This window comes from Xenopus laevis, chromosome 4L (assembly GCF_017654675.1).
Source record: "Xenopus laevis strain J_2021 chromosome 4L, Xenopus_laevis_v10.1, whole genome shotgun sequence".
Taxonomy (NCBI): domain Eukaryota; kingdom Metazoa; phylum Chordata; class Amphibia; order Anura; family Pipidae; genus Xenopus; species Xenopus laevis.
Genome location: NC_054377.1, coordinates 110,790,685 through 110,910,952, shown reverse-complemented (window position 1 = coordinate 110,910,952; position 120,268 = coordinate 110,790,685). Strand labels below are relative to the sequence as shown.

At 38.5% G+C, this 120,268-nt stretch overlaps 5 protein-coding genes across 7 annotated transcripts; 3 read left to right on the top strand and 2 right to left on the bottom strand.

Annotated features, from left to right (window-relative positions):
- Positions 1 to 2,791: 2,791 nt before the first annotated feature.
- On the top strand, positions 2,792 to 19,656 carry xrcc6.L (X-ray repair complementing defective repair in Chinese hamster cells 6 L homeolog; the record flags this gene model as incomplete). The annotated part of the gene is given in 12 exon segments (NM_001088805.1): positions 2,792 to 2,882; positions 3,527 to 3,633; positions 3,731 to 3,869; positions 8,490 to 8,744; positions 9,434 to 9,617; positions 10,635 to 10,821; positions 10,947 to 11,115; positions 14,086 to 14,247; positions 15,760 to 15,889; positions 16,845 to 16,945; positions 18,317 to 18,430; positions 19,161 to 19,656. Coding segments are annotated over 12 exon segments (1,836 nt in total). The 3' UTR covers positions 19,367 to 19,656.
- A 388-nt stretch (positions 19,657 to 20,044) lies between these two features.
- snu13.L (small nuclear ribonucleoprotein 13 L homeolog) lies at positions 20,045 to 22,521 on the bottom strand. Its single transcript, NM_001087255.1, is given in 3 exon segments — positions 20,045 to 20,629; positions 21,638 to 21,758; positions 22,434 to 22,521. Coding segments are annotated over 3 exon segments (387 nt in total). The 5' UTR covers positions 22,437 to 22,521; the 3' UTR covers positions 20,045 to 20,366.
- Positions 22,522 to 22,792: 271 nt separating this feature from the next.
- LOC121403084 (meiosis inhibitor protein 1-like) lies at positions 22,793 to 57,515 on the top strand. The gene is made up of 20 exons (XM_041590638.1): positions 22,793 to 23,644; positions 29,016 to 29,139; positions 32,986 to 33,036; positions 35,962 to 36,035; positions 37,518 to 37,623; positions 39,308 to 39,511; positions 40,370 to 40,500; positions 40,586 to 40,700; positions 40,851 to 40,967; positions 41,080 to 41,179; positions 44,117 to 44,251; positions 44,507 to 44,615; positions 46,935 to 47,026; positions 48,062 to 48,203; positions 49,961 to 50,072; positions 51,191 to 51,251; positions 51,945 to 52,039; positions 54,335 to 54,503; positions 56,745 to 56,892; positions 57,156 to 57,515. The coding sequence occupies exons 1-20, from the start codon at positions 23,507 to 23,509 to the stop codon at positions 57,471 to 57,473; spliced, it is 2,541 nt and encodes an 846-aa protein (XP_041446572.1). The 5' UTR covers positions 22,793 to 23,506; the 3' UTR covers positions 57,474 to 57,515.
- A 1,101-nt stretch (positions 57,516 to 58,616) lies between these two features.
- On the top strand, positions 58,617 to 77,143 carry LOC121403085 (meiosis inhibitor protein 1-like). The gene is made up of 11 exons (XM_041590639.1): positions 58,617 to 58,820; positions 64,391 to 64,492; positions 65,753 to 65,863; positions 67,712 to 67,878; positions 68,885 to 68,969; positions 69,072 to 69,235; positions 71,087 to 71,168; positions 72,344 to 72,450; positions 74,336 to 74,467; positions 74,684 to 74,790; positions 76,762 to 77,143. Exons 2-11 carry the CDS (start codon positions 64,456 to 64,458, stop codon positions 76,805 to 76,807), a joined length of 1,038 nt encoding a protein of 345 aa, XP_041446573.1. The 5' UTR covers positions 58,617 to 58,820; positions 64,391 to 64,455; the 3' UTR covers positions 76,808 to 77,143.
- Positions 77,144 to 82,346: 5,203 nt separating this feature from the next.
- On the bottom strand, positions 82,347 to 118,384 carry edem3.L (ER degradation enhancer, mannosidase alpha-like 3 L homeolog). Of its 3 annotated transcripts, none has more exons than XM_041589264.1 (21): positions 118,022 to 118,384; positions 106,059 to 106,104; positions 103,285 to 103,385; positions 102,394 to 102,433; positions 101,466 to 101,578; positions 100,759 to 100,912; positions 99,257 to 99,391; positions 98,872 to 98,977; positions 98,642 to 98,739; positions 98,216 to 98,341; positions 97,672 to 97,755; positions 97,353 to 97,436; positions 96,924 to 97,048; positions 95,231 to 95,396; positions 94,923 to 95,077; positions 94,158 to 94,311; positions 92,421 to 92,615; positions 91,498 to 91,663; positions 91,139 to 91,324; positions 88,097 to 88,144; positions 82,347 to 85,145 (listed from the first exon to the last, which is right to left on the bottom strand). In XM_041589264.1, exons 1-21 carry the CDS (start codon positions 118,135 to 118,137, stop codon positions 84,754 to 84,756), a joined length of 2,790 nt encoding a protein of 929 aa, XP_041445198.1. In that variant the 5' UTR covers positions 118,138 to 118,384; the 3' UTR covers positions 82,347 to 84,753.
- Positions 118,385 to 120,268: the final 1,884 nt, after the last annotated feature.

The window sequence follows — 120,268 nt, the reverse complement described above, 5'->3', positions numbered from 1 at the left end:
TATATAAATAAGCTGCTGTGTAGCAATGGGGGCAGCCATTCAAAGGAGAAAAGGCTCAGGTTACATAGCAAATAAGCTCTGTCTGTCTAATGGTGTTATCTGTTATCCGTTAACCTGTGCCATATAGCCGTTTTTTAATTTCCGCCATTGATACACAGCAGCTTGTTTATATGCACTATAGTAGTGTTTCTGAAGCAAACACATCAGTTTTACCAGTGCAGGGCAACAGTACATGATATTTTCATTCCTTTAAAACACTTACATTTTTTGATGTTACTGTTCCTTTAAAGGAGAAATCAACCTGTGTGGAAAAAACCCTGTACCCCCCCTCCTCCCCCAGGCTAACTACCTCCTGGGGAAGTGCCCCATAATTACCCCTCGCCGCAGATTCTTCCAGCGAAGTTCGACGCGTCCATCTTCCGGCTCCTCTGTAAGCTGATTGAGAGATTGTCAATTTCCGTGTAATTCCGCGAATGCTCCATTGTCACGAAACGACAAACTGCTCCAAATGCGCATGCGCAGAAATACCGATCTCTCAGCTGACAGAGGAGCCGGAAGATGGACGCATGGAACTTCGCTGGAAGAATCTGCTCCGAGGGGTAAGTATGGAGTACAGGGCACTTCCCGGGGAGTAGTTAGCCTGGGGGGAGGAGGGAGGGCTACCTGGGGTGGGGGGTATGGAGTTTTTTCCACCAACAGGTTCATTTCTCCTTTAAGCTGCAAATTGAAGAGCTGCTGAATAAAAAGTTAAATAACCCAAAAATCTTCAATAATAAAAAATGAAAACCAATTGCAAATTGTCTCAGAATATCATCATACTAAAAGTTATCTCAAAGGTTAACCCCTCTTAAAGTAAAGCTTTTTTTAGTAGAAGTTTTAAATATCAAATATCAATTCAGTCAATAGTTATGGGTGGGAAGGATTGAAACGTATCTGAATGCATAATAATAATTGGGAACAAATAGCCTTAAAAATAGTTTTTTTTTCCACCATGAGTTTTTAACACTGTGGTGTTTCTTCTCATAAAGCACAAGCACCTACATAAGCCATGCACTGTACAAGCTAAAACGCTCATATCTGGCAACTTTTCAATTGATATTAATTTTTTTTCTTTTTAGAGTTTTTGAATTATTTGCCTTTCTGATTCTTTCCAGCTTTCAAATAACGGTCACTAACCCCATCAAAAACAAATTCTCTGTTAGGCTACAAATTTACTGTTATTGCTACATTTTTATTACTCCTCTTTCTATTCATGCCTCTCCATATCCCAGTCTCTTATTCAAATCAATGCATGGTTGATTTGGACCCTAGCAATCAGATTACTAAAACTGCAAACTGAAGAGCTGCTGAATAAAAAGTTAAATAACTCAAGAACCACAAATAATAAAAAATGAAAACCAATTGCAAATTGTCTCAGAATATCACAGGGGTAGACAATACCCAGTGCTTAGCAAAAGTGACAGCTGAAACAATGAAAATACCTATTTGAAAATGGTCGAGGTGCATTTTTTTTCTATACCTGGCTAACTCTAATTAATTCTTAGCTGCCTTTGTTTGTCTGCATCATTGCAAATGCTGCTAAAAGTCACATGCAGATAAAACCCCTATGTTTACATAGCCTACATGGGTAGCTGTTACTTCTTGTTTGGTACGGATATGTGTTCCCAACTTGGAAAGTCTCCCAAGAATAGCATTATTTCCTCCCATAAAAATTGTGTGACAAAGAGTTATATGTGTGATTGCAACATCTGTGATAACATAATCGAACATATGAATTAGTTTTATATTAGGGTTATCTCTCTCTCCCCCCTCTCTCTCTTATTTATTATCTCTGAGGAAGGCCACTAAACACCACTGAAACTTTGGACGACTAATTTTTTCAAATAAAGCCTTTTTATTCTCACTCTGCATACGAACATATTGGTCCATGTCGTGTCCAAATATTTTCACTATTTATTAATTTTTGATCCAGCACACCATATATATTGACTTAAATTTGCCTTATACGTAGGTATGGTTTGTTGTATCGGACCTATGATGATCTACTTTAGGGCTGTTCTTTCTTTTCATATGGCTGGTATATATTGAAATGATAATACAGTACAGTTACATTTTTCAGGAGAACAGAAAAAAATGATGTAAAACCCAGGAAAATGTAAAATGAAGGAAATAACATTAGGCAATATATATTGGTGGGACCATAAAAAATTATGTAAAATGGGGAAAACTTAAAATCAGGGGATGTAAAATTGAGATTTCACTGTACAGGTATGGGACCTGTTATCCAGAATGTTTGGGACCTGGGGCTTTCTGGATAACGGATCTTTCCGTAATTTGGATCTTCATACCTTATGTCTACTAGAAAAACACGGAAACAATAAATAAACCCAATAGGCTGGTTTTGCTTCCAATAAGGATTAATTATATCTTAGGTGGGATAAAGCACAAGGTACTGTTTTATTATTACTACAGAGAAAAAGAAAATAATTTGGATTATTTGCATAAAATGGAGTCTACTGGAGAAGTCCGTTCTGTAATTCAGAGCTTTCTGGATAACGGGTTTCCGTATTACAGATCCCCTACCTGTATTATATAATAAAGGTCAGTGAAGCCCATGGATGGGGTGATAACGATATCATGAAGGCCACGAGTTAGACATCCCACTGTGCTAAGTTACATTTTCAGCACTGTCAAAAGGAAAGAAACATTACAAAGCTCTACATTGGAGGATAATTCATTCAGAGGACATGCTCTGAGTTCATATATAAAACAATTCTTCCATTGTTTCCAAGACCCAAAAATGACTGAATGGGGGGATCACTTCGTAAATCAGGAAGTTGAAGATGATGAGGAACAGGAAGAAGGAGAAAGTGATGCCAGTGGTAAGTGACGACAAAATCATTTCATTAAAGGAACAGTTCAGTGTAAAAATAAAAACTGGATAAATAGGTTGTACAAAATGAAAAGTAATTCTAATATAGTTAGTTAGGCAAAAATGTAATGTATAAAGGCTGGAGTGACTGGATGTCTAATATAATATCCAGAATCCAACTTCCTGCTTTTCAGCTCTCTAACTCTGAGTTAGTCAGCGACTTGAAGGGGAGTCACATGGGACATAACTGTTCAGTGAGTTTGCAATTGATCCTTAGCATTCAGCTAAGATTCAAAAGCAAGAGATATGACCCATGTGGCCCCCTCAAGTCACTGATTGGTCACTGCTTGGTCACCAGGGTAACCAGTCAGTGGAAACCAAGAGAGCTGAAAAGCAGGAAGTAGTGTTCTGGCTATTATGTTAGACATCCAGTCACTCCAGCCTTTATACATTACATTTTTGGCTAACTATATTAGCAACATTTGATATTTTGCACAGCCTTTCCATTTACCCAGTTTTTATTTTCATACTGAACAATTCCTTTAAAGGGACATTGTCCTCAATTTAAAAAGTGTTTTTGGCTTTATCACAGAAGAAAGCACATGCAAAAATGACTCTTCTTTTAATTGTCCATTTTTTTGTTTTGTGAAATAGCTTTTCGTTTTTCGGGTCGTGACAGTCTAATCTTCCTTGTTGATGCCTCCAAGCCGATGTTTGAGAGTATCGATGGTGAATTGACCCCATTTGACCTTACTTTGCAGGTGAGATTGCCTTGTGTATTTTTCCAGTTTTTAACATTGTGTGGTTTCTATTAATTAAAGGAAAATATATCCTGAAAATGCTGATTTATTTTCATAGTGCATTCGCAGTGTCTACGCCAGCAAGATCATTAGCAGTGACCATGACCTCCTGTCTGTAGTGTTCTTTGGCACTCGTGAGAGCACTAACTGTGATCCATTCAAACACCTCTGTGTCCTTCATGATTTGGATACCCCAGGTACACATGGCTAGATATTAACCTCCAAGAAGGGGCACTGTTTCAAAATACCATTCTGTAATTTGATAGGATAGTTGTTTTATGTGCCAGTGCCCTTAATGGTAGATAGGGCAACAGTAGATGCAGGAATAAGAGGAAACCGAGACTACTGATCTGTCAGATAAACCTAAAGTTGGCCTGAATTGGATTAACAGGGGAAGTAGAATAGAATGGCACATTGGTAGAAAGTTTCTTATCCATGGGTCGATATATGTTGCTGAACTACAACTCCCAGGTAGTGGGTCATTTATTGAAATAGCTATCTGTTCATGGAGCTGAATACTTCAGCAACTGTGTTTGCTCTATTAAAAACAGATTTTAGTACAGTAGTCTGCTGAAGGAGCACTATTAAAGGGGTTGTTCGCCTTCCATACACTATTTTTTAGTTCAGTTGTTTTCAGATTGTTCAACAGAAAAAATACTTTTTTCAATTACTTTCTATTTTTCATAATTTTTCCAAGTTTAAAGATTAATGTCCCTGTCTCTGGTGTTTTCAGTCTAGCATCTCTGTAATTCAAGCGCAGACTCTTACAATTTTCACAATATCCAAAGAATAGAAAAGAACCCCCACTAGAACAGACTAAACTCAGGCAGTCACAAAGTATTATTGACACACTTATTTATAGTTAGTTGAATAGACACTTGATTATGCCACTTATTAAATTATTATAAAGTGCTGTGCAATAAATTATAAAGTGCAGTGCAAGGATTATTAGTGAGGAGCTTAAAAGACCAAAATTCTTTCTGTCCCACAATATTATTAGACAATTAATAGAGTGATACTAAATTGATCACCAATTTCTAAATTACTAGTAGTGCTAAAAAATTATTTAATAATTAATTGACTAAAATGAGAATATTGAATAAATTAGATGATAAAGTGCTACAGTGCTAAATGAATTTAGTAGTCCTTCCTAATTAATAAGGTTCATTTCATTAAATAACTAGACTGCCATTAGATAGGATAAAAATAAGAAATTAATTAAATCATTGCTCAAATTCATGAGAAAAGGAGGAAAATGAAAAAAGAGAGGGTGGAGTTGTCCCAAAACTACTACCTAATTGGTTCTATCCCTAGGACACCACAAAGGTGGAGAAGGCAGAGTAACCGGGACTGTGGTCTCGTAATTAACTAAGCCCTAAACTGATTTGAGAGACTACGATATACTATAAAACCACAATTCCACGGTCTCCTGGGAGTTTAGTATTGCAGAGAAAGAGAAGGAGTTGAACCGAGCAAGGATTCTTTCCACCACCCTCCAAAATTGGTTTGACCCCAAGTTGAGTATATCGTTTTAAAAGATAACCGGATCTGGAAATGAAATGCCGACGCGCGTTTCGCTATGTTAGCTTTGTCAAGGCGTAATAATAATGTTCCATGGGACGCGAGGTTTAAATTACTTCCGCGTCCTGCGTCACGTCAATCAGTTCTCGCGAGATCTCACCCCGAGATCGCGCGTACTCACACGCTCCCACTACACCTATCGCGAGGAGTGCGTGTACCTCCCTCCTATTGGTGCCGCCGTTGCCATGACACCCATGCCGCAACTCGGAGCCATCTCGCCAGACGTGACACCCCTTGTGGCTCGCCCTTACTCATTCCAATTCTTTACTTGCAGATCCTGCATTAATCTTACCACATCAAGGGCTTCCATACACACAGGGACATTGGGGAGCATTTATTATTTATTTATATAGATCACCATTAAGTCTGAACTTGTTTTTTAATTGAATTATTTATTTTTATAACTTTTTTTAAAAAAGGAAACATTAATTGCTCTAATTGACTACAAATATGAATTATTCCTAAAATTATGTTTATTAATTGTTGATTAAATGAAATTCATAAAATCATAAATGTAGCTTATCATGTGAACTCCTAAAATTTTCTTGTTTTTATAAAATTAATAAAAATTATTAAAAAACTTTTCAGTTTCATGTGGGATTTATTAAATGAATGATGTAAATAAATTATTTTCATTTATGTGGGTCTTACCAAAACGATCTACAAAGGTAGTGATTTTTTGTAACTTAATGCATTATTGGCCAATGTTTATCCAAAATTGCCTGTATTTGTGAGCTATATACAAATACAGGCAATTTTGGATAAACATTGGCCAATACTCCTGGAAGATAACACCCTTGGATCCATACTGCAAGAGCGAGCAGCAATATGTTATAAGCGCAGTCCCAATTTGAGAGACATGCTCACAAGAAGTCATTTTCAAAACTCACGGAACAAATGTCAAAAAAATTATGGGTGTTTTCCCTGTGGGGACTGCAACATGTGCATTAAGTTACAAAAAATCACTACCTTTGTAGATCGTTTTGGTAAGACCCACAGGGTTAATGACTACCTTTGTAGATCGTTTTGGTAAGACCCACAGGGTTAATGACTACATAAATTGCAGGACCCAAGGTGTAATCTACTGCATTGAATGTCCATGTATGAAACAGTATATAGGCATGACCACACAGATGTTAAAAACTAGGATGCAGCAACACTGTAGTGCCATTAGAACAGCAAACAATAAAAATGAAAAAACTATCTCTACTGTAGCTCAACATTTTAAAAAAGTACACCACATGGATCCATCAAGAATGAAATTCTGGGCCTTGGAGAAGGTGGAAATGGGAATTCGAAAAGGAAACCTTGAACAGGCCCTGTTAAAACGCGAAAGTTATTGGATCTTTAAATTAAATACGGTGTCCCCGAATGGGATAAATGAAAATAATTTATTTACATCATTCATTTAATAAATCCCACATGAAACTGAAAAGTTTTTTAATAATTTTTATTAATTTTATAAAAACAAGAAAATTTTAGGAGTTCACATGATAAGCTACATTTATGATTTTATGAATTTCATTTAATCAACAATTAATAAACATAATTTTAGGAATAATTCATATTTGTAGTCAATTAGAGCAATTAATGTTTCCTTTTTTAAAAAAAGTTATAAAAATAAATAATTCAATTAAAAAACAAGTTCAGACTTAATGGTGATCTATATAAATAAATAATAAATGCTCCCCAATGTCCCTGTGTGTATGGAAGCCCTTGATGTGGTAAGATTAATGCAGGATCTGCAAGTAAAGAATTGGAATGAGTAAGGGCGAGCCACAAGGGGTGTCACGTCTGGCGAGATGGCTCCGAGTTGCGGCATGGGTGTCATGGCAACGGCGGCACCAATAGGAGGGAGGTACACACACTCCTCGCGATAGGTGTAGTGGGAGCGTGTGAGTACGCGCGATCTCGGGGTGAGATCTCGCGAGAACTGATTGACGTGACGCAGGACGCGGAAGTAATTTAAACCTCGCGTCCCATGGAACATTATTATTACGCCTTGACAAAGCTAACATAGCGAAACGCGCGTCGGCGTTTCATTTCCAGATCCGGTTATCTTTTAAAACGATATACTCAACTTGGGGTCAAACCAATTTTGGAGGGTGGTGGAAAGAATCCTTGCTCGGTTCAACTCCTTCTCTTTCTCTGCAATACTAAACTCCCAGGAGACCGTGGAATTGTGGTTTTATAGTATATCGTAGTCTCTCAAATCAGTTTAGGGCTTAGTTAATTACGAGACCACAGTCCCGGTTACTCTGCCTTCTCCACCTTTGTGGTGTCCTAGGGATAGAACCAATTAGGTAGTAGTTTTGGGACAACTCCACCCTCTCTTTTTTCATTTTCCTCCTTTTTCTCATGAATTTGAGCAATGATTTAATTAATTTCTTATTTTTATCCTATCTAATGGCAGTCTAGTTATTTAATGAAATGAACCTTATTAATTAGGAAGGACTACTAAATTCATTTAGCACTGTAGCACTTTATCATCTAATTTATTCAATATTCTCATTTTAGTCAATTAATTATTAAATAATTTTTTAGCACTACTAGTAATTTAGAAATTGGTGATCAATTTAGTATCACTCTATTAATTGTCTAATAATATTGTGGGACAGAAAGAATTTTGGTCTTTTAAGCTCCTCACTAATAATCCTTGCACTGCACTTTATAATTTATTGCACAGCACTTTATAATAATTTAATAAGTGGCATAATCAAGTGTCTATTCAACTAACTATAAATAAGTGTGTCAATAATACTTTGTGACTGCCTGAGTTTAGTCTGTTCTAGTGGGGGTTCTTTTCTATTCTTTGGATATTGTGAAATTTTTGAATACTGACTTTAGTCAGACCTCCACCGGAATTAGAAGGATAAAAATCAAGGGGTGATTCGTGTTTGTATTTTAACTCTTACAATTTTGTAACATTTAGTTGATACATTTTCAGCAGCATATCTGGAGTATTGGCAACTATAATATCAATTTTTAAAACTTTATCAACTAAATGTTTCAAATTAGAAAAGTTTACAGGGTCATCGACCTCCCCCCCACCCCCCAAGCTGCTTTAGAAGGTGAAAAATGTAACTTTACACTTCAATATTAGGAAAACAGTCTAATTCTGGTGAACTATCTGAACTAAACTGAAAAAAGTGTTGGAAGGTGAACAACTCCTGACTGATGTTTATAAAAATATGTTTCCCACAACATTTTCTTGCTTGCTGTTTATCTCTTTGTAGGTGCTAAGCGCATCCTTGATCTGGATAAGTACAAAGAGGAAAAGGGAAGAGCATTATTCTGTGACACTATTGGGTGTGGTGGAGACTTTTCTTTGGGGGAGGCTCTTTGGCTTTGCTCAAATCTCTTTAGCAATGTAAAAGTCAAAATGAGCCACAAGCGCATAATGCTGTTTACTAATGAAGACAACCCTCATGCAAATGACCCAGCCAAAGCGAAACAGGCAAGAGCCAAGGCAGAGGACCTTAAGGACATGGGTGAGGAAGAGATGCTTTCTTTCACACTAAATGAGAATCTTGGTTTCATATTTTATTTTATGCAGAAAAGGTGTACAGTAGAACCCTCATTTTCAGGGGACTAGAAGAAATTGTGTAAAATCTGTGAAATGCATAATCCACAAAATAGTGTAACATGTGGGAAAACCTAAAAATCAGGGTATGTAAAATTTAAGTTTGTAATCTGTATAAAATACACTGCAAGTTTATACTGTGCATTGAAGCTGATACATTTTGTAGTAGAGCAGAAAGCTACAGTGTAGTTTATGGTGCATTGGGTTGTCTGTTGTAGAAAGTTTGTGGGCATTCAGCATGTAGAAGTATTGATATAGGATCTATTATCTGGAAAGCTAAGGACTTGGGGCTTTCTGGATAAGGAATCTTTCTGTAATTTGGAACACCATATTTAAAGTCTGCTAAAAGACATTTAAACATTAAATAAACCCAATAGAATTGTTTGGCCATTGATTTAGATTCAGGATGGATATATGGATTCATATGGATATTGGCTACACAGATTGCAGAATAAATTTACAATCAGAGTAGCCCTTCATGCTAGATATTTTTAGAATCCATCCTTACTATAAGGATACCACTAATATGTACTCATTTAAATGTCCTTGTGTGTGTGGATGTGTGTAATATTCTTCTACAAATAACATTTTTCATAGGGATATTTTTGGATCTAATGCACCTTGAGAAACCTGGAGGATTTGACATCTCTTTGTTTTATCGTGACATTGTTAACACTGCTGAGGATGAGGATCTTGTGGTGCAATTTAAGGCTTCTGAAAAACTGGATGATCTCTTAAAGAAGGTACGGGCCAAGGAAGCAAGGAAGAGGGCCCTGTCAAGGTGAGTGCAGAGGTTTGAAGAACAGCTTGTCTGCTCCTACAGATGAAAAGAGTCACATCCAGCTAATGTGTTCTTAATAATTTTGAAATTCTTGAGTGCTTCTGAAGGCCTTATTTCTGATGCCAGACTTACAGAAAGGACTATCTAGATAGATATGTGATTTCAACTTATAAAGCCAAATACGGGGAGCATCACATCTCTCTCACACTCTCACCTCCATGCTGCACGTAACATTCTGATGAAGTGGCGAGAAGCCATGAAACGCGTTAAGCGGATGATCTGATATTATGTATGCTGTTGCGCTGATATTATCTTTTAATATGGATTATTAAAGTTTAATGATTTTAACACACCACTCCGAGTGCTCCGTAGTTGCTGGATGCTCATGTGATTTCAACTAAATGGTACATCCAAAGGGATTTGATTCTTTTGCAGCCTCATGCTACTGCCATATTAGCTTGCACAAACTACTTCCTTGCAATCAGTTTCTCACTTCAGAATCAGTATAGTTTTTTGGTTTATTCACATGTCATGTCCAGTCTTTTGTGGGCCTTGGAGGTGCACACAAACGAATATAATGGTGTATTCCCGTACAACAACAATCAAGTTCCTTCTCTCATGTAATGGTTATAGGGGGCATTATTATGATTCTCCAGCAGTGAGGTGGAATTATTTATTTCTTCATGTACTCATGAAACCAATTGTTGTTGTTGTTATTATTATTATTAAAACTCCTCAGCTTATTGAAACCTTAATGCAATTATTACACTACTTTCCCAAGCCGCCTTACTTTAGTGCTGGACATTTATTTCTGTTAAATCTAACTAAGCGTGCATTTCGTCTATATTTTTGTATAATGATAATGGGTACCACAGTCTCCTATTAGATGGATCACTTTTTGGGAAAGATCATGATAAAGGTATGTCTTAGGTGTAGAGTAGGGTCTATAAAGTTTTGCATCAGGCTATAAGTTATTATTGTTTACCTCAAATCTAATTACTATTTGCTTTTCTGCAGACTGAATTTAAAGCTTGGGCCTGATGTTGGTCTTACTGTGGGCGTTTATAACTTGGTGCAGAAAGCTGTAAAACCACCCACAGTGAGGCTTTACCGTGAATCAAATGAGCCGGTGAAGACAAAGACCAGGATCTTCCATAGTAACACAGGGAGCCTGTTGCTTCCTAGTGACACCAAGAGATCTCAGGTGCAGAAACCAGAACTGAAATAAAGATAAATGCTACACTTGAAAGCTTTTATAAAAGAAATGGTTGAATAAGTGGTTTATATTGACAAGCAGTTATAATCCTGGTCATCCTTTTCTTATTCTAGACATATGGAAATCGCCAGATTGTCTTGGAAAAGGACGAGACCGAGCAGCTAAAGAGATTTGATGAACCTGGCTTAGTGCTGATTGGATTCAAACCTATCAGCTGTTTAAAAAAACATCATTTCACCAGACCTGCCCAGTTTATCTATCCAGAAGAATCTATTATCACTGGTAAGGAATCGAATTTTATAGGAGGAAATTCTGTTAATTAAATGGACCTCAATGTTTTTATTGCTTAAATGAATGATAAAGGCATGTTAAATATTTTAATGACATTTACATAAGGGCTTTATTTTTTCAAACGTACGTTGAGTGTGTAAAAAATGCATATATTGCCTTTATATCTGTTTTTTTAAACACACCTAAGTGAGTTTATTTATGCTCCAAACGCAATCCTTTCTTCTAAATGCTTGTCCAGCCTAAGAAAAAGCAGCACGTGCTGTCTAAAAAGATATGAAACACAAATGCCACAAAAGAAACTCTTGATAGGCTGTGAGTACAACCAGGCAGAATATAATGGAATTAACCATCTGATGTGTTTGGGTTCGCTCAATCCTGAGTCTCAGAAGCATAAAAAAATGCCTGTGTATAAGAGACCTAAAACTGGTGTAATGTAGACACCTTCCTTGTTGTGTTTGTGTTGGTTTAATAATAGATGCACACCAACAGTAGATGTAGTCCTTTACGGCTGTGTTGAATCCTTTGTCTGTAACAGATTTCTAAATAATTGGCTGATAAGCCATTCGGTATGTGGGGTTCGTGTGGAGTTTAAAGCGATGACTTTGTAAGACGACGATTGATATTAAATTTGATAAAGAAATAAGGAAACTTTAATTATTTTAGAATTATTATTAATGTCATACAATTTAGTAATGGTCAGCTTAGGATAAGGGTTTAAAATAATTTATTACATTGAAAATACTGTTTATAATTTGCTTGTGTTTATATGTGGTCTGGAATTTGATAAAGAAATAAGGAAAATTTAATTATTTTAGAATTATTATTAGTCATACCATTTAGAAAAACACACACCACCCCACTGTCCCTTTGTTTTTATCCTTCTGATTCAAGCAGAGGTCTGACTGCAGTCAGTATTCAAAATTTCACAATCCCTTCTGACATAGTCATACCATTTAGTAATGCTCAGCTTAGGATAAGGGGTTAAAATAATTTATTACATTGGAAATGCTGTTTACAATTTGTTTGTGTTCATATGCGGTCTGGAATTTGATAAAGAAAATTAATTTAGTCAGTTGTACAATTTGCTTGCGTTCATATGCAGTCTGGATTTTGGGTGTGACTGTGGGGAGATGATTATAACTGATACCAATGTACTAGCTGCAAGAACAAATGTGGGTGCATATGTCACAAGGAGATAAAGTTGGTACAAGTTGCTTTCAATTTGTGTCAGATGATTAAGACTATTTGATGAATTTTCTTATCAGTTTATGAGAGTTATATTAGAGGTACATAATTATGCTCTCCAAGCTATAAGAACTGTATCGCCATTACTTTTGTTACATCTGTTTTGTTGTCGGTCTCCTTGTTGTGAGCTTACTGGTCCTGAACATATACTGGTTTAAAAATAGGGTCCTGAACCCAGAATGTCTGAAAACCTGCTTTAAATTATGGTTTCAACTAGATGTAAATATGAAGTGTGATTTGATTATTCATTTTTAATGTGAAAGGAGTAATGGAACTTTCCAAACTGAACCAGTTCAGTCTTTTGCATGACTTCTAGTAGGATCAGTAGCAGTTGCTGTAATTCGATTATATAAAATAGATTATATATTATTTAGGGCAAGTCAACCCCAAAATAAAAATTTGCCTAATAAAAGAAAACATTAGGGGGAAATTCACTAACGGACGAAAATTCGCCACACTTCGCCAGGCGCAACTTCGCACAGACAAAGCTAATTCACTAAGTTGCAAAGCTTCGTCGTTGACAGGCATAGCGAAGTTGCGCTAGCGTTAATTTGCATACGGCGGGAAGTTAAATTTCAATGGACGTATATGTTGCAGCAAATACAGTACACTCACTACACAAGCCCAGGGAAGCTTAATAAAAGAAAATAAAGTTGTTATATTGCCCTACACATGAGCCTACAGTATAGTTTGTGTGCCATATGTAAGGAAATGTAGGGGGGAAGGAGGGAACCCAAAAAAAAGTGTAATCTTTATTGCCTATCACCCTGTAAAAAGGAACAGACGCCAAGTCCTATCTAATCTATTGCACTTCACCTGGTCTGAGGTGGCGAAGACAAGTCTGGTGATAGAGGTAACGTTCAGTAAAAACAAAAACTGTGAATTTGCGTAGTAACGCTCTTTCGCGAAAATATGCCGGGCGTATATATCTCCTTCGCCAGCGTAATTATGCCAGCGCCCATTAGTAAATCGGTGAAGTGCCGAAATGATGTCATGCTGGCGAATTTTCGCCAGCATTAGCCACTTCGCCCTTTAGTAAATTTGCCCCATATTTCTAAGCAACTTTCCAATGTACATTAATAAAAAAATTGTGATTTTAAAGTTATTTGTAAAAACAATTGCTTAACTTAAACTGTTGCAAAAGTCTTAGTTCCCCAACAAAGATAGGTCTGTTAATCAGCCAGCTTGCCTTACATTGTATCAACAGTCTACTCTAAACCATCAGGGCAGAGAATAGAAAGGGACAAATGCTGTTTTTAATAGTAATTCATATACAAATAACTTAAAAATCATAGGAAAGTTGTAATCAACACATATTGCACGGTTTCTTAGAATTGTGTTTTCTTTTAGTAAGCAAAAAATAAATAAAACTATTTTTTGGATTGACATTACTTTTAACATTCTGTTTTATTTAAACTGTTTATGTAGTTAATCATTTGACTAATTCAGTGTGCAACTGGATATTCCAGGGGGCACTAGAGAACCTGACATCCTAGGCCCACTCTCACAGTAATTAAATATAGAAAGTGCATAATGTTACAAGTTTTATATATGGTAATTATGTGCTGATGAGAATTCTGCTAGGCGCCACTGTGAGAAACAATAGTTCTATGGTAAGCCAGTATGACCATAGAGTAATTTGATGTTTATAATGGTTCATAATTGGAGTATTTTATTTTTGAACTGAATGGGTTGTAAAACATATTTTTTTTCCAGGAAGCACCACTCTGTTTAATGCTTTGCTTACAAGGTGCCTAGCTCGGCAAGTGATGGCCATCTGTAGGTACACACCTCGCAGAAACACCCCCCCTCGCTTTGTGGCATTGGTTCCCCAGGATGAGGAATTGGATGATCAAAATATGCAGAGCGCACCTTCTGGTGAGTCTAAGCAGATATGAACTGTGCACTATTTTCTATTTAAACCTTCCCTATATATGGACAAGCTTTATACATTTATTTAAAGGAGAAGACCCTCTTAAAAGGGTTGTTTAGTAAAAATCATAAATAGCAATAATACATATAAAATAGGTACCCATGAGTATAATCCATAAATATTAAAAATATAGAAAAAACTAGATTGTATTGTACCCCTACAGAGTTCCTCTACCCTCAGTGTGCCTCTTGAAATGAGCTGTGGTTGTGTAGCCCATCAAAAGCAGTAGATGGTGGTCGCTGTTGATTGACAGCCCAAGCTATGATAAGCCACTAAATCCCTGTTATACGGAGTAAAGTGCTTTTTAAATGAATTACAGCTACATGAAAATTGGAACCACCTTGTAATTTCACAGAAAATCCCCTGTGACTGCTCCGGAATGGCCCAATTACTTTCTCTTTGGATCTGTCCACAAACACAGTTCTGACAATCTATACAATTACCATAGTATGGACATACTAAAACACTAGCCAATCAGTATCAGGAATCTTTGCCCTTCTGGGTCTAGTTGAGTATGAGAATTTTCCCTCCTGGTCCTGATGGTTATGGCTCAAGTCTATGTTAATACTATAATTAGTGTCTACATTTGCTGTGGGTTTTCTGGCACTCTGGTTGCTTGCTAACAGAGCAAAACACTTTCTCTGCATCTAAAGGCCTGTTATATACGTTGATGCTTTTATTTTGCATTTGAAGGCTCTCTGCTTCAAATATTAGAATCTTTATTTTGCCTTAAAATAATTGTTTAATATGATTTAGACCTGAGTTGTTAAACTTAATATTCACTCAGGCTTCGCATACATATTTAAGTCAACAGCCGGCTCTGCCCATTTGATACATCACTACTGGAATTACTGTTATGGTGCCTGCAGATATTACTGTCATACAAATATCTACTGTCTCCCCACATCATATGAACAGTTGGAATGCAGTGTTTTATCCCACAAATATAACGAAAATCTCACAATTTAGGCTGGCTTCCTTATTTGAGAAATGCTGATACAGACAGTTTTATATAAACATTTGACCTATGACTCACCAGGAATCGAATTCCTCTGGGATCACTTATTGTGGTTATCACTACCAATAGTATTGCTACATGCAATACTGGGCTCATACAGTAGAGGCATAGGCCTGACTTTACAACTGTGATGCAGCAATTCAAAAGCAAAAATATGTGGAATTTATCAGGGTGATGAGATGCATTCATTATATGGAGGTGGTTTGGGATTAACAGCACCCTTAATCAAATAGAGGAACACATCTTCTTAGAGTTTTATTAACTTTTCAAGTCCAATAGAAACACAATCCAAATGTTAGCTGCTTTTTCTCTTTTCTTTGCCCAACCCCCATCTATATATATTATCAAAAAAATTGATGAGAGCAGTCATATAAATCTTAGTTTCTTAAATGTATAAATCACAAACACAAAGTGATTCCACTTGTTTCCCTGTTGTTAGGCTTCAATCTTGTTTGTCTTCCGTTTGCTGATGACATCCGGAAACTCGACACCCCAGAAAAGATTACTGCAAATGAAGAGCAAGTGGATAAGATGAAGGAAATTGTGCATAAACTGCGCTTTAATTTCAGGTATTCCACAGTATAGCATGTTTAGACAAATGGGTCTGCCTAAACATATGTATTTTAAACATATCTCGCATATCAGTTGAGGAATGAAGGAGAGTGGGGTAAAAACTAGAGGCAATATATTGAAAACACAGAAGCACTGGCCCCTTACACTCCCTTATTTTCTTCACTCCATCCCCAGACACTTCAGTTATAATAGTGTCCTATGTAATGTAAAGGACACTGTATGTAACGCAATGTAAATGCCAAAAACATGTTAATATAATTATTTAATTTTGCACTGGGGAAATATCAGTAAATAATATTAGTTGTGGATTCTTATTACTGTTAAAAGGCAGCTCTTGCAATTTATGGTGTCCGTCCAATAGTATCAAACTATGTAAAAGGGCTTTACATATATGGGCACAAGCTGCCCCACTAGTCCTGGGAATCTGACTGTCTCTGAGTTGCTTAAAGAGTTACTTACTATTTTCGTACCACAGTGATCTGTCATTTAAAATTTCTATCAGTTAACAATACTATCTTTGCATGTATTGCCTATGTGACGACATCCATGGTCACTATTTCGTATGATTGCTGTCAGGTAATGGCCCGAACATTGTCTGATTTGTTTTCCCTTTTTAATCCTACAATTGAAATCAGAATGGTTCGTTTTAGACCGTTGCATTGAAACGAATAATCAATATCCGAACATTCGTTGTACAAAGAATAAAATCTGAACTTCTTGACCAGCATTAGTCAAAAAGTAAAAAGCAGTCTGACTACTAAAAACTCTGGAAAGCACTACATAACTAAATGTAGTTTTACCCCAATAGCTAATGTGTATTATTTTTTTTCTTTATTACTTCTAATATTGATAGCACTGAAAAACTATGAAAAGTATATGAAGTTTGTCATCCTGTAGATTTTTCATCTTTGTTCAGTACCATGATACAATGTTTTTCAATTCCATTTCCAGGAGTGATAGTTTTGAGAACCCAGTACTTCAGCAGCACTTTCGAAATTTGGAGGCTCTTGCTCTGGATATGCTAGAGCCTGAACCTATTGAGGATCTGACATGTAAGATCTTTACAGTATCTGTTGATGTCTTGTTCATAAATGTCTTTTTTATTTCCTTATGAAGATGTGAATCAGAATTATTGTTGTTGCTGTTACAGTTCCAGTCAGGGCCGGAACTAGGGGTAGGCAGAAGAGGCACCTGCCTAGGGTGCAACAACAGAAGGGCTCCAGGCACGTACCTCTAAAACCATCTTCTGCCTACCTCTAGTCCCTGTTCACTGTCCCTGTGTTGCGCTCTCCTCTCCCATCTGTGGCTCTCCCCTCCCATCACATGTTCTCCCCGCCCATCAAACGCTCCCATCAGAGCTCTCCTCTAATTCCTCTCTGCTAATGTGCATACGCGCGCAGGTCGAGATCAGGCGCGCTCACGTTTAGATGTGTGCGTGGGGGGGGGGGGGGGAGCGGCCTGGGCGGCTGGGTTGCCTAGGGCGCCCAGTCCGTTCCAGTGATGGAACAAGCATGGATAGAAACATGAGGGTACAGGGCTGTGTTCTGAGAGCTTCTAACTAGGGATGCACCGAATCCACTATTTTGGATTCGGCCAAATCCCTGAATCCTTTGTGAAAAATTCAGGCGAAATGCAAATTAGGGTCAGGAAAAGCAAAAGTGGAATTTTTTTTTTTTCTTACTTCCTTGTTTTGTGACGAAAAATCACATGATTTCACTTTCTGACCCTAATTTGTAAATTAAGATTTGCATTTGGTTTGGCCAGGAACAAGGATTTGGCCAAATCTGAAATCCTGCTGAAAAATGCCGAATCCCAAACCGAATCCTGGATTTGGTGTATCCCTACTTCTGGGTCCTGGTGCACGTACCCTGAAAGGCCACCTTCCAATCCTCTTGCATAAATTGGTTTAAGTACAGCACCACAAATCTTTAAAGCTTTAAAAAAGGCTCTGTGTAGGCTGAAATATTGCTTATCCAGGTCCTGTCAGTGTTCCAAATAAAGGCATTTTTACTGAAGAAAGATTTGTGGTCCTGTACTTCAACCAATTCACGTTATCCATCTAGGTTTACCATAGTGTCTCCAGCCTACTGTGCCTTTCATGTATTACAAGCATGAAAATGTTTTTTGGGGATTACAAAATCAGATTGGCTGTTGTCGGTCAAACAGATGCAGCCACTAATTGCTTGTGTCTGCAATCTTTTGGTGCTAGAATCTGCCAAAATTAACTAATGTAATGTGCCATTACATTAGTTATTTCCAGGACCTGTAGGTGGTGCTTTTAGTTTATGCTTTCTCCTTTTCTTTCTCTTGTTATTATAAACCCTTTTATTTTATTAATGTCATGTGAATACTTTACTGATGTCTTGTGGAAAAATGAGTCAATTTTCACTATGATAATGCATATTTCTATTTTATAATTCAAGTACCAAAAGTGGAAATGATTGATCGTCGCATAGGGTCTCTAGCTGAAGAGTTTAAAGAGCTTGTTTATCCACCAGGGTACAACCCAGAGGGCAAAGCTGTGAAACGAAAACAAGGTAACGGTTTTGAGGTTTGGCAACTAACAGGGGAGTCTTGTTGGTAATATGGTAACACATCCAACAAGTATTGCCTGGAACTTTGTAATCATAACTTTATAGTTTGTTTTATTGCTGAAGTCAATGCAAATCTTGACATGATTTCTGAGTACTATTGTCTTGCAGATTAATGCTGACACTTGTTGGTATTTCTTTATAAACTGTGACACACTAGATCAATAATGCATTATTTGCACTATTATGCATGTTGTGCTATGATTCCATAGGCTTGAAAGCTACCCATCCCAATGTCTTATAGCTTAAAACAGTGAGTAAACACAGTTGTTGTGTACTGGTGACATCTAGGAGGTGCTAAGGCATAGAGGAGAGGCAGACAATATTTGATTGACAGCTGAGATTTTTAATTATTGAAAAATGAGCTTACGACAGCTATGAATGATTTAATAAATAGAAATTGGATTTCGGGTTTAATTTGAAAAATACTTATTATACAGCTTTGTGTGTCAGGTCCACTTTAATACAACATGCAAAAGTAAATTAATAATTTATATTAGCTATATTGTGTCTGTGGTCTTGGATACCCTATAAAACCCCTCTTTGGATTTCAGTATCACTATTTTTAAGCCCATCTGTGTAGGTACAGTTTTCGGATCAGCAAGTGTAACTAGTATTGGGTGATTTCGTGAGAACGACTGTTTTCCACCTTCTTATGACCTTGGCCCTCCAACAGGTGGCAGCAGCGACAGTCGAGTTGAGAAGAAAGCCAAAGCAGATGTCTCCATCTCAGAAGATGAGCTAAGGACCTATGTAAAAAATGGAACTCTTGGAAAGCTGACCGTACCTGCATTAAAGGAGGCATGTCGTGGGTACAAACTGAAAGGGAGCAAGAAGCAGGAGTTGGTTGATGCCCTTGTAGAGTATTTCAAGAAGAACTAGTCAATAATATATAAATGTTCTCTACTATTTGCAACTCATAAATTCTTACAATAAAAACAATATATAGCTTAGAGGTGCAGCCAATTAAAAATGTCAGTCTCTTAGATAATTTCTCGCCGACCCCTTCACAGTCTCTCAACTGTATATAAGTCCAAAATAAATTCATAAATTCTTACGTTCTCTCAGTATGTTTATAAATGATATTTAGCACATCTAATGTAATTTCATGGACCACAGGGCTTGTTCCCTTTATAGCACTTGTAATTAAACTGTTCTCAAGAAATATTCAACCTTTTTGGGTTTCATTATATCAAAGCTTAAGAATGTCTTCTCTAGCTGTATTGCCTTTAGATTCCTACTTCTGTATTGTCTCATACACTTCTGCATTTTTATTCTACCCACTGTGCATCTATATATGACACTTAACCAGAATTTTCCCCCAATATATGACCCTCTCAACCAAATAAGAATGAATGCCAAAAAAGGCACAAAAAGAAAAAAAAGTGTTGCAGAATAGCAGAAACCATGAATATAATCAACAGAACAGGCATTGTGCAAGCAGTCTAAAGCATGCATGGTCATCACCATAGCAAAAGTCAGTGTAAATATTAACTCATTCCAAGCAAGCCTCTATGGTATGGTAAAAATTTTAACCATCCCCAATAAATACTAACAGACTTCACATGTATATTTTTATTAAAAATACATATAATACAAGTCAGTGTAATGAAAATAAATCTTTCAAGGGCCTGATGGAAACAAAAGCCATTCAAAACAACTTCAAAGGGAAAAAGTAAAAATATACTGGCAATTTAATATGGTACCCAAATACAATAGCCGTTTAATTTTTACTCCAATTTCACTCAGTTGTGCGGTTGTAACCTGGCTCCAGCCAAAGCTACAAACTTGCCACTGGTTTTCTTTAAAAGCTACTAAATGAATGTGTGATGAAACTCCTTACGGCTTTTCTGAAAAGGGGAATGAGCACAGAACAATCAGATTACACCAGTAGCCTCTCAATAGCCTGCTGAACAGACTGGATTTGAGGCTTTAGCTGGGAACCTTCCTTGATGGTGACGGAACAAGAAATCACTGGCCTAGAGACTCCACAAGCTCTTCCAAGTGCCTGCTTGGAACGCACAAACACATAGGGGACGTTCTTGTCCTCACATAGGAGCGGGAGGTGTAGAATGATCTCCAGAGGTTCTGCATCAGCTGCCATGACTATGAACTCAGATATGCCTCTGTTAAGGGTCTTTGTAGCTAGAAGAGAAAACAGCATGTTTTAAAATCAAGTAGGCTTCTAATATATACTTGCTTTAAACAGAGCACTTGCATAACTTTATTACATTATAGGCTGAATACCCAGTGACAAGATTACTACAAAAAAAAAAAAAAAAAACAGTACCATATCCAGAAAATCAAGTCCTTGGGACGGACCTTTAGATTTTGCACACTCCTTTCTGTATTCCTTTGCTTCCTAATAGGACATTGTCTAATTTAATATAAAACTACCACCGATCAATGAAGGTCTCTATGAAAATATATTACATAAAACAGCTCATATGTAAAACCCTGCTTCATGTAAATAAACCATTTTCATAATATACTTTCAGTAGTATTTGCCATTGGGTAATCAAATAGAAAATTGCCATTTAAAAAAATAAGGCCGCCTCCTGGAATCATAGGATTCACAGTGCACACAAACTATACACGTTAGATCACATGAGCCAATTAGCAGACAGAGTTGTGTATTTTGCTTCCTGTTAGTTGCAGTATTTCTGGTCAGAAGATCACTGAGGCAGCACAGAGACCTTCATGAAATGATGGTTCAAGGCAAGAGATCTAAAAAGGCAATATTTACTAAAGATATATTCCAGTTTGGTAAAGTTCTTTAATATGCCACTTAATTTGATATTAACTGTTTAAGTATTCATTTATAATTTTCCTTTAAGAAAGGGGCTGCCATCAATTAATCTGAGCTCAGAGATGAACGCAATACACAGAATGAATACAATATAGAAATCACAATACAGGGTTAAATTACCATTTCATCCAGATTCACATTACATGGCAGCCCATTAACCAAGGCATTTTGAGTTAGGTAATTTACCAAGATTCATTTTGTTTGCACCTCTGTCTTTAACACAAGTTATTAACTGCATATAAATTACGTTATATCTTACGTTTTATTGTATTATTTTTGTTTGCACCTCTGTCATTAACACAAGGTATTAACTGCATATAGATTACGTTTTCGTCATGTCTTACCTTCATTGGCACCCTTGCGGAGCTGCTTGTAATTTGCTGCTTGCTGAACAAGATCCAAGAGAGTCTTTGTGAGCTGGGCATCCGCAAGTGGATAGGCTTTGGGGTTCACTTCTGGTTCGGCCTGCAGAGCAAGATTAAACAAAAATGTTATAATGATTACATTAATGTAAAAGTTGTGCCAATATTTTCTGCAGAACCTTACATAAGGGTGATAAAGAAAGTGTTGGATACCGACAAGGTAGAAAAGCAAAGTCCAACCCACTGTACCATAGAGAGATTTTCTATGTCTGGCTATCCTTGGTCGGACTCTAAAAGCAGCTTTGGAGGGCAAAGGCTCCAGAAGATACAGGAGCACCATGTGCTCTCATTACTGTGGGTACAAAGGTAGCCCTATACCAACATCAACTCATTATTTGGCTTCATCACAATCGTACCGGGTACAAATCGCAAAGGCAGCAGCCGTAGTGATTGGAAGGGCAGTATCGTGTTGCAGTGCTTCCATGTGTTGCCTATACAGTCTAGGCTAAGCCATTATGCCACATATGGGTTTAATAAGAATACTCAATCGGGCATATTCATCCACTATTACGTAGATTTCGTGTAAACGATTCAATGCAGAAGCGTGTGTATAAACAGTTTCACACCTGATCGCCAAACCGAGCACAAGAACATGGATACGCAGTAAGGACATCACCACGTGTTCTCAGCTGCCGCACCAAAGAACCCACTGATTACCCGCTTGAACAGTAAATATAGGAAATCGGCTACCCCGATGCTCACTGCGTGTGTTACTTACCATTGCGGCGTTTGGTGAGTATTCGTGCAGTGGATCGGTGGTAAAATCACTCCTCTCAGCCCGGAAGCCTCACGGAGGAAAATCAAATGAGTCTGAGTAGAGCTCCGCAGCGGCAACGTGTGAAGAACTTCCGTCAAAAAAGGAAAGCGGAAAGGGCTGTCCGTCCCTCTCTTCTATCTAGCTTGCGGTTCATTGGTTTAGTTTTAGTCACGTGGCTGCCGACGGCACGCTCCCTGCACAGCGGTGCACATATAATGCCGTTACAAGGGCGGGGTTACATACTAAAGGGGCGTGGTTTGTGTGGTTGTTTCTTGAAAGCCCCGTGATTAATATTGGAACGATTATTATTAGTGTTATTCGCAGTGCTAGATGCTCCTAAAAGCCTTACTTATCAGTAAGCATAGGTTTGGGGAGGAAGTTTTATTTGCTCTCCTAGATGCTCTTGAAAGCCAATGTCTAAGGGTGAGGCCACGTGGTGTATTGCCCTCTGAATTAAAGGCACACTACACCTAAAACAACACTACACCTAAAACAACTTTTGTAAAAAAAATATCACATTCGGTTGTGTTTAAATTACAGTCTGCCTTTGGGTTCATCCATGTTTTTTACCATTATTAGGCACTGGTTTAAAAGTTTCACTGAATATACGCTCCTCTTCATTTATATAAATAAAAAAAAGAGCAACTAGCCGTTTAAAAAAATGATTTCCTTTCAGGAGAATTTGGGAGAAGAGTCTGTGAGGGTAGTAGGTATTCATTTCCTGTCACAACTCTGAGCAGAGACAACTAAATTGTACTTTAGGGTAACTCTGCTGGTAACGATAGCAGGAACATTTTGCTTCCCCCCCTGCCACAAAAAAATCCCTGCGGGCAGAAAATGAGTAATTAGGGTATTAGCGTGTCCCAGTGAGAAGACACTACCTCACAACAAGAAAATGAGACGCCGCATCGCAGTGTTTCTATAAGCGTGCTGTGGCGGCTCACTCTCGCGATATGAGACCTGTGACGCTACTGCGGGACTTTTAGACTGCGGTGTGGTTACTGTACCAGAAGAAATAGCGGCGCTGTAAACTCATGGCCGACTTGTATCTATACGAGTCTGTTCACTATCGGCATCATCCTCGCTGGCTGCTTTCTGGCTGTGAGGAACGTGGGGATGGTGTTACCTGCCTTGCGTGTGTTATAGAGATGATGTCTGACGGGGCAGTTTCGGTGAGAGGGATAATTAGTAATATTGTTTTTAAAACGAGCCACTGTCACCTTGTTTTAGGCTGAAGAAGAGGGTGTGTCCAGGGTTGCCAGGTATTCATTTTCAAAACCAGTCAAAGTTGGCTACAAAACTAGCCGAGACGAGTTACTTCAAAAGTAGCCCCAAAATAGCCCCATGTGTGCAGTGATACAAAAAAGTCTGATAAATAAATGTGAAAGTACGCCTTTTTCAGATTTTCACTGTTTCGCTAATTTTTTCATGAAGCAAAATGGGACAGATCAGCAGGTCACCACGGGTTTAAGTACAGATGGGGGCCCAGGAGGTATAGTGGTCCCATGCAGGGTCGGACTAGGGGGGCCCACTGGGACTGCTGTCCAGGGCCCCCCCTACTGTGACACGAAGGTGCCGCTCTGCACTCTTGCCCGTATGGCGCCACGAAAACAACATTGCTCGGCGTGCACGTTGTGCTGCACCTTTTTTTTTTTTTTGCAGAAACAATGTCGAGAGAGGGGGTCTGGCCCAGCGGGGGCCCACCAGGTCTTTTCCCCGTGTCCCACCGGGCCAGTCCGACACTGGTCCCATGAGGCCCTAAAACACATAGAATTTCAATACATATTTTTAAAACAGGTCGACCTCTTGACATTTAGGTGGCCAGCAGATTTTTTTGCCCTAAAATTGTCTGAAATTGAGGAAAGTCATCGGAAAACACGAGTGCTTAAGAGTGACAGGAGACTGGGGGTACAGATCCCAAAATCTGGTTACTCGCGACTTCTACACAAGTCAGTCCCATTGCATGCTGGGTATTGTAGCATTACATTTAAGTTGGCAAATTGTTAAACAAAAACGACATTACCCAACATGCATTGGGAGACACAGGCTTGGCACATTAGTGCAAGGAAAAACTTTGGCTGTTTTCCAAAGTCAGCCAAAGGCCCAAAAAGTAGCCCTAATCCGTACCTTGGCCAGTTAGTACTTTCAAAACCCGCCAGGGCTTTAAATTAGTAGCCCAATTTGGCTGCAAAACCACCAACCTGTCATTCGACTGGAATCTGAATAGGAGAGGCCTGAATAGAAAGATACCCGAGTATAAGCCAAGTTTTTCAGCATCCAAAATGTGCTGAAAAAGTCTACTTCGGCTTATACTCGGGTCAGCAGTACCCGACCCGAGTAGCTGAGATTGCAGTCACTTTTAATCATTCCTATACCAACAGTTCACTTGGGGAGAGACTGCAATATCCCACAATGCCCTCTGTTGGTTATATGAAAGAATAACAGTGCACCCTCTGTTGGTTATATGAAAGAATAACAGTGACTGCAATATCACACAGCGCCCTCTGTTGGTTATATGAAAGAATAACAGTGACTGCAAAATCACACAGTGCCCTCTGTTGGTTATAAGAAAGAATAACAGTGCGCCCTCTGTTGGTTATATGAAAGAATAACAGTGACTGCAATATCACACAGCGCCATCTGTTGGTTATGTGAAAGAATAACAGTGCGCCCTCTGTTGGTTATATGAAAGAATAACAGTGACTGCAAAATCACACAGCGCCATCTGTTGGTTGTATGAAAGAATAACAGTGACTGCAATATCACACAGCGCCATCTGTTGGTTATATGGAAGAACAACAGTGACTGCAATATCACACAGTGCCCTCTGTTGGTTATATGAAAGAATAACAGTGCGCCCTCTGTTGGTTATATGAAAGAATAACAGTGACTGCAATATCACACAGCGCCATCTGTTGGTTATATGAAAGATTAACAGTGACTGCAATATCACACAGCGCCCTCTGTTGGTTATATGGAAGAATAACAGTGACTGCAATATCACACAGTGCCCTCTGTTGGTTATATGAAAGATTAACAGTGACTGCAATATCACACAGCACCCTCTGTTGGTTATACGAAAGATTAACAGTGATGGTAATATCAAACAGCACCCTCTGCACATGGTAGTGGGACAGTGGGACAATGCACACAGTAATCCGTTTGGCAATTCTCTGTCACCAACAACTTTGCAAAGAAGTCCGGTTGATCGCTGGGGGGGTCGCTTTGGCAGAATGTGCGCTGCTGGGAGACAGGGCTGTAGTTGTGTCTAGGCTTATACTAGAGTCAATAAGTTTTCCCAGTTTTCGTAGGTAAAATTAGGTACCTCGGCTTATACTCGGGTCGGCTTATACTCGAGTATATACGGTAATAAAAAGTAGCAATAATAATAAATGTGAAGCCTTACAGCAGCGTTTGTTTTTAGATTGGGTCCAAGACCCCCATTTGAAACATAGAAAGGTTTAGAAGAAGAAGGCAACTAATAATGAAAACCAATTGAAAAGTTGCTTAGAATTAGCCAATCTATACTATACTGAATGTTAGCATAAAGGTGAACCACCCCTTTAATGTTGGTGGCTATGTAGTATCCCTTTCCCACCCTGTAGTAAATGCAGGCATAAAGTTTTATGAAGCAGACCGAGTGAATAAGAATGACCAAAGATGGCAGAGGCGGCCATGAAAATAAGGTAGCTAATTGTATGTGTGTGTGCATTTCCACTTAGTGCCTATGTGTTTGTACATTCTGCTCAATATCAGAGATGCTTTTCTCACTACACTGGTAGGGCGAACAGACCCACAGAGAGTGCCCTCCAGGAGCAAGTCAGTGCTCCCTCTGCATTCATTTGGGCAGCGCCAGGCACATTGTGCCGGCCACATGGCGTTACCTGTATCATATTTGACTGCTGTTTAGCATTCGTTTTGATTCTGTGTAATGCCGAGTTATCTAACCACAGTTGAAAACAAAGACTTTGGAACCAAATAATTAAACAATCACATCTGGCTCTGTTAAACCACACGTCCTGTGGGGGAAAGATTTTTGGGGGACAGGTGCCCTTTAACCATGCAAATATGTGACCCATCATGTTGGGGAAATGCAACTTTGTATCTCCTGTTCTGCAATGATGGGAATGAGTTTGGTTAGTGCTTCACTTCTAAATTCTGTTTGTTCAATCTCACTGAGCTATATAGTTTATGAAAACAATTGTTCTCACATGAAGATGAACATTCCATTTAAAACTAAGTTGGTTATAATCCCATAATTATTCCTTGATCATTTATCATAACTTCAGAGTATGGTATTTTAAGCACTGTGTTTTTTTGAGTACCCTGTGCTCAAAGCACCCTTTGTGCCATTATACTAAAGTGCAAACCATTTTATTTACTTTTTTTTCTGTACATTCCACAATTTTGACTTAAGTTGGCCAGACACAATAATATCATACAAAGCAAAGTATGACAAGTCTGCTGATTTTGACCATTATCCATAGTATAACAATGGATCTGTTGTCTGCCAGTCTGTGGTGTATCAGCAGATGAAGAAGTGCAGAGGAGCTATTAGCCAAAACGGTTGGAACAATATAAAGGTGGCGTTCCAGTGTATGGTCCCCAAGTAGAGTATGGGCCAGATTTATCAAGGGTCAAATTGAAAATTTAAATATTTGAGTGTTTTCATGGTCAAAACAAAATTTGACTAGGGAGTTATTCCAAATCGATTCAAATTTTCAAAAAATCAAATTTGATTTTCAAGATTTATCATTCTCTGGCCCTTTAAGAACTCAAATTTGCCTATTCACCACCTAAAACCTGCCAAATTGCTGTTTAAGTCAAGAAGAAACGTCCAGGGATCAATTTAGAGTTGTTTGCAGCCTTCCTGACATTCAAGTTTTTTTCGGAGAAAAAACTCGAATCGAGTTTTTAGAATTCTAATCAAGTTCGATTCAAGTTTTCAGGTCGACCCTATTCATCCCAGTTTAAAAAATTTAATTTTTATAATAAATTTAGATTGGTCGAATTTTGTGTTCATGGGAGTTTATCGGAGTTTTAAAAAACTTACATGAATTTGAAATTCGACCCTTGATAAATTTGTCTGGCCTGTGAGCTGATTGATTTACAACCCATGAGGTTTGGCCCCAGGGGCACTGCTGCCATGAGGTGAGTTGTGTAACATGCCACCGGAAGCAGCACTGAATAAGTTACTAGGGATAGCAAAAAAGCCGTTCCTGGTAACTTCAAGAGCCGAATTTCTATTTTTCCAACTGAAAATTCGGCCCTTCAAGTGCACAGAGTGCTGCACTAGCGATGCAGCCCCTTCTGGACCCCCTTCAGCACAGGAAAGGTAAGCATTGGCGGTGGCATCGCAGAAGCTGCCTTAAACTACCTTTGCTATTACAGTGTATTAATCAGTAATATGTTTATTTTCATTATTAGTGAAAATGAAAACAATTAGATCAAATAAGAACAAATCAAGACAATGTGGTCAGAAGGCGTGTCTGTGAATCTTTACAGTTCTTTACAGGTCTACAGAGGCTTCAAAAGTAATGAAAACCCCTATGGGAGGAATGCTGTTGAGAAACTTCTTGAGTCAAGGCAAAATGATGCATAATTTGGTGTCATCTTTCACACTATTTTACTACCTTTTCCCCCAATTAGCGTTTTGATATGTGAGTTTTCAAAACAGCCTTAGGCAAAGAGTTCCAATAGTTGATGCCAAATGTAAAAATGCATTTGATTATTTGTCAAAAACTCAGTAACATTATTTAATATGTTAATGAAATTACCCACGATTAAGGGGCCTGTTTACTAACAATGGAATTTCAATTTAGCTATTGTGAGTTTAGTCGTGTTTTCAAAAACCTCGAAAAGCCACTAAAATCCAACCTTTGATAAATAGGCCTCAAAGTGTGCAGCTGCATAACTTGGTTTTGGCCAAATACTGAATACAGAGGTTTCACTGAATAAATTGCTAAATCAAAACTATAATTTTCATATTCAATTTTTCAGGGCAGTTTTCGAGAGTTGCAAAGTCACATGACCTTTAAGACAAGTGCTCATTTCAGCTGAGGATTTACAATTCGGCCAAATCCCAAACCAATTGGAGATGACATGATTGACCCCTGTTCTTGTGGACCCTATTTGCCCATATGTTAAAGTGGCCCTGAGCTGTGCTAAATGATGGTTGGAAAAGAGGATACTGTTAAAGTTATAAATATTTGTATAATGTCCCCATGGTTCAGCTGCAAATGTTACTAACAAATATATCTACCTTCCAAGTATATCCTCTAATCCAACATTTGTTATTATTATTATTATTATTATTAGACAAACACAAACTAAATTTGGAACAAAATTGTCTGACGTTTGAGGTTCTTGACTGATTCACTGGATTGCTAATAGGCTGCACTGGGCTTCTGCACTGGTTAACTTTAGCACCTGTTCCTAAATGCTCCCAAGTGTGCCTATTTTTGGTAAATGATAATTGATACTCACTACAATTGCACTAAAAAAAAAAAAAAATATTTACATCTGTTTTTGCTTCCTATTTAGATTATTCGTAAGAAGCATGTGCTGTCCAGTTTTCAGAGTATTCTGCGCAATTATGCATCTTGCGTCACAGAGCTACTGACCAGCCATGAAAGAGTTTGTACTCAGTTTATAGGAACATTTCTAGGTAAATACTTGTTTGACCTTAATATCTAATAATAAACCATCCCTTGATGTTTCCTCAGAATAGTTCACTAGTGTGGAAATTAGGTTAATAGTGCCATTAAATCCCTAGGATAATATAGGTTTTTGGTATAGGGTGCTGTAATTATTCCCAGGTTTAAAAAAGTCCCTTGTTCTACCCTGTTGCATTCCAATAACATTAATCCTGACTGATATCTATGTACCATGGATATTAATTGACTTGTTGTTTAGGTGGGTTATAAAAATTCATTTGCTGATGCACAGTGTCACCCAGTGCATGGACAGATGGGGATGTGAAAAAGAGCTTGCAAAATGTGAAGTATCTGTCTGTTTGTCCCATGGATTGATCAGTCAGATACTGGTCAGGAACACCAGTATATGGAAGGCCCCTTACTTTCAAATTGAAAAGGTCTCTCATGTTTCTTGTAGAGGAGCAAACCATACAACCTGGCAGCCTTTAAGGTAGGTGAAGCTAGATATTAGTTAACCATTATATTATTATAGGGGTTGTTGGCCTTCCAAATACTTATTTTTTTCAGTTCAGGACACCAGAAATAAAACCTATTTTCAGTTTTTTTCTATTACTGTTCTTAATATAGTGGAAATCCTGTACAGTCTACTACACGTTATAAAATAAAAGCATACATTGGTTGCTATGGGTAACTGCACAAGTGCATTTTAATTGTAGTATTTTCAATATAGCACCCCGTGATGCTTGAGGGATACCAAGCATGCATTCTCCAGTGGAAACGAGCACACAACCCTTGTGGGAAGTGAAAAGTTAAGTTTAGAGAGTAGTCTACATTAAAGAAAGTAATCATGAACCACTGCGTTTTAAAAATAGTTAAAGGGAAACTATACCCCAGAACAACATAGGTCTCTAAAAAAAAATACTGTATATCACATATAACAGCTCATAACCCTGCTTCATCTAAATAAACCATTTTCTTAAAAATATACTTTTTAAGTAGTATGCACCATGAGGTAATTCTAAATAGTCATTTTTAGTACTAAGGGTCACCCCTTGGGATCCTACAGTTCACGGTGCACACAAACAAACCAAGGGCACACATACTTGTTAGGTCACATCTGTCAATTAATGGACAAACTTCTGTCTTCCACACGTCTTCCTGTTACAGTTAGAGTTACAGTGTTTTTGGTCAGGTGATCTCTGAGGGAGCACACAGACCATCACAAAATGGTGGCTCACGGGAAAAGACGTGAAAGGGAAATATTTACTGATATCTATTCCAGTTTGCGTAGATTCTTTAATAGGCCACTTAATATGATATAAACTGTTGCTTAAGTATTTGTTCTGGGAGTACAGTTTTCCTTTAAGCTTATTCATTTAATAAAGTGGAAAAAGCTAATTGCTTGTTTGGATGTTCTTGCAAGGAATTATTCTCCATCATGTCCTTTGCTGGGTTTGAACCTGTTACCTGGTACACTATGACCATTTGCATTTACCTCTACCCTATACAGGAAGCCTAGAGGAATAGGGGTAAATTCACTAACCTGCGGAGTTGCGCTAGTCGCCAGGGCGCCGCTAATTCACTAAAATCCGAAGTTGCACTCAGGGAGGTGAACGGTAGCGAAGTTGCGCTAGCGTTAATTCGTCAAATAAAGCGAAGCTACGCTAGCGATGCCTCATTTGCATACGGCGCCAAGTTGAAGTACAATGGACGTATATGTAGCAGCAAATAGATTACACTACACAAGCCTGGGAAAGCTTCATAAAATAAAATAGAGTTGTTATTTTGCCCTATACATGTGCCCACTGTATAGTTAGGTGCCATATGTTAGGAAATGTAGGGGAGAAGGAGGGTACCCCCAAAAAAATGTACGATCTTTTTCAGCCTATCACCCTTAAAAAAGGAAAAGACTCCAGTGTTTTTTGGAACTTTTTTTTGAAGCAATCCCTATCTACTCTATTGCACTTGGCCTGGTCTGAGGTGGAGAAGGCAAGTCTAGCGCAAGAAGTAACGTTTAGTAAAATGCACAAGTTAGTGAATTAGCGTAGTTACGTCCCTTCGCCATAGCATAAGGGTGCGAAGTAGCGCTAGAGTAGGTCCATTTCACTAGTGAATTTACGCCAGCGCCCGTTAGTAAATCAGCAAAGTAACGAAATTATGTCACACTGTTGAATTTGCGCTAGCGTTAGGCGCTTCACGCTTTAGTGAATTTGCCCCAAAGACTTTACCTGTATTTAGGTTTTCCATCTGTATCCTTGGTTCTGGTTATTGCTCCCAGCTGTTGTGCGTTAATTGACTAGTACAGCTCCTCCATAGGCTGCATTCCGTTGTGATCAGCAGGCCCTGATCTGAAGTAAGGCCACAAAGGCCCAGCCTAGAACGGCATAAATAAAGTGGCTGCATGCTGCACAACTAATTTCTCTGCATCTGGATCAACTTCGGTAGAAACAAAGGATACACTTAAGCTCAATACTACTGGTGGGAGATGGAGGACATCGATATCTCCGGGTCTTGTGGTCAATTTCAAAACATTCGCCCACAGGAGAGCACAGGACGAAACACGATTTTTTCTTCCAGGGCTGTATTCACACAGACTCGTAAGTGATGAATGCAGGTAGAAAACAACATTATGCTTTCCACCTGCATTCAGCACTTACAACATCTGACAGGGCATTCCACAACCTTCGTGCCCTTCTCTGAAGAACTACCCACACTGTTTCAAATTAGTCTAAAGAGGGGCCTCTGGTGTGGTGATTCATTTTATGGGGAAAAAAGATCCCTGGCTATCTGTCTATAATGTCCTCTAATGTCTTGTAAATGTGTCATGTAACTTCACAAGCGCATTTTCTCCAGAGAAAACAACCGTGACTGTCTACCCTCATAGTATTATTCTCAGGTTACCACTTCAGTTACATATCTCTGCACTTTTTCCAGCTCATAAATATTCTTCTTAACAACTGTGGCCAAAAATGCACTGTATGCTGAAGGGGAGGCCTTAACAGCGATCTATAATAAGGCAAAATTATATTTCATGCCATTTTTTATGTAATACTAAATTTTTTCTTTAGTAGTCATTGCCTGTCAAGATTACTTATTCATTAGATAATAAAGTCTTTTGGATAGGGTCCGCTTATTATTTTTATTGTTTTTATATGTATGTTCAATGTATCTGCACCTATTTATTGTACAGCACTGTGGAATATGTTGTTGATTAATAGATACAACAAAAAAATAGTAATAAAGTCCAGTTGGTTCATCCTATCCCTGCCTCAGCGTCAGGTGACCATGTAGATCCTTATCTCCTACCTGTTTGGAAAAAAGTTCTAAATTGTTCCATTCTTAGAAAGTGAACACCCATGAGGTGAAAAAGTTAATTTTCTGTCTAAAAGGTTCCCTGAAGCTTTTGCTTTTCTCAAATTTTAATTGCAGGTAAAGTTGCTGTACCGTGTTAGCCAGTAAAAATATTACAGGGCAACCCTTTTGAAATAAAAAAATAACAAAAGTGGTATAAAGGTGATACCTTTATTGGCTAACTAATATAATCAAGCAAGCATTCAGATCATTTTAGTTCCTTTTTCAAGCTGATTAGTGATTAGTAATCAGCTTGAAAAAGGAACTAAAATGTTCTGAAAACTTGCTATGATTATATTAGTTAGCCAATAAAGGTATCACCTTTATACCACTTTTGTTATTTTTTTACTTCAAAAGAGTTGCCCTGTAACTCAAATTTTAAGTAACCCGATGTTGTGATTGATTTTATTAGCCTTATTTTACAGTTTTATGTAAATTTTCTGGATTTATTTTATACTTTTTCATTTGTCTACAGTACATTATTGAATCCTATTTGTTTTTTTAAGGTATGCTACAGAATGTTGAAGATGCAGCTGTTTTAGACCTAGTTACTAAAAGTAAGATAAAGTTTTAAGTCTAAAGTGAATCTTTTTTTTTGAATTACAGGTAAATAGGTCTTAAATGAAAATATTCTTCATGGAAGCACTTTATACAACAAAAGTTTTTCACATCTATTTGAAACTTCAAAGTAGTTGTATGACACACAGCACAGAGCACCAAATAGTAAACTGACCTAGAATTGCATTGTTTACAGTAATAATTATTGGCAGTATATAAACTGATCTGTAGATTATGTGGGCACAATCAGAAATAACATTATTTCAGCATACTGTTATTTATTTCCACTGGCACAATGCTCACTAGCATTTCCACTTGCCCCAGCAATTTTTTCACCTGTGAAAATTCTACACTTTTTGTAGAGAGATTTCCTGGCATTAGGTCTGGTGACTTTTAAACGAAAAACGTTTCAGAGACAGAAACAAATGCAGACAAATGCCCCACATGCAATGGTGTTACAAAAAAATAGTGATGATTACCATAGCATTAGAAGTGTACATATTCATTCTAGATTAACTGTTGAGTGTTAGAGACACGAGGAAGGAGGCCCCTGCCACATAAATGCTAATAGGAGGATAATAAGTACTACAGGTAGTCTCTTTTGAGGGAAGATTCTATCCTAAGGAATTCATAGATGGTGTTCCACAGGTGTGAGCAGACAGAGAAAGAGAGAGGAGCACTTATATCTTCCATGAATTTTTTTTTAAATACAGTACTTTGGGGCTGCGTCATTTCTTGACACTAGCACTTTTATAAATAGGTGAAATTTGTGAATTTCTTGGCCTTGTATATTAAACAATATGAACATTAAATATGCAATATTTCTATGCAATATTTTGGTGTAAATTCTCACCTACACAAATAAGCCACTTTGTCCTTAGTAGCAATATTTGTTATAAATATTATTATTATTAACATGTATTTATATAGCGCCAACATATTGCGTAGCACTGTAAAGTAAATGTGATTATACAACTACATCACATGAATTACATACATAGAATATATGGAGTAACAAACATCACAATCAATACAGGTACAAAAAGGTGAGGAAGACCCTATGCATAGGCAAACAGTCTAAAGGGAAGGGAGTAATACACAAGGTGTGGGAGTGGGCAAGATCGAATTAAGTGGGTGAGAAATGTGGTGTTGCGTTTGGTAGTTAAGCAGAGTGAGGGTAGGCTTCTTGAAAGAAGTGCGTTTTCAGAGATTTCTTGAAAGCAGAAAGGTTGGGAGAAAGTCGGACAGACCGTGGGAAGAGCGTTCCAGAGGAGGGGTGAAGCCCTTGCAAAGTCTTGAATGCGAGCATGTGAGGAGGTAATGAGAGAAGAGTTGAGTAGTGGGTCAGTAGAGGAGCGTAGTAAGCGAGTAGGTGAGTATATAGAGATGAGTTCAGAGATGTAGGGTGGGGCAGAGTTATGAAGTGCTTTGAAAGTCAGTGTCATTAATTTGAATTTGATTCTGAAAGGTAAATGAAGCCAGTGCAGGGATTGACAGAATGGCGAGGCAGAGGAGGAGCGGTTGCTGAGGTGTATGAGCCTCGCAGCAGTGTTCATTATTGACTGGAGAGGTGACAGTCTCTGGAGGGGGAGGCCAATTAAAAGAGAGTTACAGTAGTCTAGACGCGATATGATGAGAGAGTGAATAAGAATTTTGGCAGCGTCTTGGGTGATAAATGATCCTATTTTGGATATGTTCCTTAGGTGGAAGTGACATGATTTAATAAGTGACTGGATATGAGGAGTGAATGACAGGGCAGAATCTAGGATAACCCCAAGGCACCGGGCCTGGGGAGAGGGGGTAATAGTGGAATTGTTAACTATGATGGATACTTCGGGGATGCTACTAGTGTTAGTTGGAGGAAAGAGAACCATTTCAGTTTTGGAGAGGTTTAATTTAAGGTAGCGTTGCGACATCCAGGTAGAGATAGCGGACAGGCAGGAGGAGACGCGAGTTAGGAGTTCTGGGTTGAGATCAGGAGATGAGAGATAGATCTGAGTATCGTCAGCATAGAGGTGGTAGTGGAAACCATACGAATTTATTCGTTTGCCAAGGGAGGAAGTATAGAGGGAGAATAGTAATGGTCCCAGGACAGAGCCTTGAGGAACTCCAACAGAAAGAGGTAGGGGAGAAGATGATACTCCATTGTAGGAGACACTGAAGGAATGATTGGTGATGTAAGAAGAGAACCAGGACAGGGTTGTGTCACGAAGGCCAAGTGACTGGAGGGACTGGAGGAGGAGAGGGTGATCTACAGTGTCAAATGCGGCTGAGAGATCAAGCAGTATTAGTAGTGAGAAATGATTGTTGGCTTTAGCGGTTAAAAGGTCATTAGTTAGTCGAGTCAGGGCAGTTTCCGTGGAGTGTTGTGGCTTAAAACCAGATTGTAGGGGGTCCAGCAGGTTATTGTCAGAGAGGAATGAGGTTAGTAGGTTGTAGACTAGGCGCTCAAGTATTTTAGAGATGAAAGGTAGCAGAGAGATAGGACGGAGGTTGTCAAGATTGGAGGGATCAAGAGAGGGTTTTTTCAGAATGGGGGTGACAAGAGCATGTTTTAGTTGAGAAGGAAACAGTCCAGTTGAGAGCGAAAGATTAAATAGGTGAGTTAAGGCTTTGATTAGACAAGGGTTGGTATTGCGGAGAAGTTTTGAGGGAATTGGATCAAGCGGGCAGGTGGTAAGGTGAGAAGAGGCCAGAAGCTTTGAGACTTCCTCATCAGTGACAGGGGTGAGGGAGCACAGGAGAGACTGGGGAGTGTGGAGGGAGGGTGGTGGAAGTCTAGGGGGGTTGAGTAGTGTAATGTCCCTTCTGATAGTGTCAATTTTGTTTTTGAAGTGCTCAGCAATATCTTGAGCAGAGACAGATGTGCATGTAATAAAATGTTAATTATTATACATACTGTACATGCATTTTTTTCCATTTAGGTTTGGTACAGCTAATAACTGAACTTCACCTAGAGCAGGTTTTACACCGTGTGCTGGATGAGTGTGAGAAACGGGTAATTTTTTTCCCTGTCTTTTTGGACATTTCTTGTATTGCTATGGAAAAACAGACATCAAAAATAAATCTGAAAATGTAGACCCCACTTCACATGACAGGTCTCCAGTTAAGCAATACGGAGTGGGTTCACGCCTTCTCCTTATTTTCCAATGAGTTTGCATCACCTGGTGCACAATTTCAGCACAATCCGCAAGAGATTTAGGGATGTATTTCCCACACCTTAGATTCTTCTGGTTCCTAGTAACTGTAAATCAATATCAGCTGGCCCTCTGGTGAAACAGCAGGTCTGTCGCCATCTTGGTGATTTAAAGGGATTCTGTCATGATTTTTATGGTGTCGTTTTTATTTCGAAATTACACTATTTACACTGCAAATAATTCACTCTACCATGTAAAATTTCATTCCTGAACCAGCAAGTGTTTTTTTTTAATTTATAATATTGGTGTGTAGGCAGCCATCTCAGGTCATTTCAGAAAGAGCCAGCACTTTAGGATGGAATTGCTTTCTGGCAGGCTGTTATTCCTCCAACTCAATGTAACTTAATGTGTCTTAATGAGACTTGGCTTTTTACTTTTGAGTGCGGTACTTAGATCCACCAGGCAGCTGTTATCTTGTATCATGGAGCAGTTATCTGGTTACCTTCCCATTGTTCTTTTAGTCTGCTATGGTGATATCACATCAACTTGGAGTACAGCAGTAAAGAGTGAATGGCGTTTATCAGAGCACAAGTCAAATGACTGGGGGCAGCTGGGAAACTGACTATGTCTAGCCTCATGTCAGATTTTAAAATTAAATCAAAAAATCTGTTTGCTCTTGTGAGAAACAGATTTCAGTGCAGAATTCTGCTGGAGCAGCACTATTAACTGATACGTTTTGAAAAAAAAGAATGTTTTCCATGTTCCCATGACAGTATCCCTTTAACTACATGTAAGAGGACTATTCCCCCTGTTGTAAAATATAAGGATATGAACTGACCTTGAAGTTCCATAACCTGTATAAAAGAACTCTGTCTGTGGCCACATGCCTTTTTAATAACATGGAACTCCTTTGTGACTTTTAATATCCTTATCTTTTACAATGGGGATACATTGTTACCTAGATTATAGTTAAGTGCACATGAATGACTTCATTTCTAATGAAACTCAGAGGATGCATTTTACCTATGAAGCCATATGTATGAGTACAATTGAATTAAAACCTCATTTGCCCCCGAATTACAAGTTTCCTGGGATCCCCACATACAAATTTTACATATTTTGTGGAATATGATGGGCCTCAAGGTACAGTTCAATACACAAATTGCTACATACTGAATATAAATAATATTTACATATTAAAAGCATTTAAAACTATTTTTGAGAAAGCTATAGTTACTTAAGGGTGTTAAGATTTTAAAATACAAAAAAAACTTTCATTTGTATCTTATATAATATATTCCTGACAAATATTTCTTTCGGAGTTTCTTTTTTTCTCTCTCTAGTTATGTGAAGTTACCAACTTGACCTTGAGCTTGTCACTATTGTGCTTCATGGGAAAGTTGCTAGATGCCATTCCAGATCTTGCTGACTTATTTGCAGCTACTCATTGTGAGTTTCTCCCCTGTGCATTTATTATGTCATAATATTTGTCAACTTTTGCTAGATTAGAATTGCTTTTGAATTGTGTGCTATAAAGTTGCAGATTAATTTTAGAAGTTGATAAAAATGTTATCCAAACAAATGAAATGTTAACACTTTTTTAATGATTTCTTAATTAGAGTTCCGAACATTTACTCATTTTGGTATATGATAGAGCTTAGTCCTTCAACTTTTTTTAAAGTAAATTTTGTTATGAACTCTGAAATTAAAAGGGAAGACAGGTCTGAAATCTATTTGTTTGCTAATGGTCTATCTCCCAAAATCCTATTTAAAAAAAAAAAAAAAGCTTCAAAATTTTGATTCATTAAGGGGCCCATTCACTTAGCTCGAGTGAAGGAATAGAGGAAAATAAAGAAAAAATAGTTCGAATTTCAAATGTTTTTTTTTGCCTACTTCAAACATCGAATTGGCAACTTCATCCTTCGACTACGAACTTCGAAGTGAACGATTCGAACTAAAAATAGTTCAACTATTCGAACGAATTGCGCTAAATCCTTCGACTTCGATATTCGAAGTCGAAGGATTTCAATTCGGCAGTCGAGTTTTGAGGGTTAATTAACCCTCGATATTCGACCCTAGGTAAATGTGCCCCTAAGTATAAAAACCACGCAAATCAAAATCTTTGCCAGGTAAAAGTTGTCAAGGTCCTATAGAAGTCAATAGGAGCTCGCTGATCCTATTGGCCATTTTAAATCAATTCAGACTTTAAGAGGTTTTTGTTTTTATTAGGAATTGTCTGAAAAACTAGATTTTTGAGGTTTTCGAGGTATTCATATTTTCTAGCGAGGTGTTCAGCGTAATTTTCCATTTGTACTATTTTTATTCAGTTCTTTTAATAAGGGGCAGATCGATTAAGGTTCGAATTGTAAATTCTAATTTGAATTTTTAAATTTTTTTTTAGGTCAAAACTCCGAATTGGGAATAATCCAAACCCAATTGGAATTTTAATTCAAATTTGAAAATCAAGATTTATCAAACCTTGACCCTTGGAAACCTGCCACCTAAAACCTGCCGAGTTCATGTATAAGTCAATGATAGAGGTCCAGTGACCCATTTGAAGATAGACAAATACAAGAGTCCTCTGCACTCAACCCATTATCAATATATTTAAGACAGAGACATTTTGTGCATACTGCTACTAAAAAATGCCTTACCCTTTAGATAGCCTTTTAGGAGAAAAAACTACATTCAAATTTAGTTGAATTCCATTCGAGTTTTTGGGTCGGTAGTTTTCGAGTATATTCTAATTTATCAGAGTTAAAAAAATCCACATGAATTTGAAATTTGACCTTTGATACATGGGCCCTTGTCATGACATTCGTAGTTTTAGAGTTTGTGAGTTTAGTAGTGGTTTCAAAAACTGACCTTTGACCACAACAAAAGTTATTGCCTGGTAAATTCAAGTAAATATTCATTTTCTTAAGAAACAAGGCAGTCTTTGAAAGCCATTTTAAAACTTTAAAAGGTCTACAGGTTTTTTTTTTTTATAAAAATATGTCCCTTCATATTTAAAAGCTCCTAGAAAATTACAAGTCCATTTTCTAATGCGCTATTTTTGGGGAAAAACCCCAAACATTTATTAAATCTAATTCACATAACATGTCTTCATTATTCCTCTATTATCTTTTGCAAGATGAACTTGTGGAATACTTGACACAGGGAATGATATATCCTAATGAAGTTGTGAAGGCTGCCATCTGCTACCTGTATGGGAAACTTTATTCCGTACCTAGTGCTGCAGAAAAACTTTCTACTCATTTCAGCGACAAACTCTGTGGCCTTTTTCTGGCCACTTTAGAAAATGCACAGACAAAGGAGCTGCAAATAAACTGTATGGGTAAGCCACTTATATACATTGTATTTATAGCCACTTGATACATAGACTTTATTAAGTAAAGTCAAGAGTGTTCCTTTCACACAAAGAAGTATTGAATTCAATAGATACATCGCAGATGAAATGAGGACTGCTATGAGGCTACCTCCCCAGGGGTAAATTGGTTCCCATGACCCATACATCTTGGGTGTCCTGCTGGTTTCAGGTCAACCCACACATATGAATTTATAAGATTTTATAGTCATCCTGGCTTTCTGAGCTGCTACATGAGGGAGGGATACAAAAAGGCTGACTTAAGAAATGTCTATATACCAATATGTTAGGTTTTTATAGCTTTTATGGTTTGTTTTAGTGTGGTTAACAATTTGCTGGGTTATAGGAGCTCCACACTATAGCAAAGCTCTGTAGTACAGAATAGATCTTGACTGCTAAATCATAGCATAAAGTGCTACATTAAATATGTTTACTTATCCTTTAAAACAATTAAAATCATTAATAATTGTGATACATTTTGAACAACCAGATTCTCAGGCTTGCTTTGTTGGAATTTTAACTAATCTGCCCTCCTGTTCGGAAGACATAAAAATGATATTTTAGATTAACTATAAAAAATAATAAATACAATTTAGAAACCCATTGTTTGTTGTGTATAATTTTATGACGGTGAACTGCCCGTTTAATTTTCACATAGTTGAATATTTAAAGGTAAAAAGTGCATCTTCTTTTTGTTTTATCTTTCATGCATTACTTCACTCCACTTTTTTTGTACATTTTTCTCAATTTAATATGTTCAAATATTTACAAATTTGTGTAATCCAATAAATAACTAGGATTAAATTAATTGTGGTGTTTTATTTGCAGGGTTACTTAAGCAGTTGTTAAAATATGACCATTTTGTTTCAATGATCATGAATGAATCAGACAGTCCTGGTGATTCAGAAAGCACACCAACGCTGGAAGCTCAAAACCCACTTCCTGTAGTTCTGAAAAAAGTAATTATGCCGCGTACATAGTTAACAGAATCTAACCTACAATATACAGAATTTCACATATCTACAAACATGATTCATTTTCCAGGTTCTGTTGTCTAGAGAAGAATTATTACAGATAGCTAGTGCACAATGTATTGCTGCTATCCTTGTGCACTCACCAGCAAAATATGCACCAGCATTTATTTATGCTGATATCCCAGGTAATTCTCCATTGTTAAAAAAACGAATATGGTTTGGGGGTTATTTATCTATCTATATATATTTAATACGTTTTAGAGGGTTGTGAGGTTTTTTTATACCTCAAATGAACTCACAACATGAATGTTGAAAGTATGATTATTTTGTTGCAGAATTTTTGTTTGAGAATCTTTTAAGCACAAATGAGGTCCTGATCTGGTCACTCTATAGCTGCCTCATGTTAATGACAGAGGAAAGGATTTTCTTCTCCAAATGTTATTCAGTATATGGTGAGAATAAACACACAATTATATATTCTTCATTCTAGTTATTACTAGTGTAAATTCATCATGATCAGCTCTTGACACACTGTACATTTTAAAATAAATATATCTTCTTTAGGAATTGAATCTGTAGTGAGAAGTTTAAAAAACATTCTTCCGAAGAACAATATTGAACTACAGAAGCAGGGATTGTTATTGCTTACAGAAATACTTTCTAGGTATGATAACCTTACTATATCAACTACTGAATAAACACCATATAGTCAGTTGTCCAGGTACCCTATATATATATATATATATATATATATATATATATATATATATATATATATATATATATATATATATATATATATATACATATATATACACACATATATATATATATACATACACACATATATACAGTTAGGTCCATAAATATTTGGACAGAAAACTTTGTTTTCTAATTTTGGTTCTGTACATTACCACAATAAATTTTAAATGAAACAACTCAGATGCAGTTGAACTGCAGGCTTTCAGCTTTAATTCAGCTGGTTGAACAAAAAGATTGCATAAAAAAATGAGGAACTAAAGCCTTTTTTCAACACAATCACTTCATTTCAGGGGCTCAAAAGTAATTGGACAAATTAAAAAACTGAAAATAAAATGTTAATTTCTAATACTTTGCTGGCAATGACAGCATGAAGTCTTGAACTCATGGACATCACCAGATTCTGGGTTTCCTCCTTTTAATGCTCTGCCAGGCCTTTACTGCCGCGGTTTTCATTTGCTGTTTGTTTGTGGGCCTTTCTGTCTGAAGTTTAATCTTCAACAAGTGAAATGCATGCTCAATTGGGTTCAGATCAGATGACCTACTTGGCCATTCAAGAATATTTCACTTCTTTGCTTTAATAAACTCCTGGGTTGCTTTGGCTGTATGTTTTGGGTCATGGTCCTTCTGTATTATGAAACGCCTCCCAATCAATTTGACTGCATTTAGCTGAGTTTGAGCAGACAGTCTCTCTGAACACCTCAGAATTGATTCGGCTGCTTCTGTCCTGTGTCACATCATGGATAAACACTAGTGTCCCAGTGCCACTGGCAGCCATGCACGCCCAAGCCATTACACTGCCTCCGCCGTTTTATAGATGATGTGGTATGTTTTAGATCATGAGCTGTTTCACGCTTCTCCATACTTTTTTTTGCCATCGTTCTGGTATAGGTTGATCTTTATTTCATCTGTCCAAAGAATGTTTTTCCAGAACTGAGCTGGCTTTTTTAGATGATTTTTTCGCAAAGTCCAATCTAGCCTTTCTATTCTTGATGCTTATGAGTGGCTTGCACCTTGCAGTGTACCCTCTGTATTTACTTTCACACAGTCTTCTCTTTATGGTAGACTTGAATATCGATACACCTACCTCCTGGAGAGTGGTGTTCACTTGTTTGGCTTTTGTGAATTGGTTTCTCTTCACCATGGAAATGATTCTGAGATCATCCTCCATTGTTGTCTTCCGTGGACATCCAGGTATTTTTGCATTGCTGAGTTCACCAGAGCTTTCTTTCTTTCTCAGGATGTACCAAACTGTAGATTTTGCCACTCCTAATATTGTAGCAATTTTTTGGATGGTTTTTTTTCTGTTTTTGCAGCTTAAGGATGGCTTGTTTCACCTGCATGGAGAGCTCCTTTGACCGCATTTCTATTCACAGCAAAATCTTCCACATACAAGCACCCCCCTAAAATAAACTCCAGGGCTTTTGTCTGCTTCATTGCTAGACATTAGAAAGGAATTGTCTGACACCGATAACAAAAGAGGATTCGATGGCGGAGCTCTCCCCACTCCTTCCTCTCTCCCTCGTCCACTGCAGCTATCGCGGGATCTCGGTAACTCTCAACCGAGTACTCCAATACATCCAACCAATTATCCGCTGGCAGCGCAGGTAGACATATCCACGGGAGGCGGTAAGAATAATATCAATATTCGGCTTTATTTAAACATACATTGTGGTATAGCAGCAGTGGGAGTGCGGAAAACTAACGCGTTTCGTGCCCCAAACACTGGGCACTTCCTCAGAGTTCATTAGAAAGGAATTACCCACATGTGCCCATGAAATAGCCTTTGAGTCAATTGTCCAATTACTTTTGAACCCCTGGTCCAATTACTTTTGAACCCCTGGTCCAATTACTTTTGAGCCCCTGAAATGAAGTGATTGTTTAAAAAAAAAAAAGGCTTTAGTCATAGATAGATGATAGATAGACAGATGATCGATAGATACAGTTAAAACCTCAGTCAGTCTGCTTTTTCCTTGCAAGGGACAGTGATGTCCAGAAACCAGGTAGTATTTAAAACTTGCTAATTTATAAACAACAACAAAAACAAGTGCCATTTAAAATGGTAGAAGTTTTAGAGGGCAACTATGTGTACATCTAGGGGGTTATTTATTAATATAAAATTTGAGTCTTTTCAACTAGAAAACTCAATTTTTTATAGGAAAAAAAACAACACAATTTTTCAAGATTTATTATACCTCAATGCTGCAAAAAGCCTGAATCCAAAAATCTGACATCTCAGACCAGTCGAGGTCCTGTATAAGTCAATGGGAGAGGCACCTATTGAGTTTTTCCTCAGTCCGTTTAAATAGAGTCAACCCTCTAGTGTTGTTTAAAAGGGGCAACATGAAGGACACTTTGACACTGCAGAAGTGATAGGGGCCCATGAAATTCAGCTACTCCTTATTTAATTCTGCCATTTTATATCTACTTGTACTTGCTGAGAAAGCAGAGTAGCGAGGCAAGCGGGTCTATGCCTGGTTTGCTCCACCGACATGCAGGGCCAAACTGAGCAGTCATATACGATTTGGACCAAGGCAGGCCTTTTGGGAGAGAACTGCATCAAGTACAGATGTGGTTCCTGACCCAAAAGGATTTTCGAATTTGCTGTATTTTACCAAGTGTGCCTCTATAAGATGCTATTCTCTTAAATAAACAATTGTGCAGGCCTTGGAAATGTACAGAACACACTTGGTATTACAATGGCAGCACTGGCATATTAGCAGCATTTCCACAGTTAATATGCAGTCTTGTCTATGTAACTGAGATCCCCAAATAGGAATTACAGAACTGATGAATCATCCATTACCATAACACAGTAACAATTATTTTGCATCTGTCACAGGCAGCCAGTACAAATCAAACTGTTTACTAATCCAGGGATTTTCAGATTAACATGTGATGTGCTTCAGGAGGCAGTGAATTGTCCTGTTCTTGAGGTTGTAATAGAAGCCAACAGATCAGCATCTGCATTTCTCAGGTGATTGGTGCTAAATACAACATTTTAACATTATTTTCCTCTTCCTGAGGAAGATCACATTGTAGTTACTAAAACTTGCACAAAAAACTGCTGTAAGTGATCCAGGTAAGTGTAGTTCTCTGCTTTTTAGTCAAGCACCTGGGTCCCACTTGCATATTGGTGATTTCTTCACTGGTCCTATAGTCATTCAGTACAGTATACCGAAACCAGGAAAATGTCTAAACAGTTCATTGTTTTTCATCTTTACATTTAAAGGAAGGATCACTTAAGCATCCCAGTGCAGTACATGGAAATGCAGAACTTGCTCAGTAACATTCTTCACCGTTGTGCTGATGTGCCTCTTCCAGTGATTAAGAAAAAATTAGTAAGTGGATTTTAATGGTGACTGGAGTGTGTATAGACTAGAACAGAGCTGTTAAACACAATGTTTTGTATCGCAAAAAGTCTCAAAGAGCCTCATAACAAAAAGAGAACAGGTAAATCGAAAACATAGAGGTACAACCGCAGGTTGATTAGTAGCTTTAATATCGTTTCTCTGCAGAGCAGTTAGGGACTGTCTGAAGTTTCCTATCCGCAGCTGTCAGAGCAAGAAAAACGAAGGGGGAATTTCACTGCATACAGTGAGTAAAGCATGATCCTCTCAGTAACTTCAAATGTCCCCATCAGCAAAAGCACAAAGAGTGCAGCATAAAACACTTTCTTTACTGATCAATATGCTTGGAACACATTTAGAACACTTTGGAGACTGTTTCTGAGATGGTTAATATTTTGTTTTATTCTGCTGGTTACAACAACCTGTATTTTGTACAGTTAATAGTGCAATAGTACGAACACCAGACAAGCTAGCATAAATTCAACCACAAAAGTGTTACAGCAGCAACATTTTGCTAAGAAAAAACTATTCCCAATAAACTGGTTCATCGAAATTAAACATTGTGCATAAAACAAAATATGTTTTACACTTTCAGTTGCAAATGAAACCAATTTTTTCTGCTAGCCCTCACCAACCTAACCCATGCATACTTTTGTGGGGAAAAATGATTTGCACACTGGGGTTTTCAACATGGTTCATATACTTTACAGCTTTCCACAGAAGCATTCAATTAAGTTAAAGCACCAAGTAGTTCCCAATTGTAATTATTGCATAATTATTTATTAAAAGTTATTAAAGTCTAATACATCATTGAATGCATTTTAAGCAGTATTTGGTGATTCTAAGTGATTAACAGCCTCTGTTGGCCTATTACCTACAATCTGAGTTAATAAAAACATTAATAATTTTGTCAGAATGCAAATACAGTATTTTACTATGATTTTTGTTTGTGTTATGTTAAGGCAAAAAAACACCAACACAGATAAAAAAAAACTTAATTAAAAATGAATTGATTGAATGCTGAAGTTACCCTTTCCGTTGACTTCTATGGCACCGTGACTGGTTTTTGATCTGATAAACCACAAAAAGTACATGTTGTTTATTTCTTATATTTATTGTATAGTAGTGTCCCTTAAAATGACTCAAGACATGGGATTTGCCTTTAACATATTATGGGGTTTATTAACTAAACTCTGAATGCAGACAATCCGAAAAATTTGTGTTTTTTTAGTATAAAATCGGAATTTAAAAAAACACAAATTTTTCGGAATTTATTATACTATACCCCAAGGATGGAAAAAGTCATAATCCGAAAATCCAACATCTTAGATCTGCCGAGATGGCATATAAGTCAATGGGAGAAGTCCGAAAGACTTTTCATCTGCGCTGGGTTTCGTGCAATAACCCAAAGATTTCGGGGTTTTCGGGTGGAAAATCCGAAAAATTCATAAAATTCTGTTTTTTTTCCTGCAAACAAAATTTTAGGGAAACTGTATTAATAAATAAGCCGAAAAAACCCTTGCGGATTTGATCTGAGTTTTTTTCAGAAAATATTGACATAATTTCAGCCTTTGATAAATGGGCCTCTAGGTGTACAGTTTTCCACTTACCTGACTTGCACATTCCAGAGCTGCCAGTCATGCAAATGTACCATGAAACGGCACCCCTAGGCAATCAGATATGGTGGAAACGAAAAGAAATTCACTGGCACTCAGGTAATGCTCGCAGGGTGAAACCCTTGCTTTAAATTTATTTAATGCGGCATGCAACGTTTCGGGGACAACCCCTTGCGCATTAAATAAATTTAAAGCAAGGGTTTCACCCTGCGAGCATTACCTGAGTGCCAGTGAATTTCTTTTCGTTTGGACTGTTGAGGGGTTGGCTGATCCCCTATTTTCGCTGGGCACCAGGGATTCGAGTTCCAGGAGGGCCAGGGTGTGTGCTTGTAATTTGGAGAAGCTAATCAGATATGGTGGCCCAGACAATAACTCAGAAGAAAGCGAGGGATGTTATTGACCAGGAGTTGAGAAGCTTTACATTTAGATATTTACATTAATAATGTAAATTCGCTACAATTAAATGTGCAAATGGATATTTGGGCTTAGGTTCCCCTTCAGTATTTATTCTGCATAAGCCACCCACAAATGATTACTTTACATTTACAGTGTAAAGATCTTCACTGAATGGAGAGAAATCTCTAGTTTTATACCAAAATCATTCCTACAATTTTACTGGATAATATAATAACATAACCTCTATTATGAAATCCTATTGTGAATGAGTGAACGTTTTCTTATTTTTTCTATTTAGGGCCATTCAATTAATAGGGATCAAACTAGAATCAATACACAACAAGGGCGTCTTCTGACTACTGCTTTGCAGAGTTTTCACAATGCTTGTAGGTAAGGAACAGTGTAAAGAAAGCTTAATACAGGTATGGGACCTGGGGTTTCCCGAATAAAGGGGCCTTACCATAATTTGGATCACCATATCTTCCAGAAAATCATCTAAACATGAATTAAACCCATAAAAGAGTTAAACTTGCAAAAGCAAACAAAATTTGCAAGATTAATCAGTGCCACAGGTTATGGAAAAAAGCAAATAACAGATCCTAGTGCAATATTGTTAACATTCAGTGCAGTCACCAGGGTGTTGCAACACTAATCTGTAAAGCACTTCAGTACACTATTAAGTCAAACAAGGTCCTTGTAGTGCTACAAGTACTACCAGCACCTTGTTTTACTTAATTATAATTTTATTTTAGAGATAGCACTTGTAGAAACCACTATAGCACTTTAGAACACACAAGAAAAATCTGTACATATGCTTTCTACGGTTAAAGACACACACACAGATTAGGTTTGCAACACCCTGGTGACTGCACTGAATATTAACAGTATTGCACTAGGTTTTGTTATTTGTTTTTTCCATAGCCTGTGGAGCTGATATAATTGTATCATGAATTAAACCCAATAGGATTGTTTTGCCTCCAGTATCTCTGATGGGATCAAGGATAAATTACTGTTTTATTATTACAGACAAAAAGGAAATAATTTATTAAAATTTTAATTATTTGCTTAAAATGCAGTTTATGGGAGATGGCCTTCCTGTAATTCAAAGTTTTCTGGATAATGGGGTGGGGGGGCGTTGTAGAAAAAAATAGCATATTGTGGCAGTTTTTGCATTTTGTACCTTGTCTGTTCTTAGTATAATATGCCCTATAACAAAACGTTTGGCATTAGGAAAAAATATTCAGGTTAATAAAACTGTCCAAAAGCAAAAAAGAAAACCCCAAAAAACTACTATTTTCCAAATGTACTGTACCTTGTTTTACATCTGAGTTACTCTTTATTATCTAAAAACACAACTATTTCAATTAGCAGTTTATAAATTGAGTAAACAGTATACACAACTGCATATATTTTTATTTTTCCAAGATTGGCTTTTGAGTGTCAAAGTGACCCATTAGCTCAGGAGAATGCATTCACAGCACCGACTTCTCAAAGTGAAGAGACTTTAGAGAATTTTTCCTGCTTTCTTTTAAAGATTTGTGATCAACTGTGCATCCCCACTGTCTTGGTATGTGACTCTTAATTGTCAATTCATCACCCTAGATGTGTAACTTTAGCTAAGTTCTAAATGTAATAGCAAATTATCTTGTAATGTGAAAATAAAGAAAATATTGTATTTTAGCTACTGTCTACTCTAGCCACAATGTAACCAGTTTTGGTCTTTCTGAGGTTTAGGATTAAGTGACAGGCAAACTCAAACTTATATTGGTTACCATTTACATTCAGTTGCAGTGATTTGTAATTTTTACCAAACTTAGACCCAATATACTACTACTACCAGCTAAAACCTTGTGGGCACAGCAGTGAATCAGAAATTAAAAGTAAAGTAAAAACACAACAAGGTCCCATTCTAGCTGCTAGGAAGAGGAATAATTCTGGAATAAGCAGTGAAGTGAGAGAAAAAAATCTCCTACGTTTTAAATTGTGGCTAGATATTGCCCCCATCTGCTGGTTACTGTGACAGAATAAAAAAAATATTCATAGTGCCCCGCCTATGTGTCACCTGTCCTCATATTGACTCATGGTGGGAATTCTAACATTGCCTATGAGATTGACAAGCTTTCCTAGTAAATTTGGCAGTAGCAACAGCATACCTCCTAACTGTCCCGTTTTACTGCGGGACAGTCCAGAATTTGACAGCTCAACCCGCAGTCCTGGGTTTCTTACTGAAATGTCCCAACTTTCTCTTTGATCTCCTGCACTGACTCGAGAAAAAGATCCAAAGTTTCTGAAAAGTAATTAAACTAAGAGGCTTTTTGGCAGAGAGCCTAGAACAGCCTGCACTTAAATACTTTTGTAACAATTTAAGATAAGCAAAGAAACAATTGTAACTATTTAAAGGGGACATGTGACCCTACGTAATAATTTCAAATGATTTTTTATCATGTTAGTTGAGCAAAATAAAACTTACTTACACTACATTTATTATTTAAATTGTGTTTCCTTCAGTCTCGGAATAACACAATCACAGCAAGCAGGCAGGAGCCATTTTGGGGAAACTGTTAAGACAAGTTGTGTATCACCCAAAAATTTTGAGTATGTGCCTAAAAGGGGGACCTAATGCCCATACACATTGCCCTACACAATTATAGAGTGTGAGGAGGGAGGGGGAATGTGGGGAGCGCAATGACATCTAAGAAGTGCTGAATGGAAAGTGAAAGTAATTGACTGCCCCACCTCTATGCCTCAGGCATAGAGGCGGGGAATGTAATATTTGATTGACAGCTCAGATATTTAAATGCCTTTATAAACAGGTATGAATGCTTTAATGAAAAAAAAATATGATTTCCATGTTTAATTTGCAAACGACTTTTGTTATAAATGTGTAGGTGACAGGTCCACTTTCAGATAAGCAATTCACTTTCATTAGCAAAGCTGTTATAACATAAAACATTGCACTAAAACTCCCAGAAATATGTTCAAACTATCATAACCTGCCAAATTTTGTAAAATAGACATGGTAATTAGGGGATGTGGCCATAAAATGGGAATGGACAAAATGTTGCCGCACTGCGCGTGCCACAACTTTTCATTTTTCAAATTTTGGATGGTATGCAACAGTGCTGGTATGCTCAATATTATATTATGTATTACAACAGTTGTGCCATATTTACCAAACTTACACCAAATATACTAACAGTTAAAACCTAGTGGGCACAAACAATTCTATAAAAAAACTATTTTCAGTTGTAGTCTGATAATTTTCAAGTATGATTGCTTCTGTAATTAGAATATAAACTTTAATTTCTATTTGTTCTTTTACAGAAGTATTATGAAAGAACTTTTATTTCTGCATCTATGGAGACATTTTTCCTTATCCTTTGTGATTTGTTTATAATTGCACCATCCATGAAGGAAGCATTTTCTGTAAAACTGGGTATGTACGGAGTCCTTCGTTAATTGTTGTTCCCATCTTCATGCTTTCTTGTTTGCATATATACGATGTAAAATATAACAAGACATTTAAGGCATAAATTAGGACTAACTAAATGAATACCTTTGTATTTTATTACTGTACCAGTTTGTATATTTTTCCTGGCAAATTTAGTGCCTTTTCTTAAATATGGGGGTATGGGGCAGTTATACCAACTATTGTAGTTGCAAATTTGCTGCAAATTAAATTGTGAAATTTCTTTTCACCGCAATTATGATTATTTTTCTGAAAAGCTAAGGTTTTACGCAACAATTGCAGAAAAAAACCCAATAAAAACCTTTACAGTTAATTAATGAGCCCCTTAATGCCACAATTTACTCATAAAGGATTAGAAGCAGCAGTTTAAGGGGATGTGGCTAATTCTTGGACACACAGGCATTGCACTCGTTATTCAAAAGACAAAAATATAAGCAATATATGACATACGTGGCTGAATGTTATATAGTACATTGCCAAGTTTAGTAACTTGACCGTAAAAAGGGGTGGTTCACCTTTAAGTTAACTTTTAGTTTGTTATGCAATGGCTAATTCTAAACAACTTTTCAATTGGTCTTCATGATTTGTTTTTTAAAGTACATGTATGGGACATGTTATCCAGAATGCTCAGGACCTGGGGTTTTCTGGATAACGGATCTTTCCTTAATTTGGATCTTCATACCTTAAATCTACTAGAAAATCATGTAAACCTTAAAAACACTCCATAGGCTGGTTCTTCTTCCAATAAAGATAATTTTATATTAAAATTGTAAATTGAATTGTATGTATTTATCCCTTTCAGTTCTGGCCTGACCTCTACACAGTGTAACAGGAGTCAGTACTCCACCAGGTATTTTAATTAGCTGGGTTGCAAAATTGTTTCAGGATTCATAATGAGAGTGCAGAGACTATAAACATATATATATATAACAATTACAGAACTCACTTTCCTTCTTTATGCCAAAAACTGTTTTGAGTGGAGGACCATTTTAAGGTATGCAGTAACATTTTCTTTTTTACTTTTTACCAAATAAAGTTTTGGAATGCACAAATAAAACAAATGAAATCCCATCTGTCTTTTACAGCTTCTGTTTCGTTTATTAGACTAGCTCTTAAAATGAAGGCATCTTATCATTTTGAGCAGAGGTGAGTTGTTACTATTATTATTGAAAATATTATTTTTCTTATGAAAGAGAAAGTGTGTCAACACAGGCTAAAGCTAAAGTACTGCATGTTTGCCAAATACCTGTGTGTGTGTGTATATATATATATATATATATATATATATATATATATATATATATATATATATATATATATATATAGTGAATAAAGTACAGTATAAGGATATTATAAGTCACCTAGGAGTTCCATGGCCTTGTGTTTTTATGCTGGTCATGGAACTCTGAGGTTACTTCTAATATCCTCATATTTTACAACAAGGTGTACTTTATTATAATACACAATAATTAGTGAGTCATGTGACAAAAATGACATCACTACTTACCGTTTATATATATGATCACATCACTAGTCACCATTCATAAGGATATCATTTACAGGATATTAAATATATTCCCTTAATACAACTATTCTTTTGTTTTAAGGCACTCATTTTTCACTAATTACTTAATTAGAGATTAAACTTTTATTGTCCAGCAAATCACAGTCTTTAGTGACAGAGGCCCATTGAGAGACCCTCCCCAAAAATGCTTTTCCAGCACAACTGGAAACATAAAACACAAAAGAGCCATTTATTCATGCAACAAAACTGCTGACAGCTCACTTTAGTATTCTTCTCATACACATTTTTTTATAACAAATGTTGTTTTGCTTAAGGTATCCTAATTTGAACCAAGCTTGTTCAGACTTCCTGTGTAATTTGTGCTGCACATTGTGGAAGCTGAAAGTTGAGAGTGCTAATTCTCTAAATGGTAAGATTTTGAGCAAATATATTCCACATAACTAAATACAAGTACACTTTGATTTTTTTTAAACAACAAATGAAGGGGTCAGCAGGACAGAAAAATATGAAGGGACCGATTTACCAGTACACATTTTTTTGTCTTTTTTACAAGTGGTACCATTATGTACTGCATGTAAAAAGAAACAGAATTATTCAGTATAAAAATAAATACTACTTCCTGCTTTACAGCTCTCTTGGTTTCCACTGATTGGTAACCACGCAGTAACCGATCAGTGACTTGAGGGGGGCACATGAGTCATAATCTGAGCTGAATGCTGAGGATCAAAAGCAAACTCACTGAATAATTACTGTATGTCCCATGTGGCCCCCCTTAAAGTTGCTGACTAACTCAGAGTTAGAGAGCTGAAAAGCAAGAAGTTCTGTTCTGTTATATTGGACATCAGCTCACTCCAGCCTTTATACATTACATTTTTGGTTAACTAACTACTGTATATTGAAAACATATTTTATCTATTTAACCAGTTTTTATTTTTACACTGAACTGTTCCTTTAACATTTTATTATTTAACATCTTACAATTTATTCCAATGTGGGGAACAGCTGTCCAAATTATTAATCCCCATATGAGGTATGCATTTGGTAGTAACAATTAAGAGTGTTATTAGCGATCAGTGCTGAGCTATGTTTATTTAGTGTACTGGCACACAGGGAGATTTGTTGCCCACGTTTAAATTTGAGCTACTGAGGTCAACAAATCTCCCGAAAATGCTTTCCTATCAGCAATAAAGTAAATCACCTGTGGGAAAACATATGCAGCTTGGTTTTCTGAAGTTGTCTCGCCAAGAGAGAGATTGACATCTTAACCACAGGAGTACACTTGTGAGCTTTTAAATTACCATTTTTTCAGAGAGGGCCTGCAGAGAGAGAGTTTGGAACCCAAAATTCTTGCCTAGAGAGAGAATAGATCATGTATTGTTAAAAAGCAAATTCATTGTCTACTTTTTATAGAGTGCACATCTGTATTATAAAACTGCAATTTTTATTTTATTTGATATTATTTTGATGTTTTATTGCTATATATCAATATCTTTTCAAAAAAGAGAATAGCAGTAAAATCCCACACTCCCTTAAATTATTAGACTTGATTTAGGAATAAATATAAAGTGCTTCTGTGTTCTATAAGGTGCTTAGTGCCAATATAATCACGTGCAACAATTTCCAATTAAATCTGTGCCGGTGCACAATTCATTCAACAGTTTCAAAAATCAATTTTATCCGTATAGTCTAACTAATTAAATAAAGTGCTTGTGCTATATTAATTTTTTAAAGGTGAGTTCATGATTAAAAAATATATTAAAACAAGCTCCAGCAATTCATGTGTAAAAGATCGGAAAAAGAAAATAGTGTTGACGTGGATCTATAGATTTTTCTAGGCCCTGGGACACCACACGGAGGAGAAGGCAGGACGCTGAGGACTGCGGTCTTGATATATTATGTTTAGCTCTGTTGTTAGACTCTACTATAAAACCAGCAAATCCCCAGTGCCTTAGAGTAAAAGAGATTTAAGGAGAATGATTGCCGCACTTAAAAAAGGGCCAACATATACGGGAGACTTAAATAGCTACGCAACGATTAGCGAGCCCATTTGCCTTGATAAAGCATATGCAAAACGCATGTCGGCAAGCCTTCTACTTTTATTTATTTTAATATTTATGGAAGAATCTTTCACCTTTTCCTTTTCATATATTAATTAATGGATTGGTAGAACTTCATTAGCCTTGTGGCCATTTTTTAAGTGCGGCAATCATTCTCCTTCAATCTCTTTTACTCTAAGGCACTGGGGATTTGCTGGTTTTATAGTAGAGTCAGCTCTACTATAAATTAATATTTCAAGACGGCAGTCCTCAGCATCCTGCCTTCTCCTCCGTGTGGTGTCCCAGGGCCTAGAAAAATCTAGATAGTTTCTTTGGGACAACTCCACCTCTACATTATTTTCCTTTTCCAATCTTTTACTCATGAATTGATGGCGCTTATATTATAGCACAAGCACTTTATTTAATTAATTAGCCTATACGGATAAAATATATTTTTGAATCTGTTGTTAATGAATTGTGCACAGGCTATTCTCTTTTTTGAGCAATTTTGGTTGCTTTTTATATCTGCATTTTTCCTGAACTGGTTTAGTAAAAGTGAGTACATTTTAAATTACAAGTAAATAATTCCATATTTTTTGAATATGTCAATATCTTATCATGAAGGAATAGGAGATTCACAGTAGATTTATGCATTATGTATTTAACAGAGGTAGCAGACCTATTGCAAAGGCATGTGATCCACATAAATGGCACTATATCTGAAAATATTTGTGTTCTGCTGGAGTCACCAAATTGCTGTACTACAAACAGATCATTAAGGAGTCACCAGTATACACTGATCATTATTTTTTTCATTGCATATGTGTGGGAGGACAGGTAAATTTAGAAGTTTATGCTAAAACTGTCAGTATTTTAGACATTTTTAGGCTAAGTTTACCAGGGGTGTCATTACCAGCTGCTGCTGTGACTGTTGTGGCAATAGAACTTGTCATACACATTGCCTTAGCACAGAGTCTGCTCAGCAAAATCAGTGAGCAAAACAACTGGGTAAAATACAATTTTCTGTGGGTTTGAATGCCCTGGTGAGCACTGAAGTTCAGGGTTTGGATCAGACATCTTACATCTTATATTAAAAGACCAACAATGCTGCAGTGGCTTGCAATGAACACATCAATCGAATGTGAAAATAGCGAAGCCTATGAGGAATGGGGAAATTGCTGGATTTAGTGAAAAACACATTTGGTTACAAAACTATGTATAAACAAAGATCTCGTCAAGACAGTGGCCTTTTGCCAGTCCTAATTAAATAACAATTATGTTTTATGTTTGGGGGGGGGGGCATGTCTCATTATATGGTATGACTTCTTTTAAAGAAAACCATCTTCAATGGGGTAATACCATTCACAAAACTTGCACTAAGTTTAGTTTGTTAAATTATTTGCTGCACAAAATCAAATGAAGCCTCACCTCTTGGAATCAGATGTTTAGACTAGCTTTTATTAGTGAAACGTTACAAAACACATTGCATGAATCCAGGACACAGGCTTGAACAATCTTTACTCTTGTCATGTTGTACGTTGTTGTTAGAATGCCACCCCACCACCCTCCTGGTGCAGAGCCATGTGAAACAGTCTTATGTTTAGGATTGCATCAGAGACCATGCACGGACAAGAAACTTTTGTAATGACCTTAAAAGAGATGGAAGGCTACCAAAGCAGTTTATTGCCAATAGATTAGCCACAATAGTGCAAGCTATAAGAATATATTTATTCTGCAGAATGCTTTTCTATAGCTGAGTAAACAGCACTAGAAGCTCTCTCTCTGTTTGTTTAGGATAGCAGCTGCCATATTAATTTGATGTGACATCACTTCCTACTTCTCCCTGCTCGCTCGGGGCTCAGATTACAGCAGAGAGGGGAGTAGGGATTGGGGGAAAGGGAAGGGGATAGATTAGCAAATTGAGCATGCTCGAGCCCTAGCCCTGAAGGTTTATGCTGTACACAGGAAGTCTGATACAGAAGCCCATGTGTACATAATAGAAGGAAGGTGTTTCATTTGACAGAGGACTCAGAACAGCATTACTTTGAGGGTTTAGTGGTGTATTTATATATACCTTTCTGATAAAGCTTGCTTAATTTTAGCCTTTCCTTCTCTTTTAAAGAAATATTTCAGTGTAGCAGTATTACTACATTTATTGTTCATATCTATACACAGGCAAATAAGCTTCCTTCCAGACTGAGACAGCAGCTTTTATCAGCACATGTATGCCCATCTTTAGAATGTAACAGCACTGGATACTACTTGGGGTTGTGCATATAGTTGTGTACAGTATATCGCTCCTAAAGACAGACTACTCATAGAGTCATGGAAATACCAAGATGCCAATGCGGTAGGGATGCACCGAATCCAGGGTTCGGTCCGGGATTCGGCCTTTTTCAGCAGGATTCCTTCTGCCCGGTCGAACCAAATCCGAATCCTAATTTGCATATGCAAATTAGTGGTGGGGAGGGAAATCGCGTGACTTTCTGTCACAAAACAAGGAAGTAAAAAATGGTTTCCCCTTCCCACCCCTAATTTGCATTTGCAAATTAGGATTCGGTTCGGTATTCGGCTGAATCTTTCGCGAAATAGTGGATTCAGTGCATCCCTACAATGCGGCCCTTGCCCCAATGGGAAAATCTAACCTGCCCAAATTCTGGTGTTTCATTTTCTCTGTGTGTAGTCTGCAATTTAGGAGCAATTTACTGTACACCAATACTGACTGCTCCATATACAGGCCAATAAGCTGCCAACTTGGTCTGGAAGGATTGAGGTGGCAGCTTTTATCTTGTGGCAATCTAGATTCTGAAAATATTGGATGCTACTTGGGGTTGTGCATGTTATTGGTATACAATATATAGCTCATAAGAGCAGACTACACATAGAGACACTGAAATACCATAGCACAGATAATGTACTTCATCTGCCATTCTTTTGTGTCCTGGGTTCAGTTTCCATGATCATGATTCTGTATGGCATACAAAAGTCAATAGTCAAGTTCCATTTATGTTAGATGACACATCTAGGACACCTTCATTTTTACCAATATTGTAAAAGAGTAACTTGTATTTTTAACAGGCTGGTACCAGAAACTGATTTATTCTTGGCAGTTTTAGGATTTCTGAATTCCACGCAGAGCATAGGGGACATACTTTCTCCATGTGTTATAAAAGCTGCCATTTACCTTCTGGCAGTTTGTCAAGATAAGAACCAAGCTATGAGTGAGGTAAACATATCCAACTTTTTTTTCACTGGTTACACAGGGTATTGCATTACCAACAAAATTATAAATCCAAATTTAACAATAAATGCCATGTCAAAATATGGTTGTTACTTCCTACAGGAAGAAATATTAGTTGTATTATTAAATGCAAAGAGTAGTCTAAAGAGTAGTAAAAAGGTCACTGGCAAAGTTTTCAAAACCACATTTATTTATATAGGTTAATGTTTTATAAATGTCCCATTCTAACTGGTTTATTCCCTTTGCAGTCAGCAGCAATTGGCATCTGTAGAATGCTTGAGAGCATTGGTAACCTTCAACTCATCTACTTTCAACATCCTCTGTTTTTCAAGTTTTTCTTCTGCTATCCTCAATTAATGGAAATGTTTGGCCAAAGAATAGCAGAGCTCTATATTTCTATGCTAGACTGCAGTCAGATCAGCGAGCTGGACAAATACCATCAAGTTTGCAATCACACAAGTACCAAGGCCTGTAATGTATGTAATTTGTCACCACTGATGAATATTCTTGAAAGCAATCCGAAAGCACTGCTCATATTACTGGTATGTATTACTTACAAGCTGTAGTAGATCTGATTTTCTCATTGTGTGTCTTTAATGCATGCTAATCTGGGCCTTTTCACCTTAGGGTGGTCTGTTGTATTGGAGGAACCTTAAGGGGCAAATTCACTAAGATTCGTAGTTGCGCCAGGCCGCACTTCGCCAGGCGTAGTTTCGCCAGCGCCCCGCAAATTCACTAAAATCCGAAGTTGCGCTTAGGGGTAGCGTAAGGTTGCGAAGTTGCGGTAGCGTTGATTCACTAAGCGAAGCGAAGTTACTCTAGTGATGGTTAATTTGCATACGGCGCAAAATCAAATTTCAATGGAGGAATACGTACAATCACTACAAATGCCTGGGAAACCTTCAAAACATCAAATAAAATTTTTTTTTGCCCTACACATGTGCTCACTGTATAGTTAAGTTGCCATGAGTTAGGAAATGTAGGGGGGAAGGAGGGGAGCCCCAAAAAATGTTTCGTTCTTTTTCAGCCTATCACCCATAATATAGAAAAAACGCCAGCGTTTTTTTGGGACTTAGAAAAAATGTGAATTTTTTTTGAAGCAATCCCTATCTACTCTATTGCGCTTCGCCTGGTCTGAGGTGGCGAAGTAAGTCTAGCGTAAAAGGTAGCGTTCAGTACAATGCGCGCGTTAGTGAATTTGCGTAGTTACGTCCGTTGCGAAAATTCGCCAGGCGTAAGGGTGTGAAGTAACACTAGCGAATTTATGCCAGCGTTCGTTAGTGAATTTGCAAAGTAACGAAAATTACCAACGCTAGCGAATTGACGCTAGCGTTAGGTGCTTCGGCGCTTAGTGAATTTGCCCCTAAGAGTTTTTGTTGGAAGGAAAAGTAAAAATGGAAACGAGTGCAGTGTAGATAAATCAATCCTTAATCCTAGAAATGAAACAATTGTTTGCAGGGCTGTTGGTTGTCATTAATATATACAGTCAAAATATACCATCTTGGCCCAATAAGCTCTGAATTATGAACGCCTCAAAATTATATCAAATTCAGTGGAAATGTTCTGAACATGGAAATGAACTGTATCTTCATATATATATGTAAAAATAACGTGACCGATAGAGCAATGGAATGTGCAGGGAATTTCAGTATAGGAGTTTTTGTTTAGTATGCCATTAAGATAAATCTAATTTAAACCAGGGTTTTTCTACACACAGCTCAGTACAGTATTGCCTTCTTTTTACCAGGATATAATTATCAGCGGCTCAGAAGAACTGGCAAATAAAGTGCTTATCATATTAACAACTTTCTTAAACGAAAACAGCAGTGCTCATTTCTCTGCAGTGTTCTGTAGCAGAATCTTGCAAGTGTTACAGAAAATTCTAATAGAGTGTACTTCTGCAGGATTACAAGGTATGGCATATCTATAACCAGTGCTGGAATTGGGGAGGGATGCACAGGGATGCCATCCCTCCACTTGTTTATTTCTGTGAATTTGCATACCCTATTGAATACAGCACTGTTTCCATTGTAATACCGGAGCTTTCTTTTGCTCCTCCCCACTTCTGCATGCAAATAAAATGGAGAGACAAAATAAAATATGGTAAAATATATAGAAGAAAGAAGAGGAATAATGTTGGTTAATATAGAATATACTGGGTTGAAGATATAGTTGGTGAAACAGTCCAAGGTCGACGCAGAACTTTGCTGCAAAAATCTCTTTATTCACACATGTTTCGAGCAAAATTGCCCTTTGTCAAGTGTACAAATTACCAATTAACACACCATCTTTATGGGAAATAGGTGGGAGGGGAAACGAAAGTGGGTGTAAGAGTTACAATTTTATTTAGGGAGTTAACCCATTATTTACCCCCCGGGTCTAGTGCAACTATAAAACTACATTATTGCATCAAAATCGTGTCATTATACAATGGTTATTAAAAGCAATTAATAACAATTAATAAAACATTAGTAAAAAATTACTATAACACCTCCACAGTGTACAAAGTGCTTGTGTCTTCTTATAAATTATTATCCTTTAGTCATCAAAGACGTGCTGGGTAAGACAACCACTGTTGTAGGCTTCAACACAACCTGGTTGGTAAAAACATATATACAATAAAAAGCCTAGTACTGCAATTATTTTGCCTACTGGAGGATTCACTTGACACATTTGTAGCAAGCTATAGCCGCATTAACTATTTCAATTCAAGTCACCTATTAGCAACAATGTCATACATAGCCCTCAGTATAACTACTTAGTATTCAAAAAAGAGGAAAGCACACTCTATAATTAAATAAAAACGAATTTTATTGCATGCTAGTTACCCCACATGGCAACAGCATGTTGCCCAACGCGTTTCAACCTATAGAGGTCTTCATCAGGGGCACAAAAATCAAAAAAAAGGCAGACAGAACAGTACAAACAGGACAGTTAAATACCTTGTGGCACATACAGTCAATCAGTAGCAAACGATCGCACATGAGCGCGTGTGACGTCACTTCCGGTTTGCAAAGTGAGCAACACATCCCCAATGCATTATGGGAGTACTTCCGGAACGCAAATGCGTTCCAAACACCGGAAGTGAACGGAACTAGCGCATTTAATGAGAGAAGAGGGCATTCAATACAATAGTAGTGGTGCTGTCATATAAAAGAATAGTAGTATAATGTCCAAATACATTTTGATTATGTGTGATGCTCCATACTGCAAATCAATAAATCCAGATGCATTATGGGATACCCTCTGGAACGCAAATGCGTTCCACCATCAAAAGGTACCATGATGAGTGAGAGTGAAGGGCCATAAGTGGGACATTCAATCAATATGAAAACAGCAAAAAAACTATAACAAGTGAAACAAGCATGAGAGGCAATGTATCTCAAGCAATACTGCTTTAACACTTCAGATAACGCGTCCCCTTGGTCCAACATCTCACAATGGTGCATAATCAGCATGTAATGGGGTAATGAATTTAACCCCTAAAACAGAAAGAGAGAATATGTTATTAAGTAAAGTAAATATGACATTTACCACAACCATCGTATATATCAGGGCAGTCATACATACCAGGAGGTATATCTCATATGAGTCTAAGAGCATCTCCAAAGGCTGAGCATAGGCCATCCAAATTACCTGGTCTGTAAAAAGCAGGATAAATTCAATGTATCATTTAGACCCATAGGAGTAACAGTGTCTAGACGGAAAATCCATTCAGCCTCTCTCCTCAAGAGTAAGGTGTTCTTGTCAACACCCCCACCGGGGGAGATTATTTGATCAATTCCCATAAGACGTAAGGAAGATATGTTGTGATTATGTTCTCTACAATGTGTCACTAGCGGAGTGGTATCTTTCCCAATTTTTATGACACTTTTGTGTTTCAAAAATCTATCCTTAAGCTTCTGTATTGTTTTGCCTATGTAGTAAAGACCACATGGGCAGACAATCATGTAAATCACATGTGTGGATTGACACGTGATTCGATGTTTAATCTGAAATCTTTGTGCTGTTCTGGGATGTGCAAAAGATGTCCCTTGTAACATGCTATTACACACCGAACAATTGTAGCATCTGAAATTGCCGGGCTGCGGATTAGACAAAAAGTGTTGTGTCACATAATGCGACTTGTTATCAGCCTTAACCAGTACATCTCTTAAATTTTTCCCCCGTTTGTAGGCAAACATTGGAATATCTTGACAAACAGATCCCAAAATGGCATCTGTCTGTAAATGATGCCAATGTGTCTGCACAATATGTTTGATAAAGCGACTAGCCGTAGTATATTTTGTTACAAAGACCTTCTTATCTTTAGTATTGTCTCGTCTCTGCCTCTCTGTATTTACCTTGACTAACGCTTGATCCACAACTTCTTGCGTGTAACCACGCTCACGAAACCTATCAGCCATTACTGTCAATGATTTCCCCAATTCCTCTGTTTCAGATGTAATTCGTTTGACCCTAAGCATCTGTGAATATGGTAGGGCTTTGATTAGTGCCGGAGGATGAAAGCTTGTGGCATGTAAAAGATTATTGCGATCCGTTGATTTACGAAAAATACTTGTTTTGAATTTACCTGATTGGTAGGTAATCATTATGTCAAGGAATGAAACTGCAGTCTTACTCCAAGATGCCGTAAAACGAATAGTGGATGGAATATTATTTAGATAATCAATAAAGGCGACCAGGGAAGATTCATCTCCCTGCCAGAGAAAGAAGAGATCGTCTATGTAACGATAATACCCCAAAATATACTGCCAAAATTCAGATTTGTAAATGTGTTGATCTTCATACTGTGCCATAAACAAATTAGCATACGACGGGGCCACATTACTCCCCATCGCCGTACCTTGTTTTTGGGTGAGGTTATTCCCAGTGATGGCCCTCGGCACATTTTTTTCCCACACCTGTTTAACATCATTTAACACAACGTTCTCAAACATATTGATGGCCTGGTTATCTATGTCTGGCATGTAACTGCTAGGTTTTTTAGCAATACCTTCCTTTCATTAGGACATTGTTTGTTACCAATAAATTGCATTTTTAGCTTAATGTTCCTTGTGAATTTCAAAAAGTCCACTTCCCAGTTTACAGGGTCACTGATATAAGTGGGGACAAAGCCTAACCCTTTATTTAACACAGTACTCTCGGCTGTAGTTAGTTCATGGGAGGAAAGATTAACTATTAAATCCATTACCTCCTCTGCTGGCGTTTCCGATACGGGTACTGTTCTCTGGGTATTGGTTCTCTTGAATTTTTTCTTTTTCCGTCGCTTTTGTCCCTTGGCATCCGCTCGCCTAAAAAAACGGACGCTGAAGATGCAGTACTGGTTTCCGAGTCGCTTGCCTGGCTGCCGTGTTCACTTAGTGCGGCTGCGCCGTAATTCGCATTGCTTCCATGTACAGGACCTGGCAGTCCGCTCTCTTGTCCCCTGTAGCGTGGTGGGTATCTTTGGGAGCGCTGCCGCCTTCGGTCCTCTTTCCACGTGTAGACGCGGTTTAGCCTGTAATCCTCCTTGTCGCGCTCCAGTTTACTCTGCTTCCGTGCCTGTAACATCTCGCGGTATTTGCTGAGCGTCTCAGCTTGCTCCTCCAAGATGGCCGCCGGTGACTTGAATTGAAATAGTTAATGCGGCTATAGCTTGCTACAAATGTGTCAAGTGAATCCTCCAGTAGGCAAAATAATTGCAGTACTAGGCTTTTTATTGTATATATGTTTTTACCAACCAGGTTGTGTTGAAGCCTACAACAGAGGTTGTCTTACCCAGCACGTCTTTGATGACTAAAGGATAATAATTTATAAGAAGACACAAGCACTTTGTACACTGTGGAGGTGTTATAGTAATTTTTTACTAATTTTTTATTAATTGTTATTAATTGCTTTTAATAACCATTGTATAATGACACGATTTTGATGCAATAATGTAGTTTTATAGTTGCACTAGACCCGGGGGGTAAATAATGGGTTAACTCCCTAACTAAAATTGTAACTCTTACACCCACTTTCGTTTCCCCTCCCACCTATTTCCCATAAAGATGGTGTGTTAATTGGTAATTTGTACACTTGACAAAGGGCAATTTTGCTCGAAACATGTTGTGTGAATAAAGAGATTTTTGCAGCAAAGTTCTGCGTCGACCTTGGACTGTTTCACCAACTATATCTTCTACTGAATGCCAATACCAAGGACGAGGTATAGAAACAGACCTTACAGGTTAGAAAAACAGAGGGGACAAATACCACAGCCAGTGGAAACAATAGAAGTTTTCATAGAATATACTGGGTTGTGCTGTATGATGACACAATTCACAGGCTGGCTTCTGTGTTTTCTTAGAATATAAATGGTGTGCCAAGAAAAGTCATATGCACAGTTTTAATTTTGGGGTCCTAACAGACCACTTACCTGGGTTATACTGTACATACTAGGAATAAAACTCTGCATCAGAAGGAAATACCAAATTGGGTTTTCTTTAAAGTAGGTGAAACCAGAAAGTATTGGTGGGTAAGGTTTATTTTAACAGTAGGTATGGCTTATGGTTGTGGGAGGGCTATGTTTTTTCAGCACGCCGAGCTGCACTTGCCACACATAGCTTCCCTATCATCCCTCCACTTTTTTCACCCCAATTCAAGCACTGTCTATACCATGTTATTATTTCTGCTCAAATGATAACTGTACATTAATTTTTTTATAAGTTTAGTTCTTGATTCAAATATCTGCTGTAAAATATTATCAATGTATGCCCACACATTTTTTTTCCAAACACATTCATGTTTAAAGGGGAACTCTGGCTTCCAAACCAAAATTTGATAAAGAGGCCCACAAAACACAGAAACCCCTAATATACCCATCACAGTTACCTATTTGTTCAAAAATTATGAATAAATGACTTTTTCTAGGCTGAAATCCAGCTGTTTAACAGTTCTTCTCTTTCTGCATCATTTGAAATCCTGGCAGGGAAGGAGGGACTAAACGCTGATGTTACAAATTGCAACAACTTCTCCACATCTTACAGACAGCATGCATGAACTACATGACCCACAATGCATTGCACTGTGATGTTCCGTTCCTTATTGATATCACGTGTGCAGGGAATTGTGGGGTTTAGAGGATGCAGGCTAAGGACAGATTGCTGTTGATACAAAGTAACAGTCGTCAGCCAGCTCAGCAGAGTAGTCAGACAGATGAGCAGGAGAGTAGGGGGCTAGGCTTAGGGAACTGTTCCAAATCATTAAAATCATGAAAAGTCTACCTTTCTGAATAGCTTTTAAGTGCCGGCAGTTTTCAATACGTTTTTGTGATTTGCAATTTTATCCACTTTTCTTTAAAAGTTTTCTTTTCTTTTCTCTCCTTCTTGTACACTTAGGAGTGTATTACTTAGTCTACTTTCTCACTTTATATGTTAAAATGTAATTATCTTATTAAACAATCATAGGTTGTGCAACACTTAAAACACTATGTCAGTATCAATGTCCATTCATTTCCCCACAGAAAAAAACTTGCCACTGATCCTTAGGCTGCTGTATCTGGTGAAGCTTAAAAGCCAGTCAGAAGGAATGATGGACAGCACTGACTTTAAACTTCTTCATCATGGTTCGTAGAACACTTTTCTGCACTGGTCGGAAATAATTAAGAATTTTTTTTTAGTAATTCCCAAAATATTTAAATCCAGCTATCCCTAGCTAGGAGTTGTTCACAGTTAAATTAACTTTCAGTATGATGTAGAGAGTGATAGCCTGAGCCAATTTGCAATTGGTTTTCATTTTTTATTATTTGTGGTTTTTGAGTTATTTAGCTTTTTATTCAGCAGCTCTCCAGTTTGATATTTCTGCAATCTTGTTGCTAGATTCCAAATTACCATAGCAACCATGCACTGATTTGAATAAGAGACTGGAATATGAATAGGAGAGAACCTGAATAAAGGGGGGCAAGTAATAAAAAATATTAATAACAATATATTTGTAGCCTTAAAGAGCATTTGTTTTTTAAATGGGGTCAGTGACCCCCACTGGAAAGCTGGAAAGAGTCAGAAGAATAAAGCAAATAATTAAAAAACTATAAAAAAGAAAAACATTAAGGTCAATTGAAAAGTTGCTTACAATTAACCATTCTATAACATACTAAAAGTTAACCACCCCTTTAAATGGAAACTGTAGCAGTAAGAGGAAAATGGAAAGTTTCTGGTACATCTGCTTGATCTGCCTCACTGTCCAACAGGGATTCTCCTGTAGTTAGAGTAAAGGATTCTTAATGGGCACAATACACCCTAGTTCAACTCAAACTGAATAGGGATAGTGCTGTTACGCTGTACATATTTGTTGCTCATTGTTTTAATGGAAAAATCTCCACGTTTTGTGTTAGTTTTTGCACTAGTTTTGCTTCCTAACTGCGGTTCCTCCAATGATCTGTACAATGTAGTCCCTTTATATAATGAGCTCTTCTTTATCTGAAAGCCGGACAGATTGCAGTTGGGAGAAGACAGGGGTTTGTTTATACAGGAGCTGGGCACCAGGAACAAGATATTAGGAACAGGAAATTGAGTCAAAGCACAATACAAGCAAGGAATAGGCAGAGGGCATGGTTTATATAAGCTGGGGCCTAACAAGGATCAGTTTCACCAGAATTGGTACTGAAGCTGCTGAAATGCATTATACACTGCTGGAAAATCATGTAGTAAATTAAAATCTTATACTGAGTATATTTCTGTTTGGACTCTACTCAACTTGCTTTCTAGCATACAAACCAGCTTCTGGTGCTAGGGTTCATTTGTGATGTACTGATCGCATACAACATGTGATTTGTTACTACTGTGAACTGAACTTGACCACGGCCCAATTTCTTTCTGTATTGCAGTAAGCAGTTTATCTAAGAAATGTAATGTCAACAATATGAACATCTTGCAGCCTTCCTTCAACTTTATTTACTGCACCCTGCACCAGTCAAGTGCCAACTGTAGAATAAGAGGTAATAACGGCATCTCAACAACATTTTTACCTATATTAATGCTTTTATTTTTTTTATTTTTCAAAGAGGGTATAGCTGGCAAACCAGAACAGGATCTCCCCTTGCTTAGTAACAATGTTTTTACAAATAGTTAATGACTTGTAAGTTCTGAAAGTATGAAGGACTGAAGCACTATATTAGATACAGACTATACTGTTATGCCAGCATCAACCAATTAGTGTTATATTTACATGGCTGCTTTGGTTGAAACCAGCTGGACTATTGCAGGTTACACTGTGAATAGACATGGATACATCTGTCTTAGGCCACACATTTTGTACCTAAAAGCATTTCAGGTATATCCTTAAGACTCACTGTGATACCTAGGCACACATTTCCATACTGTTAGTTGTAACTTCTGCAGATAAATGAAAGTATTTACTTGACTCTTATAGGTGTTAAAATAAAAGATACAAAATATGTATTGCCACCGGAAAAGTCTTTCTTATACTGACATATGCAGTGTAGCACTAGAATATAATTTAGCAATACATGGGCAGGTGGTTTTCTAAAAGTCCCTGTGCTTGTGGGGGTACATAGTTATTCCTTACAAGTATGTTAGAGAACATCTCAGACAGATAGAAAGGAGAAAAGATCTCCAATAATTTGTAGACCTGCATTTTGCCTACTGGGACATCTAGAGGAAATCACTTTACCCTCCAGTGATAGACTGTGTCTACAGCAGCTTTTACACTACACAAAGAAACTATTTTGCATACATGGAAAGCCTTGGAGCCTCCTACCCTTGTGTTTTTTTATTATTTATTATTAAACTGACATACGCAGGGTCGGACTGGTGGGCCCCGACCTTCATGGGCCCCCTGTCGGGCCAGACCCCCTCTCCCGATATTGGGGTGGGCGCTGTGCAGCGCCAACCTCGCATGCGCGCCGAGTGGTGCCATTTGCGCATGCGCGTGGTGCCGGCTGTGCATGAGCACCAATCACAATGAGGGAGCAGTGGGGGCTGGAAGGGGGGTCCTGGACAGCATTCCCGGTGGGCCCCCCCAGTCCGACACTGGACATACGTGTCATGAGGTTGCCTGGACAATATCAGGAAAATATGGGAGGGATGACTTGCTGACCCACAGACCCAGAGCTCTATAAATAATGATATGTTTTACATGATAATGTATATTTGCATGACTGGAAACTGTGTCTCTTCTCATTAACAAATCAATAAAGATAATCTTTCATAAAAGAAAGGAACAAAGAACAAGAGGCCACCCTTTTACACTTGAGAAACAAAACAAACACCACAAATGGTTCTTCAAAGTGAGGGAATGATGCTGTGGAATATCTGCCTACTGCCTGGTGTGATGACAAATTCAAGGGGCTTGGATGACTTTGACACATAGGGGTTATTTATTAAACTCCAAATGCCAAAAACCTGAATTTTTTTACTTGTCAATGGGAGAAGTCCCAAAGATATCTTGATCTGTGCTGGGTTTCGTGCAATAATCTGAAGATTTTGTGGTTTTCGGGCAAAAATCAAAAAGAAATCTGAAAAAATTTAAGCGATTCATTTTTTTCACAATTTTTTCATGTTTATTCCCACACAAGAATTTTTCAGGAAAATGTATTGATAAAAAAAAGAAAAGACGTGTAAGAGTAGGGAAATCAAGGTTTTTTTCTGTGGAATTCTTTCATTCACTATTAAATCAATCTCCTCTTGTCTTTTATGTGTGTAGCAGGTTCTTTTCAGATCTCCTATACATGCTTGAACTATTTTGAATTGTAATTTTTTTATGATAAAAAATAAAAACTTGATTGATACATTATAATCAATGTATTTCACCATTGATATTTCAGGGACAGCTATGCTTCTTTCCAACTGCAGCCTCATTGACCGGATAGAGCAAATGTTAGCACTTACATGGGCTCCCTCCTCTTCCAGTGAATCATTACAGACTCTGTGTTGCTCTTCATGGTTTATTACCTCCACTTTGGTACATTTACAGCACTGTTACAATTTGGAGGTTAGCAGTTTTAATGATTTTAATTGTTTTTTTTTTCTTTTACATTATTTATTATTATTATTTATTTATTATTTCCCGTGTCTTCCATGCACAAGTACTGTTTGTCATTTACTTTATGTAGCATGAATCTAAAAGTAAAAATCTGTGTACAAAATGCATTTGGAAACAAGATACAGGTATGGAACCTGTTATACAGAATGCTCGGGACCTAGGGGGTTTCTTAATTTGGATCTCCATACCTTAAGGGGCAAATTCATTATGGTTGAATATCGAGGGTTAATTAACCCTCGATATTCGACTGTCGAATGTAAATCCTTCGACATCAAAGTCGAAGGATTTACCGCAAATAGTTTGATCGAACGAAAAATCGTTTGATCAAAGGATTAAATCCTTTGAATCGTTCGATTCGAAGGATTTTAATCCATTGATCGAACGATTTTTCTTCGACCAAAAAAACATTAGAAAGCCTAAGGGGGCCTTCCCCTTAGCACTTCGGTAGGTTTTAGGTGGCGAAGTAGGGGATCGAAGTTTTTTTAGAGAGACAGTACTTCGACTATCAAATGGTCGAATAGTCGAGCGATTTTTAGTTCGAATCGTTCGATTCGAAGTCGTAGTCGAAGGTCGAAGTAGCCAATTCGATGGTCGAAGTAGCCAAAAAAAACATTCGAAATTCGAAGTTTTTTTATTCTATTCCTTCACTCGAACTAAGTAAATGGGCCCCTGTCTACTAGAAAATCATGTAAACATTAAATAAACCCAATAGGTTGGTTTTGCTTCCAATAAGGATTAATTATATCTTAGTTTGGATCAAGTACAATGTACTTTTTTATTATTACAACGAAAAAGGAATTTGTTAAAATTTGTATTATATTAATTCCATACCTGTAATTCCATACATCTCGTACTGCTGAACTGTTTAAAGAGAAACCAAAAATGAACTTCTGTCAAATGGTCTGTGTGATTTCATATTTGTATTCATTATATCTAACAATTTATGTTGTGATAGGTTCACAGAACCCTCCATGTGGATTTGGATAAAATGCTACACCTCATTTCTTTCAGTAGTCCAGGAAAATCCCCCTTGTTATTAGGTACAGGTTGGACTGGGTGAATTATAATAAAACATTTGCTGATTTGCAATTTCCTGATTGTTTTGTAATGCATTTTGTATATTTCTCCATTCTTTCTTCCAGTCAGCATCATTCAGCTGCTGAAAACACTACTCAGACAATCATTTTCATCAGCTCTGCTCAAAACAAAGCTGTCAGATCAGCCACTGGATGAATCCACTCTACAGCCTCTGAATACTCAAAGTACTCTCTATCTTGTTGCAGCTTTGCAGAACTTTCTAATACAGGTATCTTAGCAGTCATGATGGCATTGTGATCATTGTAGATTAATGACGATTGCTACATTAAAAACCCATAAAAGTGATAGGGCAATGGAAAAGATTGGTGGAGATATTCAACTGAAAATATGAGAAAGTGAGAGAGCAAAACATGGGCATCCACAGTAAGTTTTCCATTGGGGGGAGTGCAGGCAAGTGAAAGCATTACAAGTTTACTTATACCAATATTTTGGTATTTCAGCACATGAGCACAGTGTGTCTGTACCCATGCAATGCAGTGCTTGTCAGTGCAGAGACACGAGTGAGTAGACACCTGAAGAAACTGCCACGTGTGACACTAGCCAAAGATAAACTTCAGCTTTTGCCTCTGTATTGTGTTCTGATACGTGTACTTTTTGTATTCATGTTGTAAAGTTTTAAAGGAGAACTAAAGCCTAACTAAACAAGTAGGGCAGAAATGTTGTACATTATGTTTTGGGCTTCTGTACCAGCCCAAGGCAACCACAGCCATTTAACAGTAAAGATCTGTGCCTCCAAAGATGCCCCTGTAGCTCCCCATCTTATTTTCTGCTGATTCACTGCACAAGCTCTGTGCTGTTGTCATTGAGCTTAGGGACCCACTAACAATATACAGTACACATAGAATATATATGTCACAATATAAGGCTGATTAGTAATTAATACAGATAATTACTTCATGGCAGCACAGGAACTAGCATGATAATTTAATAATCAGCCTTGTAACATCAGTTTATATTACAGACCAACATTTTCTGCTTGATAATTTGTGACAACCCCTAAGCTTAGCTTTTCAACAGCTGCTCAGAGCCCACTGAGCATGTGAGCGTCACAGACACTTTCCAAGATGGTGACCCCGTGACAAGTTTGAAGTCCTGGAGCATTGCTGCTGCTGAGAAGCTGAAACTTTAGGCTGGTACAATAAGCTCAGTATGTAAAATATGGCAGTTTTAACCATATTAATTCTTAGGGTTTAGTTCTCCTTTAAGTGTCACAGTAACTGTTTCCTTCGCGACTGAATGAACATCAGTTCAGCTCCCTATTGCCTCTTATGTGTATGCATTGACAGGAAAGGAATCGGACCGCATACGTGCGGAATTTGGTCGGAAAACACTGGTGTGTGTAGTAGCAAACAGATTTCACTTCTATCAACACATACAAATAGTGACCAAGTCAGTTTATTCTCTACTGACGGAGGAACACTCTGGGGCTTATTTATAAACTTTGCGCAGGGCTGGTTCGCACAGTGAATATATTTGCCCTACGCATGGTTACATTTCTTAAGCTGAATAAGAGTGTGCAAACAGAAATGTGATTTTTTTTTTCACAATGCAAATGTCTATAAGAGCTATTTAAATATGTCAAAAATCGCAAATGGCATTTGAATTACACCGCAACTTTGGTGGCGGAGAAAATATCGGCAAAACCGTTTCTCAAATTGCGAATTTAAGTTACTGTCAACACTATTTTTTGCACTCAACAACCTCACACAGAGGGCACCTCCGTTTCATTTGTGAGCCATTTGTGAAAATTTATTCATAATGCGAATTTGCAGAACTGGAAAGTTGGGCAGAGCAGTGCAATATATTAGCGTTCAGAAAAAAAGCATGTGCAGAACAACCATTTGCAAATAAATATGTGCTGTGCAAACTCTATAAATGACCCCCTCTGTGTTTCAAAATATGACTAAATCCTTATTCTCATTTATGTCTCTACTCATTTTTTTAATTACCTTACATACTACACTATGTAATTCAATTATGTTTTTATTTGTATTCAATTAGAACCTCTTTTAGCACATAGCTGAATTAATTCATTTTCTACCATTTTGCTCTTCGACAGAAGCACCTTCTTCTTGTGCAGGCGTCCATTGGCTGCCTTGGATCTCTCTTAGAATTTCTGTTTATCAAAAACAAAGATATTGGTAAAGCTGAAGTATTCTAAACATACAACTTTTAATTGGTGATTTTATATACATCATTTTGTGTTTTGATAGGTAAAAAGGCAAACACTTTCTGTAGATGTTCTATTAGAAATGAGTGTTTTGGCATTTTGTATAACATTGTCATAGAATTCTTATGGGTTATAAAAAAAAATAAGGTTTGAATAACCAGAAGTGCTGGTGTACAATTCCACATGCACAAACTAAACATGATTTCACATATTTGACATACGTCTGGGGTACATAAGTCAAGTAACATCATTTTGTTTCCCTGGCACAGTTAGAATAGGGAAAGTAAACATGTGACTGGATGATCTGGGTTACTGTACCAGGGTAAGACCCATGCCTGTTACAGAATATTTTCCCTTATGATCATGATCAGATCATGTACGTTTTCAATTAGAAAAGCAGGACAGCACTACATAAAGGGGGTTATTTGCTAAAACAAATTTTCCTCATAAAACAAACTCAACCAAACTCCCATCCACAATTTTAGCTTATTTATTAATCAAATAACTCAAAAAATTTGGTTCAGGAAAAGTTTCTGTAAAATCGTGAAAAAACTCGAATTGTACCCATTTTTTATATTTGATTCCACGATTTTTTCCAAGTTATCGCCCGAAACCCCCAAATTTTTCGGAATATAATATAAAACCCAGACCACGATATCTTAAAATTGTAAAAGAGACATTTGCAATTGACTTCAACAGGATCTCGACAGGTTTGAGATTGAGTATTTTTGGATCTGGACTTTTAGCAGCTTCAGGGTATAATAAATCTTGAAAATTTGAGTTTTCTCCTTTAAAAGCCCCACCAAAAAAAGCTGAGCTTTAATAAATAACCCCCATAAAAAAAATACCAACAACCATAAATGTAAAAACCATTGGCATCTACCTTTAACAATAATTCTCCATTTGTATCTGTTATAGAAAATACTTCATATTTCACACTGTAATCCAAAAAATTAAAGACTTTGATGCCCAAATATTTTATTTATAAACATGATTCAGATCCCATATTTAACACAAATAACAAAAGAACTGTTTTCAGCCATAACAACTTGAGAAACAGTTTGTATTAGATAAGATAACACATGGCATTGTGGGTTTAATATCACTATGTACTAATGTTTATTTGTGCTATGTTTCTTTCTCTAGCATTTCATGTGGCTTCACAACCATCCAATCACTTTGTATTGTTCACATGTCTGAACGGTGCACAGAGCGGTTTCCTGCAGCGTGGCGTCCTTCGCTTTATGAGTATGGTGAGGAGGAACAGACTTACTTGTATAGATTTGAATTACTAAAAGCTATCTCGATCATTTAGAAGGAACATGTGGTATTGCAAACTCTAGTGAAGCAGAATATTTTCTCTGAATTTTGATCATAATGTTATGATGGGCTCTCACTCTCATAACCTTATGATGGGCCCTCACTGTCCAAATTAATGGGAATTCTATCTAAAGATACTAGCAATTTTATATGGCTAATATCTAGCTGTCAGCAGGCAGATTTGCTTCAGAACTTTTAAAAGGTTTAACTGAAACCTTTTTGGCATCTTTGCATATTCCTCTTGGTTCCTCCAAATTTTAGCACTGCACACACAGCTGAAGCAAAGCAGCAGTATCAGTAGGTGCAGGCCAGCCCTGTCCTTACTGTCTGCCATGGCCCTATTGCTGCCTCCCCCCCCCCCTTCTGCTATTTACCAATGTAGTACCAATAAATGCAGTCAACAATGTATTCGTGGTGGAGAGATGCCAGTCTCTGTGCTCCAATATTGAGTGCAGAGACCTGCGTCCATTGGCCCAGGGGCAGAATACAGTGTGCAAAGTGCAAAGAAATGGCTTAATGGGGTATTTTTGCATTTGCACCAAATAAGTCAAATCCTATACACCGTCCAAACCGGTACAACGTGATACCTGAATCTGCATAGAATGGGAGGTGTTACTTATCACATAATCTATGATTATACAAATATATAAAGTTGAAACAGACTAGAACATAGGCAATGCTTTAGTCTGCAATCACCCTTTATTGGTGCTTAAAGGAGAAGGAAAGCTCCAAGGCAGTTTATTGCCAATAGATTAACCACAATAGTGCAATTTAGAACGCTATATTTATTCTGCAGCATGCTTTACCATACCTGAGTTAAAAGATCTAGAAGATGCCTCTGTTTGTTTAGGATAGCAGCCACCATATTAGCTTGGTGTGACATCACTTCCTGCCTGAGTCTCTCCCTGCTCACTCATATCTCTGGGCTCAAATTACAACAGGGAGGGGGGAGAGGAGCAAACAGAGCATGCTCAAGCCCTGGAATTTTAAGATGAAAGCAGGAAGTCTGATACAGAAGTCCATGTGTACATAATAGAAGGAAATAAATGCTGTGTTTCTTTTGACAGAGGACTCAGAGCAGCATTACTTTGAGGGGTTACTGGTGTATTTATATAGACCTTTCTGATAAAGCTTACTTAATTTTAGCCTTTCCTTCTCCTTTAATCACAACATGTTCAGGGGCTAGTCCCTTGTTCAAGTGATTGTTCACAGTGAGGGATTATTTATAAACACAGGGCAAATTTGCACCTGGGCAGTAACCCATGGCAACCAATCAGATGATTGCTTTCAGAGTTCAACCCGCAGCTGGCTGAAAAAAGCTGATCACTGATTGGTAGCTATTGGTTACTGCCCAGGTGCATATTTGCCCAGTGTTTATAAATGAGCCCCAATGTTAATGTCTGTATAATTATTATTAATGGTGCCCTATCGTTTCATTATCATTTTGTTTGTAAATGGAAAAACTTAAAAATATATTATGAAAAAAAGAAGCCTTTAGCAACACAGACACAGGAGTTACAAGCAACACCACTGTCACTGCTCACAATATTATTGCCAGTGGAATTGTCCTGCAGGTGCATTGTTTTTAGTTTGTTTTTAGTTTGCAATACCTCAACATACCCCATCTCTACTATATACAAATATACTTCTACTTATCAATTCTTACATGTAGTTTTTTTCATTGTACCAAATTCTAAAATGAATCACTTTATAACTGATTTAGCCACTGTCAATCAGTAGAAACAGATACGTTGATAGATTCCATCTTATTCACACAGTATATGTGACACTTAACTGAATGTGTTGCTTTGTTTAAAGCTCCTAAAGTACAGCTGCACTGATACTCTTCCTCTGTTTGAGATGAAGCAAGTTATTGAGAATGCAGCAAAAATCCACTTATCAGACATTCCCTTTTCTGTTGCTGTGGAATTAAGGGACTTCTTGCTGCAGGTAAGCATTTACCTTTAATCCCTGCAGTTAGGTTTGCCACCTGGCCAGTATTTTACCAGCCTGGCTGGTAAAAATGATGGTTGATTCCAATGTTATTAATATAAAAAGTTAAATATATAGGAAGGTTGGTAATTTTCTATGGAAAAGGTGGCAACCCTACCTGCGGTGCTAAGGCTGTTGGGAAATGCGTGCCAAGTCACTGTCTGTATCCTATAGCTTCAGGGCACAAAATGTGCCATCGGAGATGCAGAAAGTAGCATCATAAATGAACTTCTTGACAAAGTCAGCTGCATTCAGGAGCCACCGGGAACACAAGACTTGCTGTATCCTTTACACATGTTCATTCCTGTGTACTCTAGTAACACTTTTCTGCTTTTCATCACATGACTTTCTTACTCTTTCCCTTTTCTCTTATTTTTTTCCTCCCCTATTTTTGTTTTCTACTCTTAATATCCTCCTTCTTTAGCCCTCAGCCCTTCCCTTCTAAGCTCTCGTCACTCAGTCCTCCCTCCTCAGCCCTTCTCTTCCGTTCTCAAAGCCGATGTAGCACCTATTTGGCGATATTTCATCAAATACCCACTAGCAGGGTAGAGCATTGGCTACATGCAACTTACACAACAGGGTCAGGGCCTTCGCCATGTGGAAGTGTTCCCTCTACGGTGTAGTGCAACTACATCCCTCAGGCTACTGTGCATACAAACATACAAAAGATGGGCGCCAGGAGGTTCTTATGGTACAAACAGTAACGGTTTATTGAACTATGCACAAGGCAAGTGACCACAGGTTTGTTACGCACGCAGGAGATGAGGCAATAGCACAAAACTCACACAGAGCTGCAGGCATTAGGCATTTCATAAGGAAGAGCCTCCATTAGGCATTTGCAGAATTCACACACATTCCCTCCTGGAAGTTGTCAGGAAAGCAGCTTCTACCCTACAGTCCCTCTTCACTGAGGTCCCTGACTGGAGGCAACACACAGAGCCTCTGGGAAGCTACTCCCTTACTGCAAATCCTTGTTGGAGCTTCAGCTACTCTTTCTCTCTATCCTATCTGCCTTTCTCTCCTAGAGAGACTATGACAAGTCTGCCCTAGTGTAACTATTCCTCATTCACAGGGTTTCCTGGTCCCCGAATTCTTCTCCAAAGCACATGGGCCTTTCTGGGCCTAGCTGTACCCAGGCTCCCCTGGGCACACCCAACTGGATCACCATCCACAGGCCAAAGAGAAAGAGGCCACTCCCACACTATATAGCAGTGTTATAGCAGGAAGCTGTCATTACCTCTCTGGGCAGATCACACTAATAAAAGGGTGGGGGCCTTAAAGCTGCAGGGCAGATTAACCCATAGTGGCCCCTACACTTACATGACAACGCTAGCTCACAAATGTAAACGCAGAGCACGGAGGGTTAAAGGGGAAGGAAACCCTTTTGGTGCAAAACCCCTCCCCCCGTAGTCCCCCTTCCCTCCTGTCCTACCTCCCCCCCTGGGCAAATGCCCCTAACTTGGTAGTCACCCCTCCGTTCAGGTCCTCTCTTGCCGAGTTGACGGGCTCCATCTTCGTCCGAGCGCTCTTCTTCCTGTTTTGATCTACGTTTGGTGGCGCATGCGCAGTAGGAGGCATTTGCCGGTTGGATCTACTATGCATGCGCCCGAATTTCACGATTTATTTTTTCGGAAACTTCGTGACTTTCGGCGCATGCGCAGTAGATCCAATTCATCATGTACTGTCTCTTTAAAATTTCGACTTCGATCATTCGCCATCTAAAACCTGGCGAATTGCTATTTTAGCCTATGGGGGACCTCCTAGAACCTATTTGGAGTCAATTTGTGGACTTTGAAAAATCAAAGCTTTTTTTAGTAAAAACTTAGAATAGATTCGATTGAATGCGCTATTCCTTCCATTCGAACAATTCGAATTTGGCCGAATACGGACCTTTTCGCCTTTAAAAACAACCGAAATTAAGTCGAAATTTTTTTAATAGAATTTCAATGTTTTTTCAATTCGAAATTCTACCCTTGATAAAGATGCCCCTTAGAATCAATGTCTGTAAAATTGAGTTTTTACTGTAAAAAAAATAATCCAAAAACAACATTGTTAAAATGTATTGAGAAACAGTTTCATCCGCATTAGCAGTAACTCCACTTCTACCCCAGATCTAACAATGTGGCTTCTCTATCCTGAAAACTTGACCAATATAAACCTCAACACTAACACATAGATCTGTTTATATTCTCCTTATGTTTTCTTTTTTTTTTTGGTGAAACTTCTTAAATTCCTTTACTAAACCATGTTAGATGTGTCAATGGAATAATAGTGTCACTGTCTCATGTGACAGGCTGAAGACGAGTAAAAAACCTGGTCCATGTGAAGTCCAAAGTCCATGCTGGCCTGAAATATTTTTGATTGGGTTTGGTCATCAGATGCGCATACAGTACATACCCCTATGTTTCTGTAAGTGATGGAAGCCTGGTTCCAGCCTCCGCTGTAATATTTTGCTTTGTAGTTTATTGATGTTTTCTAGTATCAGAGTGTTACCCGTAGATCAAAACCAGAAAGTACAAAGTAGGTAATAACTTTTATTGGCTAACTTAGTCCATTATAAAATGCAAGCTTTCTGGACTACTTAGATCCCTGCTCCATGCATGGTGTATACAGCAAATGACATTTATCCAGACTAGTATACCCTATGCTGTATACAGCAAATGACATTTATCCAGACTAGTATACCCTATGCTGTATACACCATGCCTCAAACAGGGGCCTAATCAGCTTGTATATATTTTCTTTTTTTCTAGGATGAGAACAGTTCCCTGACAGTTTAGGAGTATTAAGATGTTATGTAGTTGCATAGTATTACTTGTGCCGAGACTTTGTTCTATAAAGTTATTACATACTGGGGATTATTTCAGCCTCATCTCCTGCTGTACATCTTCCTGATTAATAAATGGCACTGAGGTGGCTTTATATAGTAACATATTTTTCTTTTTTTGCACATATATAACAATGTGTATTTTTCAGTATATTTGCAAAGCCAGGGGAATAAATGTTTGGTTTTTATTAGGGGTGCACGAAATCCACTATTTTGGATTCGGCCAAACCCCCGAATCCTTCGTGAAAGATTCGGCCGAATACTGAACTGAATTTGCGTATGCAAATTAGGGATGGGAAGGGGAAAACATTTTTTACTTCCTTGTTTTGTGACAAAAAGTCACATGCTTTCCCTCCCCGCCCCTAATTTGCATATGCAAATTTGGATTCGGTTTGAATGGGCAGAAGAATTCGGCCAAATCCTAATCCTGCTGAAAAAGTCAGAATCCCTAGATTTTATTACGGCACTGGTTTTCATACTCTTTGGGTTCAAGATCTGCTTTTGGTCAACAATTTGGTCAGAAACCCCCCTTTCACACTTTACTGAGGTTACAGTTGGGAAACTATTAGTGATGGTCCCCCAAAGCTCATCTGAACTGGTTTTATAGCCGGAGCATTGCTGCATTGTTCCCGGGTCCTACTATGGATTATAGCCAAGGATCTATCTGCTCTGCTTTTGACACCTCAAAATTGTAATGTGTGTGTGATTGGAGCTTAGATTGTAAATTCCACAGGGGCAGGGATTCATTCCATGGTTTTCTTGCATTTATATGGTCACAGAGTTTTAGATTTCATACATATATTGGTTGTTATCAAGGATTTTGATAAGGGATCCCCATATCTGTAGCATATCTGTAGCATTTTTAAACTTTGAGTTAGTCATGTCACATGGGGCATTTTCTCAGCTAGTGCCCCAATAAGGACAGTGGCATTGAACTGCTGCTCTGAATTAATGGATACCCCAAATAACGCTGAGTGAATCTGAATGGTGGGGAACTTTGGGGCCAGGTTCAATTTGAGCAAGTTCTTTATTAAATCCAATAGTGACGTACTCATTGTGGGCAAGAATAATATATCCCAAGTGGAGAATCAAATCCAAGAAAAAGCTACTCATCGTGGGTAAGAATGATATAATCCTAGTGGAGAATCAAATCCAAGAGTGACGTACTGATTGTGGCCAAGAATTCTATATCCCTAGTGGAGAATCATATTGGAAGAGGATTACATGAACCTGACACAATGAGCTCATTGGTAAGTTTGAATAGCCATATAAATATCAGCAGGCTGTATATAGTGGTGGGCGAATCTGTGCCGTAAAATTAGCAAAACGGGCGACAATTTTTACATGCACAACTTTTTTGTCCAAATGCATTAGTCATTGGGCGTCAAAATTATTTTTTTTTTTTATCACCGGAGAATGTTTGCAGCAATTTTGCGAAACAATTTGCAGGTGGTGTAATGCGGAAATTCACTGCGTATCCATGCCTGGCGAATAAATTCACCCACCATTAGTGATGTCACAAGTATCTCTTCATGATCTGCTGCTTTGCTGTAGCTCCTCAATCTTCCACTTTCCTGCACTTACAGTTCTTGTAAAAAAAAAAAAAAAAAATTATATACAGACACCTATATATACTGTTATATAGTACACCTGCCCCCTACTTTTACCCTAACATGCACGTCATTCACATTCCTGATGCTGCTTGTTTTTCTGTGTTGAAATCTGCCCTGTCTGTGTACAAATAGACCAATGTTCCAATGATCCAGGACTTCAAACTTGTCACAGGGGGACACCATCTTGGAAAGTGTCTGTGACACTCACATGCTCAGTGGGCTCTGAGCAGCTGTTGAGAAGCAAAGCTATGGGGTCGTTGCAAATTATCAAGCAGAAAATGAGGCTGGTCTGTAATATAAGCTGATGCTACAGGGCTGATTATTAAATTCTAATGCTAATTGCACTGGTTTCTGTGCTGCCATGTAGTAATGATCTGTATTAATTACTAATCAGCCTTATATTGTGACATTTCTATTCTATGTGTACTGTATATTGTGAGTGGGTACCTAAGCTCAGTGACAGCAGCACAGAGCAGTGAATCAGCAGAAAGGGGGAGCTACTGGGGCATCTTTAGAGACACAGATCTTTACTGCTAAAGGACTGTGTTTGCCTTGGGCTGGTACAGAGCCCCAAATATAATGTACAACATTTCTAGCCTACTTATTTAGTTAGGCTTTAGTTCTCCTTTAAATATTCTATATCTGGCTTGTTTCACAAGTGTTCTTATATTGCCATATAAATGCCGGGACACTGCTAGTTGAGATTTCACTCTGCTTCAGCAGCATTTCCCCCATTGTATCTGTACAACTTCTGCAACATGTCCGGCACTAGTCTCTCCATTTGTAAAACCGGTGCAATTGGAAATGAGTTTAGGAGAATTCAAATCAGTCAAAATATTTACAGACCTTTATTAAATCTTTACAATCATGTCAAATACACAAGGATATATACACAATATACACACCCAGGCCTTTAACAGTACATACACTTGTGCGGCACATTTGTACCCGACAATGAAAATACAAAAAAAAACCTGCCAGGACCAAGAATGGCAATGAATGATGCTGCGCATGGAATTGAGCGGAGTCAATGAATATCAATGCACCTGTATGGGCTAGTTCTTTTCATAGGGTGCTACTCACTAATAACACAAATAGCCCGTCATATAAAGCATAATAATAATTAATAAGAGGGACACAAGGGCAAATGACAGAAACTATTACTGTTTCACAAATACGTGTCATTTACATGCAAATATGGCATCTTCTCAATGGGAGAGGACACGTGAGAGGAGCTGCAGTTCTTCCACTCTGAACTCAACATCATTTACAGTAGCTATACAATTCATTGAGGGCTGCCCACACACAAAGTAATATGGTAATATATCATAAATAATCAGCCTATCACAGTCTGCCAATGTGTCAGCTGACCCAGATGTGAGTTCCTCACTCCCATGTCCATGGAAATAAATTTCACAAACATGGGGATGAATTATAACAAATGCCTCTATATCAGACAGCATTTATTGTGCACTGGCATAAGTATATCTATATATCTGAGTGTTAAACAAAGAATAATTGTATTATATAAGCACCGGTCATATAACAAGGGAGAGAAAAATCCACAAGCTGTAACTGGGAGCGTCCAGGGAATGAACCTTTGGAAAAGCAGAACCTTCCATCCAAAGCATCCGTTTTAGCATCAGACAAATAGCAGAACACAAAGCAGATTTCTGTTCATATGGGGGCCCCCATACACTGCATTTATATTCACAGAGGTCTAATGTACAATGCTTGCTTTATCATTATACGGGTATGGGATCCATTATCTGGAAACCCATTATCCAGAAAGCTCCGAATTATGGACAAGCTGTCTCTCATAGACTCCATTTTATCCAAATAATTGAAATTTTTAAAAATATGTACTTTTTCTCTGTAATAATAAAACAGTAGCTTGTACTTGATCCCAACTAAGATATAATTAATCCTTATTGGAAGCAAAACCAGCCTATTGGGTTTATTTAATGTTCATGTGATTTATAGTAGACTTAGGGTAAGGTCACACCTGCTAGAATAAGAAAACGCCTGCGGCATGGCACTCGCTGCTCTTTGTTCTCCGAATTCGCCCGAAGTTTCCTCGTCAGGCAACTTCGGAAAACGAAGCGTTGTGAGTGCCATGCCACAGGCGATTTCTCGTTCTAGCAGGGGGAAGACGGGGAAGCTGTTCGGGGAAATTAGTCGCCCCAAAGAAGAGGCAATTCATCGCCAGGCGACTAAATCTCCCCGAATCTCCAGGTGTGACCTTACCCTACAGGTACAAAGATCCAAATTACAGAAAGACCCGTTATCTGGAAAAACCCAAGGTTCCGAGCATTCTGGATAACAGATCCCATACCTGTACTTCAAAAGTTAGAATGATAACCAAATGGTTTTTTTTCCTGCTAAATTGGGCAGCTACATGTTTAGTCATTAAAGGTAGATAATTATCAGAGCTCCGACAACATTTCAATCACAACAAAGGGTGATGGGGCGGGGGTTTTATACTTAATAATCTAATCTATTTACCTTGCACTAGTAAACATGGAGTAACTTCAGTTTCCCAGTTTAAAAAAAAACGTCGATTTGTATGTTCAGCACAAGTCCTGTTCTTTGCACACATGTTGAACAAGAGGAATGTTGCCCCTTTAACTGTAGGATCTATGCCAACCTGACGCTTTATTATCACATTTTAATGGAGGTAAAACATCAAAGATGCAGAACTGCATCACATTATCCTGCTTTGTTACATGACTGTTGTATAAAAGAGAATCACCAGCATTCTAGGTCCCAAGTTTCTTTTCCTAAAAGACTTATTTCAGCAACTTAAAAAAGGGAGTCGTCTTAATACTTCTGCTTCATTATTTAATATTCTCTGCAGCACAACAAGAATTACTGGTACAGACCCATTCCAGTCTATGGCAAATATAGGACCCTGGGCTTAAAGGAGAAACAAACCCTTAAGTTAAAAAACCCCTACCCAACATAGACCCCCTTCCCTCCTCCCCAGCCTAGCTGCCCCCCTGGACAAATGCCCCTAACTCTTTACTTACTCCTCCGTGCAGGGAGGGGGGTCTATGTAGGGTAGGGGGGTAGGGTTTAACTTTAGGGTTTGTTTCTCCTTTAAAAGGTGAGAGGTGAAACTGTGACAAAGCTGTTTATGTTGTTGTTCTACTTCCCATTGTTTAATGAGTTGGAAGTACTTTATGCCATCGCTTTCTGGCCAGAAAAGGCAATGTTTAGACATTATATATCTTCCAACATAAATGACAAAGTGCAAAGCCAAAGTGCGTTTAAAAGCATCCTGGACTGAATGGATAGTAGCAGTTGTCTGATCTACAACATGGCACATCTTAAGGAACAGCAACACTAAAAAATGAAAGCGTTTTAAAGTCATTACAAAAATGTAGGGTTTCCCTGCACTGGTAAAACTGGTGTGTTTGCGTCAGAAACACTATAATTTCTACATATATAGTATATTAATAATCTGCTGTTTAGCCATTGGGAAAGCAATTTAAAAGAGAAAACGCTCAGATTACATAGCAGATAGGCTCTGTGGAATATAATGGTGTTACACAGATTTTATCTGTTATTAGTTATTTAACCTGTGCGATTTAGCCCTATTTCATTTGCTCCATTGCTACACATCAGCTTGTTTATATAGACAATAGTAGTGTTTCTGAAGCAAACAGATCAGTTTTACCAGTGCAGGGCAACAGTACATATATATATATATATATATATATATATATATATATATATAATCTTTTTTTGCATTACTGTTCCTTTAGAACTTTATTAAAAGAATGGCAGAAGTGTCAAAAAATAGCACACTAGTTATTTATTTTTCTTTGGAACAATTTCAGGACAAGCAAAAAAAAAAGTGCATTTGCCAAGATTCACACTTGTTTTATACAAACAGATTCCAAGTGACAGAGGTAGTAATGAGAGCAGTAATGGGTTTCAATTCACAGTATCGTACCCTTGTAAATACAACTATATGCTCCAAGTGATTGGAGACTTGCACATTCCTGCCAGCGTCATTTAATTTTGTCCAATTACACGAGAGATGAGAGAATGGAATTCGGTTAAAGAAAGCAGCAATTGGAAGGTAAGTCAGTCTCCATTTGGTCATCCAAGTATTGTACAGTTACAGGCTGAACGTGAGCATATCGAGATAAACCTCAACACAGGCATGTGCACTTGAACCTGGCTATTCCATCAATAAAATACAACGTTGTGTCCCCTCAAAAATGTGACCAAAGGGCAGTGACAAATAAAAAGGATTTCCCGTAACTCAAATAAAATGAACATTGTCTGCATTTAGAATATTCCCCTCTAAAATACTTTAAACAATAAGCACTTTGGTAGAGGAGGAGATTGCTGTAGATACGTAGGATTTATTTGGTGCAGCCAATAAAATGAAGTTGCCATATCATTGTAGTTTGGGTGGCAAACATAGTTAACAATGGCTCTCTAGACCCCTTATCATTATGATTTAAAAAAAAAAAAAAACGGTTAAAAATAATAATAATAGTCCAAAATAAAAGTATTTTCAATTTTGTGGTTACGTGACCTTCACCTCAGCGCTCTAATAATAGCAGCGGAAAGGGTTAGGTTAGGCACGGTAATCTGCTCCATTTCTGATGGAAATTCCAGAAGCTGGAGGAATTAAGCTTGAGGGGGTGCAGGAAAATCAATAAATCTGATTAAAGAATAAAATAAAGGAACGTCATATAATAACATTGACACTGGCAGAATGTAATGAGAATTCTCATTCAACCAAGGAGTCAATTTTATAACCATATGTCTATATATCCCAAGGCAGCTCATCCATGAGAGAGAGCAAACCATGACCTGGAATACCAAAGCAACACATTCCTGTGGATCACTTGAAACAAATATATGAACAATGATAACAAAACCTGAAAATGTACTTATTCATCCCATCCTGGCAAAGCAGAACATTGGATTTCATAATGTCACCCCTGATATAATAACTTGCCCTGGTTTTATGTTAAACATCGTCGGCTCAAGTATTTCAACGTAGGAAATATGGCTTGACAAAGCAAAACCAAGAGAGAAAAGACGAATGTAGAAAATATGGCTTAATGAAGCAAAAAGAAGAGAGAAAAGAAGAAGAAAGTAGGACATATGGCTTGTCAAAGCAAAAAGAAGAGAGAAAAGAAGATGATGATGATGTGTGAATGGCAGTCGGATACGCTCGGCAGTAAACTGGCTGGTTGTAAAGGCTTGCACTAATATTTTTAAAAGAGATTTGTCCAAAATATAAATTTCTATACATTCTAGACAGAATTAAACATTTCATGTTTAAAATGCAAAAAAAGGAAATGTGGAAACGTTCAGATAACAGTTGACTAAAGAATTAAATAGAAACATTTCTGGACCATGACCAAGAAGTCAGCTGTTGACCTATTGAGATCTTCTAACTAAAAATAATTTTTAACCGATTTAATAAACTATTTCCCCTATTTTTTTTTATAGAATTGTAATGAAGATAAATATGGAGAATTTCTAGGGCATTCACCTCCCAAACCTGAAGTTCTTCATAGAGCCTCATCAAAAACTGAATGAATATATTTGCTCCTATTCTCTACTAACATTCGACACAGGATCCAACAAAACAGAAGGAAACAGACATGCCTTGGGTGTTGTGGACCCGCTGAAAATGTACAGCAAATGTTGCTAAATATTATCCTTCACAAATGCTGCTGTTCATGAAGTGTGTAAACCTTTCAAAGAGGGCTGGACGCCTTTATGTGGTAGAGAAGAACAAATGGAGTCTTTAAAAAGAAAAATACGTTTGGTCATAGTTCATCCTTCTCCATCATTTCAAAGGCCTCAATGTCCTCTTTCCAGTCGGCCAATATTGACTCCATTGGCCGAACTTTGTTGTCCATTTTCTCCTCTGTGGAGTCTTCAGAGTTTTCTGGTGGGGTCTGAACATTGTCTTTCGGGCTGTGTTCAGTCTCTTCGGTCTTATGTTCTTGACTTTCTGGTGTAATGTCTCTTTCTGAAGTTCTGTCCCCACCAGATGGAGAGTCAGAACTTGGCACCTCTGGCTGAGAAACAGGTGATTCTTCCTCATGCACTATAAGAAGTTCTGCAATTTCTTCTGGAGTCATAAAAAGATCTTCCAATGCCTGTTTCTGGGAATCGTTTTCTACTGGCTTCTGTTCTCCACTTTCACTTTCTAAATCTGTATAAAAAGGAAAGAACACACATCTCAACACAAGAATGGTCCTGCCCCTTCTGTCATCATTAGGTTACATTTAACCAGCTTTGCAGCAATAAAATAGCTTTTTTTACAAAAGGGAGCGTGTGTGCAGGGTAAATAACACAGGGCTTACAAACAAACAACCGGAACCAAAGGGAAGAACAGGCTTTTTAGGAAAAGTTAACTTTGAGTTGATTTTTTTGGCTGTCCAGTTGGAGAAATGCAAAACATTTTTGCCAAGCAAAAACAGATGAAGAAAGGGTGTATTTTGGAAAACAATTGATCCAAATATTCTAGAAAACAACTCATAAAGGACATGCTTAAACTGGATTTGTCAAAAAGACTCGGTGGTGCTCATCTCCAGATTTTGGATAAATATTATCAAAGGCTGAAATCAATTGGCAAATTAGCTTTCAGCTGCAGTGATTTTTTTTACATTATGTGACTAAAAACTGAACATTTTTGTATTTAAGAAAAATCTATAGACCATGTGCAAAATTCAGTACATGGCACAAATGTATCATCACATCAGGATTCTATTAGTGTTCTCTGGAACGTGGTGCTAAGGCATTGGAATACAGAATTCTGCCTAAAAACAGAGGCCAGAGTGCGAGTGATAACAGGTAAGATAATGAAAGCCTGTCCTTGTTTCCCACCCCACTTCAGAACCCTCAAACTGGCCTGTTTGCTGTACCTGCAAGTTAATAAAAAGCAATCTATGGTGGAATCAAATGGACTTGTGTGCCTTTGCTTTGTGTAAAGAACTGTATTTATGTTGTGTGCAAAGAATGTCAGTGATGAAAGGAGACAAACACCAAGTGCAAATTCATTGTCTACGTCATACTAAAAGTTAAAGGTTACCATTGTTAAGCCTTCTCCTGTACTCCATAGGCACTACAGCAGTTAGCAGAGCACTAGAATGGAAGAACCTCTTCTACTCAACAGATTTGTGTAGAATCTGATGGGCCTCTTTACTACATGTATGAAAATGACCTAGTCAGGCCACTTCTAGAACAGGTAGGGAAAAATCGAGTAGAATAATAACACACTGGCCCACTAGAATGTCTCTCAGTTGTCTAATTAGCAAGTCATTAGTAGTACCCAGTGTAAAAGAATAAAAATGCATTTTCAAATAAATAACTCTTAATAGTAGCGATACTCTTTACTATGAGGGAAGGTCTTATGCAGGAATTCCTAAAGAGAATACTTGGCAATGTCTCCAATACTATGGGGCACATTTACTTAATTAACCCTCGATATTCGACCATCGAAGTGAAATCCTTCGAATATCGAAGTCGAAGGATTTACCGCAAATACTTCACTCGCACGATCGAAGAAAAAAACGTTCGATCGAACTATTAAATCCTTCGCTCAAAAAAGGTTAGAAAGCTTATGGGGAAAGTCCCCATAGGCTAACATTGTAGCTCGGTAGGTTTAAAGTGCCGAAGTAGGTAGTCGAAGTTTTTTTTAAAGAGACAGTACTTCGACTATCGAATGGTCGAATAGTCAAACGATTTTTAGTTCGGATCGTTCGATTCGAAGTCGTAGTCGAAGGTCAAAGTAGCCTATTCGATGGTCGAAGTACTTCGAATCCTTCACTTGAGCTTAGTAAATGTGCCTCTAAGAGAAAGAACAATACTGTAGCTGTTGGTCCCACACATGGGAGGTCACGATTCTGTTGCTGCACTGCAGGCACACACAACTTCACACTACACAGTAAGAAAGGCATGTTTCTGACTAACTGAGAAATGGTGTCACTCTGTAGAACAACACTGAAGCTGTAGGACATGCCTGCAAAATAGAGCACATTTGTCCAACCGGAGGAACTGTTGCTTAAAAACATGGCAGTCTTTTCCAGACGCTTCACAGAAATTTTGGATGCAGAATGATAGAAATCACATTTAGGGGCAGACTTACCAAGGGTTGAATTGAAAATTCGAATTCTTGATTTTTTTTTTTATGGTCAAAACTGTCAAATTCGACTAGGGAGTAAAACCTGCCGAATTGCTGTTAAGTCGATGGGAGAGATCCAGGGATCAATTTGGAGATGTTTGCAGCCTTTCAGACATTCAAGTTTTTTTCGGGTTGTTTCAATTCGATCGGTCGAATTTTGGGGAGAGTTTTTTAAAAACTCACATGAATTCTAAATTCGACCTTTGATAAATGTGCCACCCCGTGTTCTGCAGTGCTGGACCTTTCTACAACCGTATGTATATTACCTTGCTCTCACAATCAATCAATGTTTGTGGATACTTTAGGGGGAAAAAAAAAAAAAATTATATACTTTCTCCTTAAAAATCGTTTGTAATAATTTATTCTGACAATTGTCAGACCTCTGCAGTAACTATCAGGATAGGATTTTCCTATTAAATAAGTGTATCCATCTATTCCTCTCTTCAGTAATGTTATATCGGTCACATGACCTACTGAAATGTGTGTATTATAACATATAATAATGTACCACCTGTTGTAAAAGATGAAGGGTATTAGACTTCACCTTGAAATTCCTCTACCTGTATAAAAAGCACTCAACCTTTGTCCTTGTGCTTTTATATGGAACTCCACAGTGATATCCTTATATTTTACAATAGGGGGTACATTATTCACTATTAGATTTATGTATCATTACATAGCAGTACTTAAATGTGCAGTGTTTTACATATTTAATGTTTAAACCTTTGAATGCTAAGCGAGTCCCTTTCAGTGCTATTGGTGTTTCTCAATGAATAAACCGAAACCTGAAAATGAAGCATCTGCAGCGTCGGAGCTCTGTAACTTGAGTGGCAGCACCGCAAAGTCTACAATATATTCAATTTATGAATGAAATCAGTAGCAAAGAAGGATCAGACTTTATATCCAAAGTTAACATAGATAATAGGCCATTTACTCTTGGCTGTGCAGCCAACTATATATCGCTTGGAGAATATACTTACTGCTATCAAAAATGTAGTTTGGGACTATTTTACCTTTAAAAATGGCTGCTGAAATTCCACAGAAGGCACAAATGAAAAAGGAAAATATAGTGTGAGTATATATAAATATAAATTACATTTACACAAGTCACTTATAGTTTTTTTTATTTACATGGAATACTCTTATGAAACAAGAAAATAAATATTAACAAATTTGTTAGAAGAATTGGAGGTACCACTGCAGTGTATAAAAGGCAACACAAACCTCAGCTGCTGGACAAAAGCAACCCAGAGGTGTGAATGCAAAGCAATTATCATCATGCCAAGCGGCTACTCCAACAGCAATGGGAAGCACTGCAAGTAGTCATTGGCAACTCTTGCTTGCCATTGTTGTAGCACACATTTTGCTGCCAATCGGCTGCAGTCAGATAGCAGCGACCTGTTGTCATGGTCTATAATTGTGTTGTATTTATTACACAAGACCCAGGTATATACTGTCAATTATAACCTTATAAGTGACTCTTAGTAAAACTTGTATATTATAACAAATAGTACCCTCTTTTGTAAAATATGAGGTTCCATGACCTGTATAGTATTACTTGGCCTTCAGCCTCATACCAGGGTCATGGAACTCCTCAGTGACTAAAATGTAATTATTTTTCAGCAAAGGATATTTGTGATAACTAGGCTTACCACCTTTTCTAAAAAAAATTTACCGGCCGGTGGGGGGGGGGGCAGGAACAAAAGGGGGCGTGCCATGATGCAAAAGGGGGTGGAGTCATGCAGAGTGCTGCAAAAGGGGGCAGAGCAACATGTACAATAGCCAGAAGCCTGAAAAAATGTTAGTTCTGAGAGAATTGGGGAAGGCCAAAGTTTTTTTTTAAGTGTATTACAAATTACCAGCAACTACATTGCCAGTAAATTTGTAATAGCGGCCTTGGCAGGTGTTTTACACCAGATCCCAAAGAACTGCAGTATGAAGTGGAATTTCCATAAGACATATTTGAATTGCTAAAACAGAGGATGATAAATCACTGAAATATTGGCTCACAACACAGAATTCCTAGGCGATGTAATCTCTCTATTACAATAAAGCCTTCAAACTCTTGGGAGTCACTAGGAACTGTGGGAAAAATTCATTTACGTTGAAAAGGTACCTCCACTATAGTCACAATGCAGATGAAACCATACCTTAGCTTGGCCATTGCCTTTAGCTGGGCTAAATTGAGGATACAGTTGTTTAGCAAGCCTGTAGAAGCCACTACAACTAATGATGCATGATTCACACATGATGAAATTCAAAAGAGACTAGAACATGTTAAGATTAACAAAGGTCCAGGGCCAGATGGTATTCATCCCAGGGTAATTAGCGAGCTTAGCTCTGTGATTGCCAAACCTCTTTACTTAATTTTTCAGGATTCATTGAGATCTGGCATAGTGCCGAGAGACTGGCGAATTGCTAATGTGGTGCCTCTATTCGAAAAAGGATCCCGTTCTCAGCCTCAAAACTATAGGCCAGTTAGTCTGACGTCAGTGGTAGGAAAGCTTTTCGAAGGGTTAATAAAGGATAAGATACTGGACTTCATAGCAAATCATAATACTATGAGTTTGTGCCAGCATGGTTTTATGCGTAATAGATCTTGCCAGACTAACTTAATTTCTTTTTATGAGAATGTAAGTAGAGACCTCGATTCTGGGATGGCAGTGGATGTGATTTACTTAGATTTTGCTAAAGTATTTGATACAGTGCCACACAGAAGGTTACTGGTTAAATTAAGGAATGTTGGCCTGGAACATAATATTTGTACCTGGATAGAGAACTGGCTAAAAGATAGACTACAAAGAGTGGTGGTAAATGGAACATTTTCTAATTGGACCAGTGTTGTTAGTGGAGTACCGCAGCGCTCTGTACTAGGTCCCTTGCTTTTCAACTTGTTTATTAATGACCTGGAGGTGGGCATTGAAAGTACTGTTTCTATTTTTGCAGATGATACTAAATTGTGCAGAACTATAGGTTCCATGCAGGATGCTGCCACTTTGCAGAGTGATTTGTCTAAACTGGAAAACTGGGCAGAAAACTGGAAAATGAGGTTCAATGTTGATAAATGCAAGGTTATGCACTTTGGCAAAAATAATATAAATGCAAGTTATACACTAAATGGCAGTGTGTTGGGAGTTTCCTTAAATGAGAAGGATCTAGGGGTCTTTGTAGATAACAAGTTGTCTAATTCTGGGCAGTGTCATTCTCGGCTACTAAAGCAAATAAAGTTCTGTCTTGCATAAAAAAGGGCATTAACTCAAGGGATGAAAACATAATTATGCCTCTTTATAGGTCCCTGGTAAGGCCTCATCTGGAGTATGCAGTGCAGTTTTGGACTCCAGTCCTTAAGAGGGATATAAATGAGCTGGAGAGAGTGCAGAGACGTGCAACTAAATTGGTTAGAGGGACGGAAGACTTAAATTATGAGGGGAGACTGTCAAGGTTGGGGTTGTTTTCTCTGGAAAAAAGGCGCTTGCGTGGGGACATGATTATACTTTACAAGTACATTAGAGGACATTATAGACAAATGGCAGGGGACCTTTTTACCCATAAAGTGGATCACCGTACCAGAGGCCACCCCTTTAGACTAGAAGAAAAGAACTTTCATTTGAAGCAACGTAGGTGGTTCTTCACAGTCAGGACAGTGAGGTTGTGGAATGCACTGCCGGGTGATGTTGTGATGGCTGATTCAGTTAATGCCTTTAAGAATGGCTTGGATGAGTTTTTGGACAGACATAATATCAAAGGCTATTGTGATACTAAACTCTATAGTTAGTATAGGTATGGGTATATAGAATTTAATTAAAAGTAGAGAGGGGTGTGTGTGTGTGGATGCTGGGTTTTCATTTGGAGGGGTTGAACTTGATGGACTTTGTCTTTTTTTCAACCCAATTTAACTATGTAACTATGTAACTAGCACTTCCAGAGCTCTAGCCCTTTAATGGAGGATGCTCCAGATTGATGGAAGACTTCCTAGACTCACTTATGGTAAAGGAGGGAGCCCATGAAATGCAATCACTTACCTCGGTCTTTGGCTTTGTCTGAAAGTAGAACCTCCACCTGCTGGTATTCACGAATGGCATCAAGAATGATATTTCCTTCCTTACTGAAGAGAAACAACATGGGGATGGTGACGTCATCCGTACTCTTCCCATCTCCAGCCATTTGGAAGAGAGGGGCAGTGTCACTGCTGCTGCCTTCATTGTCATCTAGAAAATAGCAGAGGCACATTTTAAAATTAAAAACACAAGAATTTGGCTAACGATTAATATCACAATGAAAGCTTGAACCAAGCACATGCCCGAGTCAGATAGTCATTTCTTAAACTTCATCAGTATCTTTTCAGGCATGAACTGCCCCATTAAGCTCTGCAAGTACTTACCTATAACAATCCCTCCAATGGCCCCAGCTTTCTGCACATTGCGAGCCTTCTCAGCAAACATACACTGACCTCTCTGCATCAGTGCAATCTTGCCTTGTATTGCCTGTCCGTTGGTGATATCAGAGCACCCGCTGTATGGCTCCGCTCTAGCTACCAGCCCTTGTGCCTGTGACAAGCAGAAATGAAGATGTTACAGTCTCCCATGTTGTAAAACAAAACGAAGGATGCACCGAATCCAGGATACGGTCGGTATTCAGCCAGGATTCGACTGAATCCTCACACCTGGCCGAACCGAATCCTTAAAATCATGTGATTTTTTTTGTTACAAAACAAGGAAGTAAAAAAATTTTTGCCGAGTGATACAGACGCAAATTAGGGATTAGAATTCGGCCAAATCTTTCACAAAGGATTCGGGGGTTCAGCCAAATCCAAAAGAGTGGATTTGGTACATCCCTAAACAAAAAAAAAAGAAAGCCATAGTCAAACCAGCTACTTGCACCATAATCCCAAATTTACACAATAAGCGTTATTGTAATGTGCAAACCGCTGAATTGACTGTGGCGGCACTATGGTTCTTTAATGTGAATGTGAATCCTTGTAGCCCACTTTACCCATAATGCTCTTTGTGCCATTACCCCCCCCCCCCCCAGCTATATTTTGGGAAATGGCACAGATCGGCTCCTCAATAAATCACAGGACAAATTGGTTTTCCAGTTGCTGTTCTTTATAAAACATAGATGATGTGTCAATAAGGATGTGGAGGGGAGTGGAAAATATAAGAGAGAATTAGCTGGAGTTGACTCATGTTTCTTTAATACTCTTTCCCTGTCCATCCCCAATGAAAATGTTATTTATGTAATGCTTTGCAAAAAGATTCAGATTATAGCACATGTTCTTTGTCAGAACAAGGATCCACTACATACCCCAGCTAAATGTTTCGAAAGGTCCATGCCAAACTGAGCGGGTCCCGCAGTTAATACGACTCTCCCATAAAACGGGTGGGACACAATCTGCACAGCACGGGGAGGCAGTTGCTGCTCTTTCTGCTGCTGGCTGGAGAGCTCAATCATTTCTTGCATGAATCGAAGGCCATCCTCAGCATCAATAGAGCTTGCAGCCTGGAAAGAGATTCATTTCATTTATTTGTTCAAAGATTCCTCCATACCCATGAAAGGGAGTCAAAGCTTCTGTTTATTGTATACACACATATGTCTAGGCCAAGTTGGGTGGTGGGAGAATCAAGCCACATACTACAATAATAAATGACTTACTGCCAAATGAGAAAAGGTAAAAGTGGGAGAGAAAAGAAAAAGGTGAATATATAGAATGGTTTTCCGCACACCATTTATCCGTAAATGACTCAGGTGCTACCCACAATTAGTAATGTTAATAAATATTCCAAACAAAGTAGGTGCACACCAGGAACTTTTGAAAACAATTAAAAAAAAATCTTCATGTTTATTAGAACAATTAAAAACAGGCATAATGGTATGCAAGTCTCTATTAAGGTGGTTCTAGCTCCACTTGCAGCAACTAATTTACCCTAGTGAGCAATTTTTCAACAGACTAAGCCCATATGTAATAAATGGCACGAGCTTTGCACAGGAGCAGTAACCAATAGCAACCAATAGGCTGTTTGCTGGTGACCAGTAACTGCTTTCTGTTGATTGGTTGCTATGGGTTACTGCTCCTGGCCAACCTAATGTGTTGTTACATAAGCCCATAAAGTTTAAACCACTAGCAGGACTTCATGGGAAACCAAAAAATACAGCACAACCAAATAACAGGTGCAAAGTTTCTAGTATTCAATAATTAGATGGCATTTATTGCTCCACTATTAGAAGGAAATCATCGGGGGGCTGACATATCAATTGTGAATAAATGTTACTGAGCAGTTTTGTATTATATAAAATGTAAAAGAGCCCAATATAGTTAATAGGCAGCTTTTATAGCCTCTTATAAAATGCAGTTTTAACTCAGCTGTCTGCTGCCTTTTAATGAGAGCTGAAGCTGGCACAATGCAAAATTCCTTGGATGGTTTAGGAGTCCATGATTTCGGTTCACTATTCTATATCCAGCCTACAGAAATCACAATACAACTGTCATTTTTGTGCTATTTGGGTTGTGGGCTTTTTTGTGCAGGTGAAGTGTCTGGATACTCTTTATCCTTTTCTGAGTGTATAGATATTTATTTTTAGAAATAAGCAGATTGATTGCTAATGGCAATGATACTAACTGATACTGATACTAACTGGTGCTGATACTAACTTCATTGACCCCAAGGAAGGCATTTATGGCAATCTTGGTGTTTTGGCAATAAATATCCCCTAGAGCAGTGATCGCCAATAGCTTGGATGTTGCTCCCAGTTGCCTCAAAGCAGGTGGTGATATTCGAGACTTGGAGGAAGTTTTAGTTGCATAAAAACCAGGTGAACTGCCAAACAGAGTCTCCTGTAGGCAGACAGTCCACATAGTGGCTGCCAAATAGCCAATCACAGCCCTTATTTGGCATCCTCAGGAACATTTTTCATGATTATGTTTCTCCCCAATCCTTTTACATCTGAATGTTGCTCACGGGTAAACAAAAAGGTTGGGGATCCCTTTACTAGAGAGAAACCAGTGCTGGGACAGTGTACAACAAAGTGGATTATCATTCTTACTTGGTTGGCATGTTGGACCAACTGAACACGGCCATCCTTGAGGTGAATAAGACTCACACCCATCTTCTTTAGGATCTCTAAATGCTCTGAATTAGAGGCCATAAAATCACGAGCCCGTAGAGGTGGCATTTTACCACTGCCAGAAATCTCATCCCTGCAATGGGTGCAAAAAAAAACAATAGACAAGTTAAGGTATGCAGTTTGCTGTCATAATCGGTAATAATCAGGTTTTACTCTTTCCTGTTGATAAAGTTAATGATATAATTAAACATTGTTCTGTATAAGTAGCAAACCTCCTTTTAACAATAATGTACTTATTCTTGTTATGATGTTCATGCTCGAGTCACAAGGCTTCCATGTACAAAACGTTGTTATATTAAAGTGTAGGAAGATGAGACGTCATAAGCACTATGAATAATTAGAACAGCTACACCAACAGTGGTATAATGCAGAATACTTGCTTTCTCTTTCTCCTTATCTTGTTATCGATAAGGATAACAAAGCATATTATTGACCCCATTTGTTCCTTACAGACACAATATAACTGCAGTGCTGTGAAGAAGAGTGTGGTCAGGCAGCTCTGTGACCATCTATATCTCCCCCTTACATAGTTACATAGTTACATAGTTAAATTGGGTTGAAAAAAGACAAAGTCCATCAAGTTCAACCCCTCCAAATAAAAACCCAGCATCCATACATACATAGTATCCTAAACTTTGCAAAAAATAGGTCAGGAAAGTGCCATATAGCAAAAACACATCTTACAGACGAGAAGGACTCCGAGGACAATTCTTATCAACGACATTTTTCAGAGGTTCCCGAATATTCTGTGCGTACATTGGGTCATTCCGGAAGAGGATCTGGGTGTTTGGGCAGGACCAATCAAAGTTACTATCATCGAGTTCAGTGTACTGAGTAGTCTGTAACACACAAATGAACAGCAGTGTTATGTTAGAGTTTCTACTCTTTAGTACATGCATTTATCTTTCATGAGCCAGAATAGAATTTTGCATTAGCCAGGAAACTCCTATACTGATATAAATGAATGAAATGAGGGGAAAGAAAGGACTTACTGTATTTTTCTTTGTGCTGCTCGGATTTGCAGTGGAAAGAGAGAGAGGTAGGAGATGTGCTTCTGTAGTGAATATATAATCTTCTATATCAAATATAAGATCTTCCCTTTCGGAGAACAGCAAATAGAGGTACTTAAACATCTCTGCCAGGAAAAAGGAATCCATTCTTAAAGAGGAAAGAAAATAAAAGTCAGTGAGGTTAATGGTTTAAGAACTCAAACTATAATTATAAATAGCGTTCTAGTACTACTTCAACATAAGAAACCAGGATCCTGTGATGTGGCATATGGTTTTAATATCTCTGTATTAATATGCATAAATGGGAAGAAATGAACTGTGCAAAATAACGGAGCTGCTGTTATTGAATGCATCACTAGGCACATTATTATGCAGGCTGAGAGGGGTTCCCAAACTTGTTCAAATGACTGTAATATACAGGTATGGAATCCGTTATCTGGAAACCCATTATCCAGAAAGCACTACATTATGGAAAAGCCATCTCCCATAGACTCCATTTAATCAAATAATTCACAATTTAAAAAATGATTTCCTTTTTCTCTGTAATAATAAAACAGTAACTTGTGCTTGATTCAAACGAAGATATAATGAATCCTTATTGGTTGCAAAACCAGCTTGTTACGTTTATTTAATGTTTACATGATTGAAGATCCAAACTATGAAAAGATCTGTTATTGGGAAAACCCCAGGTCCCCAGCATTCTGGATAACAGGAGCCCTACCTGTATTTATAAAACTAGCACTCACTCCAAAATATCTTCATTCCTATATAACTAAAGCAGAAATACATCACTTCTGATGGTCTCGGTTCAGTTTACTTGTAGACTAGAATATCCTGTTACATATTATAGAAGGTATTTATAAATAAAGGTAGAAATGATTTCATTTTACCTTTTCCTACATGTATGTGTGTGCGCTTAATTTCACTAGTGGAGTCAACCATAGCAACCAATCAGATTTTTGCTTTCATTTTCTAAACTGTAAGAGGCTGAGGAAAACGAGATACTATGGTAGTTAATCTGCCTCCTATTTTGTACTGTGTACTTGGTTAACATGCAAACTGTTGGCTGCACAATTAGGGGCAGATTTATCAAGAGTCGAAGTGAATTTGAGGGAATTTCGAAGTTAAAAAATTTGAAATTCGAAGTAATTTTTTGGATATTTCGACAATTGAATAGGACACTACGACTTTGGTTCGAAGTACAATCGTTCGAATATTCAACTATTCGAAAAACGAAGTACTGTCTCTTTAAAAAAAACTTCGATTTCAATACTTTGCCAAATTAAACTTGCCGAAGTGCTATATTAGCTTATGGGGACCTTCTAGAGCTACGACTTCCACTTTTTGGAAGTCGTAGTAAAATCATTCGACCGATCGCTGAAATCCTTCTAAACGTTCGATTCGAATGATCTAACTTCGACCGCAGGATGCCGAAATTCGCTGAAAAAAACTTCAACTTCAATATTCGAAGTCGAAGTATTTCAATTCGAAGGTTGAATTTCGAAGTATTTTTAACTTCGAAATTTGACCCTTGATAAATCTGCCCCTTAATGTAGGCTTTATATCAACTCAAGCCAGAAAGCAATGTTAATTTTGTTCCAGCGCTATTGCATCTACTATGGGACAGCAAAAAAATTACATTTTAAAGAAATGATGAAAAAAGTTTAAAACATACCGGTCTTCATGGCTTCCGGTCCGCACATCTTTAACAGCAGCGAATCCACATGGCACCCGTGCATATTTATTCAGATTATCAATCAGAGTTTTTCCCACTTCGAGGTAGTAAGGATCACCAGTGGCCTGGAAAAAAATGAACATGATTAGCAGAAAGCCACAGCCTATTATATTTATATCTTGCCAGCCAAAGCTACTGGATCCCACAGAAACTCAAACTCTAGAAAGCAACTGTATAGGCTGCCTCAGGCTTTACAAGATGAGTAGCACCGGCAGCTGAATTGAAGCAAGTTGCTAACATGTGGAATCATATACATAAAACAGAACATATAAATGAAATATATGTCCAGTTATTACAGCCAAGTTATGTATAAGACATCTCAGTGATGTGCAAGTGTTAACATTCACAAATAACTTGTGTTGTTCTTACTTTATAGAGGAAATAAGTACTTTCAGCAAACTCTGGTCTTAAAGGGTGCTGGGCCCAGTGAACCCTGAAATCAGTTGTGAAGGCCTAGAAAAAGAAAACCAGCCAGTCAATATAAATAGAAAAGCTTTATCAGAACATGGCAGAGATTATAATTTTCCATCATGAGAAAATACACTATGAACACATATCATGATACTAATAATTTGCTTAGAAATACTTTTAAAGGTCCCAAAAACAAACACTCTCTGCAGCAATAAGCTGATGAATATGGCAACTGTAGTAAAAATGTTAAGTTGCAGCAATCAATAAAGAAGCTTACCTCTGGTAGAAAATTGTGCTTTTTTATCACCTGGTAAAGCATTTCGTGAGTCTCAATTGCAGGTCTGATATCCCCCTTCAACACCTAGTGGAAACAGCAATATATACACAGACATTGCTTTAGCACATATTTATAAAGGACCAACATATTAAGCAGTGGTGTATACATCGAGAAAAAACATGGGAAAGTCAGATAACATACTGTAAATGTTTGCATCAAGTTGAGGTATTCCAATAAGTAGAACCAGGAACATACATTTCAAAAATGGAACTGGGCTTTTTGTTTTAAAGAGAATTGCGATTTTTTCATAACCCAGCAAAAAAAAGAAAGAAAAAAAAAACGTTGACAATTTTCTAAACAGCAGTCCTAATATTAATCATAAATATGATGTACAGTCAACAAGGCAGTGAATTCTCTATATTAGTTTTCTAACTGGACCTGACCTGGAGAAGATCCATATTAGGACTGAAATGTTTGTTTGATTTTTGGTAATGTATAATAAATAACCATTAATATATATATATATATGTTGTATGGACTTTACCTGGAGACCAGGGAAAAATGCAAGTAGTGAATCCATCCATGTCCGTGCTGTCAGCATTGGTTTGTGGATATGTACATCAAGCAGGAGTGGAGGCTGGCTTATGTATCGCATAATGGCATCATAGTGCTACAGGATTGCAGAGTTGCTTGATCAGTGTTGAATAAAAGATTATTTAATCTAAAAACAGCTCAGGAAATTATAATAAATGGTGAAGCATCTCTCCTCCCACTTGCATGTGCATTGCCTACAAGCACCCACATGAGCAATTGCAGCCAATTCACATGAATGTTTATTTGGCCATTTCTGGGTGCCTTGGAGCTGCATTTATTGGAAAATACTCCAAAACATAGCAGTCAAAGCTATCTAAATGGTACTGCACCTACACAATTTTCCAATAGTTGTTTAAACGGTCTGCAATCAACCTACTGTATTGAATCTTTCCAGATAGCTGTCATCCCCCAGGAGAACGTAGGCCTTCAGTAAATATTCATAGTAAGAATCTATTCCTGCTCCCACTCCGCTGTCTTCAAGAGAAAAAATAAAACGTATTGTACACAGAGGATGCAACTGGGTGGTGCAATAAAACTGCCGAATAGAACAAAGAGCAATCAATGCATATTGATATTGTGAATGGCACATGTAGAAGGGATGCTTACCTTTGCGCACCCAGTCCCCCGTATGGATATTAATTGTCACACCGACCAGGTTACTGCTGCGCTGCCTTTTGTCCCAGAGGAAATCTAGGGCTTTCCGAGCATGTTCCTGTTCAGAGACATGAATACGTTAGCTGCAGGAAAACTGAAACCATTTGCCTCAAAACGTATAGCACTTCAACACGTACATACACTGAGGTGTCTATTAATCATGCTTTGTAAAACAGATCTTTGCTTTTGTTTTCTAACTTGTAGGTTTTGAAATCCAATTGCGGATTGGTTGCCGTAGGCAACATCACCAGTGATGTTTTACACAGCATGATAAATAGGCCCATTAATTGTACTGCCAACTGGAACAACTAAATGCCCAAACAGGAGCAAGACAAACCTCAAATACTGATATTCCAGTAAAGCGGCTCAGTGCAGCGAATTCCAAGATCATTGTTCCTGCGCAAGCTGTACACGTATCAGTCTCTGTCCCCGTCCGAGCCTCTGGCCTTCTGATGCCAAATTTTAAGTTAATCTAAAAGAAATATGTAAGCAAAGGGTATGAAAGGCATGTAACACACTTTGGAATAACAGCCAGATAAAAGGCATAGTCAAAACTGAAATTCAAACAGGACGCTGTTGAGTAATTCATTCAAGCATTTATGGTTGCCAAGCAGGCATAATAGCAGCATCAATAAGGAAGTGATGACAGATTATATGTCAGTATTCTATTAAAGGAGAAGGAAAGTTGTCTTGCACTTGGGGGTGCCAAGTGATTGTATTTACTTACCTGAAACCCCAGGCTGGTGCTCCTATAAGCAGAAACCTGCACCGTTATTCCAGCGAGCACCACGGAGTGATCCTCTTTCAGCTTCTTCTTTCTTCAAATTTCCGGGGGCAGATACATGCGTAGTAGAACAAAATAGCTGACTTTTTAGTTAAAGTCTGGTTTTTCGCTCTACTGCACATGTGCAGCCGCGTGAAGAAAGAGGAAGACGGAAGAGGATCACTCTGCGGTGCTCACTGGTAAAACCCTGACCCGTTGCAGTTTTTCGCCGATTGGTGCACCGGCCCCGGGTTTCAGCTAAGTAAATACATTCACTTGGGGGTGCCTTACATTTGGCACCCCCAAGTGCAAGATGACTTTGCTTCTCCTTTAAGGGACATTAAAAAGTGAGGCCTAAACTATGCCTTGTGAGTGAGACATAAAAGTACAAGGCTGCAGGAGAGTTCGAACACTTTCAGGCTAATGGCTGCCACCAAGTTTTGGTTGCTACAGTTTATATATAAAGGCTGCTGTATAGATGTGGGGAAGTCATTTAAGGAGAATGGGGGAGGAGCAAATGTTAGGCACCCCCAGTGCTTATATTCCCTTATCTGATATCCCAGTCTGTGCTCCTGTTAGCAGAAAACTGCACCTGCTTGGGGTACCTCTGAGTGAGCACCACAAAGTGATCCTCTTCTTCCACATTTTTTCAATGGCTGCAGGCCGGCACATGAACAGTAGAGTAAAAAAAAGGTGTCTGCTTATAGTTCAGCTTTTCACTGTACTGCTCATGTGCACCCAGTGAGAAGAAGCAGAAAGAAGATTGGGAAAGAAGTTTTCTGCAGGAACACCGGCCCAGAGTATCAGGTAAGTCAACTTGACTCCTTGAGGGGTTCCCTAAAATTTGGCTTCCCCCCTTGGATTGGGGCTTTCCTTCTCTTTTAGAGACATAACCCATTAGTCAACATTTAACAATTCATAAAGACCCTTACAGAATGTGTATTATGTCTATGTATCAATGTCAATTAGTACAGTAAGCTTCTTTTTGAGCATTCTAGTCACCCAAGATCTTGAAGAAGTGAGAAATAACACAATTGTACCAGGCAATAACATTAACTGGATATTCTGCAACGTACTCTGGGGTAGGGAAGGCCACTGGTAGTGTTGAACGCTGGGAGAAGCTTATAGCCAAGCTCTTTAGCCATGTGCAGGAGTTCATCATTGTACCACTGCATGCCATCCCCATTTTCTTTCAGCATGATGGCAACTGAGTGTCCACCAAGGAGGCCGCTGCAAGTAAGCACAATGTTATTATTTGTTTTCTTTTTAGTTTTTTTTAAATAGTGCTGCAACAAATACTTTACATATAAAAACAATACATAAAACTCTACTTTTTTTTTTATTTTTATTTTTTTTAAAAAAGGAGCCCCATAGCCTTAAAATAAAATTTTTAATAGAGAGTAAACTTCTCTTATGCTGGACTGGTTTAAAAAGACTTCATTACTGGTCCCAGTTGGTACCCATATGGCTGTCTAAAAAACCTATACTGTCCAGAAATCTCTGTTTTGTAACAAATGCACTACTGTAATGTTAAAGCTAAACTTTCTGCCGTCTTCCATATAAATGTGTTAAGGGCTTCAAGTAAGACAAAAAATGTGGGCATATAGACAGTATGGTAAATGGAACAACAAAATCTCCTTAGTACGTTTATATCACTAAGCAGCAAACCTTGTAAATACTCACATAGTCACATTATATGAGTAAAACTGGGGGGAAATCACCCTACACTCCCCAATTCGTATTTTTTTTATAGATTATATGTGTTTTATGTGTAACCACTTACCCCAAGACTCTGATATTTGTCTCAAAGACAGACACCACTATATCATTGTCTAAATTGACATCAGTAATCACTTTTCGGACTGCATCTTCAAACTCCTTGGTTTTGTTTAACACCTAAAAAAAAAAATTTGGCATTTTATTATTTTTTTGCTGCCTACATATGGGAAGATTTTGAACAATTTGTAATTTTTTTAATAAATTATTGATATTTTTGTTCTGTAGTTATCACACTTGGACTTTAAACTGCTAAGTGGCTTCTAGGAGTTGATTACTTCAGCAACCAGGGAGCATTCTTTGCCCAGCGACAAATCTCCTCTTCTTCAGGGCGACTAACTTCCCTGAACTACCTCCCACCGGCTAGAATGTAAATCGCCTGCGGGATGGCACTCGGAGTGCTTTGTTTTCCGAAGTCGCCTCATGAGGAATCTTGGGAAAATGAAGCAAACCGAGTGCAATCCCGCCGACGATTTACATTCTAGCCGTTCGGGGAGATTATTTGCCCCAAGTAGAGGCGATTTATCGGCGGGCGACTAAGTCTCCCCGAATCTGAGCATGTGACTCTGCTCTTAATAGTAGATACTACAGATGGGTGGATGCCCTTAGCAAAGAGATACACAAACAGTTCAGTAATTAGATGTTTTTAATATCAGTGTTTGTCTTCTATTTCCCACTGCTCGTTGTTTGGAACTTTAAATGCTACTTGGTTGCTGGGATTAAGGACCCTTTCTGAGGGCAATGGCACAAGGGTGGATCAAGTTTAATTTGTTGCCTGGGTGATTTCCAGCACTAGTGGGCTGCACTGACTTTTGTATAAATCCATATTCATGAACATGATACCATGGTGTAAGGGACAGATGGACTTGTCATGACTGATATATGGCAAGTAAAGCAGGGATTCATTTAATATAATAACAATAATATAAACCTACCACAAGTGTGTCCAGTGTGTCGATTAATGTTAGCGAAAATCTGGAAAATAGAAAAATGTTGAGAAATCAGAGTTTACCCCAAGAGCAGGAGCTTACACAAGGGATGTCTGGGACACCAGTAGAAAGAGAAGTAAAATCTGGGGGTGCCCTTTGTACTTAAAAGGGATTCTGTCATGATTTTTATGGTGTCATTTTAATTTCTAAATTACACTGTTAACACTTCAAATAATTCCCATTCCCATGGGAATTTACCCAATGAGGAAACTGGAAACAAGTATCAGGACTAGGGATGCACCGAATCCAGGATTTGGTTTGGGATTCGGTCGGGATTCGCCTTTTTCAGCAGGATTTGGATTTGGCTGAATCCTTCTGCCTGGCTGAACTGAATCCGATTCCTAATTTGCATATGCAAATTAGGGAAAGGGAGGTAAATATCATGACTTTTTGTTACAAAACAAGCAAGTAAAAAATGTTTTCCCCTTCCCACCACTAATTTGCATATGAAAATTAGGATTCGGTTAGGCTGAATCTTTCAGTGATTCTTTCAGATTCGGTGCATCCCTGATCAGGACTGACTGCAATGTGCAATGTGAATATTGGCTTATTGTGAGATTATGCAAAAACCGCTAACACACGCTGCCCATGAAATATTAACAAGAACATGTGCACTTCTTGCCCAATAAAGGGAGTTTTCTGAGCTGTTTCCCATCCAGCCACAGGAGTTATAGGACACACCTTTACAGAGCAGTGGAAATGTATACACGACCTTGTAGATGACACAGCCAGCACAGGACTTTCCATTTAATCAGCAGACCAGACTGGATAAAGAAGAGATCTTTTACAGCTGTAAACATGAGCTAAAACTCTACAAACAGATTTTTTACAGCTTACTTTCCCAAAGCGTCATCAACATCCCCTCTGCTGGGTTCCTGGCCACGTATTCTTCCACGGCAGGTCAAGGGCATGAGTTCGTCAGCTGGGTAAGCGTGTTGCTAATTGGGATACATAGAATATTACATTAAAAAAAAGTTTCCCGTGGATACGTTAGCCGGCTACACAAACAGCACAACTCACTAAAAACGATGTATTTTAAGCACATTCGGGCACTGCAGGGTTATAAGAAGTCTATATAAGAAACAACACTTGGGAGACAGAAAAGTCTGCAGATCCTGATGTTGGTAAACTATTACAAAGAGAGCTGGTGTGGGTATTTAAAAAAACAGTAACATTCAAAGGAGAAAAGGCTCAGGTTACACAGCAGATAGCAGATAAGCTCTGTGGAACATAATGGTGTTATCGGTTATCCACTATTTAACCTGTGCCATAGCCTTTTAATTTCCCCCATTGCTAAACAGCAGCTTGTTTATATGAACTATAATAGTGTTTCTGAAGCAAACACAGTTTTACCAGTGCAGGGCAACACTACATGATATTTTCATTACTTTAAAACACTTTCATTTTTTGGTGTTACTGTTCTTTTAAAGGAGAATTCAACCCTAAACTTAAAAAACCCTACCCCCCTACCCTACATAGACCCCCCATTCTTCCTCCCCCCAGCCTAAGTGTTACCCCGGGCAAATGCCCCTAATGTTTTACTTACCCCTTGGTGCAAATTCAGGCATCGAAGTTCACGGGCGCCATCATTAGCCGCTTCGGTAGTCTTCGTAATGAGACCGGCGCTTCAGTAATTTTTGTGAGTTTCGGCACATGCACAGTTGTCACGAAACAGAAAATTACTCCAACTGCGCATGCACCAACATGCTGGTCTCATTCCAAATGATTTCCGAAGAGAAGAAGATGGCGCCCATGAACTCCGATGCCTGAATCTGCACCGAGGGGTAAGTAAAACGTTAGGGGTATTTTCCCAGGGTAACACTTAGGCTGGGGGGAAGGAGGTCTATGTATGGTAGGGGAAGGGTTTTTTTTTAAGTTTAGGGTTGAATTCTTCTTTAAGCCTGAAGTGGCAGCAAGAGGCTAAATGGGGATATTAAAAGAATAAAAAAGTCTTCCGATATTTCTCAGCTTAGGGCGAGGTCACACATAGAGTTTTTACTTTGCATTTTAAAAAAAAGAGTTGAGCGTAAATACACAAAAAATTAAGCCCTATTGAAAATAATGGAATAAGTACTATGGCAATTCCTACGGGGCGCTTGCGAAAAAAGTATTTGCGTTTTTCAGCAGAAACACCAATATGCCAAGGAAACGCCATATTATTGGACTCTATGGGATTATCAGGTTTGGAAATACACTTCACTGAAATACACCACATATTTTCAATATGGTGGGCAAACTCTCACGTGATGGATTGCGCATATACGTATTTGTGGCATTGTATGCTGGTGACATAATTACGTTGCGTATTGACGATCAGTCCGGCTACATTTGGCATGTAAATTGCTTTCCTGCTTGGCTTTTTTACCACAAAAGTTTACTAAAATTCTTCCAAGTGGAATTGTGGGGAATGAGGAAATACAGAAATGCATGTTGGAAAAAGAAAACGACATGAGTATCTACTCTCGACCGCACGTTTTTAAGAGCGCAACGTAAAAACACCACATGTGACCTCGCCCTTAGAAAAAAAGAGCGGAGAGACTTCAAATTACATTTCTACACATTTAATGTTTCAGATCTATTATAAACATGAGCCTTTTTGCCTTATGCAGCTTAAATGGCTGCCCCATGGCTACACAGCAGCTGATTTGTGCAAACTGCAGTTGTGTTTCTGAAACAAACACACACACCTATTTTTACCAGTGCAGAGTATCAGTAGTATCAGTACATTATATTTAAATGCATATAAAGATCTTAAAAGTTTTGGTGTTTCTGGTCTGCATTAAAGGAGAAGTAAAGCTTAACTGAAGAAGTAGACTAGAAATGTTGTACATTATGTTTTAGGCTTCTGTACCAGCCCAAGGCAACCACAGCTCTTTAGCAGTAATGATCTTTGTCTCCAAAGATGCCCCAGTAGCTCCCCATCTTCTTTTCTGCTGATTCACTGCACATGCTCTGTGCTGCTGTCACTTACTGAGCTTAGGGACCCACTCACAATATATAGTACACATAGAATATAAATGTCACAATATAAGGCTGATTAGTAATTAATACACATAATTACTACATGGCAGCACAGAAACCAGTGCAATTAGCATCAGAATTTAATAATCAGCCCTGTAGCATCAGCTTATATTACAGGCCAACCTCATTTTCTGCTTGATAATTAGTGACGACCCCTAAGCTTAGCTTCTCAACAGCTGCTCAGAGCCCACTGAGCATGTGAGTGTCACAGACACTTTCCAAGATGGTGACCCCCTGTGATAAGTTTGAAGTCCTGGATCATTGCTGCTATTGACAAGCTGAAACTTTAGGCTGGTACAACAAGTTCTGTATGTACAATATGGCATGTTTAACTGTATTCATTTTTAGGGTTTAGTTCTCCTTTAAGAATTGATTAAATCTAGAACAGGGGACAGTGCAGAAGCCATATGGGGTGAGAATTCAGTTGAACATAAGCTAAGGAGGTTAGTAAGGCTGCTGCAGTCCAATAGCAGGTGCTTTACTGTGTCGCTACTAGAATTCCCATATCTGGAGTTAATCATTCCAACCCCTAAAATACAATCATGTGTAACTATTCCTCTACACCACAAAAAGAAAGCAAGTTTACATACCATATAATTTCCGTATGCATGATCGAACATCTCCAGCACTTGACTCCTGCAGAAAGTAAATGATATACATATATAAAAAAAATAGACTGTATATGATTTATCTCAATTAACAATTACACCCCATTAAGTCAGCAATCAACTGCTGTAGATAAACTGTTCAGTTCTGTTAAAATGCCGACATCTCAGGGATTAGGAATACTGATGGAAATATAAAGAAAGAAAAGCAAACGCTATAGCTTTAAGGGAGCTCCAACCAAAAACAACATTCGTTTTCACATATTTATCTAGTATAGGTAAATCTGAAAACAACTGGAATCAATGAAGACGTTTCACTACTCATCCGAGCAGCTTCTTCATTTCAACTGACTGGTGTGGGAAGTTCTCGAAACATAGTCATCCCATATGTAGCTGGAGTGGCGGAGAAACTCAGGAGGATTTTCAAAAAACACCACATCCCTGTGTTTTTCAAACCTAGCAACACACAGACAAAAACTGGTACACCCAAAGGATCCAACACCAAAAGAAAAACAAAGCAATGTGGTATATGGAGTCCAGTGTAGCGAGGAGTGCACAGATCTATACATTGGGGAGACAAAACAACTGCTCTCCAAGCGAATGGCTCAGCACAGGAGGGAGAACTCTACAGGGCAAAACTCAGCTGACACCTAAAAGACAAGGGAAACTCCTTTGAAGATAGCAAGGTCCAAATCTTGGTTTGAACGAGGCGTGAAAGAGGCGATTCATGTCAAGGTGGAGAAACCATTCCTAAACAGAGGCGGGGGCCTTCGACACAACCTGTCTGCTACATACAATGCTGTTCTAACATCTGTACCCCGGCGGTTTCAGAACACTTCACACATCCATTCATGTGCCATTGTGATTGGATTAGTGGAAGAGTTTGCAGTGGTGTGAAAAACTATTTGCCCCCTTCCTGATTTCTTATTCTTTTGCATGTTTGTCACACAAAATGCAGTTTTTAATGCAGTTTTTAAATGAGGGTTTTTATTATTTAGGGAGAAAAGAAATCCAAACCTGTGTGAAAAAGTAATTACCCCCTGAACCTAATAACTGGTTGGGCCACTCTTAGCAGCAATAACTGCAATCAAGCGTTTGCGATAACTTGCAACGAGTCTTTTACAGCGCTCTGGAGGAATTTTGGCCCACTCATCTTTGCAGAATTGTTGTAATTCAGCTTTATTTGAGGGTTTTCTAGCATGAACCGCCTTTGTAAGGTCATGCCACAACATCTCAATAGGATTCAGGTCAGGACTTTGACTAGGCCACTCCAAAGTCTTCATTTTGTTTTTCTTCAGCCATTCAGAGGTGGATTTGCTGGTGTGTTTTGGGTCATTGTCCTGCTGCAGCACCCAAGATCGCTTCAGCTTGAGTTGACGAACAGATGGCCGGACATTCTCCTTCAGGATTTTTTGGTAGACAGTAGAATTCATGGTTCCATCTATCACAGCAAGTCTTCCAGGTCCTGAAGCAGCAAAACAACCCCAGACCATCACACTACCACCACCATATTTACTGTTGGTATGATGTTCTTTTTCTGAAAAGCTGTGTTACTTTTACGCCAGATGTAACGGGACGCGCACCTTCCAAAAAGTTCAACTTTTGTCTCGTCGGTTCACAAGGTATTTTCCCAAAAGTCTTGGCAATCATTGAGATGTTTTTTAGCAAAATTGAGACGAGCCTTAATGTTCTTTTTGCTTAAAAGTGGTTTGCGCCTTGGAAATCTGCCATGCAGGCCGTTTTTGCCCAGTCTCTTTCTTATGGTGGAGTCGTGAACACTGACCTTAATTGAGGCAAGTGAGGCCTGCAGTTCTTTAGATGTTGTCCTGGGGTCTTTTGTGGCCTCTCGGATGAGTTGTCTCTGCGCTCTTGGGGTAATTTTGGTCGGCCGGCCACTCCTGGGAAGGTTCACCACTGTTCCATGTTTTTGCCATTTGTGGATAATGGCTCTCACTGTGGTTCGCTGGAGTCCCAAAGCTTTAGAAATGGCTTTATAACCTTTGAAATTGAACTCAGGTGTGATAAACCACAGTTAAGTTATTTTTTAACAAGGGGGGCAATCACTTTTTCACACAGGCCCATGTAGATTTGGAGTTTTTTTTCTCCCTTAATAACGTAAACCTTCATTTAAAAACTGCATTTTGTGTTCAATTATGTTATCTTTGACTAATAGTTAACGGTTTTTGATGAGCAGAAACATTTAAGTGTGACAAACATGCAAAAGAATAAGAAATCAGGAAGGGGGCAAATAGTTTTTCACACCACTGTATATGCCGAGAACTTCCTACACCAGTCACACCAGAAACGTCTTCATTGATTACTCAGCAAGTCCAGTTGTTTTAGATTGACCTATACTAGATATGCCATGACCTGGATGAATGAAAATCTTCATAGTCACGTTTTCACATATTAAAAGAAAATGTTGAAAGAATGTAGCAGAAGTCAGTCTGTTTATCACCTGCCGTCTATTACAGTGTTTCAGTGGAATACAAACAGCAAGCAATTGCATTTACAGATAACCCCTGTTTAATTAATGCATCTGGGAAAGCTGCTTAAAATATCATGTCCTTCCACTATGTGAATTGTTGGCTGAAGGACCCCTTGTAAAGAGGATTTAATACAGTTATGTTCAACGTGAGCACAATATCAATAGGGCTTAAACTTGTACAGGTACGGGATCCGTTATACGGAAACCAGTTATCCAGAAAGCTCCGAATTATGGAAAGGTGGTCTCCAATAGACTCCATTATAATGAAATAATCCAAGTTTTTTAAAAATAATTTCCTTTTTTCCTGTAAAAATAAAACAGTACCTTGTACTTGATCCAAACTAAGGTTAATCATTAATGGAATTTAAACCAGCCTATTGGGTTTATTTAATGTTTACATGATTTTCTAGTAGACTTAAGGTATAAAGATTCGTTATCCAGAAAACCACAGGTCCCGAGCATTCTGGATAACAGGTCCTATACCTGTACTTGTACTTGTATTTCATGTCTCCAATTCAGATGAAAGGAAAACACTAGAAAAGTAAGTGTTGGTGCATGTTGGCCCATAAATCACTCATAGGAGAATGTTCATACCAGAAAGTGCTCAAACATGTGCTGCTCAGTGTTTCCACTTCAACTGAATGGGAGCTACAACAGACTGGAATGGGTGCCCAGTATAACAGGAGCCTTATAAATTACCTATTCATGAACTGTCCCCAAATCCTTACCAGATAAACTACAGGTGGTTTCCATGTTTCCTACTAATTGTATAAATTGGTTCATTACAAAGACTTTTGATGCATCTTAGTTGGTGTTACTGGCAAAATACTGCCATAAGAATGTACCCTAAGAGTGCTTAAAGGAACAGTAGCAACAAAAAAGTGTATTTAAGTAATGAAAATATCATGTAGTGTTGCCCTGTACTGGTAAAACTGACCTGTTTGCTTCAAAACACTATTATAGTTCATATAAACAAGCATATTAGTAATGGCAGGAATTGAAAAAAAGGCTATATGGCACAGGTTAAATAGTCGATAACAGATACCACCATGTTCTACAGAGCTTATCTGTTGAGTAACCTGAGCCTTTTCTCCTTTGAATGGCTGCCCCCATGGCTATACAGCAGCTTATTTATATAAACAATAGTAGTGTTTCTGAAGCAAACACAGCAGTTTTATCAGTGCAGGGCAACACTGCATTATATTTGTATTACTTTCCTTTAAATGGGGCCTTGTCTTATATCACCAAGAGCATGTCTATCCAAACCAAGACAGGAATGGGCTGCTCCAAGAGAAACTTTAACAGGGACAACTGAAGAGTTTTGCCCATAGATTTTACATAGACTTTATAAAAGAATGGAAGCTTAGCCATTTCCCTCTTCTAAGAAAAAGCTGGGATATTTAGGGTACAGTAGCCTTATAAATGGTCAAGCGCTAGAAGAAAGGTAAGGTAACAGTCAGCGGCAATATTTTATACACATAACACATTGTCACATGGAAGGGGCCCTGAATGCAGCGACACAGCTACTAATAATGAAATGAACATAACCCTAAGCAGTATGCACATTCCAGCCATCTATTGCTTCAAGGGAGGAAACTTGCTTGGCAACTAGAGGGAAGAGTTTTGCTAAAAAGTAAAAGGTGTAAATAAAATAAGAATGATGTAGTTTTGGTACAGTAAACATTGCTGTAGGGCAGTTACAGGTATGTCTTCAGCTCACGTTAGTTCTGCATACAAGGAACTTTAGCACATTCCTTTAGACTGGTCAGGGAACTATTGTGAAAATGGAAATCTAATAGAACCCTTATATTATGGAAAGATAGTAGTCAACAATTCTGTACCGTTTCTAATCAAGTTACTCATGAATATCAGCAATCTGCCTCTCTTCAGGCAGGAGTCGGAGTCCGATTTTGTTTTGATAGTTAGGCCAAATACATTTGTGACAATGAATTAGAGTGAACAGTCTTCAGTCTTTCAAAATAAGTGACTGCAGCATGAATATAGACTGGTGAAAGAAGGACGAGGGAGAATAATTCGATTATTTAAGAAAATAATAAAGATGTTTATGGATTAGATTTGGAAGGTTCCTTTTTTCCCATGAGATGAATCTTATATAAAATTTTCATTTTCACAATAGTTGCCCTTTAAACATCTCCGACAAATACATTACTCTGGGAAGAAATATACCAAACTTGTCCAAAAGGCCCCTTCGATACTCATATGTAGTGAATGAGTTACAAAACAATTGTCAAAATACTCACTAACAAATAACAATACAGACATTCCTTGCTCATAAGTCATTTTTCTATAAGCCAATCACAATGAGCCGGCCTTGGACTCATATAAACCTCAAAGTATTCATGACAGGTTGCAACCTGAGGAGGCAGCTTAGAAAAGCAGGAAGACACCACCATTAAAAATAATGTTTAGCTTTATGTCTTTCCTCAATATGTAATGTATAAAGTAGGGACTTTAAAACACATGATTAAAGTGGACCTGTCACCCAGACATAAAAAGCTGTATAATAAAAGTCCTTTTCAAATTAAACATGAAATCCAAATTCTTTTTTTTATTAAAAGCATTCATTGCTGTTAAAAATCTCAACTGTCAATCAAATATTGTCTGCCCCTTCTCTATGCCTTTCCATTCAGCACTTCCTAGATGTCACAGTTCTCTTCACCATTTAATTGTGTAGCCAGGGCAAGGGGATGGACACCAGGTCCCCCATTCTGGTGCACAAACAAGATTCTGAGATGATACAAGGCTTGCCTTGATAAAAGTGTTCGTATTGGCCTGGAGTGAGGCATTTCTGATTAACCCACAGCCTCTAATACTTTTACATGATTTGCATTTCCACTTTCGCATAAAACTCACCACTTAGATGAACATGAATATGCACCTGGTTTTGTATTGTTGCTCAAATAAGTTTAATGTAGAAGCCAGTATAATGTAGATGGGGCTCATTTATAAGGAACAGTGTGCAGTCCTATGCAAGCCATAGATGTTAAGATACCATTGTACAAAATTTATGATTTTCCCACATTTTTCATACCATGGTGATTGGTCGTTCAGTCGATCGGACAGGTTAAAAGATTTACATTGACTAATGATAATATCTCTGCATGTATTGACGATATAAATGGGTGACTCATTATTTGTCAGACATAATTTTAGTACGATTGCTGTCTGTCAATTAATGGCCTGAGCATTGTGTGATTTGTTTTTTACTACTTTATACACATATTATACACTCTCTCTCTCTCTAGTTTATTTCGGGAGACGTGCCAAAGGTCACATGTTGCACTTCATTTGGTCATTGACCTTAGTCAATAATCAACAGATGGTAATCCCATTCATAGCAATGTGGACCTACTCTACAATATGCAGCGGCAACGCTTATAATTCCATTCTAACAATTATTGCACTACAGTGTTTTTGACTGTCAAATAGAGTCAGTAGCATTTCTTTTGCCCAATAATGCAACCAACGTGTGTCCTGCTAGTAAGGTCCCTCCTGTGTGTGGGCTTTTCGTGTAAGAGGCACATATGATAACAGCCCACACCCTCTCATTCCAAGTTAAGTGAAAACAAACTGCTGTATACTTGCATTGACCTGTCACCCTCTGCAATGCTCACCAAAGGACCGGGTAAGAACTACATTCACGTGGCGGCATTTTTACCATCACTATTTATCCCAAGAAATGATGATACATACAGAACCTTTAACCAAACACAGCCTGCACCTTGCACCCAGCTAATGCAGAAAATACTTCTAAAACCAACCATAACTTTGTCTATTGTACATTTAGGGGCGTATTTCCTAAAACAAGAATTAATCTTATCTTTTCATGAAAACAAAGCCAACCAAAGTCACTCCCACGAATTGAAAGCCCCAACTTTATCGGATTATCCAGCGCAGATCATAAACAACTTCAGGGACATCTGCCATTAACTTCTTCAAAACCTCGACAGGTTTAAAATGGAGTATTTTCGGATTAGGATTTTTAGCAGCTTTGACCAGAAAAAAACCTTGACCAGAAAAAATTGAGGTTTAATAAATAGGCCCCTTAAACTAGGTGTGTTCCATGGCTGGATGGATAGATGTTTGGAAAAACAAAACAAGAATCAGTAGTGATGCAGGAAGATTTCAGTAAAGAGAACAAACACCATATGTGTTGTTACAATTACTAAAAATAAAGTAAATATGTATTGTGGAATCGTTTTTTGTTTCATTTTTGAAATGTAACATTTGTGCTACTGCTCATCCAATCTAGAGAAAGCGTACAAAGGATTATAATAATAACAAAGTAACCTATGCTTGGACTTTAGTGAAAGTACAATAGTTCAATCTTTCTAGCACAGTAGAGCTCCTCATCCTTTCCTGTGCCCAACAGGTTTGGCTTGGTTCTTAACTAGGGAGAGTAGTGTAACTTTAAGACATAGATTACCAATCACTGTGATATGATCTAATTTGCTGGTTTGCCTTTATATATTTATGTGGCTCTGTAATAAAATGTGCAAAGTTTGCTCCAGTTCTTATCACCTTTAGCAGGAGGTAGCATTTTCTGGTCACTCATTTAAAAGCAAAACGTACCTATAGGTTATTGCACCTGGGCAAACGTTGCGCTTTTTATTACATAAAGGGACTAGAGTCTAAAGTTGGGCACATATATTCATATTCACTTGCTAGGTGAGGATTCAATACAAGAAGCTTGTCAAATAGCACTAAAATGTTTTTTTGGCCCCTAGGCCAACAATAAAGTGACATTAGGGGCCCCTGCTTGTCAGGAGAGCACCACAATCACCTGCTGATGAGTTATTTGGCTGATGGGATTATCTAGCTAGACCTCATAATATTTGGTTGAAGCACAAAAAAACAAAGAGGATTTGGTTGCATTATTATTGCATTGTTCAGATGGCAACCTGAACATGAATGGCTAATACTTATTCAGAAAACAATGTTGGCCAAAGCAGAGCACCTAAACACCTATAGAATCCTCATTCGGCTTAACCCTTTAAAAGAACTGTTCAGTGTGAAAATAAAAACTGTGTAAATAGATAGGCTGTGCAAAATAAAAAAATGTTTCTAATATGGTTAGTTAGACAAACATGTAATGTATAAAGGCTAGAGTGACTGGATGTGTAACTTAATAGCCAGAACACTACATCCTGCTTTTCAGCTCTATAACTCTGAGTTAGTCAGCGACTTGAAGGGGGGCCACATGGTACATTTCTGTTCAGTGAGTTTGTAATTGATCCTCAGCATTCAGCTCAGATTCAAAAGCAACAGTTATGACCCATATGCCCCCTCCTCAAGTCTGTGATTGGTTACTGCCTGGTAACCAATCAATGGAAACCAAGAGAGCTGAAAATCAGGAAGTAGTGTTCTGGCTATTTTGTTAGACATCCAGTCACTCCAGCCTTTATACATTACATTTTTGGCTAACTAACTATATTAGAAACACATTTTATTTTGCACAGCCTATTTACCCAGTTTTTATTTTTACACAACTCCTTTATAAGAAAGTTGGGAAGTATGAAAAAAGACCATCTTGAAAACAAGGATGCCATTTCTTGGCTCTGAGCCCCCAAGTCACCATATATACACATTTGACTTGCAAACCACCATTCTATCAGCCCTTACTGGACCCCGTCGTGATAGGACAGTTTTCTTAAATATTTCATAAAAAACATCTAGACATCACGATGACCACATCATTCTCTTCCTTATACACACTGTGTATACAGTAAGTGTTGCAGGAATGTATTCAAATAATGTATGTCCCATAAAACACTATTATACATTTAAAGTTATTTGCAAATGTAACTACAAATAAAGAGTTCCTCTCTGTCCCAGTCTATGTTCTGCCCTGCTGGTCCTTGTCTACATGTACCACAATGAAACGACATAGCAGTGACCAGTACATGTGGTATTTGACTAGCAGGGTGCTAACAAGAAGAACCTCAGTGATGAAAATGCCCTTAATTGCCTTTAATCTATCATCAGCACAAGCATGTTTCTTTTCACTGTGTGGAACACGCTTGTGGTCGCCTTATTGGCTGTTTGCGGTCAACAATGACATGTGGGATAATATTGTGGCATGTGCATCACCATTGATTCCAAGACTTTGCTGAATGCTGTGACCCCATATAAATCTTAAAAGAACAATTCAGTGTAAAAATAATTACTGGGTAAATAGATAGTCTGTGCAAAATAAACAATGTTTCTAATATAGTTAGCCAAAAAAGTAATCTATATAGGCAGGAGTGAGCGGACAACAGAACAGAACCCAACTTCCTGCTTTTCAGCTCTTTAACTCTGAGTTAGTAAGCGACTTTAAGGGGGGGGGGGCACAGGGCACATAACTATTCAGTGAATTTGCAATTGATCCTTAGCATTCAAGTCAGATTCAAAAGAAACAGTTATGACCCATGTGGCACCCCCCCCTCAAGTCACTAATTGGTTACTGTCTGGTAACCAATCAGTGGAAACCAAGAGAGCTGCAAAGCAGGAAGTAGTGTTCTGGCTATTATGTTAGACATCCAGTCACTCCAGCCTTTATACACTACATTTTTGCCTAACTAACATTTCTTATTTTGCACAGCCTATTTACCCAGTTTTTATTTTTATATAGAACTATTCCTTTAAGTGCAGTGCACTAAACACATTCCAGGCCCAGGGCAAAAGAGGACTGTGTGGATTCCAAATCAAGTGATGTCAGCCCTTTAATTAGAATATGTACTCTTTCATGGGATGATCTGGATGTTGCCACGGTGGCAGTAGGAAGTAGGTGCACTGTGCCTTATTCATTACAATTATAGTGGCCTGAGTCACTACAACAGTAAACAGTAGCGATCCTAGAGGGGGGCGGGCCCTGGTGCATGAGGCGCAGCCGGGCCCCGTCCCCCTCCGTACGGCCGCATTTGTATGTGGCGCACGGACTGCCGGGGGGCCCTGAGGGGGTGCAGGCCCTGGCCCGCTCGCACCCCCCCCTGCTCCCCCGGTAGTTCCGCCACTGACAGTAAAGCTGGCCATAGGTGCAAAGATAAGTTTGCACAAAAAAACGTTCATACTTTTTTCAGACCGTGAGAATTGTCCCAACATTTTTCGAACCATGGTAATCGGTTGTTTAGTCGATCAGACAGGTTAGAAGATTTCTGACGGCCAACAATATCTCTGCATGTAGTGCCTTTCTGACAATATCAATGGGTAACTATCACTGCTATCTGTCAGACAGTTGCAGTTTGGCAGATTGTGCCGTATGATTGATTGTACGATACATGGCTAATATCTGCACATCTATGGCCAGCTTAAGAGAGTAGAACTTTGCAAGCAGAAAAGTATACAGTGTGTAAAATGAAGGGTAATGGCACATGTTACGTTTTGTCTCCCAAGTTTAATCTGTTCCATCTCTATTCAACGTTCATGCATATGTTTCATGAACCATTTCTCCAGAACTGGCAATAAAAATGAGAAACAGACCCATAAGGACTGTGTGCTTGTCAGGAAACTGTGCGCTGCCGAGCAGTCAAACATGTTACACAACACCTGCTGTTTGTGCTGCATACACCTACAAGTCAAGCGTTTAATCAGTTACGGAAATAGGTGACATGGATAAAGTGGTGACATGGACAAAGTGGTGACATGGACAAAGTGGTGACATGGACAAAGTGGTGACATAAATCTTGTGAGTAAAAAGGAAGAACTCACACAAGGGCTGCAGAGACTCTAATTAAAGAACAAATCACTTAGATTGTAAGCTCTTTGTATTTAGTACTGGATTGACCTGCTTGTTCTGCTGAACAGTGTTGTGTAAGGGCAAGGGCAGTGGTGTAAGGGCAGTGGTGTAAGGGCAGTGGTGTAAGGGCAGTGGTGTAAGGGCAGTGGTGTAAGGGCAGTGGTGTAAGGGCAGTGGTGTAAGGGCAGTGGTGTAAGGGCAGTGGTGTAAGGGCAGTGGTGTAAGGGCAGTGGTGTAAGGGCAGTGGACAGTGTTATAAGGGCAGTGGTATTAGGGCAGTGGTATTAGGGCAGTGGTATTAGGGCAGTGGTATTAGGGCAGTGGTATTAGGGCAGTGGTATTAGGGCAGTGGTATTAGGGCAGTGGTATTAGGGCAGTGGTATTAGGGCAGTGGTGTCCTATGTGCCCAGTAAAAGAAGGGGATGCTTAAGAAAGATAAAGATGTTGGGGTCGTGCCCAATAGAGCAGGTACGTGATTAGGGGTGTCTAATACATTGGTTTAATTCTCCCTTAACAGTGGTATTAACGACAATACAACAGAAGAAATTAATGTAAAAAAATAAGTTCATTCAAAAAGAAAGCAATCCAGATAGGCAGTAGTAAATCAATCCAATATCAAGAGGGAGATAAGGGCATCAGGAGGAAAAGCCTTCTAAACCTAAACAGCCACAGCTTAAAAGAGGGTGAAGTGAGACATATCATATCACATTCAAATACAGAGAGAATGAGTCCCAGCAGGAAGCACCTTATGGCGGTAAGAGAACATTAGAATTTGGCAAAGCAGAAAGATGGAAAAGGGAAATGCCACCCAGAATATATAGGTGGAAAGATGACAAATGGACTGAACTTCCTCCCAGCAGATTTGGTGAGGACAAATACTGTAACTTCATTCAACCTCTGGAGGGGTTAACCCTAATATCTGATGTGTATGTGGCTGAGACTCGGATTAAAGGGGAGTTCCATGTTAGGGCAGAGACACGCACTGCTATTTTGGGAGATTAGTCGCCCAGCGAAAAATTGCTTCTTCTTCAGGCGACTAATCTACCTGAACTGCCTTCCTGTTGGCTACAATGTAAATCACCGGCGGGATGACACTAGGAATGCTACGTTTTACGAAGTCGCCCAAAGTTGCCTTATGGCAGGGGCACACAAAGCTACTGGGGGATGGTGCTAAGAGCGCTTCGTTTAGGAAGTTTCCTCATGAGGCAACTTTGGGCGACTTCGGAAAACAAATCGCTCCGAGTGCCATCCTGCGGGCGATTTAGATGCTAGCCAGCGGGGAGGCAGTTTGGTGAGATTAGTCGTGCGAAGAAGAAGTGACTTGTCGCTGGGCGACTAATCTCCCGAAATAGCAGCGTGTGTCTCTGCCCTTACTGGGAGGGAAGTGCAATAACAAGAACACTGATATCCACAGACAGAAGGGAGATATGAGCAGCATAAGGCCCTTTGTCCCCCAGCTATTGTTCTACTACTCCGGCCAGTAACCCTGCCAGCTGGGGGGGGACTGTAACAGCTGCAACCAGTAGCTTCCAGTTCCACACAGAAATAACAATAGCACATGAGGCTGGAGCTGGGAGCAAGAAGATGAACAGTACAGTAACCTATAGCAGTCGCTCAACTACAACTCCCACCAAGCTCTCCGCAACATTCCCAGGTGGGAGTGGTTAAATGAGAGTAAGAGCTGTGACAAATGACATGTCTCTATATCCGGCTGTTTATTACCTTAAGTGAGCCTTCTCCTCCTTGGTCACAGCAGCATGTCCGTGTCCCAGCAGACAGAAGGCCACCACCAGCCACATGTCACCCCAGCGCCGGGCCTCTACTGCTGGGCAGCCCATACCAAGCACGGGAGGACTGAGGAAGCCTCCTACACACGCCGGGCCCGAGGTAAATACATCCTACAAAGGCCGAATAGGAAAGCGATGCCAAGGCCTGGCAACTCCTCTCTGCCAACTCCTCTACCGAGCCAGCAGCTGATAACCCCCGGGACTGCTCAGTAGGCAGAGACCACAGCTGCCACTAAGCTTGTTCCGGCTTTCTGCAACAGGATGACGCGCTGGCATGGACACGCATTAGCCAATCAGTGCTGCACCCCGTGCGTGATGTAAAACAAGTGACGTGTACCGGAGATCCGGGGGGCGGGGCTAGGTTTAGGCTGGGAATTGTAGCTGGTTATGGGATCTGATTTTCTTCTCCTCTGTGTTTGTGTTCTTCGCATTGTTTTTCCCCAGAAATGGTCCGCGTCGTTACAAAATAACTTCTGTGGTTCAGACTCTATGGAGATGATTGAAAGTTCCATTCACACCTGCCTATGCAGCATCTCCTTGCGCCTATTAATGTGACATTTTATGGGGCTCATTGATCAACACTGGGCAAATTTGCCCATAAGCAGTTACCTATAGCAACCAATCAGTGATTGGCTTTTTAAAGCCAGCTGCAAGTAGAACAATGAATGCAGCAACCTGATTGGTTGCCATGGGTTACTGCCCATGGGCAAATTTGCCCAGTGTTGATAAATGACCCTCATTGTGTTCCCTATAACAGCCTGTAGTCTTCTGGGTGACGTCGTACTAGATTAGGGTTTCCTACACTGTGGGGATGAGTTCATTTCAAACAGATTCTACAGGAGTCAACTTGTTTTGCCCCCACAGTCACAGCCCAGTCACCTTGTAATGTGCATCCAAGATAATGAAAACAGGTTGCACTGAACAGAGCTGGGAGTGTGATCAGGGGTCTCCAAAGCTTGACTAAATAGTGCTGTGTTGGTGCCTTGGGACAATTAGGTTAGGAATTGGGTTCAGGGTCAATGTACTCTCCTACATACCCCTAAAAGCACAGAATGCCATGTAGGTTCATTTTTGGGTGGACAGTTATTTGGTGTCATATATGCTAATTTAACAATGATTTCATGTATCTGTAACTTATTATGAGCTAAAAGGACCCCAAACAAAGACTGCCCCCCCCCCAGTAGGGTTGCCACCTGGCCAGTATTTTACCGGCCTGATTGACCCCAATGTTATTAATAGGGGAAAAAATTGAAATATATAGGAAGGCCGGTATTTTTTTCCAGAAAAGGTGGCAACCCTACCCCCAAGGGGCAGTGTCATAACTAGAGTGCGCTAGGCCTCCCTGCAAAAAAATCTTCAGGGGGGGTGCACTCCAATCCCCATCCTCCCGCCCACTTTTCACCTTGTGCCCTCCCTTCCGTGCCGCAGGTAAGAGAGCGACTGGAGAGGGGGGTTTTCCTGTAGACTATAGAATAGTGATCCTAACCATTTGATCATGAGCAACATGTTGCTCCCAACCCCTTGCATGTTGCTCCCAGTGGCCTCAAAGCAGGTGCTTATTTTTTAATTCCTGGCTTGGAGGCAAAGTCAAACAGAGCCTCCTTGAGACTGCCAGTCCACATAGTGCTTCCTGAATAGCCAATAACAGCCCTTATTTTTCCCCACAGAAACCCTTTTCATGCTTGTGTTGCTCCCCAACTCTTTTTACAATTGAATGTGACTCATGGGTAAAAAAGGTTGGGGACCCCTGCTATAGAGAAAGCAGACTTCACAGTCTGGGGCCCCCTGTCCTGCAGCCCCCCTGTGATTGTGGGGTCTGCTTTCTCTATAGTTACACCACTGCCAAGGGGGCTCAAAGCAACCTGACACATTCAGCTAGAAGAGCAATAGTGTGGTAGGGTGCTAATGTTTGAGATCAGGCCTGACTTACAGTCATAAGGGTAACCCTGGACTATTATTCCCAGGAGAGGAGGAGAAGCCAGTGTTGGAGTGGAGGGTTCAAGGTCCACCGGGGCTTCCAATGTAATTATCCTACTGCACACCTGTAGTTCACCAATCCTGCAAGCTGGTGGTGCGTTCCTTCCGTTGACCCGGGTCGGGTCCCTTAGCAACCAATGTGTAAAAGAAACGGATCCGCACACACACCGATTAGTGCAGTCGGGGATTATCCCCTTTTATTCAG

What these genes read in the sequence shown, in the direction of transcription:
- LOC121403084 (XM_041590638.1), top strand. Translation starts at nt 23,507, where the DNA reads ATGGCCGACTTGTATCTATACGAGTCTGTTCACTATCGGCATCATCCT. An exon ending in TTTAGACCTAGTTACTAAAA is followed by an intron (nt 33,037 to 35,961) that starts GTAAGATAAAGT and finishes TTTTCCATTTAG; the next exon opens with GTTTGGTACAGCTAATAACT. An exon ending in TGGATGAGTGTGAGAAACGG is followed by an intron (nt 36,036 to 37,517) that starts GTAATTTTTTTC and finishes TTCTCTCTCTAG; the next exon opens with TTATGTGAAGTTACCAACTT.
- LOC121403085 (XM_041590639.1), top strand. Translation starts at nt 64,456, where the DNA reads ATGATGGACAGCACTGACTTTAAACTTCTTCATCATG. An exon ending in AAAATCCCCCTTGTTATTAG is followed by an intron (nt 68,970 to 69,071) that starts GTACAGGTTGGA and finishes TCTTTCTTCCAG; the next exon opens with TCAGCATCATTCAGCTGCTG. An exon ending in TAAGGGACTTCTTGCTGCAG is followed by an intron (nt 74,468 to 74,683) that starts GTAAGCATTTAC and finishes TGTATCCTATAG; the next exon opens with CTTCAGGGCACAAAATGTGC.
- edem3.L (XM_041589264.1), bottom strand. Translation starts at nt 118,137, where the DNA reads ATGGGCTGCCCAGCAGTAGAGGCCCGGCGCTGGGGTGACATGTGGCTG. An exon ending in GTTGATGACGCTTTGGGAAA is followed by an intron (nt 102,434 to 103,284) that starts GTAAGCTGTAAA and finishes TCTATTTTCCAG; the next exon opens with ATTTTCGCTAACATTAATCG. An exon ending in CATTTTTCCCTGGTCTCCAG is followed by an intron (nt 97,756 to 98,215) that starts GTAAAGTCCATA and finishes TGTTTCCACTAG; the next exon opens with GTGTTGAAGGGGGATATCAG.